This window comes from Ischnura elegans, chromosome 9, assembly GCF_921293095.1.
Source record: "Ischnura elegans chromosome 9, ioIscEleg1.1, whole genome shotgun sequence".
NCBI lineage: Eukaryota > Metazoa > Arthropoda > Insecta > Odonata > Coenagrionidae > Ischnura > Ischnura elegans.
The window spans coordinates 1,966,975-2,108,603 of NC_060254.1; the positions used below are offsets into that span (position 1 = coordinate 1,966,975).

Below are 141,629 nucleotides of genomic sequence, written 5' to 3' on the forward strand. Positions count from 1 at the left end.
TTCAGCATTTTGGGATGTGGTCGTGAAGCCGTGTGCTATAATATTTAAGCATTTGGAAGAGTGTGCACCACCTCTTATTACTTACTCATTAATAGTATACATTTATAATAATATCAAAGGGAATTAAAAGCAATAGGCAAATTCACTCCACTTTTTCAAGCCTCTTTCATGTATGAAAAGTACCTATGATGTGTTGGATAGAATTTAAAAACTCCACAAATAAAATAAATATTTATAGCGATATTGTAGCTCTACTGGAAGAATGCAAAATTAAAGACTCTGCAAATTAATCTTTGAATAACTTTATCAAATCACAAATGTCTCTTGTTCCAGAAAAAAGCGAAGTAGGTTCAAGAAAAGAAGGTAAGTAAGGTACATCTGTGACATATTTGTATTTGCTGCAATGTTTTGTTAGTATCTCCTGAAGTTCATAAATTTGCTCGCAATTCTGGTAATTCGGCTGTGCTCTTCTTTTAAAGTTGGTCCAATTAATGAGCAGAATGAGCATGGGTTTCTATCTTACGTGAAACACCGAGTATCTCATTACAGAGCCACGAGCGTTATATCACCCTTATGATGGATGAAGTTCATTTGAAACCCTTTCTTGACTACAAGGGCAGATGTATAGTAGGACCTGCATATAACTCCAGCAGTTTAGCTTCTAGTGCTCATGTGTTCGCGGTAGAGAACTTACTATATTCATTTAAAGATGTTGTCCATATTTTTCCAGTGAGTACTCTGTCAGCCTGTGTTCTAAAATATTTTCTGAAGAAAGTCATCATTGGTCTCGAAAAAGTTGGTCTGGATGTGGTTTGTGTTATAAGTGAAAACAAATCCATCAACAGGAAGGTAGTATCTGTCTTCACCAATCCACCAAGGCTGAGTATAGTTTATCCACATCCTTCTCATCATTCTTGACCATTACTCTAAAGCCTTGGCTCTTTCCATATGTTTAAATGTATTCGCAACAACTGGATCAATAAGAAAAATTATTATTTTCCCAACTGAATGCATTATATGCTACATTTCTGTGTTATCAGGTAGGATATGGTATTTTTCCATTCAAAACGATTTCCCCAGGTACTTTAAAGCAGCAAATTCTAGTTCACCGTTTCTTCGAAGGTTACAATTCGCCCCATTAAGTGCATAAATTGCCATGAAATTATTGTTTGCAGGTAGGTCTAATCAAAACAATCCCTATGTAATTTAACAGAAGCACAATCTAGTTTTATCCTAATCTTGCGCATGTGTAAGAACATAACTTTTTTATTTTATCATCGTTTAGTGCAGCGATGCTGAAAAAATAGAAGCCCCGTCAAGGATGTAAAAATTCTATGACTTCTATGTTATAAGTACCACTGATGCGCAAAAAATGTTTTACTGAATATAAGACTTTTAATGATATTCTCGAGGTTTCGAATGCATTAGGAAGCAAGCTGTTTCTCCTCAAAGAAGATTTTTCGGCGAAGGCGTTGGTCCATTCGGAACAATTATGTTTCCCGAGGTAGGGATTTATTGCTAACATCATTTTCTATCTATATATATAAAATAAAGTTGAAAATCGTGTTAGTTAGAACACTTATAACTCGAGAACGGCTGCACCGATTTTAGTGACATTAGGCTCTTTGGATTCGTCTCAGCCCCGGATAACATATAGGGCATTAATAAAATAGGAAAAGTTCACAAAAAAAATTCAACTTTATCTTAGAGATATGTTTTTAGGAGTTGATTGTTAAGACGGTCAAAAAAATAAGATTTTTTTTTCGTTTTTACTAATGTATTTACTGATCTTTTTAAGAGTATTAAAAAAATTTAAATATTTAAACATGCTAAAAATATTAAAGTAATATTAAAATAGTATTAAAATAATTGAATTAGAGGTAAGCTCAGCTCGAATTGAGTTCTCAACAAACACATAACTACCGTGTGTGTAAACAAATCTCCAAGCAATTGTTGATTATCAGTAATGTCCGTGTACTCTGCATGAATTCAAATCTTTTAACTTTGTAATAAACGAAGACGAAGTCACCAACTATCTATCTGAACATTTAAAGTCCTTGGACGGACCTGGCTTACCACGGCACGATTTACAGCTAAAGGTAGGCTCTGTGTTCATGATCTTTCGAAACCTAAACCAACCAAAACTATCCAACGGAACGTGTTTGGTTATTAAAAAAACTGATTGTGAAAGTGATTCACGCCACTATACTCAAAGGAAAATTCGAAGATGAGGAAGTTCTCAATCCGAAGATTCCATGATCCCAACTTATCTACATCTACATCTACAAATTACCCTGCGAGCCACCTCTAGGGTGTTTGGCAGGGGGTGATCAATCACCAGCATGCAGCATGCATTTGGACTCCAACATGCACACCACACCGTCCAAGAAACGTCCCGTATAATAACAAACTATACTACTATATGCTGTTAGAAATAGAATATAGAATAGAAATTCAGAAACATGCAGTAAGTTTTACATAGGTTAGTAGGCTACACTACAAGTCATGCAATCTATTTACGCGTTCTATTGCTGCCGTTATAATCTCTTATTGATCGTGGAAAAAATGACATTCGGAATCTGTCTGTTCTGCAATCTATCTCTCTTATTTTATTTATATGATCTGATCTTCCGTAGTACGTTGGCGTCCGCAAGATATGGTTAACTTCATCAGAAAAGACACTGCTCTTGAATTTATCTAAAAGGTTTAGTCTATTTATGCCCTTTTGAGCTTAAACGTATTCAATTTCCAATCCGTGTTGCATTCGTGATAACGATTAACAAATCGCATGGTCAGTCTTTCAGTTTTTGTGATGTTTGTTCTCATGTATCAGTGAAATCCCATGACTTTCTCATGGTAAATAATATGTGGTATGTTTACGAGTCGGTAAACCATCCGCTGTATTTCTTCCTTCGCTTCAAGGGCGCAGCTAGGAATTAAGGATAGGCGCAGCCAATACTGGCGGGTCTGTAGGGTATAGAAAACTCGCCAAGGTAAGCGAGAGGTGTGGGGGCCCTCCCCAGACATTTTTTAGGATAAAAGGTTCAAAATGGTAGGTTTTGCGGCTGTGTGAACAGATAAATATGTTGTGACTCATCCGTCCCCCTAATATTAATAGCCAAATGTTTTATAAAAGATTCTCTGAGCTTTTGGGGGGGTTTTAACCCCCAAAAACCCCCCTCGCTGCGTCCCTGCTTCGCTTCGCTATTTTTATTTAGTTTCATTCGCTTTATCTTGCGCCTGATAACAAAACAAAAACTGTTGTTTATCAGAAGGCGCTTGACGCAAGACATTAAACCCGAATGTGTAGGGCACACCGTGGTGCGTTTACTCCTGCAGCACGTTTACGCAGTGCATTTTTTCCAAACAGAGATACTATAACTGGCGCACCTAAAGTCATTTGATACGACTGCTGCTTCATAGGGGCTTTTCTTACACTATTTTGAGCATCAGTCAAGCGTCGGTCTAGCGTTCTATTAACCTGCCCCGTGAACGAGCCAAGTTTACGCTACGGACTTATACCTAAAAACAATTTTTTACGGTTAATAACACGAATAGCCAACAACTGAATGCGTATAATTATTATTACATCAATATTTTCTCATTTGATAATATAATAAATCAAATATGATTAAAAGGATACAGCCGCTCTTTATTTATAAATGGTGCAACTAAACTATAAGTTCATTGAATGTTAGGTGGTACGAAGTTCGCCGGGTCAGCTAGTTTAAATATAAGTACATATGATACTATATAAGGAAAATTGTAGCCGGAGAAATGCCTGTTCACATATCGTTTGGTTTTCTTACGAATTCCCGGTTAATGTCGCTCTCGTGGGGACTACCGATGTTCAGTCGCCCTAATGAGGGTTCACCCTCGACTCCGAGCCTAATTCGACCCTTTTCCGAGGGTCCGAGCTCGCGAGGGACGGACCCAAAACACCGGGAGGGCCCCCACCCATCTGGGCCACGTGTAGTACAATTTTGATTTTATAGTTCCTCTCGTGCTATCAACAATTTATTGCCTTTATCGTCTTCTTGATGACACCAGAAATACGGTCCTTTTTTGATCGTCTTTCTACGATGATTTTCAAGAATTTTGTCCAATGTGCGCTAAAAGTCCCCTTTTGACTTGGCAACGCTGCAGCCATCAACTTTGGGGTGGGATAGGAAAGCCCTCTCGCTCGACGCTCAACAATGGCAAACCCTGTTCTGACCTGGGAATTGGAAAGTTGCAAAGAATTGAAAATTGCATGCTAACAAATACGTCCACATTCATGCAAAGGAAAAACTTGCCAACTGCTCATACAGACAAGATGAGAAGGCATAAAGGCCGCTTTACACGGTGAATTTTCATTCGAAAGATCATTCGAATTAAATTCATTCGTCTTTCGGTGGGTTATGACGTACTAAGTAGAGATTAGAACGGTACGAATTGATAGCGGAAAACCACTTTCATAAATCGTGCGTTTTGTGAACTCGTAACGAAGTACATAAGTTAAAATAAGTTGTTTTCGCTGAAGGGCAACGATCATTCTGCTTCAAGATAGTGCACTCTAGAACATGATCACAAGGAAACTTACTCTTCAAATAACCATATCATTTATATTATTCACGGAATCATTCAAGCAAATTGGGAAATGCTTGAAATTTAATTCTTATGTTTACCTTCAATGATGAGAGATAGGCAATATTGTGATTTCATAGGGGAGCCAGGATAACGTAACGGCTCATTTTCGTTCTACTGTGTTCACCGAATAAACAGAGATTTTGTCAATAATTGGGGCTCTCAACCCAAACTTCAGCGCTCATCTCATGTAATATATTTTAATAATTGTAAATTACACAAAATATTGGAGCAATCGAGGAGAAAAACGACGTTTTTATTCATTGAATATCCCGAATGTCATTTCCGAATTACCCATTTTAGACAATTGATGTTTGTGAATTTATGTTCTCTCAAAGTACATATTATTATTTGAGCTTTGCATATGGTTACTTTGCTTCCAAAATTTTAAATATGATCTTAAAATTCCGAGGTGTATGCCAACGGCAAGGTGGACGCCGTGCGCTCATATCATTCACGGAAATCATTCAAGCAACCGTAAACTTGGATTTGTAAAAAGAATTCTCGGTAAATGCCCAAAAAAGGTGAAAGAAATAAGCTACCTGACTCTAGTGAGGCCTCACTTAGAATATGCTGCTAGCGTGTGGGACCCTTACGAGGTAGGACTAACAGGTGAAATTAATCGAGTACAGCGCAGGGCGGCCAGATTTGTGATGAGTTGTTACGACAAAAAGTGCAGCGTTTCAAGTATGTTAAACGAGTTAGGATGGGAATCTTTACAGGAGCGTAGATCGAAGTATAGGCTTAACTTACTTAGGAAACTCGAAGATAATATTTTCTCAGATGACGTGAAGCATATCCTTCGTTTACCATCGTACTATAGTAGACGCGATCATGAGAAAAAAATAAAATAAATAGACTGCAAAACAGAGAGATTTAAAATGTCATTCTTCCCTCGTACTATTAAGGATAGCAACGTTGTCTCAATTGAAAGCATTAATGGCAACGCTCGCTAGGATCACCCATTGCATGTTTTTCGTAGTTCTAACCTTGCATGTATTTGCTCTAGGAATTACTAACCATTAGCAATTTTTTAATGAATAAGCATGTATATTTTTCTAGTGTGCGTAATATTTCTTTGACTGTGTGGTGTGCATGTGGCGGTCCTTTTGCATGCTGCATGTTGGTGATTGATCACCCCCTGCCAAACACCCTATAGGTGGCTCGCAGGGTATAATGTAGATGTAGATGTAGAAGCAAATTAGAACAGGCCTAAAATTTTCCTCAAATGATCATTCGATCGCAGGAAATTTCCGTTACACACGGTTAATGATGGTCATTCGAAAGATCATTAGAATGATCTTGCGAAATAAAATTCACCGTGTTAAGCGGCCTTAAAAAAAGGAAAATTTCTGAAACATGAATTAAGGAATTCATAAGTCAGTAGGATACACAACAAGTCAACCTATTAGTAAATTCTAGATCTACACCTAGCACCATTGTGTTTGGCAGGGGGCGACTAATCTTCAACATGCAGCAGTGAAGACGAAACTCCATGCAAGTGTAAACCTAAAAAGAAAAACAAAACATGCAGAGAGTCGTCCGAGGGAGTGACGCGAATAATTCTAGTAATTGAGACACCATTGCTATTGTTGATAGTACGAGGGAAGAATAACGATTTCAATATCTCTGATTTGCAGTCTATTACTACCGAGTCGTCCGAAAATAATCGTAGCCTACTGTGTACTACTTCGCCAGTGTCGTTCATGTAAAGAAGGCATATGAGTGGGCCAATGACACCACCCTGGGGGACGCCAGAAATGACCTCAACCTTATTGGAGACTACACCATCTAATACTACTCTTTGGACGCGGTCGTTTAAAAGCTCTCTTATCCAGGAAATGACATCATCATCAGATCATCTAGGCCATAAGATTTCAGTTTTATTATTAACTTCCCGTGGTGTACTTTATCAAATGCTATTTTGAAATCAAGAAAAATCGAGTCTACTATTTTGACTGTGAATTACCACTGTAATAGGGGATATAGCTGAAACGAGCAGAGAACTACCACTGTGAAGAACACGAACTCTCAATCACAGATATATATTTTACATATTTCACCAATTTTGCGTAGTCCGATACGACGAAACAGTATTTCACCGGGAAAATGTACGGATTTTACGAACGGACGACATGTACTAAAGATCACCAGTGAAGGAACGTAAAACAGGACAGAGGACCGTGCGATAATTGTAATATTACTCTAAGAACATTCACACAGTGTGAGACGACTGACAGTAGGATAAGTAAACACAACCCCATGATAAAAATTTTCTTGATCACATGTTACACACACATAACGTCAATGTTGGATTTTCAAAATCAAATAAACAGCATAGCATCCAAGTATCCTATAAGAAACTTGATTGTGGGTGGAGATTTCAACGTACCTTCTATAGATTGGGAGACTTATAGCTTCATTCCTGGTGGGAGGGATAAATAGATCTGAGAGGCTTTAATACAAACTTTTACATCTATATCATTGTTTCAAATAGTATCCGCACCAAACAGAGGAGAAAATATTCTTGATTTATTAGCGACAAATATACCACATCAGGTAGTAAACGTTGGCACTGTCGAAGGAATAAGTGACCATCGGGTAGTAACTGCAAAATTTCTCTAAATACCGCTGTAAACTTTTAAAAAGAGCGTAAAGTTTTCATTTTTAAAAGAGCTGATTTTGATGGGTTTAAGAGTCATCTGAAAAATGCTTTCCCCGAGTTTCAAGAATCAGTATTAAAGTTAAATGTAGAGAATACTTGGAAAGCTTTTCTTTCGCTCGTAACTTCGGGAATAAATACCTACATCCCTAGTAAAATAGTAAAAGAAGGCAGCGAACCGAAATGGTACGACGCGGAAGTGAGAAAATCATTGAGGCGACAGAGAGCGTGTCATGCTAAAATGAAAAAAGTCAGCACGGATTTATCCGCTAATGAACGCGAGCTAATAATTAAAAAATATAGGTTGACTAAAGCCGCCACGAAGGAAGCGTTCAGGAATGCGTTCACGAATTTTAAAAGAAAAACACTAGTAGAGCAGTTACAGGATAACCCAAAAGCATTTTGATCATATGCTAGGGAAGTTCAAGGTAAACGATCTACCGTATGTTCGCTGAGAAACGACAATGGAGATGTGGTGACAAGCAGTTACGATAAAGCCAATTTATTAAATTCCTACTTTAAGAGCGTGTTTACGGAGCCTTCTGAAAACTCACCCGAGACCGATGACAATCCCAGTATACATAAGATGCCAGCTATTGACATTAGTACGCTCGGAATAGAAAATATATTGAAATCGCTTAGTCCAAATAAATCACCTGGTCCAGACGAAATCCCTTCTCGCGTATATAAAGAACTAACCTCAGAAATTGCCCCCTACTTGCAGTTAATATTCAGTAAATCCATCAAGCAACACGAAGTACCTAATGACTGGAAAATTGCTAATGTAACGCCAATGTTTAAAAGTGGAGACAAGGAACAGCCATCTAATGACAGGCCGATATCTTTAACGTCCATCTCTTGGAAAGTCCTTGAACACATCGTATTCAGCTCGGTAATGAAACACCTAGACGCGCAAAACTTATTAATGGGAACTCAACATGGATTCAGGAAAAGCAGATCGTGCGAAACTCAGTTAGCGCTTTTCGCCCACGGTATTTTAGTCTCCGGGGAAGACGACATTCCAGTAGACGCGATTTTTCTTGATTTAAAAAACGCATTTGATAAATTACCCCACGGAAAGTTAATAATAAAACTGAAATCTTATGGTCTAGACGAAGATGTCATTTCCTGGTTTAGAGAATTTTTGAGCGACCGCGTCCAAAGAGTAGTATTAGACGGTGCAGTCTCCAATGAGGTTAGAGTCACTTCTGGCGTTCCACAGGGTAGTGTCATTGGCCCACTCCTATTCCTTCTTTATATGAACGACATTGGCGAAGTAGTGCAGAGTAAGTTGCGATTATTTGCAGACGACGCTGTAGTTTACAGAGAAATCCGTTGCAGCAAAGATATGGATGAACTAACGAATGACCTTGCTGCTATCCAAGCTTGGTGCGATTCTTGGCAGTTAGAATTAAATTTGGAAAAATGCGTCGTAATGAATTTCTGGAAGAAGAATAACTCCCTAGAGCGTAACTATATCATTTGGGGCACCCAGTTAAAGGCAGTTGAATCCGTGAAATTCTGGGGTTAGACTCAATAATGATCTATCGTGGAATAAACATATTCGAGAAATAACCGGTCAAGCTAATCGTAAAATGGGGTTTGTTAAAAGAATATTAGGAAAGTGCGACGACAAAGTGAGAGCAATTAGCTACTTTTCCCTCGTTAGACCACATTTGGAATACGCTGCCAGTGTTTGGGACCCTCATGAAAAAGGCTTAATAACAGAGTTAGAACGCGTGCAAAGAAGAGCTGCCAGGTATGTGAAAGGTCGTTACGATAGTCTTGTTAGTGTAACTGACCTCTTAGATAAACTCGGAGGGCAATCTCTGTCGGACCGTAGATTGAAAAATAGACTAAACCTTTTAGATAAATTCAAGAGCAGTGTCTTTTCTGACGAAGTTAACCATATCTTGCGGACGCCAACGTACTACGGAAGACATATAAATAAATAAAATAAGAGAGATAGATTGCAGAACAGACATTCCGAATGTCATTTTTTCCACGATCAATAAGAGATTATAATGGCAGCAATAGAACTCGTAAATAGATTGCATGACTTGTAGAGTAGCCTACTAACCTATGTAAAACTTAATGCATGTTTCTGAATTTCTAACAGCATATAGTAGTGCTTATAGTTTGTTATTATACGGGACGTTTTTTGGACGGTGTGGTGTGCATGTAGGAGTCCAAATGCGTGCTGCATGCTGGTGATTGATCACCCCCTGCCAAACACCCTAGAGGTGGCTCGCAGAGTATTATGTAGATGTAGATTTAGATGTCTGTGTCGGACATTTCTTGCACAACAAAAAACATTGTGTATATACTGTTGTGCCAGAAATGCCCCGCTTTTTATATCGGCTTATCCACCACTCCCCTTTGCATCCGAATGAACGGGCATCGCTCTTCATGCAATAGCGTTTCTTCTGTTTCTGCTTCCCTTCCAGTCGCCGTTCATGCTTCCTCCCACAAAGCTATGTTTGACCAATGCTATAAAGTGGGAATATTAGCCTCCCTCCCCCCATCTACCACCCCCCTAGAGCTGAAGGACTTGGAACAGGCATGCATATGGGCTTTCCGTGCGTTTTCTGGTCCAGGAATCAACCGCGCCCATTAGAAAGAACAACCAATCCCCGTCCACCGTTTTTCCTCCCTCCATCTTAGCCCTCTCCCTTGCACCCTTCCTTATGCCCTTTCCTCACTTTCCCTCCTCTTCTCACTTGAGAAAGATGGGCTGCGTCCCATCGAAAATTTGTAAAAACAACCTTTCCCCGTAAGTTCCTCACTTTTATTTTATTTTTCGTTTTTCTGTCAATTTCTAAGTTTTTTTGTGTGCCCACCCCAGGGCAAGAAGAAGTTCCTTTACATTATTTATATATATATATATATATATATATATATATATATATATATATATATATATATATATATATATATATATATATATTAATAATTAATTAATAAAGATTCAGTTTTACATTCAAACATTTTCAAAACAGTCAGACATTCTGTCTAGAACGTTGGTTACCAAATGGGGTCCATCTGGGACCCCAGCGGAGTAACTAGAGATATACTTTGCAGGAGGATGAGGAAGATTAGTGGGGGTAACCCCCCCCCCCTCCCATGAAATGGGGAGTTCAGGAAAATATTTGAAAAATTACATGCCTGAAAAAGCATTTTCATCATTTTGGCGCTTATAATTTATTTTTAAACAGAGGCAGTTATTATGTATCCAATCCAAACAAAATTTTTAATAATTTTTTGATTTCTCTGAAGCTTTGAGGGGATACATCCGCTCATCTCCCCATAGTTACGCCTCTGTGGTACCCCATTCGTATTTTAATTGATACAGCTTCCAAATAAACGTAATTTTGATCCTACTTTGGCCAATAATACGGATTTTAAAAGTTGTTCACAAACCTGGAGATACATGAGCGTGAAAATTTATTATGGTATAAACGATCACAAGGATAAGGTTTGAGAAATTAACTGCAAAACCGAAATATTTTAGACGTTTTTTCCGCGTGCAATAAGGAATCATATACTACTTAACTTAGGCAATTTTCCAGTTATTAGGTACTTCGTGTTCCTTGTTGGATTTACTGAATATTGACTGCAAGTAGAGGGAAATTTCTGTGGCTAGTTCTTTATACAAGCGAGAAGGGATTTCGTCTGGACCCGAGGATTTACTAGGGCCCGTATGTTTTCAACCTCCAATGGTTCATGAACAGAAGACGAAGTGATTGATTAAAAATTATTTCATAGCTAAATGTTGAGTAAAATTGTGGTATCCTGTCGACAGAATCGTCTCGGCTATTAAGGATATATCGAGCCTGTGGACGAGCTTTACTATACTTTTTCACAGGTTGTTGCCGCCAATGACTTGCTGCGAATTTGCCTTTCCCTTGAAGCTCATCGCCCGTTTGAAAACGCTTCCCTCCTAGCCAATTCTTCATTTCAGCGTAAATATGAAGTCACACGGCGCTATGTCGACATTGAACGGGTGCTCGAAAACGTCCCATTGAAATTGCTGAAGGAGCTATTGGGCTGCATCAGCTCTGAGGTGACGGGCATTGTCAAGGATCAGAACAAATAGATTACATGACTTTGTAGTGTATTCTAAATTTTGGGGCCCTACGTAACAATTACTTTTCACCACTAAAACCCGTTATCCATTTTCGTCATTCATTCCGAGAAAGCCCAGTAAGTACATTCAAAAAGCGTGGGTAGCTGTGGATACGGATAAAAATTACTTCATGAATGCTTTTTCCTTATCTTGGAAAATATCATCTCTGGCCAAATGATATGCGTCCCGGATGCCATGTGGTAATATAGTTGATTTCCACCTATTTATGAAAAAGAAGGATTATAACTTGTTCATTTACTTCTCTTTACCTTGCAGAGACTGAAGAGTAACCTTACTAGTTTATTTGGAACTATCAACAGATCGAGAGGGAAGATCCCGACTGAAATCAAAACCTGTCGGTTGCAGCTACACAAAGCAAAAATTCAGAAATAGGATCATATCACATTCGTAATACTGCAAGCAGTTGTGCCGACTCCATGGGGCTTGAGGGGGCCCGAGACCCCTCAAAAATTCGGTATGGGTGTGAGAAAAAAATGTGTCAGCCTTTTGATTTTCCCCGGAGTGTCCAGATATCGAGATTAAAGTTATCACTGTTCTAATGTTGATCATATGAGTCTTCTATAATGCTTAAAAAATATAAAACTCAATACTTATAGACTTCCTGGGGCAATATCCCTGGTTTGGGCCCCCCCAATATTTTTCCTAAGTCGGCATCCCTGATTGCAAGGCAAGGAAACTAAAAAATCTCCTTATACGACCAAGTGTGACCGTTAATTTAGGTACTAAACGTAAACCAGAGACTATTAATTCATAATGAAAATGAAATCGAAGAATGTAAAGTAGACCAAATGTCGAGGCTTCTGCTCATTATATCCAAACACGCCAGGACACGAATAAAGCTGAAAGTCTCCCATTCCATATAAATTATGTTAAAATCTCCACCTACATTCAAGTTAGTAAGCATAAAATTTTCCAAATCCAAGGTCAGGGCACAGTTTGGCATTCTTGGCTGTCGGACGCTTTGGGCCCGATAGGGCTTTCCCACCTCACCCCACAGATGATGGCTGCGCCGTTGCCAAGTCAAAAGGGGACTTTTAGCGCACATTGGACAAAATTCTTGAAAATCATCGTAGAAAGACGATCAAAAAAGGACCGTATTTCTGGTGTCATCAAGAAGACGATAAAGGCAATAAATTGTTGATAGCACGAGAGGAACTATAAAATCAAAATTGTACTACACGTGGCCCACATGGGTGGGGGCCCTCCCGGTGTTTTGGGTCCATCCGTCGCGAGCTCGGACCCCGGGAAAGGGTCGGATTAGGCTCGGAATCGAGGGTGAACCCTCATTAGGGCGACTGACCATCGGTAGTCCCCACGAGAGCGACATTAACCGAATTCCCTACCAATCGGCGCTATCAATGGCAGTCTTCGCTACTCCCTCCGTCCGCCTACGACTCGTGACGTCACGATGGAGCGCTCAGGCCTTGTCTCTCGGTGGTCGTGCCTCCACCCCGACCCCACCGAAGGCCCCTAACCCAGTCCTCCACTCATAGATCCATCATCGCGACCTCAACTCACCCCAACCCTAAGGTCCAAACATACCTCCCGCCAAAAGGGACTAAAATTCCCTTTTCTCATTCTGCGAAGGGAGGGGACACAATTTTGTGATGGGACGTTTAAACTTTCCTTGTGAGTTCCGCACTGTGGCCACCCTAACAAGTCCATCAGACCCAAAATGCACCTCGTAGATAACCGCATGCTTCCAAGTTAATGGGGGTGTATTGCAATGGCGGCTCGTGAGTCAAATGCTGGGGGGCGTACTTCACCGAGGGGTCATAAATTTTTAATATTTTGTGTATTTTAGTGAGTTTTTAAAGTCAATATAGGTATTAAATTTTGTGATACCATATGTTCCGTTTTTTTCAACAAAAATACCTAGTTTTCCTAATAAAGCTTGATTAATAAATACTAAATGCAGTAGAGACTTGGTCATACGGATCAGCTTGGTACGGACTCTCATCAATGATCTTGAAGAATAAAAATGTATTTGCTGCGATATTTTACCAATACAAATGAAAATACGTAACTTTGCGTTTTAGCGCCTACATTTTTCGCGCGGATATGCCCGCAATAGACTTCTTTTTCGTTTTTGCACTCATAATGCGTTATTTGTCTAATGTATATAATATTTGCAATGATTTAGGTAGCAATGACACTTGTAACACCTGAGGAGGGAGGGGAGTGTCAATGACCTCCTCTAGGCAAGAAACACTTCTAGAATGCGCGCCCTTTGTTATTACAGATGTAACCTTCGATTGCTGTGTTGTCGTTGTTCCTTGAATACAGTATGATTTCAAATCAATAATTAAACATTTATTTTTAACAAAATCTGAAATACTCTACTTACCTGCCTTTAGTTATATTGCTTGTGGCAGAAGTCCATCTCAGTCCACCAGAAGGCCATAGAAGATATACGTAGTTGTCAAAATATTAGTTGACGAGAGAATTAAGTTCAGATTTGTGTCAAATGCGAAGAAGATTTTCATAACAGCTTTGAAATAGGGATAAAAATAAATATTAATCTCTATACCGTCGACAGAAAAATGAATTGTAAAAGAATGGTTAATGGTTAATAGTCGCATGGAAGCAACTTTCGTAGCGGCTTCGGTATTTCCAAGTCGTAATCACATCACTGGCCAATAATCCTAAGACTGGTTTGACACAGATCTCAACTTAATTCTCTCGTCGACTAATATTTTGACAACTACGTATATCTTATATTTCTTATATAATGACCAATTTTTGCAAAAGTGAGATTTCCAAAAACATATGAAGCTCCTCCCCCTTGACTAGAGCACATATTTTTTGCAACTGTAAGCTCCAAATAAGTTCAGCAGAAATTGTCGAAACCTACCTTCTACCGATTCTACCCTCCGAGTGACCATTATTATTATCTATTTTTCTCAAAAATTCACCTTTAATTATTATCCGGTCCTTGAACTGTCTTTAATTACCTATATATTTAATGCTCTAAATTCAAATATAATGATAATAGAACTTATAGCACAGCGGAACTTCCTCAGGTCGCACCTCCAGTTTATGCTTCCAAATTTTTTTCCAGTTTTCTCTGTATTCAAAAAGTGAATGGGATAAATTTCAGATAGTGGGTAGGCCCTATATTGAGCAGTGTCCCAAGCCTACAATGATGTCGGTGCGTCACTGGGGGAAATCCAAAACCTATCTATGCGGAAGCAGCTCTACTTGTTCCAATATGAAATAATCAGGTTGGGGAAGGACGAATGGACTACTGCACTTCTATGTCGTAGTAGGTATTACAACTTTTTGTTTTGCGAGATAATGGCAATTTTCACCTCGCTAAATTTAAAAATATAATATGTGAGTAATCAAACCGCTTTTGTATGGTTAATTTCCTCCGCTAGCAATAATAATTGATATAACTTTCTTCAAATTTAAATTGAACCAGCTTCTGATTTCTCACACGAGAATAAATTTTAAAAATCAATAAAAACGAGGGATTTCAATTTGAAATCGAAATAATTTTTGATTCCAAGGATTAATTATTGTTTTATACCAAGTCTCTTTTAAACTTTATTAATCTTATGATTACCCTAAAATCTCAATCACGTCGGAGGCAACAATTGATTTCAAGTACCCTTCATTCGTAACCATGGATGAGATGTTCAAGGCTCCGGCGCTGAGCAACAATGGGAGTTCCATGGAGACCACTTCTCGGGTTCCTCATTTGGCCTTAATAGCTGCTTAGTTGTGGACTTGCTGTCTTTAAGCCATAGCTAAGAGATATAATGGGCTGCGTTCTTTGCTGCTGCGGACGCCAGGAGGAAGAGGAGACGGAGGAGGAGGTGACGGTCCTGGCTGAAGCAGTGATGGAGGGAGTTGTGGAGGGAGACGATCCCTCCGAGATATCGCTGGATGCGTCCAGCGAAATCTCGGAGGAAGGCTACCTGGGGGACATAGAAGACGAAGGAGAGGAGGAGCTTCTACCTGTCCCCCACGATGGCAGCGGTGAGGGCTCGGGGTCCTATCACCACTTTCAGCCGCTGGTTGAGAGGGGCCATGGGTCTTTCGAGCGCAGCCTGATGGCTGGAGGTGACTTCTCAATGGATGACATCTTCCACGAGTGGTTCCTGCATGACCTTCTTTAATACCACTATTAAAGGAGGTCATGGATACCCCAGTCAGCAAGCTGTGGAGTGAGTGAGAATGAACGGGGCCAGAGGAGGGTCACGGCCCTACTCTGACCTCGGGGGTGCGTGGTATAGGCCTGACCGGAACCGAAGGGGACCGGAAGGGGAATCCCCACGTTAAACAGGATAACGAGCCGAAAGCGCGGCCTCCTGGGCTCGGCATGGAATGCGCTGAAGAAACGGTGGAACACAACAATTGTTCAACCCAAATAAAATTGAAATCAATCCATGTAAATTAATTACTCAAATAAAATATATTTTCGTCTGTGTCTTGCCTTTATTAATCCTTCGTCCTTCAATCCCGACGAGAGTAATTGGATGTCCATGAGTTTTAAATATTATTTATATTTCTCTGAGGCTTTGGAGGAGGATCTATTCCCTCACTCTCCCCTCCTCCCCCCCCCCCCCCAATAGTTACGCCGCTGTCATGAGACATCAATGCCTGATGGAGTCGAGGTACAACTGGATGGCAGGAATGGAAAAGGAAGACCACGAATAGACTGTGTGGAATAGATTAAGAAGGACGTGAAATATAAGATACACGTACACTGGCGGCTCGTGAGTCAAATGCTGGGGGGGTGGGGGGGGAGCGCTCTCCACCGAGGGGTCATAAATTTTTAATATTTTGTGTATTTCAGTGAGTTTTTAAAGGCAATACAGGTATTAAATTTTGTGATACCATATGTTCCGTTTTTTTTAAATTTCCGTAAGCACAGGCTTAGACGCGTCATAGCACCAGCAGTCCCCACCACTACCACTCTTCATATAACTGCATTGGGAAGGATTCGGACGTTCTGGCCAGCGCCCCACGGCTACAAATACGAACTTTTCGCGCTATTTCTTTTCGTGTTTTTCCTACACTCTAGACGCATGCGATTGAAAAAAAACTTCGATTAACTAGATGTATAATTATAAATTAATGGATATTTAGTTTTTTTCCTTTTTCAAATCTTTGGGAGGGGCGGCGTCCGAGAGTCCTTATGGGTAAGACGCCACTGGTGTATTGTCGTCCTTGAGTAACACAACCATGCCAGGGCGAACGTTGCTGGATTCCCTTGACCACTTTGCTCGCTGTTGCAGATGTGTCAAATAATCATTTGACCAGCTCCGCCAAAATTGCTGAAGTTTTGCTTGGGGTAATTGCCACCTGGAAAGCAAACCAACACGAGTATCGCTCAGATCTGGCTCAGGAAGGGAAGTCAAGGGAGCTCCGATGAGAAAGTGACCAGGTGTTAAGGGCAAGGGATCATTTGACAAAGGTGTTATTGGTCGGGAATTAAGGCATGCCTCTATTTGAGTTAAAAGGGTTGCTAGCTCTTCGAACGTTAGACAATTGGTTCCCATAACCCTTCTCAAGTGATGTTTCACTGACTTTACTCCTGCCTCCCAGATGCCTCCGAAGTGTGGAGCTCTCGCAGGGATAAAGTGCCATTGGATGCCTTCTTGAGCACTGTAATCCTGTGTGATGCTTGATTGTTGAACTGCTAAGAAGGACTCAGATAATTCTCGTAGTTCTCTAGCGGCACCTACAAAGTTTGAACCATTATCACTGTATACCTGAGAACACCTTCCTCGTCTTGCAATAAATCTTCGCAATGCGGCGAGGAAAGCTTGGCTTGTCATATCACTCACAACTTCTAAGTGAATCGCCTTGGATGCCAAACAAACAAATATGGTGACGTAACATTTCACCTTGGTTTTAGTTCTCCGTGAACCAGACTTGATGAGTAATGGCCCAGCACAATCCACTCCTGAGTTTAAAAATGGTCTTTCAGCCGTAACCCTGTATTTTGGAAGTTGCCCCATAAGTTGTTTTGCTGCCTCTGCCTTCAACTTATAACATGTCAAGCACTGATGAATAATTTTCTTCATCAAATTCTTGCCATTGATGATCCAGCACCTTTGTCTCAGGGATGAATGTACTGACTGACAACTAGCATGCAACAATCTTCTGTGTTCTTCCTCAATAATTAACTTCATAAGATGATGTTTAGGGGGAAGAATTACTTGATGTTTTTGTTCAAATAAAAGTTGAGACGCTTGAAGCCTTCCTACTACTCTGAGAATTTGATTTTGACAAAGAAATGGGTACAATGACTTCAGCTTTCTCTTGTTAGAGACTGCTGATTTGATCAAGAGATCAGTTATCTCGCCAGAATACTCGAATGGTTGCACTAACTTAATGCATGCCGTGAAAGCTTCTTGCAACTCCGAAGTTGTAAGTGAACTGCTTCTCCGTAGCGACCATTCACAACGCACATTAAAGATAAATCTCAGCATATAAGATACTACTCGTTGCAATCTATGTAAACTAGAGAATCGAAGTGTGATATCCTCCTTAGTGACTGCTTGACAAACAGAGTTTATCTTTCTCTCTTCATTATGAATGTTCTTGGAGAATTCCTCGTGTTTCGATGGCCACCTTGCTGGTGAATCCACCATTTATGTCGGTCCATGCCACCATAAGTTGCAATTAATGATGGAATCTCCAGTATTTCCCCTAGAAATCAAGTCTGCTGGATTCTCACCGGATGAGATGTACTTCCATTTGCATCCGGATACATTCTCCTGAATTTCAGAGACCCTGTTAGCTACAAATGTTTTCCATCTTGTCGGGCTGCTTGCGATCCTCCGACTGTCTCCAAAGTATTTCGTAGACTCTGCAATCATGATTGTCAACCTTAAATTGCCTTTCAAGTTGCTGCAGTCTTGACTTGGCTGCCTCTAGAGAGTCTCCCAGTTCTGCAGGGTTCTTTTGGAACGAAAGTCGTTCAATGAATCGACCTGTATGGTGTCTCCTTGTATTTTTAACAAAGTGATCTTCGCATTCCCTTTCCTCGGCTGTTGAAGGCTTCTGGTTCATGTCTTCTAATTCCCAAAACCGTCGCATCTGCTCTTCTAGATTGTTGCACTCTCTCACTACGAACGCTTCCAATGTTTGAGGCTCTGCACATCTATGGTCAGGTATTTCAAACCTTCCAGCTAAGATCCAGCCGAATTTTGTGCCCTGCAAAATCGGATAAGGTCCAGGACTCACTTGTTTACCTTGTTTGAGAACACTGAAGAACACTTCTGCCCCAATCAGCATATCAATTGGTCCTGGTGTGTTGAACTCAGGATCTGCTAGGGAATTCTTTTGGAATGTTCCAGCCTTGAGTTGCGACATACGATCCTGGAATGTGCCCTGATATACTAGGAAGTACTAAACATTCAAGCTGAGCGTGGTAGTTACTGATCTGTGAGTGCATTTGCACGGTAGTACTATACTTGATGGTTGATTTGGTACTATTTATTCCTTGAATTTGCACAAAGCTGCGCACCTTCTTCAGTTTAAGATGTTGAGCTAGTGCCTCGGTGACGAAGTGAGCTTGTGAGCAAGTATCTAGTAATGCTCTGCATTCATGTGACCTTCCGTCACTACCTTGTATCTGCACTAATGCAGTAGAAAGCAAAACCTGAGAATGTGGTTTGCCTTTCACGGAACAGTATGTCATCGCATTGTTGGAGGGAGAGATGTTAATATCTCCGGGAGCATTTACGTCTGGCTGTGCAGCCTGCTGAGAACTGGCACACTGTTTCTGATGCAAATAGATATTCTTCTTGAATTCAATGTGAAGTAGAGAGTGGTGTTTCTGCTCACAAATATGACAACTTCCTGCTCTACACTCTTTGATGTGGCGATTCGGGTGTAAACAGTTAAAGCAAAGGCCATTTTTCTTTACAAGTTCCTTCCTCTGCGGAACACTTTGTTGAGTAAATATTGGACATTTATAAATTGCATGATCATGTTGACAAACTGTACACTCACGATTTGTTGTGACATAACTATGGCTAGTAGATTGGAATCGATTGCACGATTCGCGCTGTTTGCTGGTGGTTGATTTTTCCTTTTGTGTTCGATTGGATTAAACCACCTCCAATGCCTGACACTTAGCTTCTAAAAACTCAATTAGTTCATCCAATCTTGGGAACTGTTGGTTGTTAGCTTTCACCTCCCATTCCTTGCAAGTCTGTTCATCAATCTTCTCGAGCAGAAGTTGAGATAGCAACACTTCATGCAATGGGGTGTCAAGCTTTAATGCCTCGATCACATTGTAGTTGCTAACTAATTGATTAAGCACCATTCTTTATTCATTTACAGACTCCGGCTTCATCGATGGCAATGAAAATAATGCCTTTATGTGTGCGGTTGCTATAAGCTTAAGATTGTAGTACCGTTTACAAATTATTTCCCATGCGACCTTGAAGTTCTCTGATGTAATGGGCAAATTTTCAATCAATTGGTGCGGTTCCCCAGTAAGAGCTGACAGAAAATAATGATATCATTGGATATCATCCACTGAATTGTTTTCGATCACCAAACTTTTGAAAGAATCATAAAAATGTTTAAACTCTATTACCTTTCCGCTAAAGCTGTGTAATTTGTTGGTTGGAAGTTTTACTTCACGTTGGTTATCTCGACCACTGCTGTACCTGGAGAGCGACTCTTATGAGTGTGAAGACTGCGCTTCATGACACTTTTCTAAAATGATAGTCATTTTTCCTACCACTGAATAGTAGGTGTTCTCAAAATCCTCCCTGTCCGCTTCATGATCCTCTCCTTCCTCTTCTAACTCTAGTTGCCCCTGAACTTCGTCATACTCCTGCCAAATGCTAGGCAATTTATCCAATCTCACACGAACTTCTGTTGTATCCGATTCTTCATCGAAATTATCAAGGAAAGTTTTCACCCGTGTTAATTTACTCTTGGCTGAAGCCCTTTTTCTAATCAGCACACCTTTGGATGGCATGATAAAGGTATGGCTAGGTAATGTAGGAATAAATACAATACAAGAAAGGAAAAATAAACCAGACTTGAGCAATACTTATCTTGGTCGGCTAGCACGCCGTGCAGTGACGGTGACGTTGCAATGAGCTCCTTGCGGCGTGAGAGGCTTCCGACGACCTTATCTGCATCAGCTGTGCTCCCGCCGAAGTCCTCGCCTATGTCCCCCGATGGTCCAGAAAAGTGCGTCGTAGATGCTAGCACGGAGTAGGGTGCATCCCCTGGTGATAGGCTATGCTCGACGCTTGCCGCCTGCCGTGATATGTTGACGGAAGCAATGACACCAGAATTATCCCTAATGAAAGTGCACTGTTGAAGTGATCTCCCGCTATCACCACTGTAATGTCATCGGACTCGAACTCGGGACTGTTCTGGAAGCAACGTTCACTGGAGTATTCGACGCGTGGCTTAACGATACAGCACTAATGCACATAACACTGATATTATGCACAAACCGATCACATCTATCTGGCCCGAAGGACCAAAAAATGTTCGATACTAAATACGCGTCTTCAAACCGACTTGTCCACGGGTGGTAACTTCAATGAAATGAAAAACGCGTAAAGATACTTAGTGGACTGTATTAACAAATAGAAATGGTTCACATCACAGAATAGATGCTTCTTGGTTGATGTCACGCCGAACACTGCCCCCTTGTCTCTGCCTCTGAACGTGCAGCCCTCGCACTAAATCATGTCACCCTAGGGCCTCCACCCCCGACTCCACCAAAGGCCCCTAACCCAGTCCTCCACTCATACATCCATCATCGCGACCTCCACTCACCCCAACCCTAAAGTCCAAACACCACCCTCGGCCCTTCATCAGCCCATGGCTCTAAAGATTTTTTCCTATCCGAAACCACACAGACCATAAATCATTATCTTCAAAGGAAACTCACTTCAAGTTAGACAGGAACAATGGCTATGTGTTTCATCCTTAACCCGACTCACTGACTGGTCTTTTTCGGTCTATCAGCTTCAATTCTCCCAGTTTCTGGAGGCCAAATGCTAGGTGAGTCATATACTGAGCCTAAAGATACCTCGATAGCTTTCAGCAATTGGATGATGCGCACGAGGCTCAAAAAAGAATGAAACCTAATGCCACGCCTATCTGACAACACTCTAGTTTTTTTAAGCTCTAATTGATTGACGCAAAGTTTTATAGTGACAACAAGGCTACTTATATTAAACATAACCCAAACAGCACAATTTCCGAAGAAACAAGCGTAGCATGAGCACATTCTAACAAGACGAGACGGACTGGAAACTTCACGCAATGCCAACTGCATACATCACTTTGATGCACCTTCGCTTTGAAGGCAACGACGTCACACACAAGATTGGGCGTGTTCGTCCCTCGCTCGAAGCCTCGTTGCTTCGAAGACGCGAGCGGGAGCATGCTTTCACCCCTCCACCTCTCCTTTTGCACTCTTCGCTCGCAAGCATTCCTGATTTCTTCTATCCGCCATTTAGTCCAACAATGTGCATAATCACCGAGTGTGACTTTTTTAAACCGTAGGTTTTAACACTACTATAATTTTCAATTGCAATAATCCTCATAATAGAGCCTGAAAATGATTTTTGAAAAACCATGCCCTTAGCGTAATGGAAATTACTTGGCAAGACAGATGTTGACTATTAACCACGTATTGTCCTCCAAAACTATGCCTTTCTCTAAGTTTGATATGTGATTACTATTTGCAGTATAAATGCTGCGGAATGCCCACTCGTAGCAGTAAATTTAGCGCGCCCTCCGGAGCGAACAAACCTGCGCCATCTTTTCCATGTTCACCTCAGAGGTACTGATTCTAATGAGCATATGAGGACCATGCTGACGAGTCAGAAACCAAAAGAGGAGCATTGTAAAATGCATCACAAGGGGAGAAACTCCCCCGCCTGCCGCTTCTTTTTGACCAAGGGTTTCATATGGCTGACTCAAGCTGAAAACCAAGGCCACTCAGTTCCCCTTGGACTTGCGACCGGGGAAGGGGGGGATAAGGCATTCGTATAAGAGATGCACCCCCATTTTTGGCTGCAATTTCTGGAAAAAAAAGGTGCATCTCTTACACTTGTTTACAACGTAATTAAGATATTATTTCAGGTTTGAGAAGCTTGATGTGATCAGCTAGTATCAGCAGTGCCGTAAAAATTTTTACTGAGAGGGTGGAAACTGACATGGTGCTCAAAGCATAAATAAAAGACCTCCTTCATAATAGCAATGCAAAGCCGGTCAGCCCAATTTGGAGAGTAATGATGGGAATCATATGAGCATTGAGGAAGGAGATGGAACCACATCAGTAGTGAGTCTGGTGATCACACAGAGACATGGCTATAATTACAAAGGTTCAGGAAAGGAAGATGGAAGCTACAGAAATGAGGATGTTAAGGTGGACTGACAAGAAAAGACAAAGTGAGAAATGATTTCATCCGTGGTACGGTCAAAGTGGGACCACTACCGCTGGGGAAAGAGGGTAGACTGAGGTGGTATGGACCAAATCTGAATTTTTGAATTCCTAGATTTTTATGGGATTTCCATGCCATCCAAAATTTCTTCCTATTAAACCTTTTAAAAAAGTATCAGCATTTGCAAATTATCAAAATTAGTCATTTTAAATTACAGTAATTACCTAGTCGGGACAAAATGTTTCACACAAGATCCTACTTTTATCCACACACACAGAACTGTTACTTTATCACACATGATGAGTTTTACATAAATCAAGGCGTAGAAGAAATCTTGACTACTGGAGAAATAGTTCTTTGATAGGTGGATACTTTAGAATTACAACAGGATAAGGATTCTTAATTTCGTCCTTTAAAATTGCCCAAGGAGGAGGAGAATCAAAGTGATAAAATAATCAGGTCAATTGTTTAACATTCGAGGTTGCTCAAGAGCACTAAGCACAATGACAAGTAATTTTCTCAATTGGATATAGCGATATTTTTAAGGCTAAAATGAAAAGTGACAGCCTCTTCAACTACCTACAGCATCAAAAGCACATAATTAGGAACATTTGCCTTGACGACAAATTCATAAAAGTTCGTATCTTTTTTATGTAAACTCGCTTTTGCTCGTTGGGGGGGCTCTGCCCCAGAAAAACGCCTGCGGCCTGTAATGGTCACTGTGGAAGTTCTTACAGTTATTGTTTGCTATTTATTACCTAAGGATCGTTTACTTTTCTGTTGGCTAGATTAGAGATAAGCAATATTTCCACTTCCATGTAAAACGAGCACATGACACGTAGGCTACGATGTGAAAATAAATTTTTATGGAAGAAAAATTTTTTTCTGAGGGGCTAAAAAAGTAAAATAAATTTCTACGAGTCTGACAGTCTCTCGAAATGATTCAATTCAAATACAAAAAACTTTGAGAGCGTGATCCACTGAAACACCCAATTCATAGGTAATATCATAACATAACGACTTTAATCAATACAATGAAAAACACGTTTATTAATTATTTTTCACACAACTCAACCAAATTCTTAATATATGAATAAATTGTGACAGCAGTTTCCCTTCATAAGCTTAAGAGAGAATGGTACACACAATAGAATGTACGTAGAAAGTGAATATCAATATCTAGAGCAAATGTGCTTGATGGAGATCCTTAGCATGAATTGGGGCTAGTATGACGTATTTTATCGAAATTTTATTTTTTTTAATGTCATCATGTGCACATTTTAACTATGGAATTAATAACGACCACACTTTCGATGTAATTTACAAAAAATAAAAAGTAATTTCCAACCTTATATTTCTCCGCTTTTCAGTAGAATACGATTTGATGTAAACAAATTTTTGTTCATGTGAAAAGAAACCATAAAGAAATTGACTTTTCAAAATTACTAACTGGGCTTTATATGTGGTATATAGATGAGTAAATGAAAATCCAAAAATTTTGCAAATAATAGGGTGGTTTCCTAGTATGTTTTATTGCCTAAATCGAAAGATTATTACTCCTGGAGTATGCATTTCACCCTCATAGATTTTTAAAAGACTATATCAATTTTTCACAATTAATTGAAAAGTGAAAATTTTCAAGCACGGGAAAATGCGACGGCTAAGTATGCATGCTGGGAAAAGCCCATCTGACGTCATTCTGGTTCCCGCTGCTGCCATGTGAGGTGACCTTGGGGCGAGGATATGTGCGCCGCTGCGATGCAGGCTGCTAACAGGTAGCGGAGTAGCCTGCTACCAGGTAGCAGAGTAGCCTGCTACCAGGTAGCGGAGTAGCCTGCTACCAGGTAGCGGAGTAGCCTGCTACCAGGTTGCACTTGGCTTCACCCTTGACCGGTGACGTGCGGTCTAATAGACTGCTGTGTTTATAAAATTATGAATATTTTCATAATTACTATTTCAAATTATCTGTAATTCTCGATAGCTTCATATTTTTGTATGATAAGGACATCGCGCACTTAAAATTGAACGTTCCTATTATAAATTTCTGTAAATTTGCAACTGAATTCGATAAGTGGTCTGAAAGTGGTGTGGTGGTGTGTGGTGGAATTCGATTAGTGGTGGGTTTATGAATAAATGAATGAATGATGAATGAATGAAAGAACGCACGTCACTAAATTGGAAAAATCAATAAACGTAATGCTGGTGGAAATGATTCCAAAAGCTGTTAAAAACAATTCGTGGTGATTTTTCAAGTATAAGAATAATTAATACTTTGTTAGGAAATATTTGTAATCAAACAATATGGATAATTAGGAACTAAATTCTTCACTTATACATCATCTAAGAATAAATAACTATTCAAGTCTTTGCTGAAGGTGAATGCAAAACAAATGAAATCCGTTTTTTGTCAAATTATCACCAATTTATTTCTGTAAATGTTAAGATTTTATGGATATTATCAATAATTAGAATTAAGCAGCAGTGAATTTCGCGTAAGCAGATAGTACGCAAATAATGCATTTTGTAATTTGGAACCAATTGAACCCCGAAATTTCGTTTGGAGTGTAAGATTCATTAGTGCCTCTCTTTTGGGATTCGGTCTCCTTCTAACTACATATTTGGGGAGAGAACATCTAATCATCGAGTTTTACCGCAAGAAGAAATAAAAAGAGCCTGAGGAACACTGAAAGTAAAACGACGAAATACAAGTGCCGTTACGTCTACATTTGTTGGAAGCGTATTTTTTTAATTATTTTTACTATTTTAGTTGGCTATTTTTTAAAGCAACCAGAAAAGTCCTCGAGTGTGTAGTTTCTAAAGTAGTGAAAAAATCTGTCGACTCATGCCAACAAATACAACTGAAACTGAAAGAGGGAGCATAAGATTATGACAGAAGTGATGCAGTAAAAATTGTCCCCATGCAAGGAAAATTTTAGCAGCAGATTATGTTAGAGCCTATATGCGAAGGAGAATGTCAAATCTTTGACTCTCGCAACATGTACGATTAATTATTGCATAACTTCTCCATCTACCGTTAGAAGAAGCTAAAGAGTCGAAAGGTTCGAGAAGCGGGCAACATGTAGACTGTGCCCGCCATACAAAAAAACCGATAACCTCTTTTTTATGTTACCGATGCATAAAGCCTGTGTGTGCTATTGTGAAAAAAATGTAATTTTGATCGCCAACAGAATGCATCAAGAAAAGGAATATGTGGGATATATTTAATGCTTACTTATTATTTAGACTTCCAACTTAAACATTTATTTTTAAATCTGGCAAAATATTATTGCTTAAATACGATAATATTAACTCGAGTGTTTTTGATACCAGTTTTTTGATCATGTTTCAAATAACAATTTTTACTAAAACATTGGTTCATATTGGGAATGCATAAAATTAAATATAAGTTTTAGAATAGTTAAGCAGTTAAAGAAACAGTAAACTAAGCAATAAAAATGAGGTTGCAACATTTTATGAATTTTTGATTTATTGCGGTCTCGCAGACCGTAACAAGAATTGCACATCACTGGTTTAGAGTTAAATAAGAATTATTAATACCCTATCAAACGAAGGAAACTTTCCAACCTTAGGCAATTTTAATAGGTGATTATTAAGAAATGTTTCTCTGAGCTCTGTGCCTCATGCATGCATTGGTAATAGCAGACAATGTAAAACTCCTATCTATTCGTATAGGATCTAGGTCCCTGCGACATCGCGTGGAGTGGCATCGCATGGGCACCAATCTGGCCTCTTCCAAATGAGGTTAAAATTGACCATTGAAATTTGTCTAAACTGGGATTTCTAAAACCAAATAATTTGTATATTATGAATACACTAATGGTGGGTAACAAATTGCAACCAATGCCTTTCGTTTTCTTTCATGAAGGAACTACCCTATTGACATTCTGCTATTGTCGCCCTCAAGAAATATTTTCCTTGGGCCATGCCAGGAAGGTTGTGAAGGGGACATAGGGCAAATAGTACCACTCAGCTGAACGTGAGTTCCACAATCCCCCCCCCCTATCATTAGATAAGAAAATGTTTATTCAAGTATGTACCAAGAAAGGTAAAATAAGGACATCGTAAAAATTTTGCTACTGATAACTGAGCATCGGAATTTCCATCTTTCCATCCTAAAATGTTCCCAGACTTTTGCACACTTTCCCTGATCACTTAAAAGTTGACTTCTTTCCCAGATTTGTGTGGGCTCTGCAATAGCCATCACCATATTGGAGAAAAACAGACTAAACAGTGACTCTGGTTTTCAATTACGCTGCATCAATCAAACATCAAATCAAACATCAAATGAGAAGGACGAGGGAAAAATCAACCAATCAGGGGGCTCTTCCTACACCGACCTGAGCTATATAGGTAAGTCTGACCAAAAATTGTCAAGGCCTTCATTTCACTGAGGACGACGACTGCAGAGTCAGCAATTGAAATGAAACGTGTGGTTGGAAACTCTAGTGTGTCATCAACCCCACTCACCAGGAAAACCTCAAGACATTCACCAAGCATATGAACAATATTAAAAGCATGAAATTAAACAAAGAAGTATTTAATAAGAAAATAATGATCAACAATTCCTTTTTGTTATGTCAAACTTTTAAGAGCTTAAATCCAGTAAACCATTATATTTTTCAAGCTGATAAGGGTAGACATAATGGTATGGATAATCCACAAACTGCAAAAACTGTATCAAATGATTTATTATTATTTCTGGATTAAACTATTTGAGGCCATTCATCCTAACACAAAGGACGCAAAGCCATATATTAATAATAATTCCTAATCCACTCAAACTGTCACTTTATTCCTTTATATGTATATTAAAAACATTCATTGGATAATAATTCACTCAATTACCTCATTACCACATATGTAATTAAAATAAGTACATACATAATTACAACAGTGGTATAAACATAAACTTTATACTATAACTCATAGTGTGACTTAGTACCACTTCAAAGCTGGAATGACTAGGGCAATGTGCAAGCTGGATTTTTAAGCAATTAAATAATGCTTAATGGATGTGTAAAATCAATGGCTCAGGTTTTTAAAACCTACCTAAAAGACAAAAGAACCATGATTTCATTGTATAAAATGAAAAAAATCAAACTAGGAAAACATTAACCTTGTAAAATGTGCTTTAAACTGTCACACAGTAAACTGTGTAACATAGTGATAACGAAACACTATAACATAAATGCAACAAACATAACTACAAACTTTCTGGCAGTCAATAAGCCCAATACTGATTTACTGATCCCATGAGTGGTTTCAAACAGGAAAACAAGTGGATAACACGACCTTTGAGCGCAAACATTTAAGTGCACACGTTCTGGCCGCACGTTTACATAATGGCACATCCACAGGAAATGGGCAGCACACAGCACGTACACGTCTGATAGTGCAACTTCGGAGGAACTAAGTTGAGATCATCTTCATCGTCGTCATCTTCCTCCTCCTCATCTTCGCCCGATAGGTCAAGGCCCTCAATTGAGAATGTGTCCGTGAGCACCTGCCTGCCCATGGCTATGTTCCCCCCCTTCCCAGCAGACGACGACACTGGGAAGAAGTGGATCTCCTCTTCACTGGAAAGTAAAGAGAAGATGGCACTAAATTTATCATCATACAAATTGATAACTGTGCAAACATGGCACCATTTGGATTTATGTACCAAATTACAGCTGATGGCCAAACTCCATCAATAACTTCCGTTTTACAGACACAATTAGAAGCATAGATGATCGTCACCACTGGCCCACAATCCCCAGATCCACCACTTAATACTACAGAAGCAACACCCCCAAATTTGAGAAAATAAGAAAGGGAGACTGCCACAAGTTTGTGAATGGTGAACGCATTCAAATTTCTCGCTCAAGCCACAGGACACTATGAACACAAGCATGCTTCCTCTTGGCATTCAATGAATGTCTGGCAGCATAAGCCCTCCTCCCTCCCTGACGAGTACTCCTCAAAAGCAACAAAACAACATCAGAAGACAAAGATGTCATGGTAGTTCAAGTGGTGGACACATCTGGGGCATCTGGCAACTATTTTTGGGATTCCACCAAAGTGATGACCTAAAATGGTTGATGCATGTTATGTAACTACCTGAGGGGTGAACTTTCCACGGCGATTTCTATGATGACAAGGTTAGCCCAATTTTCTTCAATAAATACCACATTCACTCCCATCTTCCTTATTGCGCTATTTTGTGGGTAAATTTCAAGGGCTACTTTCAAGGCTTTTTCCAAGCAAAAAAAGCAATCAAAGACAGGGTCAGAGTGACTATTGGTAACTCTAGTCCAACCCATATTTAGAGATCTCAGAATACTTCCTCTTCCGTGAATTCAAGTTTTATAATGTACTATACATATTTACAAAGAATTATCCCTCACTTTTTCCCACAAATAGTAGTATTCATTGTCAAAGGTTAAAGAGTATCCATGTAAGCGGTAACAATTTGATTAACCCTTAAAGTGCAGGAATGTTTTTCTACGTTTTGCATGCTGACTGCTGCATTTACCCAACATTTATTACTAACTGGATATCTTGCACTTGGGTGCTTTCTCTCACCCTAAAGGCCCCTATTAGCCAAGGCAACCAGATGTGCCACAGAGGCTTCCACCGGTGGAGCATCTGGTTGCGCTGGGTTTACTCCGCTCAGGTCACTAGTGGTGCCACCAATATCGGTTCTAAAAATTACCCAGCACACAACAGTAGTTAAAATGGTGTTGTGTTGTGAGGACGCACTATTGCTAGCTCTTCCATAAAGAAGAGAAGGTGAAGGACTAGGAGGTTTTAAGACTGCACTAGAAGAATATCCCAAAGTTTTCTCCACTTAAGTGGAACAATCTAGAGAAAAATCTGTGGAATATTTTTATTGGTAGAATATTCTGCCATTTCTGTAGGAACAGAAAATCATGGTTTCGCCACTAGTGTCCCACTCTGTCCTAATGATGGCATGGCATTATCTATCCCACTCCTTCCTTCCCTATCCCTGGAGGCATCATCAGCCTTTCATCATGGTGGCCCCTCCTTTCCTTTTTTCCTTCTTCTGCCCCTCACCTCCTGAGGTGCATAAAAGTCACTCTCGCACCTAAGTGCATGCCCTCAGGAGTCAAACCTCAGCAGCTCACCTTGGGTACTCCTCTCCTCTGCTTAACTGGAACAGCATGCTATTTTATTGGGCCATGAGTCTGCAACACTGACTTTTTAGCCACAAAAAAATATTTTCATATCAGGGTACCATTTTTTAAGCATTATCATTCTTCAACTTAGTCTTTTTCACAAGGATACCAGTTCATGCCTTATTTTTAGAGCCCTTACTGTTAGGCTATCCACAAGAGGATCTGGATTCCATATCTGGACATGAGACCTCATTCAATGAAGATTACAACGATTTTTTGTACCTTTCAATTTTTTTAGCATCTACTTAGTGTTTGACACATGCACAGAAGTCATTATTTCATTCTCCAGCATGGATTTATTTCCCATATATCACCAATTAAATAAACAAGCAGTGGGAGAAATTTATGGATCCGGAACGTGACAAAAAACTCGGCCAAGTGGCATAGAATCCTTTATTTAAGGGACATTGGGTCTAAGGTTTAGAAAACGGTGCCTAAGGATAAGATTCAGTTGCGTTTCACAATAAATCCAACCTCAGGATCATTCTTTCCTTCACAAAAGATCTTATCCCAAGAGAAGAAAGGAGTGGGGTGCATAGGAGCATAAAGTGTGAATGCAACGCGCATGTTGGACAAACAAGGCGACAATTTCAAGAACGGGTGAAAGAACACCAAGCCTGCATGAGAAATAAAAAAAGACTACATCACAATTTGCGAAACATTTGTTAGAAAGCAGTCATCAAAGTGATTTAGTATTTGAAGTGCTTCACATTGAACCTAATGGACATAGATTAGATGCTTTGGAACCAGGGATGGTCGGATCGGATACCTCCGATCCAAATATCTGCGGATATTGCCTTCATCGGATACATAGGATCCAAAGTCGCGGAAGACATCAGATCTGGATCCGAAATTTTAAATAATAGCTCCAGTGAATGCAACAGAAGTGCTAAATCCACCTCACCATACTGAAGCATTTTCGGGTGAAACACAAGTTGGTATGTTGTGGCATTTTTTAGTGTTCCCCCCCCCCAAAATTTCTGGTACCCCTCCCCCCCAGAAATTCTTCGAACTTCCTCGAACTTCCTCCGAACTTATCCGCAGAACTTCTCCCGCCAAGAACTTTTCGCGCTAAGGTTTTTTCGCGCAAAGGATTTTTCACGCAAAACGCCTGTAGCAAAACCCTGTCTCGCAAAATCCTGTCTCCGGAAAATGCTGCCTCCGGAAAGCAGCATCCGAAAGCCAGCACCGAACCCAGCACCGAACCCAGCCTACCTGCAATCCAAGACTTATATAGGACTACTGCGGAGGAATACTTACTCCTTGGCAAGCAAGGGGAAATCGGTGCTAAGGCCTTAGTATTGTACTTGGAGTGAGAAGTTTTACCATTGTCCTATCACAACTCTCTCTCCCTCCAACACCTCACCCCAGTATCTCCCTCCCCTCCATGTGTTCCAATGAACTGATTCCTCTGATGTCTCCAACCCAGAAATTGAGGGGAAAATTCTGGGTGCTGTGCGGTTGTCTCAAAACCAGGGAAGGCTGATTTTGTGGAGCGGCCGTTCTATGCAGAGTGGCGCCGTAGTTGAATTCGCCTGCCTACCCCTCCACTCCCTGGAAGAATCCCTCCCCTCAAATCCTGGCTTTTCCTGAATAGGAGAGCCCTCTTTCTGATCGTGACCTGCTGGGAGTCACATGTCTTGTGAGGCATGAGATATTTAGAGCAATTTTCTGCTGGTATTTAGCTGGTAATGTTTCCTTTGGGATCATGAATTTACTATCATTGTTTTCTGTAATACTTCTGATTTTTTTAATACTCTACTTTGAATAGATATCGTACGGTAATAACTCGTAAATTGTTTTTGGCTACCTTTTTCTTGTGAGCTGTTTTTCTTGTTTGTGGAGTCTTTCCCTGATCCAGCATGTGACCGACTGTTGGAGTATTTCCCTTGTCTGGACTTACGTGAAAAATCAACCAGATTTTACGACGTAACGTCACATTTTGGTAGCAGAGTTTGTGGTTCGATTTCCTGTCCTCTCGTCGAGGTCTCCGAGTGCTGGACAATGGTGACATTTCTCCACTATTTCTCCACTTTTTGCAGTTTCTGGTTGTTTCTTCTCTTAAAAGTGAGTTATTTTATGTTCCATTAAGTGCTTTTTGGTTCGTGTGGGATTACGTGACTAGTGTTGCCGACTTTTCCTCGTGGTCATATGCCATTTGACATTAATGTTCGTAATGCTCGTAATGTTCTTGATAGTTTGGATAGCAGCTAGTTATTCTCGCACCCCTTTTGTCTTATTGGACTCTTCCAATAATGAGAGATAGTTTTATTTCTCGCTCTTTCTCTCTCTTTTTCTCGTTGTCGTCACTTCACTTTTCAAAATGCCTGGAGGTACTGACAACCCGTACGAAAAAACTTATTTAACCACGGGCGAGGATCGTAAGGCCAGGGGTACGGCTAATGTGTCCGTAGGAAGTGAAGTTTCTAATAATGAACGGGAATCTTCTTTAGAAGTGGTTCCACCTCGCCCAACGCACGAGGAAAGCAGTGATCTTCACGTCTCTCACGAAATGTCTGCTTCTCAGACATTGCCAGTTTCTGAAGGGTTAGTAATTGTCAAACAATTACTCAGTGATTTTCCGCCATTTGAAGTGTCAAACAGTGAGAATTGGTTTAATTTCATGTTAAAAGTTAATGAAATCGTTTCTTTGTCTTTGGTTCCTCTGTCAACGTTATTGTACCTTGTAGTATCTAAACTACCTGCCAGCTCTCGTCATTTTTGGTTGTCTATGTTAAACTTGAATCTCGCATGGTCTCAAATCACAGAAAAAGTTTGGGCTAGAATTGTTAGTGACAGAGAGTTTGATCCCTTGATCACTACGAAAGTTAAGAGATTTCAGTTCCCTCGCGAAACGCCCCACGATTTCGTGTGTTCTGTGCGTAATGCCACTCAGGTGCTGGGTTTGCAGTATTCCGAGTCTTCTATTGTACGACTCATTATTCAAGGGTTAAATCCTTTAACAAAATCTGCAATTATGTTCTCAAATCAGCCTAACACATTTGTAGAATTGGACTCTGTTATCACGCAGGCTTCTAAACATTTAATGGACTGTGCTGAATATTCCAACACTTTCCATCGTATCTCTAGGAACACGTCTTCTGTTGCCTCTTCCAGTGCGTCTAGGGAAGTTTCTTTTTCTATTAATTGTTCTTACTGTCATAAACCTGGCCACAAAGTGAACGAGTGTCGCAAAAGACGACGATTTACTCAGCCTGCCGTGAGTTTGATGAGTGTCCGTGACAAGTGTTCGACTCGATTGCCAATATTATCTATTAATCTTCATTCTATGCCATGCCAGGCTTTAATTGACACTGGGTGTTCAGTTTCACTGTGTGATGAAGATTTCTTTGCTTCTCTGAAATGTTGCCGGAGAAAGGTTATTCGTAAGAATGTTGACGTCGATTTAATCACTGTGTCGGGGCAGCCTTTTCATATTAATTCCGCTGTCTCACTCAAGGTTCAAATAGGCAAGTTTTCTTGGAACCACGTGTTTTATCTAGCTAAAATCCCATTTCCCGTGTTACTGGGTGTGGATTTCATTTGTAATTCAAAGATGATTATTCGTCCGGCGAACGTCAGTTTTGAAATTGCCCCGAATTATCTTTTTTCTTTTACGGACAATTACGAAGCATTTAAATCGGCGCCAGTTAGTAACTCGTCCGAATCACATGTTCTGTCGTCCACTGAAATCACGTTGTGTGATAAGTTGAAGGGCTTATTGTCAAAATTTCCTGATGTGATTTCTCAAGAATTGGGGGTAACATCTGTTATGACATACGAAATTGAACTGCTAGATTCAACTCCGATTCGATCCCATCCTTATTCGTTGTCACCTCCAAAGGCTAATTTAATGAAGAAGCACATCCAATCTTTACTTGATAAGAAAGTGATTGAGGTTTCCAATTCAAACTGGTGTTCGCCAGCTTTTCTTGTGCCTAAAAAGGATGGATCTGAAAGACTAGTGGTTGATTACCGTAAGTTAAACAAAGTTGTTAAATCAGACGGTTATCCAACACCTTCTGTTGAACATGCATTCCAATATCTTGCTGATGCAAAATATTTCACTGTTCTTGATCTCAATTCTGCCTTTCATCAAATACCATTATCTGAGAATTCTAAGAAATTAACTGCTTTTGTGACGCCGTTCGGAGTGTACCAGTATAATAGATTGCCATTTGGTTTTGTAAATTCTCCTCAAATATTTACTCGTCTCATTAATGAAGTATTGGGCGATTTGAAATATTCATGTGTCTATCCATATATTGATGACTTGTGTATCTATTCCAAGTCTGCTGAAGACCATGTATCTCATGTTAATGCTGTCCTCAACAAACTACGCAGTGCTGGTTTGACGGTGTGCGAGGACAAGGTTAAGCTTGGTGTGGAATCACTCACTTTTCTGGGCCATCTCATCACAAATGGAACCTTGCAAGTTGATCCTGAGAGAGTGAGACCAATTGAACAATTCCCAGTTCCCAGAAACGTGAAGGAAGTGGCCAGATTCATTGGACTTTGTGGGTTTTACTGCAAATTTATTCCAAGGTATTCTGAAATTTCTATGCCACTTAATCGCTTGAAACGTAAAAATGTTCCTTTTCAATGGACAGCCGTTGAAAATGAGGCTTTCTGCCAGTTGAAGAAAGCTCTCACCAATCCACCAGTATTATCTTTCCCTCGATTTGACGAGGAATTTCATTTATTTGTCGATGCCAGTAATTTGGCGGTTGGTGCCGTTCTGAATCACAAAGTAATTGGTGATTTTGTCCCTGTGGCTTTCGCTAGTAAGGCACTCTTGGAACATGAACGTAAATTTTCTTCTTATGAATTGGAGTGTCACGCAATTCATTTTGGAATTCAAAAATGCAGTGTTTACTTACAAGTAAAACCATTTCACTTGTACACTGATAATGGTGCCTTGACATGGCTTTTCTCTCATCCTAAGCAGTTGGGCAAATTAGGCAGGATGGTGCTTAAATTATCCTCTTATAAATTCACTGTGCATCATGTTCGAGGATCATCTAATTCTGTCGCAGATTGTCTTTCTCGCATTGAGCCATCCTCATCTACAAATAGTCATTTAGATGTGGAATCAAACACTCATAAGGAGTCAGCTGTTCCTTATTCTTGTGTGTTACATAAATTGCCTTTGTCATTTGTCGACATTCGAAAACACCAAGAAACTGATCTCGTTCTAAAGGATATTTTCAATCAGATTAATAATAATTCCTTGAACGACAAAAACTATTTTCTGAAGGGACAGCTATTATGTTATGGGAATTCTAAAATTAAGCGAGGAAGAGCTGTTTTGCCTACGGTCTTGAGGCCTATGATTTTTCAATATTTTCACTGCTCTAGTATGTCTGCTCACTTGGGCATGGCTAAAACTTATGATAAGATTAGCAGACACTTTTGGTGGAAGGACATGAAAAAAGAGGTTTATGACATGGTCAGAAAATGCCATCTGTGTCAGACTTGTAAACCCAGGAATGCTCCACCTCCTGGCATGCTATCGTCGCACAATCCTTCTGAAGTTTGGGAAAGACTTTATATTGATTTTGTGGGACCTTTACCTTTGACTAAAGGTGGACACCAATATGTACTTTCTCTTATTGATGGTTTTTCTAAATTCTGTTTTCTTGAGCCAGTTCGTAAGGCTACGGCTGGTTCGGTTGTTTCAATACTCACTCAAAGAGTATTCCCGAAATTTGGTTTCCCTAAATATTTGGTGTCTGATAATGCACAAGTTTTTAAATCTCATGCCGTTAAGGAGATGTGTTTGCAACTGGGGGTTAAGCAAATTTTTGTTTCTCTATACTATCCCTGTTCTAATCAGGTAGAGAGATTGCATAGAAATCTAAAATCTGCACTTGCTATTTTGTGCAATAATGCTCACCATATGTGGGACACTATGGTGGCTGACTTAAATTTTGCCCTGAACACTGCCTCACATGAGAGCAGTGGATTTTCTCCTGCCAAAATAATTTTCGGCAGAGAACTTAAGCATCCTTTAATTAATCAGTGGGACATTCCAAAATCTTTATTCGAGAATGATCTCAAAGTAAATGACAGGCAAGCCTGCCTGAATCATGTTATTGCTAATTTAAAAAAGGCCAGAAATAGGTATAAAGAATCCTATAATAAATCTCACTCCCAAATCACTTTCTGTGTGGGAGATCTTGTTCTCTGCAAAAACCATCCTGTCAGTTCTAAAGGTGAACAGAAAATGGCAATACTGGAACCTCTGTGGAACGGACCTTTCGTCCTTAAAAAGTATCTCTCTCCTGTAACAGTTATTCTGGAAGTTTCTCCTGGGAAAGAGAAAATTTGTCATGTTTCTCATTTAAAGGCATATCATGGTGGCATTGCTAATTCCAGTAATTAAAAGGAGAGAAATATCATTGATTTTTTTTTATTTTTCTCAATGAATGCTAATGTTTGCTTTCTCAAATACTATTTGATGCTTGATTTCGGTGTTGAATTTCTCTTGATTCCTAATAATATTGTTTTGAATAATGAATAATAAGTCTATTTCTATGCTTGTAATTGAAATTGTTCTGAAATATTGTATTGTACATGCTTATTCTCACTTTTAAATCACTCATGTTATTTAGTGTCGGTCTACCGTGGTTGTGAGATGGGGTAAGGTGGAGGATTATGGGTGCTTGGAGGGAGAGGACGGGAGAATAACTTGGGGATAAATCCCCGAGATGGCTCGTTTCCAGATAAGCTGTGGAGGTGGCCCCAGTTATTAAGATTCAATTGTGTTTTGTGTCACCTTTCCTCCACCAAGACTTTATGGACATTCTCACAATTCTTGACAGTGATAAGTGTCGTGATTTCGCAGTGTTCGATATTCTATCGATGGCTGAGTGATTGAATTGATCAGCTGATCTTAAGACTGCCTACTGTGTTTTAGTGTGGCTTTGGCGTTGAGTTGCGACCTTCATCGCCCGACAAGTATGAACTTTCATTTTGTCGCAAACAGCACGTAGCTTTTCAAGCTATTTCTATTGTTAATTGAAGAGTGAAATTTAGAGTGATTTCTTTTGTTGATGCAATTTGCAGTTCTCATTTTGTTAGCATCGCCTATGATTCTTTTTTGACTTGTTTAATTAATACTGAGAGATATATATACACATCTTGATTAAATTTAGTCAGTACTTGATCAATAGCTGACATGAATACCATATGCCTTGTAAATTGTTAATAATTATTGGAAAATCGAGGAATTTAGTGCAATCTATTGTTGTTTATGTAAATCTTGTTGAATTTTGGAGGATTCTTTATTTGATGATTAATTATGGACTGATAATATTTACAAACATGGAGGGTTTAAAGGGAGAATTAATAATGCCAAAGTATATCAATTAAGTGAGACACATATTATGCTGAATATTTTTGCTGCTATTTTGATAACTAATAATTATTTAGTGAATAACCGTATATTTGAATAACCTTGTATTTATTGTTTATATAAATTGGGATATATATTTTGTTGGTCGACCCTAACTTTCTCTTGGGTTGCAATATGAATTTTGGGTAGAAGTTAAAACCCATTTTTGTCAATCGTTGATTTTTGATAAGGTGGTTGAACCCAACTAATGGGACAACCCAGGGTTCTCATGAACCCAACTGCTTTACCAACCCAATCTTGCCCATTTACTAAGTGGTTGGTTATTGTATTGCTTTACTTGGTTTTAAAAACCACAAAATATCTCTGATGAGAGAAGGAACATTTGAGTTTGGTAAAGATATCCTGGTGTTATACCAAAAATAATCTTCCCAGTTCCTTCTAGTCGCTGATGATAATTATTTGTAATTTTGATTCACTGTACACCGAAACAAGCATCACATTATGACATATTGATTATTAATTTTATTTTCTTGCTATGTAATACTAAATAATTTACTTTATATCATTCAGCATTATTTCTTGTCTCACTCTTGTAATTATGTCATGTTACTCAAGAATTCTGTTGAATTCCAAACATCACTCTTGAAGTTATCATTTACAGAGTGATAAAATGTATGTTCTTGTTAAAACTATTTTTGAGTGATATTTCTTGAAAACTATTGTCTCAATCAATAAACTTTTTTTATATTCATTTCAATTCTAACCACTGAATAATGGTTTTTTGTAAAATTCATGGGGGGTTAAACAGTGGGGGTTCATCCAGTGAAAACCAGTGGACCTGTGATGCCTCGATAAGTTTTCCTGGCATTAATCAGTTCTTGGTGGACGTGTCTTTGTCCACAAGTTCAAGCAATTTTTGTGGTCATTTTCCCACAGAGGATGTGGCATTTTTTAGTGTTCCCCCCCCCCAAAATTTCTGGTACCCCTCCCCCCCAGAAATTCTTCGAACTTCCTCCGAACTTATCCGCAGAACTTCTCCCGCCAAGAACTTTTCGCGCTAAGGTTTTTTCGCGCAAAGGATTTTTCACGCAAAACGCCTGTAGCAAAACCCTGTCTCGCAAAATCCTGTCTCCGGAAAATGCTGCCTCCGGAAAGCAGCATCCGAAAGCCAGCACCGAACCCAGCACCGAACCCAGCCTACCTGCAATCCAAGACTTATATAGGACTACTGCGGAGGAATACTTACTCCTTGGCAAGCAAGGGGAAATCGGTGCTAAGGCCTTAGTATTGTACTTGGAGTGAGAAGTTTTACCATTGTCCTATCACAACTCTCTCTCCCTCCAACACCTCACCCCAGTATCTCCCTCCCCTCCATGTGTTCCAATGAACTGATTCCTCTGATGTCTCCAACCCAGAAATTGAGGGGAAAATTCTGGGTGCTGTGCGGTTGTCTCAAAACCAGGGAAGGCTGATTTTGTGGAGCGGCCGTTCTATGCAGAGTGGCGCCGTAGTTGAATTCGCCTGCCTACCCCTCCACTCCCTGGAAGAATCCCTCCCCTCAAATCCTGGCTTTTCCTGAATAGGAGAGCCCTCTTTCTGATCGTGACCTGCTGGGAGTCACATGTCTTGTGAGGCATGAGATATTTAGAGCAATTTTCTGCTGGTATTTAGCTGGTAATGTTTCCTTTGGGATCATGAATTTACTATCATTGTTTTCTGTAATACTTCTGATTTTTTGAATACTCTACTTTGAATGGATATCGTACGGTAATAACTCGTAAATTGTTTTTGGCTACCTTTTTCTTGTGAGCTGTTTTTCTTGTTTGTGGAGTCTTTCCCTGATCCAGCATGTGACCGACTGTTGGAGTATTTCCCTTGTCTGGACTTACGTGAAAAATCAACTAGATTTTACGACGTAACGTCACAATGTGATGAGAAAGTGACAAAATTCGAGGGAAACGTGCGTGAGGAAAATCTGAATTTGGTTGATGGCGGGTAGCCAGGAATTTCGTTAGGGGGGTCCAAAACCAGTGGGGAAAATTTTTAAACAACAGGGTACAGAGTGGAGGGTTTCAAACTAATTTTAACACCCTTCATAACCGAAAAAAAACTTTACTTTTCAAAGAAATCTATTGTAAATTCATGATTTTTCAATATTTTGTTTCCTTTTATGAAGGAAAGTCATTATGTTTTTATATTTTGGGGGGTCTGGACCCACCGGACTTCCCACTCTTGCTACGCTACTGGTCAGTGGTATATCCAAAGATTTTTCTAATTTTCATTTCCAAACCCAAGCATAACAGTTTAGGTCCTAAGCATGTAAAGATGTTTTTAAAAACAACTTGAAAGCCTACAAAATGATTTTTAACTTATAAAAATATAAAAATGTGTAAGAAAATCTAAAAAGCATTCCTTTGATTGTTTGTACCCAGAATGAACTTGATTAATTACTTGGCTTTTATAGCAGGAATTTGAAAATGCATTTGGATCCGAAAATATCCGATCCGAAAGATCCGGCTCCGAAAATCAAAGATCCGATCCGAATCCGAAAGAAATCTGGGATCCGTCCATCCCTATTTGGAACTGATGGAAATTAACAGCATATACGCTCCAATGACAACACTGTTAACGACTTTTTGTATGACTCGCACTCCCCTCTTTTACACCTCCCACTCCTAAATTCCTGGGCTAACACGACATGACGAGACCTTTCCTCGCCCTCTCTCTCACCTGAACCATCCCCCCTCCACCTGCCATGCCCTCCCTAAGGGAGCCTCCTCCCCCTAACCTCTTTCTACCTCACGACCAAGTTCTTTCCCCCTCCCTCTTCTCTGTTGACCGATCCGTTCAACCCCAATTACCTTCCTCCCTCCCCCTCCTAGCCTCGTATGAAAAGATGTAATGGACCTCTGTTGAGTTCACCTGATGATGACGTCTAACGTTGAAACCATGGTCGTGTAAATGTGTGAATAAATATATTCATGTGAAAGCACTGAGTTTCTTCTATTTCATTTTTCATAATGAATCGCTTTCACAGAGTTACGCCTCGAGCCATCAATTTCACCGCAGAGGGCGCTCTGGTTGAGAGGTTGTGGTACATCACTCATGTAGTTCCCCTAAATGCAACACAGCAAATTTGTTTGGCGAGAATTGCAACAGACTATTACGGCTATTGGAGTTTTTCCCACATTGATTGTGCTTGAAAAGAAGCCAGAGGAACTAGCTTTGAAACTTGCTCATGACCATAAGTCACAGGCTGTCTTCGTGGGTAACCATAAACAAAATAAAATTCAAGAGAGCTCACAGAGAAAAAAATAGTGCTGTTGTTTTCTGTAAAAATGGTGTGATTGCAGAGGAGTGAAAATTGAACAAATTGTCCAGGTAACTAGAATTTTTGTGCAGACGACATTTACAACATCAATGAAATGGGAGTGCATCACCAATTAACATCAAATGGCTCCCTTTGTTACTTTTATGTAAGACTAATGGGCTTCAAAAAAGCAAGGGATCACATCACTGGTTTGTGTTGTTCATACGTATCAGGATATTACAAAAAAAACTTTCCTGGTTATTCGGAAAAGTGCTAAGCCTCATTGCTTTAGCCCTTTAAAGTCCATAAGGATTGCAAATACACTTTCAGGCTAATATTCATGCGTAGATTCCAAAAACATTTAAATAAAAGTGGTATCTTTAATAGTCTCTGAGATATTGTTTGGGAAAAATATGCCCCTATGGACAATCTTAAAATTCCATGCACATGGTAATGTATGGCATGTCCATAAATTAATAAAAATAATAATTAAACAAATATAACAGAAATTTTTTTAATTTTTTCAGAGCAACCATCAGCGTCAATCATAATAAAATTTTAAAGTACATATATTGTTTCAACTACTATTATTGAGAAACATACTTTATTCATAAAAAAATAATAATAAACAACTATGTATGCCAAAAAATGCAAGATCCAACATGTAATTCTTTTTGTGTGACTGAAGTTCGACGAAAGGTGATAACAATGCGTACTGCTGTGAAACACAAATAAACCTGGTATATTCCACACATATTAGTTGTTCAGTTTTCAATTTCATTTTTTGCACGTCTTCATGATCAGCTATAGCTCCTCTCTTCACATTGGAATAGCTTCCGATAAGGAACCTTTCTAAGATTTACTTGTATTGGAGAGGCAAAGTGAACTTCTACTCACGATTCACGCATTCATATAGCTTTGTGCATAAATAGCATTATTTACAGCAATACCCAATGCATCAAAGAATATTCGCAAGTAAAAATTAGTGTGTTTTTGGGGATAAATTCAATGATGAGTTATCATGTGGTTCCAAGTTTTAGGGACTACTCTGATCCTGACATGCTAGTGCCGTAGATTGCCAATAATTGACAATATAACGTCTCATATGAGTTTTGAGATCATCAGGAAGGCTGAGCATTTTGAAAATAATAAAGAAATACTTGTAGTGCTTGAGTGTTGCAGAAGGGTTGTACTATGGAGGATAGTTGGGGTCAGTGGCGTCCAGTCAGTTTTGCATATGTAAATTTTCCCCAGTGGCAGTGTCTAGTAAATCTATCTAAACCAAGAGATAACACACGGCATGCAAAACATAAATGTAACAATTCTTGTACAACATAAGAAAAACAGTTGAATATTCCATATTTGCTTTGAGCCAGTGGTTCAAGAACAGAAAATCCTCTAGAAAGCCACTTTGTCGTGAACTACTTTAAGTATGTACATCAAAATGACCATAATCTAGAGGCTTATGAACAATTAAATCCAATCCAGTTTTTGCCAGATGGTGGCCATACTAAGGGTTCACCTCATGCATGCCATTCATTTGATTGGGTTCAAAGTGCTGCAGCAAGTACATATTGAAAAATACAGTACTAATGTCGGTCAGGTGCCTCATTTGCTTTGACTTCCATAACGTGTCGGCAGGTTCAATGTCACTCGAGTGGTTACGCTTTGGGATAGGTTGGGCAGGGTGTATGTATATGGAAAGTATCCATCATCACCACCATCCCCTCCCTCCCTACTTCAAAGGCCTATTTCCCTGAGAAATCATTGGCATATTTACTATTTTTTCTTTCATAAGGCCAAGCCACTTGTTGATTCAATTATCCAATGTCGACTTTTATGGCTGCAGAAGCGATTGAAGCACCCTTTCCTAAAAGAAATTAGTAGCACCGCTTCCACCATATATTAATTATTGATGTAGTGTTTCTTTCCATATCTAGTACTGTTTATAATGTGAAATGATAAATCTTAAAATTAGTGGCCATGCATCTAAAACTGGCTACTCCATAAAAGCCTACAATCACCACCATTTCATGGTGAACATCTGTTCCTACCAAAATGATCTTGATTTCCTACATTCCCACACAAAGAAGTTTGGCTCAGGCAAGGCAGACTCACCTCTCGTCCGTGTCCCACTCGACCAGTGGCTGGTTTTCCCTCTTCAACTGATGCAGGCTGCCGCTGTCCTTGTTGCCTGCCAGGCCAGATGACGGCCCATCCACGCTCCCTCCTGTGGCGCCCACCGCCATGGCACTCTTGCTAGGGATCGAGAGCCTTTGAATCGGGATAAGGCCTCTCCTTGACTCATGGTCCCGCAATCCTTTCACATGGATTTTCTTTGCTTGCTCGATTCTTCGTTCTTGACAGCCACATGCAATGAGTTGGGTGCAAAAAATTTAGCAAAACTGGATATGCATTGACATATTCATCACTTCCGTTCATTTATAAAGGTGCAAAACCACTGAATGACAGACTATGAATGGTGTGGAATCAATCCATTATTCAGTCAATCAAAGGATAAGGCGACTCCCCATAACCACTGAACCCAGAAAAATTAAATTTTCAGGACACAGTCCTGACATATGTGACACTCAATGATGGACAATACTGAACTACTTGCATGCGCAAGTATTGTTTCTTATACAATGACTATTTTATTAGTAGAAAAATTATCGTTACTAGGGCCTTTCTGATGAATAAACATACAGTGAATGAGTACAAATTTCAGAGAAAATTCAATCACCTTGACTGGTCAAAACGATTTGATTATTCTGTGGAATTTTCACACAATTTGTGCATTTCGGGTGACTCTGTGAAGTTATCATCGATGCTAGTCCCAGTACACTTAAATCCAACAATGAATGAATTCAATAAAACATTCTGTACTGCCCACTTCTTCAATAGCAAATTTTTTAATGCATTTCGACACATAGCATCATCATCATCACGTAGATTAATTACTAGCTTATCTAATTGACCTGAGGATGAGGCTATGCATCAAAACGCATATTAAATTTATGCCATTGAAAAAGTGAACATTACGGAAAGTTATACTTATTCTAGAGATGGGTCCATTCCTGTACCCGGTTCTTGGTTCTGCCAGTTCTTGGCCTGTGGAACCAGTTGAGAAGCGATTGCTTTAAGTTGGTACTTTGGATCCGGCTCCAAAAGGTTGCAAGGATTTGAATTTGGTGCTCAAAGCCAAAATGGTCTGCAGTGTATTGAAGGCCAAAAAGTGAAAAAAAAATTTAAAACGTACATATTACTTTCCGATTTCATGGCATCCACATTTTTTTCTTTTGAGAGTTGCTGACTAACACATGCATTTAAGGGTTCGTCAATTTGTTGCTCTCGCCAACATTGTAACATTTCTGTAGCCGTGGCCACTTTTAAACGGGCTAACTTTTTGCCTGCCCCATCCATGGCACAGTGCCATTCTTTCAACTTACCATTGGCACAGCCATTGGTCTCCATGCACGTCTTCAAAAAGTGGAATCATGCCATTGACGGCGCAGCACCCATTTCAATCCAGCCTGGCAATGGGCGGTCTACAGCATGAAATACACTCTATGCTACAAGGAGACCGCTTTCAGACACAACGACTTTTCAACAGCCTCTGTTCACGTCAAATTCAGGTATCTTTCAGATGAGAGGACTCTCTGCAACACCGTGTGCCGTGCCGTCGACAGCAGCCGGCAGAAAATCGTTTTGTGTGAAAGTGATCTTACGATTGAATGTACATACACAGTGATTCTTAGACAAACAAGCAAGAGCGTTCCGAGAACTTGTTTGTAAGTTGAAAAACCTTTACAAGGCATTGAAAAGTGATCCTGCAGAATGCAACACTGCATTACAATTTTGCGTTAGTTCACAGCCGCCCAGTTTATCCATGGTGTCGCTGTACGCTGCTGCGTGTTGAGCAGTTTATTGTTGAGGTCATAAGAACTGTGGCAGTGAAGCATGCGAATAAGTTGTCAATTAAAGTAACAATTCAAGCTACATCACAGAGTATACAATATATTTTGAAGTGACTCACAAGTTACAACAAATTAACGGATGATGTCGTCGGGAGTAGGGGGAGTTTCACTATTGATCCTGTGGCTGTGCAGTGTGTAAACTGTGCTCCGAGCATATCTTGTGTGGGCCTTCAAAATCAACATCGACCACTACTGTTTTCAGTGAATGCCTGCTCAGTACTGCAGGCAATATTTCTGCCAAAAAAAGAATAAATTAAGACCCATGATAGGGTAAAAATGTTGAATTTTTAAAATCAAAACCTGGAGTGCCTGACTTTTGTAATGTGACATACTGGTCGACCATGCATTCTTTAACAGCATGTTATTTTAACTTTTTTGCTTAGCAAATAAAATTATGGAGACGAATGTGGCATTACGTACATAATTATGTATTATCTTAGAGATTCGTAACGTAAGCCCAGACAGAGGGAACTGCGATCGTCTGTCACTAACTGGATGAGGGAAAGACTCCACAAAACAAGAATAATTAGCAGTCAGAGAAACATTAGTGACAAAATTACAAGTCATGTTCAAATAAAATGTATTCCAAAGTAGAAATGTTCAAAATCAAAAGTATTACAATTATCAACGATGATAACCAATGATCTCAAAACTAACCTTAAGCAATAAGAAAAACTAAGTACAGCGAAACCTCGGGTAGCGAACGCCTCTGATAACGAACAAAATTTCGGTGAGCGAACAGATGTGTAGCAGCCATGCTTGTATTCGGTGCTGTGCGATATCCCAAATGGATACAAAGTCATACAATGTCTACAATAGTAAGTCTACAAGTAATACAATGCAATACAATATGTACCTATAAAGCCTCTAACTTTCATATGACAGCGAGGCAATAGGAGCTAGGAACCAATTATTTCTATTTCCTTTACTTCTAATGGGAAAAATAGGAAACATTTCGGATAACGACTAGCTTTCTGCAACAGATTGTGGTCTTTATCCGAGGTTCTACTGTACAAAGCTGTGTTTGCCTGTCAGCACCATAAATGAGTTGAGAATCACTCTCACAAGTCGACCGATTTCACCGCAGCGAAAGCCCATAAGCAAGAGAGCGGCCGGAACAGGGCAGAGTGGATTATTATATCGTATTATTCTGACAAGGACTGTTTCTAGGCTTGGTGATGGAGAAGCTGCACTTGTTAAAATGTTAGGATTTGGGTAAGGTTAGGTAGTAACAATTTAACTACTTATTTGCAGATTTCATCAAAATATTCCCCAAATCAGTGTTAATTTTGCTCTGAATTTATATGATAAGTGATAGAATGACAAATTTTTCTGCATAGTTTTATGCCAACAATCCCATTATGAAGTCTTGGAAGCATATGAGTGCAAGGATTCCACAGGTATTTTGATGCCATTTATTAATCATGAAAATCATTTTTTTCTTGCATTTGTGTATAAAGTACAGTAAAACCTCTATGTAGTGAACCTCTTTACATCATACCACCCCTACCGTCCCGTCTGATTTACGTGTAAATTTATATGCAAACCTCTTTGTAGTGAACCTCTATATATCGTAAAACCTCCACTTATCATACCAAGGAGATACCCCCGAGATGGCCTAACTACCTCCGCAAATCGTACCGAGACAACAAGAGACCATTAATGCAGCCGCGATTACGTACATGGAATGACATTTTCAGCAATAAATGTTTCACTCTTTTTTTTCTTATGTACCTTATTATGCTGTAATTTTCACGTTAATCATTAGTTGTGGCCATTTTGTTCAATATGTCGAGCATACCCTAACAGTAAATAAGAAAAAGGTATCCAACTATACCAATCATTTTAAGTGACTGTTGAATTGAGAGAGATCAGATCATTTTATCTCGAATCATGGTAAAAATCATGCGATAGCGCTCGGTTTCTGTAATTATTAAATAATAAATATATGTTCCCTGATGCATGCATGTGGGTTTAACCACATAATATGATGTTTTTTAAAGACAGAAGTGCCTTTCATTTCCAAAGGATATGATAAAATGGTGCCTATCACTAAAACCTCTCTATAGTGAACCTCCATACATCAAATTGCCGAAATTTTGATCCCCTCCATTACGATGTAAAGAGGTTTTACTGTAGTAGGTAATCAAAAGCTAACAGCTTATGGTTGGGAAAAAAAATTTCAACCAAATGCTTGTCGTGATTTTTAAAAACATGGCTAATCATTAACCTATAAATGCCTAGCAGTACAATATGGTACCAGCTGGTAGTACAATGCAAAACGTAATTTTTTTGCCATCATTTATTTGGGTTTTAGAGAGTTTTACATTGATTAGAATATTTTAAACTATGTTTTACCAAAAAGTTTGCTTTTTTTAAAGCTGTAAAATTTGGAATATTCAATTGAAAATAAAAATATTTAATAAAATTCTCAAAAATTCTATATAATTCTCAAATTTTTAATTGTATTCCCAAATATTCAATTGAATTCACAAATTTTCAATTGAAAATCTCAATATTCAATAGAATTCACCCACAAGGTCTCTGCTTGAATTCACGACATGATTATCTCAAACCACCAATGAAGTCTAATGAAGTGATCACGTAAATTAAAACTACTATCATGACTTTTATGTATGTTAAATCCTTACTTCTCCTATAAAAAGATAGTGTGCATAGTGATGGCACCTGCCTAGGGAAGATAGCTAACGACAACAATGCCGATACCTTTATCCCATCATCCATGTTTTCATGCACATTGTTGACTGAATTGTGGTTAATTTTTTGCTGTTGAAGAAAACATTAATCAATATCAGTATTATTTAACCTGTGCTAAATCCCCAAAGTGTTGAGTTAGGTCATTCGTGTGTACCTTCAGTGATATAGTGAAAGCCTTTACGTGATTGTTGTGTTTTACAAGGGGAGACCACGTACCTCGCTCCGCCTTTTTCAATGCCGCATTTTTTATGGCCTTCGGAATGGTGAACACATCTCTGAACTAGTAGTAGTCAAGTAAAACTTGGGCTTCAGGAACTAATAAGTCAATGTTGGGGGATGAGATTAAAAAGCTGGTATCATCAGCATAAGTTAAATTACCAACATTACTGTTGTTCCCAATCCCTAACATGTCATTTATAAAAATTATAAATAATATTGGGCCAGCTACAGATCTCTGTGATACACTAGTTTTGATAGGTAAAGGATCATACATGTGTTTCTGTTTATCATGGGTTAAACAAACAATCTGGTATCTGTTGCTTAAGTAGGATAGAATCCAGTTTAAAGCCACATCCCTTATACCAAATGCATCGGATTTCTCAAGCAGCAGTTGATGGTAAACCATGTCAAAGGCTTTGGAGTAATCCAGGAACATTCCCAGAGTACATTTTTTCTCATCCATGGAGTTGATAATAAAGAGCATTGCATGGAAGAGGGCAAGAGAAGTAGATCGTGAAACCCCACTGGCTATTAGATAACAGTTTATGATCCTCCAAAAATGGAATTAAATGATTTAAAAAGATTTGCTCAAATATTTTGGAAAACTGCGAAAAATATATTATGTGGTTTCTGAGCAATGAATGTTTACCTTGCCCCCTGCACTCCGGAATTTGAATCCCACTACTGCCACTTCTGAGGAAACATCTCTAACTTTGACCCCTCATATCTTGAAAACTATGAGAGTGAGAGAGGAAATATTTCACATGGGTCATTAAATAGGCGTTAGTAGCTTGTGACAAAAATGTCATTAAAATCAGAGTCTGTGAGTGTCATTTTGAAAATTTTCTGGGTGATTTGACATGGAATGATCCAAATATATCATTGCATAGTGATAAATTCCTTAATTCCTATGTACAGATATTGAATTTTGCATTTTCCGTTTGAAAGTCAGAATAATTTATTTAAAAAACAAGTGGTAATGGATTATTGCACTTGCCTAAACTCATACTACTTTTGCTCCTAAATTGCAGTATATAGCTCCACCACAAGTTTCATACATAGTATAAATTACTTATTTAGCCACAAAACGGTATAGGGCGATTTAAAATGCAAAGAATAGTCACACAATGTAATGATGATGACAAAATTGGAATTAACAGATTCGTCAATCTTGGAGGTAATTGAATTGAGGGAATCCAGAGCTAATTCTGAGAGATAAGGCACAAAAGGTTTGCAATACACATAGGATGCTGATATGGGTATCTTTCTTACCAGGGAAGCACCAACTTTTCGAAATGCAAATGGTTTATAAATATACAGCTAATAGTACACTAAATAAATAAATAATACCACTTCTGGCACTCGTGAACAAACCAAAATCGTTCAAAAGATATTTTTTGTAGGAATATAACGTCCATGAATGTGTATAAATGGTGAACACCCTTGCCGTAACAAGGTAAACAATTTGAATTTTTGATAAAATCTTCTCACACAATGTGAAGTCGCAATGGCAACTTCAAAATTAGAAAATTCAATGCTTATGCATACTCACCCAATTGGCTCCGAAGTCAAAATCGGTACCGCATGTAAATTTCATGAAGAATACCGAGAGAAATTATGAAAATTGGAGTTTAAATGCGCCACATGGGCAAATATTGCAAAGGAAAACCACAAAAGACCAAAACATATTGTGATTCGTTGTATAAATTGATGATTCTGTCTTGCTACGCAATGTATTCTGATTTACAACTCCATTTACACATTATAGAAAACTAATGAATTAAAACCCATATTACCTAGCTTTTTGTGCAATTCTTTCACGTTTTTCTTTTTCGGTGTACCAACTGTTGTACTGCAGGTAGAACTGTCACTGCTGGCCTGAAAATATGACGGGAATTTCTAGACATTACCACAATATGTAACGGAACAGGGCAATCATTAACATTTGCTATATCACCATAATGCTATCAAATATCTCGATACGTATACATTTCTTTACCGAAAACAACTTGTCGTCTTCCCGCAACTTCTGATGCTTCGGATCGCTATCAATACCACTATCTTCCATAACAAAAATTAGCTCACATAATTAATAACGGGATACTCGGTAAGGAAACTTGGTATCACTTCACATGTAGCAATACATTTTTTAAGCTTTCCATTCTCCTCTCTTAAGTAGCTGTCAACAACTTCCTACCGATGCTTCACAGGCTCACTCCGACACGTAGCAATTTTCTGCAATTCAATACTTCCCATAGTATAAAGCCGAATACAGCGATTTCAATTCATACTCCTTAAAAACATCTAAGAATAGTAAAACGGGAACGGTCAACTTGCGTTTACTTCCACATAGTTCAGCGTTACACCCAAGTTTATTGACTTCTGCTTACAAATGCTCATAAAAACGTTACGCAATTGTTTTCGTTACCATAGTGAGCGGGACAATCAATTATTACCATATAGTCAGTGCACCTATTGAATTTCAGTAGAATGTGTGACTGAAAGTTTTATATCATGCCTGGGAAGCCTAAAAAACCGTCATCGGGAAACAGAGTCACTATAAAAGTAAATAAAAATAGGTTATTTAGTGATACAATTAATCTTCAAGGCGGTGGCTAGGCTTTACAATCTTTAATGACCCTTATCCATTGGGCAAGGTAGCCTATGCACTGATTCTAAATGCACATTAAGTTTTGCATTAATTAACTGCATCACAAAATTGGTTTTCTCCCATAAATGCCCCACACATGTCATCGTATGGAATTTGATTTGGAGAAATAATTCCCCCAATACACTTGAATATTGCTGTTTGTACTTGTAGTTTCAAGTATCAATATATCAGAATCCAGGGGGCACTGACTGCTTCAATACTGAAATTTAACGGTAAAAATTAACAACTGTAAATAGCCAATGTATTCTAAGGATAAAGGTATTTGCAGACTATGTGACACAAGGTGCTGAGAAAAATAGGGAAGTGTGTATTAACTTGTATTAATGTCTTTTCATAAAAATGCATGAGTTCATTGCAAAGTACTATTACATCAATAAAAATATGTAGGTTATAATATTCCATTCAGGCTACTGGGAGAGGAAAAAGTCCAAAAGCAGCTTCGAGTGCAATTTATCGTTCAGATGTCCTAGATGCCATAGCCGAGGATGGTGACACAGTTGGAAGGGGAAAAAATCTCCTCAAGCACCCAGATACAGTGGACCTAAATGAAGAGGTGACATAATTCTTGGAGATTTTAAAAATCCATAGAAAAAAATTGCAATCACTTTTAAGCCTCCACTTTGATAATTTCAAATTTAAAATAATGTACTCCAACTTTTTTCCTACCTCTAGGAGTTAAAAGAGGAAATAACAAGAGTCTTAAATGTCACCAATACAACTATTCCTGACAATTTGGTGATATTTAGTCACAAAGAAAAAAAATTTGAAGCAGTACCCTCTCCTGGTAATCATTTGCAGTTGATGCATTATGAAGGCGATTACTATCACAAAAACTCAAGGGAGGGCAGGGCACAGTTAAAGCGAGATGGAGCTTTCTTAAAACCAGGTGAGCGAATACATATAGAAATAGGATTATTTAACCTTTTAGCTTAAAGGGAGCGTCAAAATTTTGCTGCCACTGTGTGCGGGATATGAGCGGGGAAGATATTTTTCCGTCGACCCAAGGCGTGTGTCTAGCAGGTAGTGGACCCTCATAAATCGGGACTGCCCACCCACCCCCTGACGACAAACTATGATTATAATATGTCCTTGGTAATTACGCAGGGACGGAAAACCCACTACCGATAGTATAAGAAAGAGAGACCAATGCGTTCAAATAAGTTTCCCCGGCTATTGGACAACAGCAAGATAAATAAATTCCAATGAAATACAAGGATTCATTGGAATTCTTTTCATCGTTAATGTATCGCAGAGAGCAGGGAGCTCTCTCTCTCGGAGAAGGGATAATCCGGGTAACGCTCCCCATGGTGAGGGTGCCCAGTCCTTGAAAGACGGCTTTGTGCTCTCTGCCATTAGGTTTGGCCGAGTTCAAGCAACCACGGAAAGGGAGGCAATAAAATCAGGAAAGGCTGCCAGCAGTAAGAAAATCTGATCAAACGTTGAAAAACGTTTTCCCCACACTCACCATGCAGGCCGTTCATAAACTTTCCCTCAGCCTAAGGATTAAGGGGTATGTAAACAGTTGAATTAAAAGCACTTACATTGGTTAATGAGTAAATGTAGTATAAAATCAATAGTAAATTTACTACCTCATAAATATGTATTGCCATCTAAAATGTGTAAGAATATTAGAGAATCCAGAGTAAATAATGTATTGCTGTAAGTTTTAACCTTCTCATTGGTGCAATTCTATTAAGATTTAAAGAAAATGCACTGTATTAGTGCATTGCATGAGAGATGTTACTTTTCTCTGACCAGTTATAATTTTCATATCTATTACATACAAATGCTTTTCAAAAAATTTCTAGGAAAACATTAAATAAAAGAAAAATGAGTCTCTTCATCTCACAGACAAATGAGTGTTGCGGGTTGCTCATTTTTTTATCATTATGAGGACAAAATGGCTATAATTTGTGCATATTTTCATACCCTATCACTCATCAAACCTTCCCGTGAAGATGTGGCTTATGGAGGTGTAGAAGAGGGCAATGGGGAAAAATTGGATGATGATGCAATGGAGGAAGATGAAGGAGTCGAAGTTGATGGGGAAGAATCTCCTCCAAAAACCGAGGAGACCAAAGAAGAGGAGAAGGGGGAGGATCAAGAGGATAAGGGCGAAGAGAAAGATGAGGAAGAGCAAGAAGAAGAGACTGCAAATGCTGAAGTAGAGGGTGATGCTCAAGCAAAAACCTCAGATGGGTCAATTATGCTGAATTTGCCCCCAAAAAAGCTCACCAACCAATTTAACTTTTGTGAACGAGCAGCGTTGACATACAACAATCCTCAAAGGGTAAGAAGCATAGGGAACAAGGGAGAACAAATTCCCATGAAATATCATTTAACAAATTTTATTTCATAAATAATCATTATATATGCAATCTAGACTAAAGACACAAGGTTAATTAGCAGCCATTAGCCAATTATAGATACATTCTTTATAACAGGTACAAAGTTTTGTCAAAATTTACTCCCTTAATAAAACCATCTAGCCATTAACCTAGCCTTGAATTGATTGAAATGTAGTGCCATCTCGATTAAATTTGAGTTTAAATGCCCATTTACTACTCAGTAGGTACTATGCTATTCTTTATATGTACTATGTATTATAATAGTCCAGGAAATGAAGCTCATAAAAGTGAAAAACCTTGCAATTTTTTCAAACTGAATCGATTTGTACCAAAATTTGGGATTAGACTAATTATACCCCCTACTTCAAATTCTATATTATGCCGAAGGGCGCTTTTTATTTTTTAGGGGTGAAAACTACCCCTAAAAGCTGTAACTTAAAAAATTATTTTTTAAAGCTAAATACGTGTAAAATTTAGTTCAAATTATATATATAATTATTTTTTTATGTTTGAAAAATAATTTTAAGGTGTTTCAACCCATAATAATCAACCCTTATTGGGGGTTAATGTAAAAAAGAATTTTCAAACTGAATCGATTTGCATAAAAATTTGTGTTTATACTAATCATACCTCCTTTAAAAATGTTTTTCAAACCGAATCGATTTGCAAAAATATTTCGGATTAGACTAATCATACCCCGATCTTCAAAATCTATATTATGCCGAAGGGCGCGTTTTATTTTTTAGGGGTGAAAACTACCCCTAAAAGCTGAAACTTAAAAAGTTATTTTTTAATGCTAAATACGTGTAAAATTTAGTTCAAATTATATGTATAATTATTTTTTTATGTTTGAAAAATAATTTTAAGGTGTTTCAACCCATAATAATCAACCCTTATTGGGGGTTAATGTAAAAAAGAATTTTCAAACTGAATCGATTTGCATAAAAATTTGTGTTTATACTAATCATACCTCCTTTAAAAATGTTTTTCAAACCGAATTGATTTGCAAAAATATTTGAGATTAGACTAATCATACCCCCTTCTTCAAAATCTATACTATGCCGAAGGGCGCGTTTAATTTTTTAGGGGTGAAAACTACCCCTAAAAGTTGGAACTTAAAAAATTATATTTTGAAGCTAAATACGGGTAAAATTTAGTTTAAATTATTTGTATAATTATTTTTTTTGTTTGGAAAAGAATTTTAAGGCGTTTCAACCCATAATCATCAACCCTTACTGGGGGTTAATGCAAAAAAAATTATTTACCCTAAAAATAAAAATTATGTATCACATTGTATCTTGTTATTCACTTTCTTACTCCTTTCATTATGTATTCACTTTTTTCTCTCATGATTTTAATCACAGCACAGAAAAGGTATAGCAATAGGATAAACAGAACAAACTTCGTAATGGTAACATAAACAAATAAATGTACATTTATGTAGACATTACATGAAACACAATCAAACGGAGACTGTATGGCTTCCAGTCTTCCCACCACATGCATGCTCACAGGTCACTGTGAGCGAGAGCACACATACTCACATATGTGTATGTATATATACATCTTATGGGTATGTGTGTTTATTTTGTAGCAAATTTGAGTGTATCGTTAGCTTATAACGTAAAATACACGAAGAATATGCTGATTATGAGGAATATTATGCTCTGAATTGTGGATTTCAAATTTTTCGAAAATAAATTTGATTGGTATTTCAAACATAGCTCCTTTATTTTTTATGATAGAAAGTTCATTTAAATTGTATTTTGTAGGGTTTTTACTGACTACAAGGTCATGCGAATTAAATTTTTTTCGAGTCATTAATTTTGAAAGGGGAGGGATTTAAGGGTTTAAATAAGGTGGAGCTCCCTTGGAAATAGAGGTTTTAATTATCAATATCTCACCAAATATTTATTATATAGAAAATTTAAACACACCAAAATATTTGAAAATAAAGGAGCTACAATTTATTACTCGTGCATTTTTTTCATATCTCCAGCTTTTTTGGAGTTATTTTGAAAAAAAGAGCATTTTTAACGAAATTGTAAAAAATGACTTTTCACTTTTTCCTTCAATTTTTTCAAAATTTAGAGTTGTAAATTAAAAAAACTTCTAGGATCAATTAACAATACTTAAATAAAGAGAAATACTGAAGGGCATTGATCAATTTTGTCTAGCGTGGTAATAAGGAGTTGTTTTCACTGATTTTTTCGTACAAAAAAGTAGGGACTGATCTTATTTTTAATCATAACTCGCTCAAATTTCATGATAAAAAATATTTTTTCTCATTATAAGAAAGTTTTTTAAATACACTTTAAAACATATTACATAATTTTTCCTCGAAAATTACATTTTTCCCGCTATTTAGCATTGAATCTTTCAAATTTAGCGTATGACAAACAATAGATAACCATCAACAAGTTGTAGCTCGGTCCGAATTGGTCATAAAGGAAATCTAAAATAAGATTTTTATTAAATTTTTTACAAGCTACAGTTTTGTAATTCACAATTTCCTAATAAAATAAATACTTTTCAAGTTATTTGCCTATAATCGATTAAAATCGTTGATTTTTTCGTCAAAAAACTGTTACTTTCAATCGCAAATAACTTGAAAAATATTAATTTTACGCAAAAAATTGAAAGAACATTTTATTCTTAGAATGTATTTTTCTATCGATTCCTGTGGTCAAAATATAATTAAAAATTTCCACCCCCGAGATGGGGTGGAAACCACCCCCAGGGTAAAAGCGCCCGTCGGCATGATATAGATTTTCATTCTTGGTATATTCCCTACTTATTATGAAAATTTCAAGAAAATCGATTCAGTTTGAAAAAATTGCAAGCCAAAATGCTTCATTTCCTGGACTATAAGGCCCATCCACTGGAGTGTACTCGTTCTTGGCTTTGAGCTGTTCCATTTCCGCCCGTATTGCATTCAACCTGTGGTATGAATTTTCACCATCCATTATAGCTTTCAGGACAGTCTTGGGCTCTAACAATTTGAGACAATCACATTCATTTATACACATTGCAAGGGTGTACCCTGAATTATCCATTATATTATTATTAATTACCCCAGGATATTATTATTATAAAAACTAGGGGAGGGCAAGCCACGGTCGTTAAAGTTATAACATTGTAGTATGGGAAAGGCCCATTGAAACCAACCATAAACCAGCATGTTTAACCCTTTCAGTGCGGATGGCATAGCATTGATGCCCAGCATAGGTCCTGCCAACGGGCGGGTGGCATCACATTGATGCCATTAGTACACTTTTTTAAATTTATGGAGTACTTTTTAATTTGTAAGATTTTTCGCCATTACAAAAAAATTAAAATGTGATATTTTATTTACTCTTCTGAATATTTGTACTAAATGTTGCCACATTTGAAGGTTATTATCCCCGTTTTAGTCGGATTGAAATTTTTGTAAACAATATTTAGTCATAATCTTCCTTTCATCTCACCGACGAAAAATATTTTCGTATTTCAAAATACGGTCAAAACACACAAGCTAAACACAGTTGAATAATATTTTTCTCTTTTTTTATTATTGTTTAAACTTAATATTTACATAATGCCGTTTTAACTCATAACATTCTTCCTTAACATATTTGCAACTCATTTTCTGAACCCTCCTTTCAATAGGGGTTTGTTTATATTGGTTTCGGAAAAAGAAATAGATTTTTTCGACTTTTTCTCATTTATTTCGTTTAAGTTTGTTAAAGTTACTATGCTCGAATAATTACGTCCACCAATTCGTTATTCACGGGAAATATTGAAGGTTCTAGGAAAACTTTTATATTTATTTCATTTTGAATGAGAAATTAGAATTGGGGAAATCTTTGGGGAAAAAATGATCAAATTTCGGAGCTCAAAAAAAAAGAGTCGTTTTATATCACCGCGGAATAGACTATATGTCTCTCTGTGTCTCCTGTTATCTCTTTTTTTAGAAGTATTTTTGCCATTCTTATGAGAAATGCATGCAAATGCAAAATATTCTGTTATGTGCATGTGGTGGAGAAGGCCAGCTCTTCCTGCTCAGTTTTTTCGACTCTCGCCATTAGTACAGTCTCTATTTCGGACATCTTTCGATTGCGTGCATTTTCACTCCCCTACAGAGATTTTATTTTTTTATAATATTACCGTATAGCCTTTTTCTATTGGAAATTTCAGTATTTTACATATATTTAGCCACTTACGTGGAGTATGGGAGAAACCTTTATTTTTAATTTTATTCCTATTCTCAAACCCCAAGGACCGTTTATGTATCAGCCTTTGGTGAACTAGGCTTAGAATATCTCCTCACAATTAAATTACCTCTGGCACAATTTACTTAAGTATATGCATGGAAAACTGCATTGGGTCTTCTCCGCGAAGGATTTTTTAACTTTGAAGCAATTTATATATTTTACTTCAACCAAATAGAGCTATTATAATTAGAAAAGACCGAGCAAAGGGATCTTACTCGTGGGGAATGGGAGATATTTTTAATCTGGTATACCTAATGTATGATTGTATTAAGTATTACAAGATGGCCATCCATTCCAGATTATTGGAAAATGTAGGAAAACATCTTCGATGTTTCTTGTCTTCACACCACTTTTTCCCGAGACCGATTTCAACTAATTTTCCGTTGCATGCATTTTGGCAGGGACCCTGGAGTAGATGATCCGATACCAAGAGACCCCTTGCATAAAATTCGACCCCTTTTGAATTTATTCACTCAAAGAATGAAATAAATTTACTATCCGGGTAAAGAACTCTGCTTCATTAGTCCATGTTGCTTTGGCGCCACAAACACGGCATAACTTCATATATGCTTTCTGAGCCTAATGGCTTCGTGAAAGATGGTGTAATTTACACAGGGGCGAAGGATCCTGATGTTGGAGGCAGGGGACATGCAAACAAAGTCGTGCGAAAATTAATCGATAGATTTCATCTCTGTGGACACAGTTTATACAGTCGCGAAGCCACGATTTTGAAATGAGGGGTTTTTGCCGGAGATTTAAGGGCCCTTCCGGAGGGTGCGGGGGCCATCTTACCCGTTTTTGGCGCCTCAACGGGGGTTGTAACCCATAACCCCCCCTTCCGTGGCAACACTGCTGAGTTTACGCATGGAAAATTATAATAATCTCTTGAAATATCTATTGAGTTACTCAAAAAAGACACACCTCTGAAACTCTATGGACAAACAGAAAAATAATACTCCTCACGTTCTAAGAACGACTTAAAAGTGGCTCTGATGATATATGATTTGTAGAAGCTCCAGGGCTGTGTTTGAAGCCTTTTTTCAAAGAATTCCACAATTATTAGTTAGTTTTTATAGCATTAACGCAAAATAAAATGTCAAAAAGATAAAATAACTTTCATATGTTTGCATGCAAATCTAAGTTACTGGTAAATTAAAAAATTTATAAATGTGAAAATTAAACTTAAAAAACTTTTATTTGCCCAAAATTTGATGCATGGAAAGTGGATGATAACTGAGAATATATTTATCTTCTTTTATAATTCAATTCCGCCATCATTTCAGAAATTATTTTAAGCTTCTTAGTTGCTACGTAAAGATTAGTTGCCCGTCGTCACCTAATGTTTGTGTAACGGGTTGCATAAATATCCGGAGCATTTTTTCACATGTGTGCGGATGGCATCACTGTGATGCCATTAACAAATTGTTTAATAAATAGTGAAATGAATATAAAAATCTTTTTTTTATTGAAATTGTTTACATATTTTCGAAAAACAAAGTGAATGAAGTGAAAAAAAATTCTCCGCCAATGTGAAACAACTCTGAGAAAATGTTACGCAATGAAAGGGTTAAAAAACAGGGTGGTTTCCTATTATTTTTTATTGCTTAAATCGAAAGATTATTACTCCTGGAGTACGTATGTCATGCTTTTAGATTTTCAAATGATGATACATACGTATCTATTTTTTGCTATTAAATGAAAAGTGAAAATTTCAAGTGCGCAAAAACGCGACGGCTAAGTATGAATGCTGGGAAAAGCCCGTGTGACGTCATTCTGGTTCCCGCTGTCGCTGTGTGAGGTGACCTTGGGGCGAGGATGTGTGCGCCACTACGATGCAGGCTACTAGCAGGTAGCAGAGTACCCTGCTAGCAGATAGCGGTTGGCTTAACACTAGGAGGACGGGAGTTTCGCGCTACCTAGAAGGACGGCTAGGGGTCATTTGACCCCTAAAATGTATTTTGTAATAAAGCGCCTCGTTTTCATCTAATATTCAGTTCAATCGTATTTATTATTGAATCAGCTCATTAAAAACACTATTTAATATTATTAAATATTATTTCCATTGTCAAAAGTTAATAACAATCATTTTTTTAAATCATGAATTAAACCATATTTAGTAGTCGATTGAAATTTAATCATTAAAATACAAGCACTCAAAGCAAAATTTTTGTTTTATATTTAAGCAATAGGGACACTGGGTTTGCAAAATTTGCATTCAAATTTTTAATAATTATTACTTTATTGTAAATCTCAGACAGTATTTTTCAGTGCTGTTTCCACCAAATATTTTTTGCACTGAATGCGTACATTGGACGATTTATTCATCTACATCTAAATCTACACACTACCCCGCAAGCCGCCTAAAAGGTGTGTGGCAGGGCGTGTTAGGACACCATCCATTTTCACATGAAAAGAAATTTTGAAAATGGAAAGGAAATTGATGCAATACGGTGATATTTTTGGCACCATTTTCTTTTTTGTGCCCACGGAGATATGGCTGTTGGATTTGGAGACGTGTAAATAAAATGATACATGCAATCCATCATATCTACTCCCACTTGTTGTTCCCGAGTAAAAGTACATTATTTTTCTAGTTTGCCTGATTCTACGTAAGAGTATGGCCTAAGGTATTTTTGAACACTCGCTTTGAATGGATTACATGGATATTCGTATGCCATGTCTATTTTTTCAGATCGCCCCAGCAAGTGAAGTTTTCCATTTTTTCTAATTTTCTGCTAGATGGATGGATGGAAAATAATTGTTACAAGTTACATTTATTCCTGAATTCTTGTATGTTACGGTCACTTTAGTAACTATTTATTTCCCCAACGCTTGATTTCATGGCCAATCTTCATCTTTTCCACAATGTAGAAATTCATTTAGGCTGTATTTTCATTTCACATCTGTCAAAACTCAGGACTCAATTGCAAATTTGTCTGGTTTATTTGGAATATACCTCATAAAAGGGCAGCTGCATTTCATTGGATAGAGGTGTGCATTTGCTGTTACGCCAAAGTCGCCATCGGATTCACTATCTTGGACTTCGTCGCTTCCATCACACGCAGATGACGATGGATTGGTCAGAATGTCCTTGAATTGATGTTTCTGATTCACTTCCAGACTTATCTTATATTCCCTACAGCTATTTGAATGGCGACGGTTCTCTTCTCTTGATATTTATTTCTCGACTTATTACTTTCTTCCTCAACTCGCTACTGATATGCATGCGAAAAAATCTACAAACGAAAGCGCAATTTGGTAGAATCTTCTCCAGTTGCATTGGAGGTATAAAGAGCTGGAGAGCATTAGAAATTCATACAAAAGGACAAAAATTTCAAAAGTAACGCTAATTGCCGTTTGAAAGGCAGGGACTCAACCGCAAACCGTATCCTGATTCGTATCTTCCAAGAACTTGCAGTAATGCTTCTTCACCGTCCTACGTGCGGATTCCAAGGGTAGGATAAACAGTAGAATTTTACAGTCTACCCAATTTCTCCGATCTCTCTAAAGGAGAGAGGATTTTTCCCCAGGGCGCAGTGTGCAGTCCAACCCCCCTCCCCAAACTCCGACGGGGTCAGGCGGCACTAAGGCTGGACACACCTCAAAGGGGAAAGGCCAAGTGACAGAGCCATCAGGACAGAAAAATGAAACAGTTATTCGTAAACCTGATTAGGCGATGATGAAAAACAATGTCTCTAAGAGCTCTGAATCTTGGCCGACGGAAAACAGTCATGGGATACGTGATGATTTTCCGGTGAGGGCAATACAATAATCATCGAACAATAAAAGGAATACAAAATTAAAATATCATAATTGCAGGATTCCACATAAGTCAAGGATTGAGAACGTTTTATTTCCGTTTGCTGCCCGTAAAATATCGAAAGATTGAACACAACAAGTCACTATGCCTAGGTTTTGGAGTACAGGTAGGAGCCCTTGGGGCGAAACTGGCATTGAACCGGGCACTTGCTGGTTCAAAATTAAGTAAATCATCTAGCACACTAGCCACTTGCTGATTATAAGCTATACATAGCTCAAAAGAGCCCACGGGCAAGAAAAAAAGCAGAAAATAGTGCGAAAACAAGTTGTGGGTCAAATGACCCACAGCTGTCCTTCTAGGTATAACATGACATAAAAATTTAAAACAAAACATTATTGTTGAATTTTTACTAATTTATGAAAATATAGACTTAAATGAATATAGTGAAAAAGTTTCAAAATAAAAAAAATTATTTTAATAAGAGAAAAATAATTTTGAAATCTGAAAATGGGTCAAATGACCCCTGCCGTCCTTCTAGTGTTAAATAAGGATTATTAATACCCTATCAAACGAAGGAAACTTTCTGACCATAGGCAATTTTAATAGGTGATTGTTAAGAAATGTTTCCCTGAGCTCTGTGCCTCATGCATGCATTGGTAATCTCAGACGATGTAAAACTTCTATCTACTTGTATAGAAACTACATCCATGTGACGTCACGTGGAGTGGCATTGCATGGGCGCCAATCTGGCCTTTTTCAAATGAGGATAGAATTGAGACCATTAACATTCGTCTAAACTGGGATTTCTAAAACCAAATAATTTGTATATTATGAATACACTAAGGGTGGGTAACAAAGCGCAATCAATGCCTTTCATTTTCTTTGATGAAGGAAACTATCCTATTATTTCACTGCTGTATTGGTTTATAAGATTATTTGCTTAAAGAAATTTATATTAGTTGCATGCCTTAGACTAATATCATTTTTTGTAGGTTTGAAGAAATTTTTTTGTAAACTTTCTATTCAATCCGGTCCTGATTTTCCTTAACGATTTTTGCGATTTTTGCCTTTAGGGGGATGCAGCTGCCCCCTCCTGCCCCCCCTGAGTATGCCCATGAAACATTGCCAAAATGCAATAGCTAAATGTTTTGGTTTGGGTATTCTTTGAGATCTTCATAGTTCAAATACATTTACAGCTCTTAAATCTGGGTTTTGATCAACTTCAATGCTGTCCATATTCACAGGAAGAAAGTAATTATTCCAATCTTCATCATCCCACCCCAAAAGTTCAACATCATCACTATTAGAAACTTCATCTTTTGTGCAAATCACATCATTATAAGTATTTACATTACTTGCTGACATTTGTAAACTCTCCCCATCATCAACACTTGTTTCACCACCATCAATGTCACCACCATTCTCGGAAACGTTAGGAATGATCTCCTCAGTACCATTAAAGTTTTCATCATATGGAAAACTGCTTTCATCGAATTCCAAATCTTTTCTTTTCTTTGATGATACCCATACTTTAAAACCTAATTATTTTTTCTCAAATCCCGCAAAAATACAATAATCAAAAGCTCTACCCAGATAGCAATGCAAGCTGGAATCAAGCTTGATTCAAGCTTGACTGATCAAGGCTGCAAGCTTGCAGCAACCTGGAAAAAACAAGCCTGTTAGCTTGATTCAAGCTTGAATCAAGCTAACTAGTCTCCACCAGTCAAGGTTGTTGCAAGCTTGAAAAAACAAGCCTGAATCAAGGGTATGACACCTTCCCACAAAGCAATGCAAGCTGGTAATAAAAGGTGGTATAACACTGTGTGCTCTTGCTAGCCACAGGTGAGTGAGTTAGTGTTATATATGAGTGGTGAGTTGTAAGTGAGTTTTGTGAGTGACTGAGCTTTCTGACCAGAAAATATTTCAACCTTGACACGACAAGGGAAAATCAAGTTTGGCAGCTTGACATAGGCTGGACTCAGGCTTGAAAAATTCAACCTTGACATGGCAAGGAAAAATCAAGCTTGACATAAGCTAACATGCTATGTGGGTAGTTTCAAACTTGCCTCCTTTCCCTTCATGCATGACACCTTTGCATCCAAATACTATTGAGTCGTACATATAATCACAGGCTGTGATATCTCTTCCCTCCCACAAAGCCAAGGGAAATTGGAAATCAATACATCTGACATGCAATATTTTTTGATAGTACACTTGTAATTAAGAGCCTCAGCCCAAAAGGATAAATTCAACCTAGATTGCTAACAACATACATCCAGTGGCATTGCCAGGAATTTCGCTTGTGGGGGTCCAAAACCTGGAGGGAAAATATTTTAAAAACAGGTTACCAAGTAGAGGGCTTTAAGCTAATGTTAACACTTTTCATAGTCGAAAAAACTTCATTTGTTTAAGAAATATTTTGTAAATTCATGATTTTTCAATATATTTTTTATTTATGAAGGTAAATAATTGTACAGAAAAGTTTCTCAGGTTTTCCACCAGTTGATGTTTTCCATGTCTCCTGATGTTTCAAGCAGCAACTTGCTGTTCATCCTCGGGGGATCTTTGGAATGCCGTTCTTCAAATTTTGACAAGTACATACGTATATAGACACCCCATCCGTGGTCAGGTGCCACCTGATTGGTTCACTCGTTTTGTGCTTTTCCCGCCATTTTTGTTGTGTATAAGGGATGAACAGCAAGTCGCTGCTCAAAATCTCGGGAGACATGGAAAACAACAATCGGTGGAAAACCCAAGAAACTTTTCTGCACCTCATATGCCGGGAAAACCTAAGAAAATAATTGTTTTTATATTTTGGTGGGGGTCCAGACTCCCCAGACCACTGCATACATCCCATAGCATTTGATAGAGTACTACATATTAACCCTCTTGGCAATGTCGTTTGATTCTGGTGAATCCATGAATGTCCTTCTATGCAATATTCCATTTACATTGAGAAAGGCCCTGAATTCTTTACTACTGTACTCACCACCCCAGTACCTATCAGTTTGTGCAGCCATAGTTTTTCAGTTCCTCTTACTATTTTCTATTTCTGAATTGTATTCTTTAAAACGTTCAAACACTTCAGACTATCATCTAAGAAAATATAGTTAAATGCCTAGAAAATCATCAACAATGTTTATAGGAAATTGTGACCCACCCATAGATTTCACACATTTCCCCATACCATCATCACGTATCAGCTGTAACAGCTGGTTTGACATTCTCAAGCTCCTTTCTGGGATTCCTATCCAAGCAGCCTTACCATTGGTGCACACATTGCACCTCTCACCTGATATGACATTTACCTCCATCACAGGGATTTTTCTAATGCCTTCCTCATTTCAGTGTCCAAGTCAGTCGTGCCAGTTTACTGCGTTCAGCAGGTCAACCACACTGTGCTCTGGTCTGCCTTTGCCTTCTAGCTGTGTTGTTATGCTTGACATCATTGCAATAGTCACTGCTTCCAAGATGTACAGCCCCTCTCTTTGGTGCCCGTTGAAGATCTTGTCACAAATGCCCCATGCACCAATAGGGTGGTTTCCTATTTTTTTTATTGCCTAAATCGAAAGATTATTACTCCTGGAGTACGTATTTCACGCATTTAGATTTTTAACTGACGATATCTATTTTTCGCGATTGAATGAAAAGTGAAAATTTTCAAGCGCGCGAAAAAGCGACGGGTAAGTATGAATGCCGGGAAATCTCTCCGTGTGACGTATTTCTCGTTCCTGCTGCCGCCCTGTGAGGTGACCTTGAGGGAGGCTTGAGCGCTGATACGACACAGGCTGTTAGCGGGTAGCTGAGTACCCTGCTGGCTGGTAGCGCTTGGCTTAAATAAGGATTATTAATACCTTATCTAACGAAGAAAACTTTCCGACCTTAGCCAGTTTTAATATGTGATTATTAAGACATGTTTCCCTGAGCTCTGCGCCTCATGCATGCATTGGTAATCTCAGACGATGTATAACTCCTATCTACACGTATAGAAACTAGGTCCCTGTGACGTCAAGTGGAGTGGCATCGCATGGGCGCCAATCTGGCCGTTTTCAAATGAGGATAAAAATGGACCATTGCCATGTGTCTAAACCGGTATTTCTAAAACGAAATAATTTGTATATTATGAATACACTAATGGTGGGTAACGAATCGCAATCAATGCCTTTCGTTTTCTTTGATGAGGGAAATTACCCTATTCTCCATAAAGTTATAAGAAATCCCTATCATTAGTAGCTTTACACAAGAAATCAAGTTGTAACTGAATTAACAAGTGTGAATAACATTTCCTTGAATTCTAAAGTACATCTGCCACATTCATTTATCAGTTTGACATGGACTATGCCTTTCACTGGCACCTTGCCTTTTCCCATGTTTATAAATCCAATCACAGGGTTGTTAGATGAAAATTTAGACTCAATTTCCCAGATGTAGACAGTGAAGGAGCAGTCTAATAAACTCTGATTATCAGATCCATCCTCAGGGGGTCGCATTACAACATTAAAATGAAACATTACAAATGAAATTACATTAGTGATTTTGAAATAAATAAAATCTAAGAAATATTTTAGTTGCATTTTACTTCATATCCAAGTATGATAAAAACCATAGCAATATTGAAAACCCCAGTGGTAAAAAATTTTGGTTAACGTATAAAAAAAGTAAAGATAAAAATAAAAGTGTAAATAATGATGTATAATTTTAAAAATAAAAATATTTATAAAACACATTACCTATTTTATGAATGTATATGACTTCTGGAAGTTACTGTTTGAGCATTGAAATTTTGGAGAATATAGAAATAAACCAGTAGAAAAAAGAGATAAACCAGTGGAAAAAACTAGATTTGAGGATACGTAAAATTTTATTCATTTTTCAATATCTGTTCAACTATGACGAGCTTTTTCAGATTTTAAAATATGATGCATTTCTTTAAAATGTCTCCTCTGAAAAAGTGATTTCCTAGTTGATCAAACCTTCGAAACAACATCCCTCCCTATCATCCATAAAAGCCAAACAGTGGTCAAAGACTATTCCAGTATCATTGCTAACAAAAAAAGCATTGGAGCATTGACCTCACCATGATCCAATTTCAGGATTTAGCAACACAAACAGTGCCTCCTCCTCGAGCCAACATCGCACGCCTCGTAACACAATGGACTATTTTCGATGCATATGAGGAGGATTTTGCCCATCAGCAGAGACTGAAAGAATTGGAGAAGAAGAAGGAGAAGACTACAACTGGAGGAACACCATGGTCTGGGCCACCAGTCACATCAAAAGCAAGTGAATCCAGTCACGATACACTGACCAGTCGAATGCTTCGAGCGGCCAAAAGATTGGAACGCATGCTGAACCAAAACATCTATGAAGAAATCTCTCATGGTATTGTATTTAATGTAATGATTAGCTGAATAGAGAAGGTGTGTATTCACCAAATTGCATTCACACTTCCTTGTATCATAGAGGATGAAATATTTTTGTTTACAATAAGAACTGTAAATGACCATCAAATGAATTTGTAGTGAAACAAAGAAACACCATCGGTAGTTTCATTATCAGTAAGTTTTATATTGGTGTCAAAGGAAGACTAAACCATAAGTATGCTCACTCTCATTGTAATTGGAAAAGAGACATCAGTACCTAATAACCTTCAACACCTCTTTATTATTTTCCTTGACTGGATTCAATGTGCATAATACATATCATTTTCAAGAGCTGCATGAGTGATGGGCAGCAAGAAGGTGATGTCTGTGAAATGATATTGGTTGGTCATTTAATAGCACGGTGCCTGAAGCCTAATCCATTAAGGCAATTTCTCAAATAGTTCATGGTTGGTTCTTGGAAATATGCCATAATTTCCAAATCAGCTATCCACCAACATCCATCCAAACTTTCTGTCACGGAAACTCGTCCTAGAGCAGCCAAAATGATGGAGGATCTCAGATAATGACTTTCCATTTATCTGAATCAAACAGTGATGTGCCAGGTGGTAACTTATGGAATATTTTTACTGCGAAAGTGGTTCCACAGAAGCTGGTAAGAATTCACAAGTAATTCACAATACTGGCACGGTATGTATACTAAAAATTATGGGAACTGAATGTAATGAATGTACGGAGCTGGGAATTAAATAAAGTTACAGGCGAAACTAGTTGAAACCAGTTGTCTTTAAAGGCATCACTGATTTTCAACAATGCAGTAAATTTAGCACAGTGGATAGCAAAAAAGTGCTTCTTAGTTACAGAAACAGAAAGTGCGATTCTGAAATCTTGGAAACGAGGAGACGTAGTTACTGGATAGTAGGGATGAGTCGATTCCACTTTTTTTCGATTCCAAATCCATTTCCGATTCCTTCAAATCGATTCCTGATTCTCGATTCCGATTCCATCGATTCTTGTTCCTTCTAACAGGTGGGATTTTGATCATCTGTAGCATTGCTGTCATTAAAATTTAATATTTGAATGGAATAAAATAGATAGATAAAAATAGAATGGAATAATAGAATGGATGGACGGATCCAGGATTTTTGGAGCCAAATCTTTCGTATCGGATATTTTCGAATCCAAATGAATTTTCAAATTCCCGTCATTAAACAAAGTCATTATTCAAGTTTATTCTGGGTACATACAATCAATGGAATGATTTTTAGATTTTCATACACATCTTAATATTTTTATAAATTAAAAATTATTTTATGGGCATTCAAGTTGCTTTTTTAAATCATCTTTACATACTCAGGGCCTAAACTGTTACGTTTGGGTGTGGAAATGAAAATAGGAAAAATCTTAGGATGAACCACTGACCAGTGGCGTAGCGAGAGGACCCCCCCAAAATATAAAAACAGAATTACTTTCCTTCATAAAAGGAAACAAAATATTTAAAAATGATGAATTTTCAAAAATGAAAAAAAATGAATCTTTGAAAAATGAAGTTTTTTCTATTATGAAGGGTGTTAAAATTAGTTTGAAACCCTCTCCTTTGTACCCTGTTGTTTAAAAATCCCCCCCCCCCCCCTGGTTTTGGACCCCCCCTTAACATAATTCCTGGCTACCCCTGGCCATCGACTGAATTCAAATTTTCCTAACGCACGTTTCCCCCGAATTTTACTTTCTCATCGCATACGGACTTGTGTTTCACCCGAAAATGCTTCAGTATGGTGAGGTGGATTTAGCACATCCTCGCGATAACTTACGCCACAGTGCACGCACACGGCATTCATTGGTTCTCTTTATCTCAATGGAAATATTTATACACAATTTAAGAAATTTTTATCGGTGTATCATTAAATTGAATTGCAACTGCGCAATTAGCAACACAATTAACAGTATTTAAAACGGCATTAACGTCACGTGCGACGAGGTGCTCAACCGCTCAGCATGAGGAAGGGGTGGGCAGCAGAAGCGCGTAAAGGAGAGGTGGAGAGGAAGGAGCAGTGGCGTAGCCAGGAATTACGTTCGGGGGGATCCAGAACCAATAATGGGTTTTAAAACTAATTTTAACTTAACATTTAAACACTTTTTAAACATTTTAACACTAACTTAAACTTTTTATAATCGAAAAAGCTTAATTTGTTAAAGAAAATTTTTGTAAATTCCTGATTTTTCAATATTTTGTTTTCTTTTGTGAAGGATAATAATTGTGTTTTTATATTTCGGGGGGGGGGGCGTCCGGACCCTCCCCCTGGCTACGCCACTGGGAAGGAGCGCGTGAAGAAGAGGTGGAGAGGAAGGAGCGCGCTCCCTCCGTATTTCAAACAACAAGGCTACAAATGAGGGAGTCAAGGATGAAGAAGTCAGATCTTGCTTCAGTCACGTCGTTGCCTTCAAAGCGAAGCCGGGCGCGCTACGTGATTTATGTAGTTGGCGTTTCCAATCCGTCTCTTATTGTTTGAGGTGTTATTGCTGCGCTTGTTTCTTTGAAAATTGTGCTGTTTGGACAATGTTGCATATCAGTAAAGTCTAATTGTAGTATTGTAGATAGAAAACTGAGTTGCAATCAATTAGAGCTGAAAAATAAACATAAATATCGTCAGGAATGCGTCTCGTTTGGTCTAATTCTTTTTTGAATCTGATGCATGTCATCTAATTGTCGAAGCTATCAAGATATCTCCGGGCCCAGAAAGTCACTCACCTAGCATTTGTCGTCTAGAAACGGAGAATTGAAGCAGGTAGGCCAAAAAAGGTCAGTTGGTGAGACGAGTTAGGGATGAAACACGCTTCAATTGTTTTCGTGTGATTTGATATTTTCCTTAGAAGACAATGATTTTTGGTCCGTGTGATTTCGGATACGAAAAAAAACAACAGAGGCACGGGCTGATGGACGGCCGAGGATGGTTTTCTGAAATCTGCGACGTAGTTACTTTTGACGTGGTTATTATCCTATGGCGCTGAGATTCCCCCGATGATTGTTCAATCTCTTGGGAAGAGTCACACTATGTGTCAGTCGTATTTTGCCTTTTTTATTTTCTGGCTGAAAATCCTGGCCACGGCTGAAATTCTACTCGTAACGTCTGCGAGAGCTTTCAAACAAAACGGCTCATGAGTAGGACAAGAATCGCATGCGACGGCGCATTCGAAGAGAGAATCGGAACTCTTTCCACCCTGATGGGGCGTTGCATTCACTGAAGCTATTATTTGAAATTTCGGATCCAGATCCGATGTCTTCCGCGACTTTGGATCCGATGTATCCGATGAAGGGCAATATCCGCGGATATTTGGATCCGAGGTATCCGATCCGACCATCCCTAAAAATAACAATAGCCGCGGTGGCTAAGCAGTAATCTAGCATTAATTGCGTCCATACATACCAGAGCAGCCTGGCGGGTGGGCGGTGGCGGTCGAACGCAAACTGTCGAGTCCACCTGGAGGCCGCGGCGGCTTATGCCAAGCAAGTATCAACTTTCTCAAGGGTTGCATTGATGAAACTGGGCTATACAAACGCGAATGTGTCTAATTTTTTTTATTATTGACGCAGACGCGTGTTAGTCTAAAAAAGTTACATGTACACAAAAACCCGCTCTCAGCGCATATTTATAAGAAACTTGTTTTCACAGGAAAACTCGCTCTCTGCAAGTTTTTATTATCATCAGACTTCAAATATCATTCGAAAAAAAATAAATATATTTCGATCTATTATAATACTTTAAAATTGGTTGTCCAGATGAATTCTCCGAATGTGATTCATAATCGCAATAATTTGATTTTCCGTGACTAGCGGTTAATAAAAGAACGGAAAACGAATGCATTGCTTCCCGATTCCGTGGTTTCCAATTTATTTTTCTCTGAGAGTTGCTCATGAACACGCGCCATTTCAGGGTTCGTCGGTTTGTCGCTCTTGCCGACATTTTCATGTTTCCGAGGCCTCTTAGGCATGTTCGTCGCAGCACCCGCGTGCCGGGCGTATCCTTCACGCGGGCAAGGCTGACACCGCGGCCGCTTAGGTGTGTGGCAGCCATTATGCCCCAAACTTAAAGTCTATGCTCAAAACATTTATCTTCCTGGAATCGATGGAATCGGAGTCGACTTTAGGCGATCGATTCTCGATTCCGATTCCGTGCCCGAGAATCGGTGGAATCGAGAATCGACGTTTGGAATCGACTCATCCCTACTGGATATGGCTCCTGATCCGGGCCATCGCAAAAGTCTATGTCTCCCTTCCCAACATTATGTGTGTGAGGCTTGCTGCTCGTCACTTAGACTGCTCTTGATAGTGATATTTGGAGTACGCTGTAATAAGTAGAGGAAAATTATAAAAAAAGAGAGGATAATTGCCTTTGTTTTCTTCACAAGGTTAACACGCCAACATTCGATCTTACTCAATATGTTCATGGAATAGATGGCCTATTCTCAGAAAGGAAATAGAGTGATGGGTCATATAACACTTTGACAAGGCCAAAACTAAAATATAAATTGAAATGTAATGTATTTGCAGAAATGGAAGGTATTTCAGGAAATAATTAAAATTCTAAAATTAGAAATTTGCCAGCCATTGGAATTTCCTTCCTTTTTTTGGATGTCATATCAAGTATTTGAGCATCTACGGTCAATTTAAACATTATTATAGCACATGAAATGAATTAAAATACTCAGTAATAGTAAATTAAAATTTCAGACTCTCACCAGAAATCAAAAAGAGCATGCAGAAATTTCCTGCTTCATGACATTCAAGAATAATATCTGTATTTTAAGGGTTCAAATACACCCTGTTTCTTGCAGAAAAAAATAGGTTTTATTAAGACCCCTTCCTCTCACACATTGTGAGATTCAACTCGACCTCGTCACTCTGAAAATGCCTCACGTAACTAATGGACTTTAATTAATTGGATGCCTTCAGACCTAGAAGTAATCGTATCCTTGCTCAGTATGCAATGTCCACATTTACACGTTTTGAGAAGAAGCATAGATTTGCAGGATACAGGTGGCATTCACAGGAGGGTGAACCGAAAAATTACCTTTTCTCAGGATCAAATTTGCCGTGTGCGGAAGAGTTGCCACTTGGAACCAACTTCGCAATTCACCTTGCCAGTCCATAGAAGAATACATCTCCAACTTCTAAAACAAATAGCTGGTGATGAGATCTTGCTGGTTGTGATAAGGGAGACTTTTGTTACATTCTATCATAAAGTAAACGAAAAGGTAGAGAAAATTAATTTATTTTGAAGTGAGAGCATAGAATATATAGAAGAGCCGGAATCATGACGAGGCCGTCACATGATACGTATAGTTTCGTCACCTTCAGGGGCAAGACAGTAGCAGCACTTCGCTAAAGACACGATCATCATCATCGCCGTCTCTACAATTGCTAAACACCACATGATCTCTAAATATAAGTTTAAATTAAAGGTAATCACTTCCATGTCATTCTCCGATGACAGTTTCAATCTTTGAAATTTTCTTCGGAGCGTGGTATTTCGGTCACATTTTCGTATCAAATAATTTCAAAATTAACGATGTTTAAGACATCATTATAGGTATTATTTCCCTCTAATGGATCTTTGAGACATTTAAAAAGGGGCAATACGTAAAAAAGTAGTTCATTTACAGCTAAGTCGGCTTCCAAGAAGCAGCATGTGGATTGATGCCACATGTTGACAGACCAGATTTTAGGGGTAGAATGGGAAAAAGGGTATTGGTTATTACCTTCCGCAGAAACAGTTTATTTTTCTTTCTCTTAAGCATGCCGACTTTATCTCTTAACTCTGCTTCATTACCAGAAGCAAATTTCTTACACGTGGGATTGTTCTGACAAATATCCAATCCCTAGTATTTTCACTTAAGTAATGCGTTAAATGGTCAAGTCGACCGATCCATAATTCTGGCAAATATCCCCATTTTAGTGTTTATAGTTTATACTGACGATATGCCAAGCTTGAAGTGACGATTTTCAAGAATAAAGGTTCAGAAATCTTGAAAAATCGACCTCGGTTACCGAGGCTCATGGTCCCGTGGCGTGTATCGTGTAGCTCAGCCTTGACGCGCGATCGAAAAATCGCTCTCATTTCCTTCGTCGCAAACTTTTTACCAAGATTTCTCCTTGGAACTCCTAAGAAATCCCTATTTTATACTGTGATTCAAATTTCCCGACTTATATATTTTATAAACGAAAGATAATGTCTACTTTGTGTGAAATTTCACGTGAAAAACGGGCCTGCCATTTTGCGTTGCAAAACCTTAAAAAAATTCATAGAAAATATGGGCATAGGAATGTTGCGTTTTTTATTCCATAAACATTTTACCAACGCTACGTCACCAGCTTAAGTTTAAAGATTTTCGAATAAAATCGAGATAGCGTGTGTTTTTGAAAAATTGGTCATGCTTGGGCCACTGTAACTCAGTAACGGATCGTATTGATGCAAAATGGTGTATAAATCTATGATTGGTAATCATTAGAGATACGTGAAAATAGCACTTTCATTTTATAACATTTTAAATTGCAGTTTATAGCATTTTGTAGCATCTAATTTTTCCTTTATTTTCATAATGTATCAATAGTAGCTGACGACGAAGTGGGATGAAACACATTTATTTGAAATAATACGGAATAGTTTAAATCACTTTGGGGTATAACAATAATATATTAAAGAATAATATATAAAGTAAATAATCGAAAATGAAATAAGTAGCCTGAATATCATTTACACCAGTTGAGTATCAACGTTGAACAAGTTTCAACCCTTTCTTCCTTGAACCGGTTGCGTCTGTCAGTCACAATTGGATTGTACTGGCTGAAAAACCTCTCCGCATCCACGATGCTAACTGATGTTCAGATTGTGTGGAGTGCAGAATTACCAAACTCAGTGTTTTCTTTGCAGATGAAAAGAAATATTTGCTTAGCATCGCGGAATCTACCAGGGTTTTCTCTCAACCTCTCTAGTGGCTGTCGATGAAAATGCATGTGACCATCTATGAAGCATTAAGGGCCAACTTCCGGTAGCGTAGCGAGGGGCGGGCTCCACTATAAGTTTACTAATTTTGTCATCGAAAAGGCGAATCTGCGGTTTAAATATCATAAAAGTCCAGTCATCGCGCCTATGTCGTATTTATTCACGTGTATCGCATTTGTCGCATATGCGATGTTCACGTATCACTAGTTATCATTTATGAGTATTTGCGCTAAGTTTCAAGTCTCTATCTAATTCTAAGGTCATTTTAGACTTCTGTCCGGCGACTTCCGATTTCGAGCCACTGCAGTGGAGCATTTGCACTCTCTACAAACTAATTCAAACCACTTTCACGAGTTCTGCGCACTCAAGGGAACTCAAACGGAGCGGAGCCTTTGACGGTCTTCACCACCGTTTTCGCACTAGAATCCTGGGGGTTGGGGATCGGAGAGTAATGAAGGTATAAGGGTCTCAGCTGGTGTCTTTCTGGGAGGTCTTTTTGCATGTATCCCAGGAAAACAACTCACTTTTCGAGGTTTGAACGCTTTTCATATATGTATGGTCCAAAGAAAACTAAATGAACTTCAATGAAACGCCCCCTTACGTCGGTTGAAAATCCTCCACTGTCTTTACCATAGACTATTTAAGAATCTTGAAGCAAAACTTAAAAACGGTCAATTCTGAGCGTTAAAACCCAAACAGTATCAACCTTACTGCGTCGCGGCTAATCCAACTCCCGACGCACGGAGACGAACCCTGCCGCGCGACCTAAAAATCAATGTAATTTCTGGCGTCGCAAACTTATTTCAAAGGTAACTGCATATACACCTCAAAAAATCTTTAAATAATGCTCTCATATTTGTTACTTTGCCGAAGTGACTTTGCCGAAAACCCATTTGAAACTCTACTTTAATGTAAAATTTTGTCGAAAAACAGTGTCCGCCATTTTGTAACTGCATGGTAAGAATTTATCGATGATATTCTTAAAGATTAAGGAAAATTAAAAAAAAAAAATATCAACAGATTATGTGGTTTTTTATTCCGTAAGAATTAACCTTTAACTTCGCCATCTACTTACATTGGAATATTCTCAGAGAAAATTGAAGACGTGCGTTTTTATGGAAATTTGCTCACGTTTGAGCCTCTGTATCTCATTAACGGGTAATAATTATTTCAAATGAAGTACATATTCATAAATTTCAATCATTTTTAGTATACCTGCGAAGTTTCAAGTTTATAACTCAAAAAAGCCACTTTGAGATTTTTCCGGCCTTTTTTGATTTCCGCCCACTGTGCACTGTGGCGGCAAGGTGAAGTCGTCGCCTGCCAAACAACAGGTCGCGGGTTCGAGTCCCACCAGGGTAGGTTTCCCCAATCCAGGACATGGTTGTTCGTGCCCGTATAATAGTTAAATTCTTGAAAAACCCTGATGTAAAGACTAATATGAGCTATTTTCGGTAATATGGGAATAAATAACATAAAAGATATACTCATCAAAGATTGTCGACTTCTTAAAACCGCGCTATGGCACAGTGTAAGATTCACAAACAAATGTTACGGTTATTTGCTGTCATACAAATACGGTTATTTGCCAGGAGCAATATGCAACAGTGAATGCTTATGTAAAAAATATCAATTGTGATAATGGGATGGGATGATCACCAAAAAGCATGTGCGAATTTTAACCCCAGGCACCTTCCATTGAGTTTTGAGTTTTCATGCTTTGGTGGGCTATGATTCCTTTTTATGAGCTTACAAATAACTGAGACAACACATTATTAGAATGAATTATCTGAGGTTATTATGGAGCTTGACACTTACCAGAAGGATGTGTTTTCTCTTTAAGCCCTCACTGCAATCCCACTCATTCCAAAAGTCACCACTCACTTTTCATGAGTTAGTGATGCCATTAGAGTTCCAGTCCACTAACAAGTCGTTGAGGGAGAAGCGCTTAGGGAGGGAGGCTATCACAAGAATGTGGGAACCACGCCATATGGAGAAGCTTGGGAGGAGTGTTGACCACCTTGGTAGCGTTCGGTAAAATCCATCAACTTATCTGCCAAAGTTAAAAATGGCCATCACTTTTTGCCGCAACTACCTCGAGAAGTACTCATCGAAAATGGTCAAATACAGATCTCAATGTTTTCTAAACTATTTTTCAACCGACAGTAAATTAAATTGGCGAAAGAGGCCATTCTTTTTTTCTTGTTTCTGACTGTGGGTCTACGATCAAACTTTCCATTCTGTATGAGAGTGCGGTCGATGGAAGGGAAAGATAGAAAAATAAAAATCTTCCCCCATCAACCATTCTCTAATAAGATAAGAATAAAACGACTGTGTTTCAGCCAATCTCAATGACTTGGAGACATCATTAGAGTTTTGGTTCGTATAGGGAGAACTTTTCAGTGAGGGAGGGAATGGCTATCGAGACTTAAGAACTTCACAAATCCATGCACAAGGCCAATGATTAGTATGACATGGCGACATGCTCAACATGGGTTCGTGACATTATCAACTAATCTGTGAAAGGGCTAAAGCCAGCGATTATTCGCCGCAAATGGCTCCAAAGGAAAGTGTGATTGATGGGTCACATCATATTTCAAAATCTATCACAATGAACAATAGAAAAAAATTGGTGTACGAGCTTCTGCCCATTGCAATTACAAAATGCCGCATTTATTTGACAGATTTCAAGTACTGGGAGGATCCATCAGATGAATACAGAGAAGAAGAAGGGACCTTGCTGCCACTTTGGAAATTTAGCTACGACCGCACACGAAAAATGAATGTGACTGCCCTCTCTTGGAATCCAGAATACAAGGATCTTTTCGCAGTTGGGTATGGTTCCTGTGAGTATAAAACCTTAACAATCATTCCTTCTGCTCTTGTTCCTTCAAATTTCTTCGCCAATTTTCTCCCAAGAAAAACGGCAACACTTCCCCAAAGCATAGACAGGTACAAACAGGTGTGACAGGTAAATTTATGTGAAGTCAATTGCAGTGAAGCAAAGTTCTTTACATCATGGGTGCCATGAAAAAAATCATTGAGCTTAGGTAAGATTTAAATCCGGATCTCCCAATTGATGGACGTGTAAGCTACACTTAGGCTTAATGGTGTAACTGATGAGGATTGTGATGTTACCTACTGTTAGCATCACTGACCCGCATTGTGACTTTTGTCATTGCTCGTCTACGAGATAAACCCATTGTTACAACCTTAGGCGGCCCCATGTGGAATTATGTAATGTAAGGGTCCCCTAGTTTGGCGTCGTAATGTTCCCCAGTTCGACAGCGCTCGGGAAGTTTTTATGTACTTATGATAGAGATGTTCTCTCGCTCGTTATGCACTTGTCTTGCATGATCTATGTAAATGGAACTTCTTTAGCGGCTGCCTGGAGTCCGCTTCAAATGTTTTCCCAAATGTCATTCACTGATTCGTTGGTGCCGAGAGAGAAAAGCTATCGGAAAGAGGTCCACTTGGAGGTACTCTAAGTGTGAGTTTGTATGTATCTCCATCCTCAGGACGGAAACTTCATTTCCCAGCACCTACTATGCAGCGGAGCCCTTTGTTTAAGGATGGCTTGATTCTAAACAAGTGCCACAATATGAATGGCTTGGCGAGAGTGATGCAACATGGAACAATTGCTCTGTGTCCAAAAGACTTCTCATTACCCAATAACATTAGCTCCCTTCGCATTTCCCCACTGCTGACAATCGCACGCCCATACCACAAGGATACGCCCACTCAGCACAGCCTGAGTTCCCATCCTCCACCACTGATACCTCTCCCATCCCTTGCATGTAAATACCACGGCTCAATGGAATTCCTTTCCATTTTAAGTTCAACAACCCATTGTAAAATACAAGAGATGCGTTCTTGTTCTCTCAAGGAAAGATTTAAGAAAGCAACATCCTATTCTTATGATTTGGAATAAATCCTAGGTTTCCTCCTTTTGAACAGTTAAAAAATGAAAAATTGAATAACTATCCAATTGAAGAGTGGAGTGTTCTAGGGATGTGCGAGTTGTACTTTTTGATCTCTTTTTTCCTCTCAATAAAAACTTAAATAAAAACTGAATCAACTCGTGAAAACAATCTTAAAAGTATATTCTTCACCTCTCTCTCTTCAAGTTGACTTCTCCAAGCAGCCTGCAGAGGGGAGTGTTTGCCTGTTCAGTTTGAAGAACACGTCGCACCCAGAATATGTGGCGTGGCTGTGGACTGGAGTGTGCAGCATTGATTTCCACCCGCAGGGCCAGCCATATTTGATTGCTGTTGGCCTCGTTGACGGCAACGTGGCCGTCTATTCCATTCAGAAAGCCCCGCCGCATGTGCTTGATAAACCTCTCTATCGAAGTGACTCTGTGGCGAATAAGCACGCAAAAGCAGTTTGGCAAGTAAGTACTGGCATTCAATGACATGATCCTAATTTAGGCTTCCACATGTTCATGGATATCAAGATACAGGTCTTGTGGCCTTACCTATACTTAGTACCCAACCATGCAGCCATAAATTTGTTTAAGGAAGTCTTGGGTGATATGTGGGTTGCCTACACTCGTAATTCTTAGTCAATTCCCAAAACCATAAATTAAGCTTTAAAGTTTGTTTGCAAACTGCTGAATTTAATTTCGATGGTTTTTACGGAAACCCCAACGGTTATTATGGCTTGGTCTCCATAGGCATTAGCATCCAAAATCTCCCTGACATTTTCTTATGAACTATAGGGCTCTGCCTGCAGATCTAAATATTATCCTGTATCGAGTAAATTTCCGACTTCAAAGCCTTATCTCAGTCCGCAACTTTCAGTTGTTGAGAGAAAATCAGCGGTTGCGTGGCCCGTGACAGTTGTCTCCTTAGAGAATGCATCGCAGACGTAGTCACCACAAAGGGAAGGAAGTTTGGAGTTGGGATGGAGGGGGGAAAATCCACCTAAATTATTCCTGTCCCCTTCTTTTGCATGGTCCGTCTTCTTTTGGATGACCGTTTTGCTGGTCCTACGGTCGCTCATGTAGTGGACGCATGACATTCTAGCTGGAGTGAAAAATTGAATAACTATCCAATTGAAGAGTGGAGCATACTAGGGATCTGCGAGTGGTACTTTTTGATCTCGAGTCGAAAATCGAGTCGAGTTGAAAACTACTCGTGAGTATTGAGTCGAGTCGAGTATGGTAATTTGTGAACCATGCAATAGAACAATTCGTGCTCCAACATATTCGCGTTTTTCCAATCCCCTTCCGAATTTTCAAATATGAATGCTCACCTGATGCAAAAAGGAAAAGATAAGGAGGAACTGTGCGAAAATTCCACAGAGAAAAAATCATTCGCCTTGACCGGGATTCGAACCCGGATCCCTCGATTTCCGGCCGACTCCCGTAAAGTTATCACCGTGGCCAGTCCCGGTATACTTAACTTCGTCATAAGGAGGAACGTTGAATGTTATGTCAGAATTAGGAGATGAATTAAAAGTAATGTGTCTTAATCAGTTCCATAGGCGCAATTTAAATGAATCAACCTCTAGTAATATGTCGACAATTTAATGAATATATGTGTCCAAACTGCTAGGAAGTAAAGGCACTTACACAATTGCAAAAAATATTATATACGTAAATTAATCATGAAATATTTTATCCTTTCAAATTCTCATGCAGAAAAAACCAATGGTTCTACATGCTCAGGCAGGAGATTTACAAGTCTCCGTGTTACAGTATTATCTACTGCCAGCTGAAAATTGTCTTTCGCTACACACTGGTGTGGCTGGAAAAGTACTTTCTCGCCAAAATTACAAGATTAGGGAACCTTAGAAATTTTAATTAATAATTATATAAACGATATATTTTGTCTTATTTCTCAATTCGTTTAATCAACCTTGGGAAATCTTGTTTTTGGTTCAAGAAAGATGCTAAATGCAACAAAGGAATAAACGAAAATTAACATCAGATGCACCTATTGCTCAAAAAGGCTCAATCATTATTTGTAGTGATTATGCTGTCCCGGTTCATTTATATTCACCCTAACCAGCCAGTTCACATAACATTAATTATTTTTCACCAGTGAATGTGTTGCGTATGTGGTGTGGTGTTTGTGTGAACAGAAACTTAAATATAATACATTTTTTGGCATGAGCTTTTTATTTTGTGATTATAATAATAATTATTATTTTTTCTAATTATTATTAGTATTCTACCGATTAAGGTAGGTTTCCATGGAGTATATATGCTTTTTATATTTACAACTTTTTTGTTTTTAGTTTTATCATTTATTTATTTTGTAATCAGCAGTTTTTTCTCACTATAATTTTTTAAAGTCTTTTTACAAAATTTTGAATAGATAATGCAGTGAAAAATTAACTATTATTGCGAGAAGTAAAGACAAAGGAGAGACTCATAGACGAGTTATTTGTTGAGGCAGTTTGTATGTTGTTGGAATTGATGGATCATAATTCCATATGTGTTACTAGAGCATTTTGGGTTGGCCCGAGCCTGGACTTGAAGTTATGAACTACTTTGGTGATAAATTGTTGCATCGTGGGGACCTGGGCGGCGAGGACGTCTGACATTCGGGCGCGGCGGGGTAGATTTAGGAATAGGCGGAGGGTTTTATTCTGGAATGTTTCCAGTTTTTCTCTTATCGTTTTTTAAATTTGCGAAAATTTCGCAGCCGTAAAGTAGAGTGGGGCGGACGATTGTCGAGTACAGTTTGGTTCTGCAGCTGTGGGATACTGGCGAAGTGCGGGAGGATAATGAAGTTGGAGCTTGCCTGGCTATTCCTGTCTTTCTCGTGCAATATGGTCATTGAATGTTAGCGCTTTTCATCTTACAAGACGCCGAGAAATTTTTGGGTTTTTGCTCTTGGTATTCGGATTTTGTTTATGTTTGGTGATGTTTGTGTGGCAAATTTACGTCTGCGCTAAAAGTGTACGCGTGTGCTTTTGTTTGCGTTGATTCGCTTTTTTCAATGTACGTGTCCATTTGTAAATAAGTTTTAGGCGTGTATTAAGTTTGTTGGCGTTCGTGACTCCTCGCCATGGCGTTGCAGTAATAGCGGTGTCATCAGCGTACATGTGTAATGTGGTGTTTGTGGAGTGTGGCATGTCATTGACAAAAAGTTTGAATAACAGCGGACTTAGAATCGAACCTTGTAGAACACCTGCTTCCATTGGACACAAGGAAGAGATTGTTTTGGCTTCCGCAACGCAGAATTTTCTTTGGGAAAGATATTTTTTATGAAAAGAATATCGGATGGGGGAATTTAAATTGGTGGAGTTTGTAAATCAGACCTTTATGCCATACTCTGCCGAAAGCGCGTTCAACATCTAGGAATACTGCGTCCGTTGAAAGGCGACGATTGAAACTGTGGCTTATCTTGTCAACCAGGCGGAGAATTTGATGGAGGGCAGACATGTTACGTCTGAAACCGACTCCTTCCGGCCGAATGATTTTGAAAGCAGTGGAGAAGGATTCGAGACGGCGAAGGACTAGGATTTCAAGAATTTTAGAAATATTTGAAAGGAGTGAGATAGGGCGAGAATTACCTTCGGGTCTTCGCCGGATTTAGGAAGAAGAATTACTTTTGCTTGTTTCCAAGCGACAGGAAAGTGCGGCAGAGAGTAGCAGACATTGAAAAGATTAGAGAGAAGAAAAGGAAATTTTGAGCATTGACTGGCATATCGCAGCTGTGTGTTGCTAACATTGTCGAGGCCAGGTGCTTTTCTTGTAGAAAGAGAGTTTAGTGTATTACGAATATCAGAAGGAGTATAAATAGCTTTAGAAGAAGGCATAGCTGAAAGATTATCAAAAATGTCGTTTACTGATTCTTCAATAGGAGAAAAGGAAGTTTCAAGAGACATGGTTGTTTGAAGGTGATCGGCCTGAATTTCAACTATTTTGATCGGGTCGAAAATTAATGCTGAATTAATTGAGAGTGGGCGATAAAAGACTTTGTCGGATTCTTTGAGAGATTTTATTGTTCGCCAAATAGATGTGGCATTGGGGGGGGACAGGATTTGTCAAATGTAAATTTTTCAATGTCTTTCCCAATTTCTGGTGCTAAGGGAAGCTATTTCTTTTTTAACTTGATTAGAAATAAATTCCCGTAGCAAACGTAGCGCCCATGGACCGATGCTCCGGAGCACTTCCGCCTGTAGCGTCTTGTAGCGAATGTAGCGTTCTTTGGACCGCACCCAAAGGCAGCGTATCCCGCCGAGGTGTCACTCCAGCACTTAAGGCTCCAAACGGCGGCCACTCCTAATCGCTCGGGGACGGTTAACGCGCTTCCGGACGGCACGACACTCTATGCAGAGTCTCACCGCATGCTGTGAGCCGTTCGTAATAGGCGCCTTTAACTAAGTGGTACCCACAAAAAATGTAACATTTTATCTAGTGTTTTTCAACTGATTGAGGTAAAGATGCGCCACTGCGTGCATAGATGATCCAGTATCTTATTTGTTTGTGCTCTGCTTGATTTGTAGGTTCGATGGGGATCCAACATGCCAGATGGAGAGATCCCATTCTACTCCGTGTCGTTAGACGGGAGCGTATTTTGCTGGATTGTAGCTAACAACGAGCTAAATCGGACACTAGTCATCACTTTGTCCCTCCCTATTGATCCCATTCCGGGGCCAGACAGCGTTACAATTCCTCTTACAGGTGAGTAAAATGTAACATTATATATAAACGCAATGTTGTGGGAAAATGAGAATCACGTAGCACATAATATAAATGGTTCAAGTGACGAAACATAGATACACAAAAAGAAACACTCACACGGGGAAATAAAGCTTTCGAAGTAGTGACTTCTTCCTCAGCATGAGAGGGAATGGGGAGGAAAGGAGTGCGTTGGACAAGGGAAAAGGGGGGAGAAGTGTATGGGAAGGGGGTTAGCATGAGACGTTCAATAGGCCAGATCGGAAAAATCGATTTTTTTTCAAATCCATCATGCCCAATGAAAAAAAAGTTGTGAGACTGATCAAAAGTAAGCCCTGAAAGTTTTGAGACCTGTAGGTGAACCCCTGACCCTCGCTCGCCGTTAATAACAAAAAATACCGTGACTTTCGTAATTGGTAAAATTTGTTAATAAGTGGAAAATAAACGTTCGTATTAATCTAATTATCCGGTATTTCTGCAAATTAGAATATCATGCAGGAAGATTACACTGAAAAAAAAATCATTCACCGGCATTTATGCGAAAACACACCGGAAGAATGCATCGGAGCTCCGTTCCGCGGAGGCTCGATTATCGTATAGTATCGTATATATCGTAATAGTGGAACGGTGATAGCGACGTAGTAGTTGTCAAAGGCAACGTTAGACAAACGATTTCGGGGCATACGTTTTAATTTTTGGTGTTTTCCTAGCGATTGATACATTTGAAGTTCTCTCAGACAAGAGTAAGTCATAGTCATCAGAACGTCTTCTTATTCAAAAACCCGACGGTGTCAATCCGACACAAACTTTGGCCGTACAAAAGCTTCTGACCTGATGCCCGAGAAAGCTCTTGTCATTTTAATTTTTGTTGTATATACGTGTGTAAAAAATGTTTTTTACACTTGTCTGATGTAAAGATATGGTAAGATTTTACATTTCTAGAATCGGAAATATTTATTCCTAAAATACTGCCATCAAATAAAATCCGATGTGTAGGTCGCAGTTCTGTTTAGTTTAGAAAAATATATACATTGTACGGTTCAATAAAATTGATTTTCTTGTCTTCTGTGGCGAACAAAATCTTGTACATCTACGGTAATTACACTTGTCTCTAACCCGCGATTTTGATGCCTGCATGTTGGCAATCTTATTGAGTGCTAATAGTTGTCAGGCGCAAGGAGACATCAAAAAAATAAAAATGATGAAAACATATTGAATTTTGAAAAAAATATTTTGAGAATATTTTAACGGCTTTTGTTTTTCTCTATTGCTTTTCATGTTGATTGACATATTTAATTCAATGCAATGCTCTTTCTCTTAATATTACCCATACACAGGCAAACATTTTATTTTTAATAGGTGAGAAGGGGTGAGGGGAGTGGTACCACCCAGTATGTTACAGTTCCAGCTCCTCAAATTCTAAAAATCAGGCACTGACGGGAAGACAGCCAATATGGTCCAAAGTGTTAAATATGCCATTTACAATACAACTCTCACTTAACCTTTCCACACATTTTAGGAGCACATCTCTAACGTGTTAAGAGAGGGATACCTGTACGTGTACAGTGTACACATAGCCACCTCAGGATGCCATACCTAGAAAATGGCAGCGGTGCAGAAACCCTGGTGGTCAATAATAAATTAAGCGCAGAGTTAACTATTGTTTTTCTTTCATAAAATTAAAAAAATCGAGCAATCTCCAGACAAGTTGCACAACAATGGCATTTACCGAGTGATATCGAGTGTGTTTTGTTTGCAGCGTGCGGCACGGCATTCGCTTTCCACCCGACGGAACACAACATTTTCCTGGTTGGCACCGAGGAGGGGAGGATCTACAAGTGCAGCACCGCATACGCGTCGCTCTACCTCTCCACCTGGGATGCCCACCACATGCCCGTGCACTGCATCGGCTACAACCCATTCAATCCCTCCATTTTCCTCTCGTGTGGAGGTGACTGGAGGGTCAAGATATGGGAAGACAACAGAAGGTTAGTGAGTCCAACACCGTTTCAAGTATCCAAACTGAAGCTGAATTTTGCGCATTTTCAGTATATTTAGGGAGCTTGTGAGAGGAGGCGGAGTGGAAGGGTGCCCGTACTCGCCATCAGGTAGAAAGAGGCTGGGAAGATGAACTACATGTAGGTGATGACTGAACTGAACTCTTTACCTGTCGTTCTTCATCATATTCGTCGCTTGCGACCATTAGTGACATTGGAAACTGCTGGGCGACAATGACATTTATGCTCCTGAATTTTAACTTATCTTTTCCTTTTATTAACAACGGTGATCCCCCGACAGAATGGTTGAATAGGATGACATCTATCCATTGCCCAGATTCAAATACATACTATTTTTCCACTGTAGTAACTCGTAGTAATTGAGCGTATGGGATGCGGTGCAGAAAGACTTAATCCTCGAACTGAATAAAATAAAAAGGAAGGCTGCGCGTTTCGTCAAAAACTGCTTCGGGCGTACAGACAGTGTTACCCAGATGTTAAGCGAATTAGGCTGGGAGCCGTTGGAGACTCGGAGGCTGCGCGCTCGGCTTAGATTGCTTGAACAATTGAGAATGGGTATCTTTAAGAGCGACACAGAGAACATAATATTAGAGCCACACTATATTTCCAGGTCCGATAGAAGCGATAAATTAAGGGAGATGTTTTGCCAAACGGATAGATATGGGAGTTCGTTTTTCCCCCGAACCACAAGGGACTTTAATAAACGCTAGTCCCAACCTCGTTAGAGCACTTCATTTTTTTTGTTGTAAACGGGTGGTGTCCTAACACCCCCTGCCACACGCCTTTTAGGCGGCTTGCGGGGTATTATATAGAAGTAGATGAACTCTTCTCACAAATTGATAGTTTGATTAACACCTTAATGTAGATTTTATGGTAACTTTAATTGGCTTTGAGATAAACAGAAAAGTCGTTTAAGGTGTTAACTTCATCGAGTTACTCAAGAAAAGAGATCAATATGAATGTAAGAAATTTAGGAAGTAAAAACCCTTATTAACTAGGGTAGCAATGGCTAAAACGGCAACTCTTCATAACTCATTGGAAACTCTCCCCGCATTAATCAAATCGGTTTGCCAGTTTTATGATCATCTTTATTCATGCAGGCCATGGATCACCTATGTGGATTTCATCAATGGTATACATACACAAAAGGCATTTTACTGCAGAAAATTATGATATTAATACAAGAATAACCATTTGCATTAAAATAAATCTTAAACTGCACCGTCACATCTGAGGAAATACTAAATGTAATTCATACTTAGGTATTGCTTCCAATTTTTCAAGGCCTTGGTTAACAGCTTTGTAGTTTCGGTGCATACACCTTTCTTATATGTAAAACTAACAATAGGAGAGTATATATCCAAGGGCTGCCGTAGTATAAAGCATTTAGATCACAATTTACTTACAGCCGTAAATACGAAAATAACTTCCGACATGACAGTTTTTATTAAAATATTTATATAGAGGTAGGATGCATCGGTAGAACAAATTTGGCCTAGGGTAGCGCTTCGTATGCAAAATTCCCATTCGACGGTTGGGGCTCATTTCCAGGCCCCTTGTTCTAACTCTCCGCACTGGCTCCCTATCCAACTGCCTCGGTTTTATATGGCTTAGGTACAATTCAAACAATGGTGAATTCGTGGTATTCAAACAAATTTCACGAGTTGACCAGAGGCATAACCTTACGGAGTCATCCACATGTGCTCTTAGGGCGTGACGACATTCCATTGATAAAATATCATTTGTCTAGGCCAGGATACAAATCCATATCTCCCAAATTTGTGTCAGATGTTCCGCCACTTGAACTACCGAGGCATTTTCTCCTTAATTGGATTTAGAGGACAAAATGGTTTATTCTGCTAGACACAATTGCCACAAACAGCATGTTTTATCAAATTTAGTAGCTCCAGGTTCAAATTCCATTTAAAGAAAAGGATTTTTCCTCCATAGAATTCTCAAGTATCAATTATTATGGTTTAGTACACAATAATGAGTTTGTTAGTTTGGAAAAGTTCCAGCTGAAATGTAAGGTGAAGATGGCACCATGCGGAAAAACACCTCTTTGAAGGTTGATTGTGGTAATATACTGATTTTCCTGCTTATCGCCTCGAAAAAATCTAATAATTTGACGTAATTGAGCCATAAATAGAGTAACAGTAAGAGGTTCAACTAGATTTTCTCGTAATTACAGGGGTTCAAGTTAGAGCCTTGTCAAACCAATGAGGTGAATGTAACCTGCCCTGTATTTAGTTGATCTCGAGTAAAGAATAAATTTTAATGGCTGCTTATTTCCATTTGGATGCTGTCTGTTAGTTATTTCATGTCTGTCTTTCAAAACTCTATCTTTGCATTTATGTCAGGCCATAGTCAGAGGTGGACAGAGATGGTTTCAAAACCCTTCCTCCAAATTTTCAGATGCCGGAGTCTTGAATGAACTTCCTACCACCTTCCCCCAAAAAGACTAGCCAGAGGTCATATACCATCATGTCCTCTTAAGCCTACAAAATTCCACTAATGAAGATGGTACTGGTAGTTCAAGTGGCAAAATACCAAGATAGGCGAATTCTGGAGATTCAGCGTTGAATCCTGGTCAAAGGACGTGATTTTACCTGTGCAGAATTTCCACACATGATGTGACTCCGTAAGGGTATCTCAGCCTAATCCAAAGTAATTCCTTGGATATTAATGATGGAAGAGAGGAAATGTGCTATTTGGATCCATATTCGAATGTGAGGGTATTTGACTGTGATCTCCACTGAATTTTCATGCGCCGCTGGGATTGCTCACTATTGCTCAATCACTGATGAAGCGTGCTCATCCTTGTGTTGCAGTGAGCCCCTGTTTGTGTTCGATGTGGGCTCGCCGATCGGGGATGCGGCGTGGGCTCCCTATTCGAGCACTTCCTTCGCTGCTGTCTCCTGGGATGGACGTGCGCATGTTTTTGACCTGTCCATCAACAAATATCACTCCATCTGCTCACAAGCACTGGTACAAAGGAGACGCAGCCGGCTGACTACCGTGGCATTTAATCACAAACATCCAATCATCATTGTGGGAGATGACAGGTAAGCCAGTAATACAATATCTAGGAACATTTGACTCGTAATTCATGATTCGCATCCATATATTACTTTTATGCTCAGATAAATTCCATATACCGTGGAGCCCTTATATAATGAAGTTGAGGGCGCTGAGTTTACTTCGTTATAACCGAACTTCGTAATATTTGGACCCACACTTGTGAAATTTGAACTGAATTTCGACCTATGCTTACTGAAGTTTTGACTCGGAAATTAGGTTATAACCTCACACAGAAAAGGAAAAAAATCTCTTGAAAGATTTGAGAAAAAGAGCCTCCATCCAATCGCCCTAGAAAACTGCTAATTTCTCCATTTCAGGGCCTGCCGCAAAATATGATAACCTTGTGTAGGCTTTCGCGGTATGGTGAGGATTCAGCAGACTGGTTTTCGGGGTTGCTACCGCGTAGATTCATCTCTGCAGACGATTGTCTTCTGCAGAGATGAATCTACGCGGTGATAACCCCGAAAACCAGTCTTCTGAATATGATAACCTTATTATAACTACTGAAGGATGCACGAATTAAACGAATATATAAAGTAGCAATGGCAAAATAATAACAAATGGGTATAATGGGGGAATGAATAAGAAATATTTAAATACGACTGTTGCTTTTCAGGGGAATTGTTACCAGCTTGAAGCTATCACCTAATCTCCGAAAAAAGCCTAAACCACCAAAGAAAGGTCAAGTGTATGATCCCATGCAATTAGAGGTGACTAAATTGGAGAAATTGCTCTCCCTGGTGAGAGAGCCATCCATATTGTCTCCAGCACCAGATGTAATCAGCACCACGTCATGAAATCAGCACCAAAGCTTCCAAGGCAATCATTCCTCACTACAAAGAACTTATTGTACGGATCTGTTGTAAATAAAATGGGAATGTCCGATGCCCCGCTTATTTTTCAAAAACCGAAGTTTGGTCTTCGGTATAAAAACCTTGAGGTTTCCAAAAGACCCCTCCTAATTAAATGAAGTCAACTTCAAATATCGGTGGCCTGACTCATTGGCCGCTATCACGTGATGGGACATCTGCACTTCCTGGACATCTCGGGCTCAGACGGTTGCAGATGGTGTGAAGATGGCGATCAACGCTAATATCCTGCAATTGTGAGGACCCGTTACAGACACGCTGGCAGACATGACACCCGTATCATACCGCCCGGTGTAGAAAACCAGCCTCGAGCGAATACAGAACTGAAATCGGGAAGTGTATACCGCCCGACAAGGACAGGTTCCAAGTAGGTCTTATGAGTATAGCGCTTGCAGCGGCAGACTAATTAATAATCTCCACCCTCGAGAAATGCTTAATTAGTGAAAAAGGATATACGATGGAAAATAGGGCAATAAATGAGTTTTCACATGCAAACACTAGATCGAAAACGTTTAACATCATTTGCCATTGTTTAATTATTATTATTATTGAGAAAATTCTGTTGCACCTTAAAAGGGGTATTTTAAGCCAAGTTAAGGAAGATAACATTCGTTCCCTCGTATTATATTTTAGAATATTGGCCAATGCGATGCTCTAGGAATGTTAGTCCTATGTATTCATCTTCTCTAACATAAATATTTAACTTGCTAAAACTAACGAACTTAACGGTTTTTCACCATTGGGTAGCGGGTAGCGGAGTAATGAAGTTGCTAATCGTAGTGAACGAAGGCATTCGTCCTTAATTCGAAGTTTTACGCCATCCAACTCCCCACTTAATTTCATTGCTACTCAATGGTTTTGCCATAAATTTGCTGGTGAAGTAATAAATCCCTGGTTTCCTAGAACCGCTACGCGACGGCGTGATAACGTGCCAGTTTCGGCAGTCCCGTGTTAGTGGTTTCCTAGCATTGCGGTGCGCGAGAGGTCTACGTGATGGCTGATCCGCGTCCTGGGCAACTTGACGCGGAGCGATGCCTGGCAATGTAGTTTTCGTCGTTGTGCTGCGATTTTCACGTATCCTTGTAAACCACTTTCCAGGATCCGTGACCACACCGCCGCGCATCACGCAGCCGTGACGGATGCGAGGTTCTTGCAATTAAAGCTCTTCACTAATTTCTCTTATAAGGCCGTGCGCCAATCTAGAAGGTTGTGCCGTGCGTTCTGTGCCCCTTGGGGTGTCTTGCGTTCTTCATGCTCTTTCAACCAACGGATAAAATTGGCCATTTTGTGACATTTTTTGACATAGACAAATGAGCTACGGTTTCCAAAAATGCTGATTTTATTCTAACACAACCAGTACAAATAATTTTGATACCAAATGTTTTTGATTGTAACAATTGTTGCAAAATGGTCCTTGTCAAAGTAAATAAATAGCGATTAAACTCAAAATATCATGAAGCATGCATATGCTGTTTGACTAGTGATCTTATGTAGCTCCAGAACAATACAGGTCATTTTTAAATAATAATCCCGACCCTTTCCGGACGGCGTGAAGCACCGCCTGGTTATCGATATACGAGAAACATAACTCGTAAAGAACAACATCACTGAAGTCGGGTACATTTTGAATAAATACAACATGCCCTTAAGGGCGGCCGTACCTTCGGCGTAATAGATCGGGAGTTGTTCACTAAACTGTTCAATCACTTTAATTCCCGATTTGGGAGACACAGCAGCCCACTGAAAAAGGGGGGCGTCGGCGTAGCCGACGTAAGACACTAAACGCTGAGCACCGGCGTACTTGGTGGAAGATTCCTTCCTCGTAGCACTTTTCTAACCACTTCGTATTACGACGGTACACAATACTAATAAGAAAATACGGTAAATGCATAATATAACATATCCAAGAAATATAACCAGCTAATTTAGGAATATCAAGTGCCCGAAAGCGAGGAATTATCTTAATTGCTAAATGTAAACGTGAAAGCGCACCAGGCGTCAGTCGCACAGTTGATGCAAGCGTGTCTATTTTCACGCCGAGATACGGTAAGACCTGCACAGGTGTAAGTACACATTTTCTTCTGTTGAGGCTGATGCCCAAGTCTTCTTCCAGGAATTTCACTATGTCGAATACTAAAGTCCTCGCTGCCTGCTGGTCGCAGGTGAAGACGAGTAACCAATCATCCAAGTAGGGTATGAGGACCGTCTGAAACCGGGAAAAGACCTCCCGGGCCACTGCTCGCGCCCACCGCCGCATGATAGCAAGAGCGAGACAGTGGCCCATAGGAAGCCTCGTGAAGCAGTAGTATTTGTCGTTGCACGCAATTCCGTAGAACCGCGCGTGGTCTGCACGAACGGGAATCTGGTAAAATGCGTCTTTGAGGTCGAGCTTACGGAGAAAGGCTTTTGAGGGAATCATGCCGACCGCCTGGGTGGCGTCTTTCAGGCGGAATTTTGGTTTATGATAAAATTCGGTCCATGGACTCAAGTCATGAATTAAACGGCAACTATCAGAGGACTTGGGGATTAAATATGTGGATATACTTGGGCTTTAAATGCGTATTTTGGTTTTTTCGTGTATTAAAATTCTGTGGGACACCATTGATTCTAGCACTGAAGTTAACTCTTCTGAGGGCGTTGATCTTAAGAAAACGTAAGGAGCATTTGTGGGTTTCGGGATGTTTGCACCGGACAAGAGTAAATCGAGAACTGATTCAACGTCATATGGGTATATCCTGACCCTGAGTAAAATTTCGAATTCAGGACTCACCGCCAGCTGTTGTTGCGGAGAGCGAGCAGGGAGCTCCTCCAATGGAAGGGTGTCTGGACTGCCGACTCGGATTTGCATACGTAGTATCCCCCGGAAACGGTGTCCTCCCGGGCGTTGACGTCATTGGGGTCCTCGGGCGATCCACTGCGCTGAGTTGAGACTGAGGCGGTGTCCTAGTTGTCGCTGATGTCATCGTCACCCGACGACCCCTCCGAATCGGCGTCCGAGAGGGAGAGGCTGAGGGCGACCGGGTCATCGGGCTCCCCAGAGTCGTGCCATCGGAGCAACTCACTGATGACCGGGTCGTCCTCGGCCTCCCTGTCCACGTATTCCGGTGGACCCGGAGCCGGAGAGCCCGGCAGGTGTAGCACGGGCGGTGACGAGGGCTCCGCAGCAGGTACGGACGGCGTTTTAGCGGCGTCTGGGAGGGGCGAGACTCGACCCGCCGCGTCGTCGGCCTCGGAATCTTGAGGGCTGGCTGTTGGTCCGCGGTGCATTGGTGGTGCTTGGGGCGCGCTCCCGGATGACCTCGCGGATAATGGTCGTGGACTGTGCTGCCGACGGCGGGAGGCGCAAAATTTCGTTTGGAGCAAGCAAGCGAGCAGTAGTGTCCCACCCGTGGGTGGCGGCAATTGTCAGGATCCGTGCGTGGTTGTAGACCAGGGAGCGGACCGGTCCCGGGAGTGCGTCCCAATCAGCAGCAATTCCCAGCAGTAGGGAGACCTCGTGCCCATCTAGTTTTGAGAGCTTGGAGCTGGAGGCGTTGTTTCTCAGGAGGTACATGAGCTCGAGACACTCTGAGGCAGCTCGATGGTGTTTGGTGGGCGCTCAGGTCTGAGATCGCGAAAGCGGTGGTCCTCTGGCACAACTTGGAATGCAGGGGTGCAGGGCCGTGGCGGTTGCGTTGTTGGAAAGGAGACCAGCGGAGGAGTGGGCTCCGACATCAGCCCAAGTTGTGTCAGAGGGATACCAAGACTGGAGCTGGGTCCAGGGGCTGCGGTTGCTACGCTGGCTGCGGCTGCGGGACTCTGACCGTCCCCGGGTCCCTGGACTCAGTAATGGCCTTAAGGAGGATAGGGAGCCAGGAGGGAGGCTCTTCCGACGTAGGCGGCTGGACTTGCCTGTTGAGCAGGCTGGATGGCTCAGAAGACATGTGAGATCCCGTAGGGGATGTGTTGGGGATCAAAGTCGGAGAAGGCGACCCTTGTCGCGGCGAGCGGGAGCGCGAGCGGCTCCGTCCCCTGCTGCGGCCCCCCGGCGAAGCGGGGGGTTCGCAGAATCTCCTTTGCGAGCTTTCGGACCCATGAGGCTGCGAGCGTATTAGCCGCTAGTGCTAAAGACGCGAGCGTATGGTAAGAGCGAACACAGGTCACTATGGTGAGCGGAGAGAGACTGGGCGCTCGTTCCTCTCGAAACCATCTGCAAGTCTCGACTCGAGCTTCCTTTTCGTAAGTTTTAGTTCGTAGACCGCCGCATGACGTCAGCACTGTCCTTGCGATGCTAGGGAACGAATTTCCTCGTGCTCGCTCGTTGATACTGCTCTGTTGTAGTCGGCGATCTATTTCTCTATGACGTCAATTATTGGTGGTATTCCACTAACTATAGACCTCGTTTTTAACATAATTTCTTATAGAGAAAATTGAACGAAGACATTTTCTTTCGTTCACCTCCAGTTTTTTAAGCGATTCCTTCCTTAATCGGCCAAACCAAGCTGCAGCAGCATACAATATTATGGGTCTTATGTACATTGAGTAGATGTGTACTTTAATTTCTTTTCGCAGGAATAGAAGGATCAACAACTTTGCTCTTTCCACATAGTAATTTATTAACACCGACCATGGTTTCGTTACAGAGTAACATTATCAAGGTCCAAGGTTCGCCGGATGAGGACAGCGAAAAATTGGAGAGAGTAGTTGAATCATTTGATCGCCACTTTGTTCCGAAGAGAAACCTTACGGTTGAAATACATAAATTTTTCACACGAGTTCAAGGTGAATAGGAATCCATCAATGACTTTGTAACCGATCTAACCAATTTAAGTATATCTTCTGAATTTGGTGATCTTAAAGATAGTAAAATCAAATATACTTTGATTTGTAGTTTACCGGAGACTTTCGCATATGTTAAGCAGAGTCTATTGAGAGAAGGGGAGTTGGACTTAAATAGAGCTCTTAATATTTGTAAGGCCGCTTAACTCTCTACTAAACAGGTCCAGATTATTGAGAATAAAGTCTCGATGCCGCATCAAGCAGTCCACAGCGTCCGCAGTCGACAACTCTCCACGCACGCTGGGAAGAAAAACGCTGGCCCGACATCGCCGAGAACTTCTTGGAAGAATAAGTGTGGTAGATGTGGACGTTATCATGATCCAAATCCAAACAAGTGTTCAGAATTTGGGGTAAGATATGGTATCTGTCATAAAATGAATCATTTAGCAGAATTCTGCAGAACTGTAAAATCTGTAGACGAAATTGAAGTGAATTCACGAGTTGATAATGAGCATAGTGGTAGTGTGCCTTCTCATGTAAGTTCACTTCAGATATGCAAGGTGAACAGTAAAGGAAACGATCCCAAAATTTGGATGATGCCTGTACACTTTGGTAAAGAAATTGTTGAATTTAAGCTAGATACAGCTGCAGAAACTGATGTGATATCTGTAAGTACTGCCAAGAGAGCTGTAGCTAATGTGAAACCAATACTTGGTAATAATTTTAGACTTCAAACTATTAGTGGTGAATTGTTTGACATTCAGGGAACTTGTGAGTTAAAAGGGGTATTTACACAAGGTTCTTATGTCATACTTGGGAATCTATTGTAGTGAAAGAATATTCCTCCTATAATAGGAATAGCTACTTGTATGAAGAATAAATTGATTTCCAAAAATGTTAATGTGGTGAAAGTAAAAAGAAGCCAAAGATGTAAGGTTGAAGAGCTGGGACTAGTTCAACATTCTATGGCTAAAGAGTTTCCTGAGCTATTTAATGGGGATATAGGATGTCTTCCTAATAAATGCTCTATTGTAACTGACTCGAATGTAAGGCCTAGTATTAGTCCTTGCAGGAAAATACCTTTTTCAATTGTTGGTAAATTAGAGAAGGAATTGAAAAACCTGGAAGCTCAGGGTGTCATTTGTAAAATAGTGGAATCTACAGAATGGGTTAATTCTATTGTTATAGTACAGAAAAATATGGTAATCTGAGAATATGTATAGATCCAAGACCTTTAAATAGGGCAACTTCAAGACCACGATATAGTCCCGCATTAGAAGATACTTCAGCAAAGCTAAGTGGTCCATGCTATTATTCTATATTGGATGCAAGTTCAGGATTTTGTATGATAATTTTGGATGAGAAAAGTTCCAAACTCTGTACATTCGCTACTCCTTTTGGGAGATACAGATTTTTGAGGTTAGCAATGGGACTAACTTGTGCTCCTGAATTATTTAGTCGAGTGATAACACAATTATTTGAAGGAATGGAAGGAGTAGAATGCTATATAGATGATATACTTGTGTGGGGAGAATGTAAGCAGGAGCATGAATTGCGACTGAGGAATTTTTTGCAAGTAGCCAGACAAAATGGGATGAAATTCAATTGGGACAAATGTTCATTTGGTGTGAAAGAAATCAAGTTTTTAGGACACAGAATGTCATATGAAGGAATCAGTCCCGATGAGAATAAATTAAAAGCTATTTGAGAAATGCAAACACCTCAGAGTAAAAAAGAGTTACAGAGATTTCTAGGCATAACAAATTATTTGTCTGAATTCATTGCTAATAGGGAAATTGCATACTTTTTCTAAACAGCATGCTGATATACTACAGTAAACACTTAGTACCGCAATATACTTTTTTCCGTTTAAAACTCAGTTTATACACTAGAAAATGACTCCCAAAAGTCTCCCGAGTTTCGCGGGCTAAGAAATACCGCCCCCACTAATCTTAGGCCGTGACGTCATAATTATTAGGAGTCCAAGATCCAAGCCCAGTAACGTCGTAGCTGCAGGTTTGGACGAGCCACGTTGCGTTTAAAGGAGAATGTGGCTGAAATAAGGAAAAATTACAAGTGGTACATTGTTCCTCTGTGCAATAACACCCCATAAAAAATTTTCGTCTGCATTCCCACGGAGAAAATTAGATGAAAAGCCTCGATGCATGCCGTCTGTCGGGATGAGCGTAAGAGTATAATAAACGGAATGATAATCCCGTGTGCTATGTGAGCGAAGATAACTGTAATATAAATAATATTTCCATATTTCATCGACTGAATAACTTGAAACTGAGATTTTTCTATAATTCGGCCGCCATAGAATAAAAACTCAACTTCTCAACAAAAAACGAGATACTTGTTTCTCGATGGGTACGATGGACTCGAATTATTTATGGCACTTGCTCAATTTCATTTACGGAAGGACATAGAAAATTCCATGGTGTTTAAAATCAAGGGAGGAAATATGAAAATAAAGAGCAACGTTGATACTCATGCATTCGAGTGCCAGCCAAGAAGACAGCGTTTTCTTCTACTATCGGCGTCAAAATGATGTGCCGCTGTACTTTGCAAATTTATATCCTGGCTTCACTGCATGCTATAATAATAAAATATACGTCATTTTAAAGGAAATTTTATCCTAAATTCTGATTTATTTTATTACAAAAAATTTAAAAATGTAGACACACCAGTGCAATAAATGACTCCGCGCACCGAAAAATTAGCCATTTTGTCAACTTCATGAACTTTGTAACTCAACCTAGGGAAAACTACTACGTCTACAGAATTCATCTTCCACAATAACATACACATCATCGGTGCGGATTAATAAAACGGCTTTTGGGTATTTTTAGAACTTATATTTTGTTATAAATTACTGAAAATATTTAAACATCATCTTGTCCCATAGTTTACCCCGAAAGATAAAGGAAGTTGTAGATGGAAAAAGAATGGAATCCAGAGGTGGTCACAAAAAATGAATCGCAGCATTCTTTGATTTTATTCTACGCCGTTGCTTGCTTTGCAGAAAAAGTTGAGTTACAAGAGGACTGTTCCGCGGCCCTTGATTTGGAAACTGTGGAGATAGAGGAAGACGTGTGGATCAGCAATTTCCATTTAGTTGGTTGTCAGGATAAACCAAGGATCCATTTAAAGGTTGTCAGGCCATCGTATAAAGATAGGACTGATGTGCACCACAGGGGTGTTTGAGGGAAAGCCAAACCCAAAGTTGCCCAAAGAATGTGCAGTTCTCTCATATGTTGCTCTTTCCCCAGTTAAAACCAAATAGAAATTTGATTGGGATGATATTTGTGGAAGGTCATCCCTCTAGGATTTCCGATACGGAATTTTTAAGTGACAACCGATCGCATTGACGATGAGCTCGCCTTTAGAGTAGGTTTCAGATATATCGTGAGAAAAGCTCCCAAAATGTATTAAAGGCTCTGTTTCGAAATATTCACATTTTAATTTTACTTTAGGAAGGCCTTAATTACAAAAGTAACTTATTAACACCTGAAGACGTTATGTTTATTATATTGATCGATGTGCGATTGACCGATTCTTTCTGCAGAATAGGAAGTGGCTTCGGGTTTTTTGCACAAGTCACCAGATGGTAGATTGTGTTGAAAATTCGTGCATATTATCGCTACTAAATTGAAACAATTAATAGTCTGGCTTCCTCAGATTCCAGTCTTAAAGAGCTTACTGTCGCCTTCCAGGTAAGGTATTTTTAAGTTGAAAGTATCATCGACAGCTTTGAGGTGGAAAATTAGTTCACCATAAGAGACTCTACCGCGGACTGCCAAAGGAATACACATTTCACATGAGTATACGCTTTCGCCAATATTACACGCAAGTCTCACTTTGTTATGAACTATAAAACATTTCAGATGCACATCAGCTACCTTTTTATTTCTCGGCATCGACTTTCGGCTCCAACGAAGTCTACAGTTTCACTAAAATACCCTGGTATCATGACGGAATCAGAAACAGGAAGCTTGCTAGGATCAGCCTAAGAATAACCATATTCCTTCATCTTTACGCAATCTATCGCTTTCAATGGAGGAAAAATAGATCAAATAATAGCACTGAAGTCACAATGAACAACTCCGATACGTCTGCACTTCAATAAATGAATCATAACCACGCCGTCGCTTGTATTCAAGTATGCAACCTCTTATACGGCCGTGCCTCCGTGCCTCCTCGTACTGTATAATGACGTCACTTTTCTACCTGCCAATCATCGGGCGTTTTCGATTCTCACTTGTATTGGAAAATTTTCGTGAACTTTGATGCATTAAATATCGCAAACCACGTCATAAAATAATAAAAAAACTTTCACTGTGGTATGCTAACATATATTTTTATATAGCTTTGGGGCTCTTGATTATATCTGAAACATATGCAAGTTCCCTTTTACTCTGAATTAACTTCGCCAATAAGTGGTCCCTTAAAAGTTTACTCCTTATGTATCTGGGATTCAATTCATGATGTAGCTTTTCAAAAGCTTAAAGATAAAATAAGTGAAGCTCCTGTTCTTAAATATTTTGACATTAACAAACCAATTGTCTTGTCAGTGGACAGTTCAGCTTATGGAGTGGTTGGAGTGTTACTGCAAGAGGGAAGGCCAGTAGCATATGCATCCTAGTCATTAACTGAGGTGCAGCTTAACTATGCAGTTATCGAGAAAGAAATGTATGCCATAGTATTTGCATGTTGTTGATTCAGAAAGTGCATTTATGGAAAGAGGGTTATAGTGGAATCAGACCACCGACCTCTAGTCTCAGTATTTAAAAAACCTTTAGCGTCAGTCCCTCCCAGATTACAGAGGATGATGTTAGAAATACTTTGTTATGATTTGGATATTCATTATAAACCGGGATCTGAAATGCATATTGCTGATGCATTGTCCAGAAGTCCTTTACAAGAGAAAGACTCAAGTTTAGATGATCTTAATGAGGAAACGGTTGCTCAAGTGAAGCTAAATTTTGATATGTTACCTATTTCTCGTAAAAAATTGTTGAATTCCAAACTGAAACTGAAAAGGATGTAATGCTTAGATCTGTTAAAAAATATATACAAGAAGGGTGGCCAGATTGTAAAAAGTCACTGGATGTTAAGGTAGTACCATTTTGGAATGTGCGATATGATTTGCATGCTATAAATAGGTTAATATTTAATAATGAAGATGTAGTTGTTCCAGAAACACTACGCAAAGAAATGTTAGCAAAAATACATTAGGGTCACCTAGGAGTAGAATACTGTAAAAATGGAGTAAGAAATATTTTATATTGGCCTGGGATGAATTCTCAAATTATGGATAAAGTCAAACAGTGCACAGCTTGTGCTAGTTTTAGCAATGCTAATAGTAATTTGCCAATGATACCACATGAAGTACCTGATTTTCCTTGGCAAAAACTAGGTGCAGATATTTTTCATTATGCAGGTAGAAATTATCTACTTATTGTTGACTATTACTCCAAGTTCATTGAAACAGCTTTGTTGACTGATCCGAAAAGCAGTTCTGTCATTGATCATCGTAAATCTATATTTGCACGTCATGGAATTCCACTTGTATTGATTACTGATGGTGGTAAACAGTTTGATTCCTTTCAATCTAAAAATTTTGCAAAACAGTATGAATTTGAACATGTAATGTCTAGTCCAAATTACCCTTGTTCAAATGGATTAGCTGAAAGGTCTGTTCAAACCATTAAAAAATTGTTTAAGAAAGCTCTTGTTAATGGTTCGGATTCTTATTTAGCTTTGTTACATTTAAGAAATAATATTAAGGAAAATTGTCCGTCACCTGCTCAACTTTTATTTTCAAGATCTTTGAATACTAATTTACTGAGCAGTAGACATGTACTTAAACCTAAGGTTGTTACAAATATGAAAGATATACTTGAATTAAAGTCACAGAAATCTATGTATTATTACAATAGAAATACCAAAAATTCAAAGGAATTGTCACTTGGTGATACTATCCTTGTAAACACAAATAGACTGATCGCACAAATAGACTGAAAGCAGCGCTGCACAGGGGTTTCACAGCTGCAAGTTCGTTTCCGTTTCAATGAAGCGCGGTAACAGCGCTTGTGCAGCGCTCTTTCGCAGCACGCTGGCGAAACATGCAATTGCAGCGCATCAACAGCGCATGCGCAAAGCATGCCTGCAGCACGCTGCTGGAACGCTGCAAATGCGAGTTTTTGCAACAATCCTCCGCTACGCGATACGCGATTGTTTACCAGGGTGCCTGGGAAGTTTGCAGAGGCTATGGCGGCCAACGTTGTGGAACTGTTGATCGTCCTTGGGGATTCTTATTAGGTAAGAATTTATCATCTTCTTTTAAAATGTATAATTTTAGTTACTTTAAATTCAATTCTCCTTGAAATTAGGTAGAATTGGCATTCTTTCATGGTGAATATAAACACATTTTAAGAGTGAGTGATTTTGTTTACATACGTGGTCGTAGTTATGTTTGGAACCATTGGAAATAAGCTTTAAAATAATGATCATATAGGTTTCCATTAATAGTGAAATAGGAAATTTGTAACGCATGTCACAGGAAAAGTTCTCAGCTCAAAAGTTTTTAGTTAGCAACCCTTTTTAGTAAAATACTAAAAAGATTGTCTAACGAGATGGGCTGACGCGGGAGTGAAAAAACCATTAAAGCGACAGAGAGAATGCCCTGCTAAAATGGAAGATGTCAATACTGATTTATCCAGTAATTATCTCGTGTTACTAATTAAAAAATATAAGTTGTTTAAAGCTTAAGTAAGCCTTCAGGAATGCATTGACGAATTTTAAAATGAAAACATTGGTAGAGGAGTCCAAGTCCAAGTATATTTCTCGTGGTTGTTTTCCGCAGTTCCCAGCTTTGCAGCTGTCACCTGGGCGTTTCGTTTAGTAATGTTGCAGGCAGATTAGTTGATCACGTTTTACAGATTAAAAGAGTCATGGCATAATAATACTGGACAGGGAATTAGGGGATAGGGATATGGGAAGGGTTGAGGGCACATTTGGGGAGGCGGTGTTTTGATTTCAGCGGAGGTTCGTAGTCCCAAAGATTTTTTAACAGTGCATTATTTGTTTTATCAAATGTAAGGGCAAATTTTTCTTGAGCAGATTTTAGTTTCGCTAGAATAGGAGTAATTTTGAGATCCTTTCTGATGTTTTGGTTCCGGATAAACCAATTGGTAGAGGAGTAACGGGATAACACAAAAGCATTTTGGTCTGGTGTTAGGGAAGTACGAGCAATGTAAAATATCTTCCGTTTGATCGCTAAAATACGTTGATGGATAAGTATTAGCAAACAGTTTCGTGAAAGCCAATTTATTGAATTCCTACTTCAAGAGTGTGTTCACTGAACCTTCTGAGAACAAATTAGAAAATATTGACAATGTTTTTGCAAGTTCTAGCTTCAGGGTAGATTGCCTTCATGAGTGTTTGGCAAGTTTAGCCTTTATATATAAATGAGAGAGTGTAATTTTCTGGCGTATGTAACATTGTTGTGACCGTGTGGTGTGCATGTGGGAATCCTCTTGCGTGCTTATGATTCATCATGATAAATATTATAATTATTACAAAGCTATTCTTGGTATAGTTTTTACTCTTGTCATTTATTCCTTCCCTCCTTTTACAATTGATCTCCCATTGATTGCGTCTTTTGTATCAGTAGATGCTTTATGTATGTTCTTTGGTATTTCCTCAGATGCTGATAAGAAGCCTACGCTGGTTCATGTTGGTTTTGGTAAAATAAATAAAAAGATAGGAGAGTGGTACCAGCAATTGCACCAGGATAAGGAGATCCGTTTTTGACAGCGATTGTGTATACTGTTGCATTATTATGAATATATGCTTTTATTTTTCATTGAATTGCTCTTGCTTCATCTGATGTGTCTAGCATAATTACTTTAAACGACCATTGTTTATTCTCTAATTTTCAGTTTTGTATTTCGAAGAAAGAGCATAAAAACTTCCACTGCTATTATATGCCATGCAATTCTGCCCTTGGGTACTGTCATTTTGTTCTTTAACTAGGAATTGTGGTGCATTCTCATTCTATATTGAGTACTATGTTTGTTGCCTTTGCTTTTGATGATTTTTCGTTGCATTGCTTCTGCTGACATATCATGCATTAATTACTTAACATGAATTTTGTTTATTCTCTAATTTTCAAATTTATATTCTGAGGAGAGGGCAGAGAAACTTCCACTGCCATTAATTGCTATTTAAATCTGGCCTTGCATACTGTCTCTTTGTTCTGTAACTTTTTGGAATGCAAATTAAAAGATGCTCCGAAAATAAATTTTTTTAAGCATATTTTGAATTTTGGCGATTTTATTCTTCTACCATAAACTCATGCTGCTGTAAGGATAATGCTATATAGCGAATGGTGAGTAAGTATCTGTGTTTAAGGTATGCTTAGTTATTCTGAGGATTGTTGTGCGCTTTGTATGGAGTGGTTACCAGTTCTTAATTTTGCATTCTTTTTTTGATTCGAGATTTGAGAACTAATGCTGTTTTGGTTGAGTGAAGTACTGATGGTAAGCCTAGAGTGAAAGTCTATGGAAATTTTACTTTCTAGGTTATGACCGTCATAGAATTCTACCCTGTGTGCCAAACTTCTTGTCAAGGTTATTTCGTTTTGGTTTACTACCCTGTGGCCATAGTTATGCAGGTTATTCCGGACCTTTTCATTTATGGTATGCTTTCAGTGTAAATCCCCAAAAGCAATTCCATCATTCATGTGCAGGTCTGAATTATCATCGCTGCTATGCTCGTAGATATGTCTACTTGTCCGGGCACTAGTCAGCCTGGCAGGTGAATGAAGAAATAGCTATTGGGCATAAGCTATGAAGGAGTACTGAAATAAATTATTAGGTCTTGATTGAACTGCGTAATTCAATAAAGACCTAATAATTTATTTCAGTACTCTTTCATAGCGTATGCCCAATAGCTATTTCTTCATTCACCATCCAGGCTGACTAGTGCCCGGACAAGTAGACATATCTACGAGCATAGTAGCGATGATAATTCAGACCTGCACATGAATGATGGAATTGCTTTTGGGGATAGGCCACCGGGTAGTAATTGGCAAGGATAAGCTTGATTCAGTACGCAATTAAAGCGAAATTCGGGCGCCGCAGCACCGCTGGTGTAGCGTTGCTAATGCATTTCTACAGCGCTGCAAGACGGTTGTTGCAGCGTTGCCGCAGCAACTGAACGGCGCTGCTGCAGCTGTTCAGCAGCGCTCGTGATGCTCCTCCGTTACGCTGCCGCAGCTGTTCTGCAGCGCTACAGTGGCGCCCTAGCAACGCGTGTGGCATTCAAAAAACGGAAATTTGAAGGTTGCTGTCGCGCGTCAGCAGCGCGTGGGCACCGTCTGCAGCGCTACGGTGTAGCGCTGCTGCAGCGCTTCAGTAGCTATTTGTGTTTTCAGGGATATGGTTTAAACACCTGACTCAAGATGGCTAAGGGGTCGTATTGTTGAGATAAGTGGTTTTCCAAGATCGTATGTAATTGCTGATGTATTTGGGAAAAGATATAGGAGAACCAGGCAACACATTAAAGAGAATAATATCGTACATCTCCTCTGAATTATTGGTCTCATGATACTGGAAATGTACCTGGGTTATATGTTAAACACCCAGAGAAGGAAAATGCATCTGATGACAATGAACCTATTGTAAACAAACCCTCTGTGACTGAGTACACAACAAGACCTGGGCGAGTAGTGAGACCTCCGAAGCGACTAATTGTGGAAGTAGATCACTTGTCGAAGGAAAGGGAGATGTTATGAATGCCTCACACTAAGATTGGCTAAACGCTGTGTTTCACCTATTGGTCACCAGCGCCCGTGGCGCACTGAGCAGAAGTCGGCCGTGATCGGTTATGTCAGCAGGACAGTGCGTTGTAAGACACAGTGTAATGTACGTCTTAAGAGTCAATAAATTTAACTTCATTGAAAGTCTGATATTAATTTAAAGGTGATTAGATAAAATCACAACACTGTTAGTGAGACGCGTACATCGAAACGTCGGCAGAAATTGGGGAGCCTAACCCTGACGGAAACCCGGAGAGAAAAAGCCATCGCTACAGCTCAACGGGAAAGCAGCAGCAGAAAAAATACTTCTCAGGCACTATAAATTTCACCGTTTAGCCCAAATTGTTGAAATCGTTGCGGTCTCGAAAATATTCACGCAAATGGCATAAAATAATCATCAAGATGGACAGATAATTTTGAATGATTTTTGGAATTTTATGTGAATTGCCACGGAAAATATTCGACACTTGAATTAACACTTGAAGAGGCATCGCACTGGTGTTAACCATGTGTGAGAGTGTTACTTTATCACCTTTACCGTTATTCAAATCAAAGGCTGCAGTCGTAACGTAGTGGGGATAAAACCACCCAAGTAATTTCTGGGAAAATTTTGTAATTGCTTTTAGGTGGCTTATCAATGAAAATTTTCGTTTGAACAGATTAATGAACAATGTTTAAAAATAATTTAGGAAAACCACAAAGTCACTCGTCAAGGTATATCAGGCTTCATAGGTAATATCACTGACAAGTATTGCACACCACCAAGTTGGTATGGAAGTTAATGAACCCCCTAAACAACGATGTACAACGACTACTCCTGCCATGCAAAAAAATGTCCGGGTAGGAGGGGTTCATTATGAGGGATTCCGCATATGATCATTCTCTCTAGAATTTCGATAGGAAGAGGAATTAAGACCGCCCTGACTTTCCCACCGCTACCACGCCAATGACCTCAAGCTATTACCATTATTTCATTGCAAAAACATTACGAAAATACATGTACGCAAATGCGGATGAGTTGGTCTTTACCATTAAGTTCTTTATGTACTATGTGGAACTATCGAAACCGTAAATATATGGAAAGTGATAAGCAACACAAAAACAGCAATCCGATTGAATCTTAACGTAAAACTCAACCACCCACTTAAAAGTGCAGCAAATTATCTCATTTAAATAATAATAATTTTGATGATTTCAACACTGTCATGGATATCAGTTAGCGACCGATTTTTGAGTCCTTTAATTGCACTGCTATTTTGATGAAAAAAATCACATCTCAAATAGATTTTACAAATGCCTATTACTTTTTTTAGATTTTTCCCACCCAACTGATACAACAAAAAAATTACGAACATTATCATAAAATAGCCCGCATAACCTTTTTAAAGTAAGTTTATCCTATGAATTGTTCTACCTCTAGTAAAACATTTTCGTACTCACGTAAATGGCCATCCGAAGAGTTTTTATGTTTCTTTCGTAGTCTCCTTCGCACTGTCTTCTTACACCAAATCCGTAGCTGCTGAGGAAGAAGGTGATCTTGACGAAGAGGGTTGGTTTGTTTATCAGCTGTCTAATCAAGAAATAAGTTGCTTGAAATGTCACCAAGGTTCGTGACGTTTAGACTAGAGCGGGGCAAGACTTGATAGGAGGCGGGGTAGGGCAGTTACTGAGGCCGTCGAATTAAGGCAGGCGCGACGTCAAATAGCCATGACTACTGCCCAATTTTACGTCGCCGAGCAGACTGTTACGAGAGGCAATGGAATAATGTAATACTCGCGTGATATGATGATAATCTTGCGGATGACGTCTTTGAATGACCTTTGAAGCAGATTTTCCCCCTCCCACAATAGGATGATTTTTCTAGAAGGTCTATGCGCGTAAAAGGTTGGAAAAATTGCATCGTGAACCTCGCGTAAGGATACTGTTTTCCGTTAAAGTTATTCCGCGAGGGCTTAAAATTAAATTTCGTTCTTCCGCGTAACAAATTAATTTTCTAATCGCATCTAAATGTATTATTAAATTAATAAGCAACATCGGATATTAAAATGAATATATTTAAATATTTTATAAGTTATTCTTCGTTAAAACTTCCGCGGGTGCTCGTCATGTTGAATTAAAACTTTTGGGCTATGTCGCCGCGTCAGATTTTGGGTGGCCCCAACGTTTCCCGACCGATGCTGGTCGCTTTCTCAAGGGAATCAGATTTTATAAGTTATTTATTTTATGCTGTCGCTTGCTTTGTACTGTTTTTTTTTATTTATCGGAACTATTTATTGTGGCGGCCAGTTGTCACGAGACACTCTTAGAGGCCCACGTCTCCTGAAAATCTTTCATCAGTCTGGCGGCAACTTGCGTTGAGTTAAGAGGTGAATACGGGAGTGTTCCCAAAAAGTTAGCAGCTTGCATATTCTACATTCCTCTCCGGTGTTTATGGTGTGTGATTACGAATTTAGGCATGTGAAAATAATTGTTGTAGCGAGTGACTATGGAACCCGTAAAGTAAATTAATTTTGTGGAAAATCGTGTTCAACGAAGTGCTGAGACCCAGTGACGCCGTACAGTCTTCAAGCTCGATGTGATGATGGTGAATATATTTTTCGGAGGGATGTTTCCATCGTTCGTTTACATGAACCGTTCTCGTTAGCTCAAGTTTTGGGACTTGCAAAATACTTGCAACGTATGAAATATCCATTTTTGTGTGTGGTGAATTTCTCTCGCCTCTCAAATTTTGAATTCACTATTTCTCGGCAAGCGTGAACCAAGGTCGTAAGACGTGCTCCAGAAATTTTTTGAGCGGAGTTTCAATGTAAGCTTTTGAATCGGCGATTCTCGGGGCTGTACATTGCTCTGTACCGTCATAATCAGTTGGTACTGACTTTGTCTTTTCAAGTTTTCACCGGTGTATTATGTTGGTTGCGTCAAAAATTGTTAATCAAAGTATTCGTATATTCCATAACTATGTAGTGCTGTGAATCAGAGTCTGTAACATCATATCTTTTGTCAATCTTTATTGGTATATTCCACATAGGAAATGAGTATATTGATACATAATTTGAAACTAAGGTTGGGCCATAATTGTGAGGGAGTTGGAAATTAGAATTAGCAATTAGACAACAAGAAGTTAGAAACTCTTTCCCTGTATGATTGGTTCCACCTAAACGGTTAAATTTACCGGAGCTGTGATGACGTCATCAACTCGTGAAATGTGGGCGTTTCCTCCGCATGTTTTTCATTTTAAACTGAGTTATGAAGATTGGCTGAGCTATGAAGATTGATTTTCCTCGTAACTTAATAATCTTCGGACTTTCCTCGTAACTAATACAATGTCCCCACTTCCATCTACCGAATGCCTATAATGAATTGCGGTTTCGGGTCTGAAAAATTCTACTCTACTGTTGCATTTTGCCTCCTATGTACTGCAGCGAAATACATGGTAGCGTGGGTGACTACTGGTGACTACTAGTAGCGCTTGGTTCACTATTAGGCACGAAATTTTTAAAAATTCTCAGTCGGTAAGGATCGAATTCCCATAACTTTCTTTAATTCCGTTTTTTTTGTGTTTGAAAAATTTATCAATATGACTCACTCAGATATTCTCGCATATTTTAATCCTCTTTCTAGTGATAATATTTATAGTGTGACCAGAGGTTTACAAAGGAGAGTAATCGTTTTAATCGAGTACTAAGTCGAGGCGAAATTCAATTTATTATTATTCTTTCTTTACAGCAATGCAAATCCGTTGTCGCTGTCGATTGCGTTAAGTGAAATCAGATTTTGCGGGAAATCCTTACAGGGTCACATGGGAGAGGTGTACTGATTAAGATATGGTAAGTCAGTCAAATTTTTGTTCATTTTAATTTTATATATCCTTGGTGGTTCATTCGCTTCCTTTAGCCTTTGCGTCATTTACATTTTGCTTTTACTTCACATTGTCTCAATGCACTCGTAAAGTAGAACTATTTAATTCATTGTAAACTTTTTCCCGACATAGATTTCTCTGTCTTTGTTCCTCCGTGAGGGAGACTCCCAGGCATAGGCGGATCCAGGGGGGGGGGCACGGGGGCACGTGCCCCCCCCCAGACGCTGAAAAAATGGACGAGATTTTTATCACGGTTCCGTTACCATTACGTTCGTTTTATTTTGTGTTTTACGGAGCCTCAATCATTTAAGCATGGAGCCCAAGCTCAGTGGACAGATTTTCCGTTCATTGGTCATAGTTTGTTCATAGGTTCATAGGTCATAGGTTCATTGGTCGCTAGTCAGCGTTCGAAAAAAAATCGCCCAAGTGGGGAAGGGGCTCGTGAACGACCTTAACGCCTGCAAGTACGAGCCATCCGTCATACAACGGTGATATTCTATCCGTCGCAGGTTCTGTCCTTCCCCTCCAAGCGTGGACATATGAGCAAACAGCTTTAAAGGCACTCTCTGAATAGATCGCTACATTGTCGCAACTACTGGTGTTGTGTGTTCTTTTCTCTGGAATTTTATCTGGGACGAAGACCGCGATATTGACGATGAGGAGGGCGAAGACAATGTATTTAGGGACGCAGTATATGGGACGGCGACTTCAATGTATTCTAATTATATTAAAATAGACGAATCAGCGTAAGCGCGAGTGTGAGACGACTGAGCGGTGGTCGAAGGTAGGGCCGAGGGTTCGACCTCAACGCAGTCAGTCAGGAAACTCCGGCCGAGTTAGTTTCTAGTGTTTGTTAGAGTTACAATTACGTAATTTAATGCGTAACGAGTGATATTATCCACAAATGAGTGACAAAAATAGAAAAAGGCAATATAACTTAAGCGCGTATTTCTATAAAAAAAAAAGAAATACGGACGATGTTGTTACGGAGCCTGGTAATGGGATTGAATGTGATAGTTCTCAAGTGCATCCCTTCTCGCTTGCGGCACCTGCGTCGATGTCAACACATGGAACACATCTATCGGCAACGCCAGCCACCGCTAGTAACAAGCTGCAGGAACTTGACATGGGTAGGTATTGTGACGCCCCTGTTGGAACGATTTTGATCTTTTGTTGGTTAAAACTTATGTTGAACTGCCGTTGGATTGTTTTTCCCGCAAGACTGTAATAAATAGACCACTAAACGAATGATAATAACATTGATTGTAGAAATTAAATAATACCTCTAATTTGTGAACTAAGTTCTGAGATCTTTACCTTTTATCTTATTAACTAATTCAGTGTCTGATTGTCATACCTTCTTAATTTAGTGCATAAGGGTTGCTATTATTTATAATGATTGACAAAGATAGAAAAAGACAGTAGTTTTTAATTGATTATTTATTTTACAAAATAAAACAGACGGTACAGTTGCAGAGACTGGTAAAGGGAATGAATGTGAGGGTTCTCATGTGCATCCATCCTCGCTTGTGGCAACTACATCAATGTCAACACATGGAACACATCCACAGGCAGCTTCAGCCACCACTGATTACATGCTGCAGGAACGTGATATAGGTAGGTATTGATTTTAATATTTTGTTGGTTAAAAAAAATTAAAACTTATTTTGAGTTGATGTTTAAATTTTCTTTGTATTACAATCATTACACTACTAAACTAATAATAAGAAAATTAATCCTCGAAATTAAGTGTACTTAACAGCTTTAATTTCTTACGTCGGGTTATTGTTTTAAGTTTAAATTAACCAATGAAGTAGTTGCCTGTTTGCAGAGGAAGAAAATATCTCCACAGCCTTTTTAATGGGGCCAAGGAATGAAAAGGGAAGAGGGGGAAGGAAGGAGTATATGCGAAATAAGGGAGCTCTCAATCACATGTAAAAAAATAAAGAAATTTAAATTATAGTAAATGACACATTCGCACACTCACAATGTTAAAGACAACCGTAACACTCAAAACTAAGGGAATCGTAGTAGAAAAAAATAAAAACGAAAAGTGACTCACGCAATCATTCACTCGCGTTTCTATACAGAATACAAAAGTATACAAATAAATCGTGAGTTCAATGGAACAGAAAAGAAGGGTTTATAGGTATTTCTCCAACGCCTGTGACCCTTCATGCACACACGAAAAGAATAAAAATAAAAGTGGGGGATAACAAGGAAAACAAATAAGTAAAGTCAATAAAATTAAATTGATAATAACTTTCAAGCACTTATTCACCTGGGTTTGCAGACAATACATATAGTCACCCTGGTGATTGTCATTCGTGCATTCACATACATGCAATGTTCAGAGACCCTTTTCGAGGAAGAGGAATTCAAAGGACTTCTTTTCCGGAATACGGTTTTGGAGATATTTATCTTCCTTTGTATTGCTTACAGCCATAAAGACATTCATTTCATTGTTCAAGTCATTATTTGTGCTACTTATGCAAAAATGACAACAATTTAGTCTTATATTGTAACATTTACTTACAGCTAGACTACTAACCAACCAGCAGGACAGTTCAGTTCTTACAGATGAAGAAAAGTATCAGTGGCTGAAAAATACTTGGCAACCTACATCAGACTTTAAGTTTCCACTGTTGAGTGAGGGGAGAAAAAAGCGGTCTTTTCAAATGAGCTGGGTAAAAGGACATGAATGGCTAGCATATAGCAATATTGCCGGAGGAGGATTGTGCAAAGTGTGCATTATTTTTGGTCGGCGTGAGGGAGGTACAAATGATGTGAAGTTGGGAAAGTTGGTGTCGGAACCACTGAAAACATATAAGAAGGCCACTGAAACAATCAGACACCACGAGAATACGAAATATCACCAGGCAAACATGATAAAATCTCAAAATTTTTGTTTGGTAATGGAGGGAAAATCAATGGACGTTATTGTCCAAATGGAAAAGGAAAGGATAACTATTGAAGAAAATTGTAAAAGACTTATACCCATCATAAAAATAATTTTATTATGTGGAATGCAAAACATACCATTAAGAGGTCATAGGGATGATGGCGATTTAGAATTGGAAAGTTCCTATGGAGAAGGCAATTTCCGAGCATTGTTGAAATTCCGAATTGATGCTGGAGATGAAATACTGCGTGAACATGTTAAAACGTGTGCTAAAAACGCTTCGTACATCAGCAAGTCGACTCAGAATGACTTGATCGAGTGCTGTGGGGAATTAATCACTACCAAAATAGTAAACAAAATTAAAAAGGCCAAGTATTTTACTATTATAGCCGATGAGACAACAGATGTTTCTGTTAGTGAGCAACTGGCGATTTGTATTCGCTATTTCGATGTGGATAAAAGTGAAATTCAGGAAGACTTTCTAATGTTTGTTGAAGTTGATAAACTTACAGGGGTAATAATTGCTCAGCATATTCTGAAGGCGATTGAAAACCTCAACCTAGATATTACATCGTGCCGGGGTCAAGCATACGATGGAGGAGCCAATATGAGTGGGAAAATAAAAGGTGTTCAGGCATGCATATCTAAAATTCAGCCTTTAGCCTATTTTACTCATTGTGCAAGCCACCGTCTCAACCTGGCTATCAGTACTGCCTGCACCGTTCCCAGTATAAGAAATGCCGTAGGAGTTATCTCAAGTGTTGCAACTTTCTTTCGTGAGTCAGCTCAACGAATAAATCTCCTCAGGGAAGAAATGCAAGCTCATCTGCCTACGGAAAAACAAAATATAATTAAAAAAATGTGTGAGACCAGATGGGTGGAAAGACATGAAGCAGTTTTGACATTTTTGGACGTCTTGCCATGTCTTCCTGGAATTTTGCAAAAAATGGCTGAAGAAGGGGTTAGAAGTGCTACACCTGCATTTTCGCTGCTCCAGGCTATCATGTCGTCGGAATTTCTGGTAAGCATAGTAATCCTCGCTGATATTTTAGGAATCACGCTGCCTTTATCTCGATCATTACAAGCCACTGAAATTGATATACTTTCCGCAGTTCAGCTTGTCAATGCAACCACAGCCAGTCTGCAGAGACAACGTGACACTAGCGCGGATGCATTTAAAAAATATTTCAATATGGCAGAGGCCCTTGCAAAGGAAATGGGTACAAAAATCACGGCCCGCAGAATTACCGGCCGTCAAAAAAATAGGCCAAATATTCAGACTGAGTCTATTGAGGAGTACTACCGACTAACGATGTATATTCCTTTTATAGATTACTTGTTAAAGGAAATATCATCCAGGTTCCCTAAATCTGAGCTGAAAAAAATCGGACAGTTGCAAAAGCTGCTGTTCCATAAATTCAATGACGAAGATGTTGAGGATGTTTTGCAAGGTGCTGACGCATATAAGGAGGATCTGCCTTGTTTTTTAGCTTTGAAGGGAGAGCTAAAAATTTGGGAAGAGATAAGAAAAAATACTATGTCTAAGTCTCCAGCAGATGCCTACAAAATGGCAACAGCGCTGCCAAATATTAGGACTCTCTGTCAATTGTTATGCACGTTTCCTGTGACAACTTGTACTGCCGAGCGATCTTTCTCCACCTTACGACAATTGAAAACATATCTTCGTAGTAGAATGACGGAAGATCGCTTGAATGGACTAGCCCTTATGTACATCCATCAAGACATTGCATCGAAAATAGATGTTAATGAAGTACTGGACGTCTTTAGTAGAAAACATAGGAGAAAACTTTCATTATTGTACATGTGAATAATTAATATTGCCGTATTTAAAGCTGTTATATTAAAATAAAGGGTATAATTTGTAAAATAATTGTAGCAGCTGTATTTAATCACAAATGTGAGAAGACCATTTGCCTTTTGACCGTTTTCCTTGTGCCCCCCCCAGAAAAAAATCCTGGATCCGCCCCTGCTCCCAGGGAAATATTTCCAAAATATACTCAAACATTTTATGCAATGAAGTGGCATTAGGTAGGGTATGTATATTGAGAACATTCATGAAACCTTTTTAGAAATATGTTTCAATCATCAACGAATGAAACGCATGTTTCAGCTTCACAGTGATAAGTTAATAGTCGTCATGTTAATCCATTGCGAGTATTTACAGTTAAGTTCATCTTCATTTAGATAAATAGGTTTACTTATAACCATGAATAATCATCACTATAGCTTAATTTGAATGAACTGCGTACTGCGATTTACCCAGCCATCTTGTCCCCTTTGCCTCCTATATGCACCATTCTTACTTCGATCTAATTCTCAGCTCGAGTGATACGTCTTTATTTCAGCTTATACTTGTTTTTGACACAATAGACCAGTTCAGGACTTCCTTTTATTGTCGATTTATATAATAGCCCTGACATATTTTTCCGTTTACAACCCGTCGTCCACTTAGAATGAAAACAGTAGAAATATAGTAAGATGCGGATCAGCAGTGTTGGATCCAGAATAGGGAAAAGGGGGGAGGCTAAGTGGGGGTTAGCCGACCAGCAGTAGTGGGGGTCATAAAATAATTACTATTCTATTTAGTGTGAATTGGACACCCAAAGGGGTGGAGGCTATGGGGGGCACCCTTAGCCCCCCATACATTCGCCACTGTGCGTACAATTAAAAAATAACTGCTTACAAAATAAATACAACAATTATTAGTCTAGGAAGGTTAGGCTATTATTATAAGAGAGCAACTAGACGGTTCTCTGGTTTTCTAGTTAGAAATGCTTTCCCTCTCTGATCGGTTCTGATTTATCAGAGATGTAATGGCATCACCAACTCATGATATGTGGGCGGTACCTTCTCGTATCTTTTCATTTTAAACAGAGAATGGCTGAATGAAGAAGATCATTTTTCCTCGTAACTAATATTCCCACTTCATCAACCGAATTCTCATAATGAATTGCGGTTTCTTGTCTGAGTAAACGACCCTATTGTGAAATTTTGCCTTCAAAGGGCTGCAGCGAAATACTTAGCGGCGTGGGTCTCTAGTGCTTGGTTCACTGTTGGGCAGTCCAGGATCTCCTTTCATTTCGTTATAAATTTTTCAATTTCTCTGTCGGTAGGCATTAAAGTCAAATAACTGTCTTGAGAGCCGTTTATTTTTACTTGCCCAATGCATGATTTTAGCCTACTTCGACTGATTTACGCACTACGACCCGGCCTGTTCTCGTATTTCTCATCATGGCTAAAAATTACTTCCTTGTTATCATACACATGAGTAGGGTTCCTTTCCCCCATATTAGGCGTGAAAATTCTTAAGACCTCTTATCTCTGCTGCCTAAGGGAATAGGAGGCATTCTGTACGGATACCCAGAAGGAAAAGAAATTCTTGATACTGATATAAATTCATTGATCTAGGACACGTCACAAAATACAAAGTGCACTTCTTCTACATTTATGCAAGGATGCACAATAGTTTCCACTCATTATTAGCATGTTTCAATAAAGTACAGGTCAACATTGACTAATGATAATGACTTGTCATTTTTATTTGTTACAAAATATGACTTTGTTTAATTTTTTATTTCTTTTCTCTCGAATGTCTGAAATTATAACTATGCCGAACCAACCGCAACTAAAATTTCGTTCTTTCAATAAATGCTCGCATAACTTTAGTTTTAAAAGACATCAAAAGAATGTCGTTTCAAAATCTTGAAGGGGAAGTCCCATGTCTTAAGGGATGTTATATGGAATGTGAGCTGAGTATTGGTGGTGTGCTGACAAGGGAGACCTTAGAGGTCTGGATTTGATCCTGTGAAACCAATCAGGAGTTTTCCTGTGAAAAAATTTGTGGTGGTAGATCGGTTACTTTGCGAATTTTTTCTATTGACCTCCCACATAGGGTCTAGACAATGAGCAGACTTTTATGCACAATATATTAGGCGCAGATTCCCCCTTTTTCTTCTTCTCAGTACCTACTCTTCTACTGCTGTATATTACGCAGCAAGCCGCATCAATAAGCGTGTGGCAGGGGGTGTTCGGACACGAGCCGTTAACGAATAAAAAGGAATGGCTGCAACGAAGTTCTACCCAGAATTTATTAAATTCTGTTATCGTGCGGGAGGAAAACCAATTCAATTATTCATCCATTTGAAAAAAATCTCTTATTTTCGTTTCTGAGGGACCTGGAAATATATACTGTTGTTCTAATATGATTATCTCCGAGTCTTCCTCTTCTTGTCGTTCCTGTTTTCCAAAGCGGAAAAATGTCAAGCGAATTAAGCTTACTATCTCTGGCCTGTCGCAACTAGACATTTACTTTTGAAGCCCATTGTACAATAGTGAGTCGATTATTCAGTCATCTTTTTCTCCTACGGTTTTATTCATACCTGTCGCCATATTAATGCAAGCGTATAAAACCCAAATTTAATAAAACTTGTTTATCGTTTTAAGTTTCCCGTTGATTTTAACGATTGGCTTTGACTTGCAATGGTGAAATGCCTACCTTTTATTTTTATCATCAGTCCTCCATAAAAGTTACATGTATTTCTATTTAAACAATTTAAAAAGTTAAATATCATACTGCAAGGGTGTCGCTCGCCGTCTCGTGTCAGCTCGGTTGGTTTCGCTCTCGGGGTAATGGAAGAATCCCAGAGTCACGTTCGAGTGATGGGTCCAGTATCTGAAACTCATAACACGTTGCAACCTGTCGCGTGGGATCCATCCTCGTGCATGACTCTGACACCCTACTCCGATTAACAACTTGCTCTCGCGTGGGAATTGGTCTCCGCGTATTTCTCCAACACTACGCAGTAACACGTTGCAGTATCTTGGCGTGGGAAGGCGTATGAAATGCATTATCATGCGGCCTTTTCCGGCCAATAGGAAGATGCCGAGGGGTTCACGGGACGGACGCGACACGGGAGGAAGCCTCTTGGAGGGAATAGACACGAGGAGTCTTACGCTGTATCTCGGAGGGAGAGTTTGTACCTGTGCTAGTGACAATTGAAACGTGTGGAACCAGACTTGTCATCTCATTCTGTCTTCTACGAACCTGGCCCTTCCTATAAGCTTAGTGCTTACAATACATACATAAATAATTTTGGAGCTATTGTTGACCTCAGAGTCTATTTTCTGTTAGAGGGATCACCTTAAGAAATACAGTCGTAATTCTGTGCATATTGCTGCAAAACAAGAAATGTCTTCAAGATGAACTTTTGATACATTAGAAACACACAATAAATATAAACTAAAAAATGGAATTAAAAATAAAAAAGGAAAATGGTTTGAAAATAATTCTATTAGATACCCCCTATAATGTTTTTTTAGAATACAGCCAGGTTCACTTGCTTAAGGATGGTATACATATTGTTACTCTCTTTGATTGTTTTTCGCAAACTAGTGCAAATTTTTGGTCCCAAGGAAAGAAATTTGCGTTTAAAAAAATAACATTTGGTTTGGGGGATACATATGAAGTATTTGTTCGTAGATAGTATTATTGGGGCTTATTCAAGACTTTTGGACTACCTCCACCACCACGAAGGTAGAAAACCTTAGCATATAATAGATTTATCAGTGTCTCAGGGGTAGTAGGTACCTGCAGTTTAACAATTATCAGAAAAGAGAGTGAAAGGCTATCTGCTCCGGCTGCAGGAGCAAGTGTGATTGCTCTTAGAGCTGTATGTGTGAGTTTGAGCGAATTTTTAAATGCACTAGCCCAGCTCAAAATACCATAATTTACCCTAGAATATACGAAATCATAATAAATATTGTAAATTACAGTTAAAGAACACTTATTACGAATCAAGTAGTGTTTCATTCTACAATTTTTAAAACTATTTGTAATATTATTTGTATAATGTTTCCATTTTAGATGCTCATCAATTGCAAAACCATGGTATTTGTATTCCTCAACTCGAACCAGTGTGAAACTGTCAGCATGTCATTTTAGTACGCTTGGGAGAACGGTACACAACATTAGTCAATGGGGAAGCTTTTGTATAAATTTAAAAAATAATTTGTGTTTTCTCGCTTAATTTAAGTTTGTTCGATGCAAACCATTCGTTGATATCGTTTATATCACATTTTATGTATTGCCGTACATCAATCCAGTTCACACTTTTGTAAGACAGGACTAGGTTATCCGCAAAGGCGGTTAGTTTACCACTGATATTTTGATTACATAGATGATTTATTTATAATAAAAATCATATTGGACCCAACGCTGATCCTTGAGCCACTCCAGAACAAATATTTTCGGAACTTCTATGGCTATTGTAGTACCTTAAAAACTTTAAGCGCGCGGACAGGAAACTTTCCAAATGACTTTATAGAAATGCTGCGAATTTCTGCCAGATGTGGTTTATCCAAAAACATCTTGCATTGTATTGTATCAAAGACTTTTTTTATAACAATGCATACAGCAGCGGTTTATTTATTACATTTAATGGACTGGAAAAGCGGGGTGATAAATTTTTTCAAGCGTCCTGTGTACTTTTACCTATCCTAATACGAGGTTCGTTCTTTAAGTCCATAGAATTTCCGAAAAATTGCTTTCTTAGTTTCCAAAATAAATTTAAGTCAGAAATTAGCAGTTGTGACTCGTCAGCAGTTGAAGTTTGAGCTGAATCCATCCCATAGTTTCTTTGTTGTTACCGATTGAAGAGAACAACTTTTGCTTACAAAAAATTATAGAGCTGAAAGGAGACTAAATTCAAACGTATATAATAATTGGTCCAATACAATTTGTTTTTATACCTTTTTGTAAAGACTTATTGAACGACCCTCGTACTATATTGACTGTCACAGAACTACTTCCTTTTCCGGAAAATTTGCCAATATTCTTTTCACAAGTTTTTCAAGTACGTTAGAATAAATTTAGAGCAAATAAATCGGACGGTAATTGTGAATACCACGTAGGTCGACTTTTTTGTGAACGGGAACAATAATTTCTTGCTTTAAGGATGCAGGGAACCTTACATTTGGCAAGCTTTGATTGAAAAAATGGCAGAGTATATGTGCAATATCTTATATCATAATTTTATCAAACCAGAATGTAGCTGATCTGGAGGGGCAGCTTTTTTAAAGATTGGCAATTTTTAATACACCAGGCGATGTGACTGGTTCCGAAAATGAGTCTAGGCTTAGATGATTTTTACTATTTGATGAATTATCGATCATTGAATTATTTTTTACAAAAGGATACAATTTAGGAGAATCAAATGTGCTTATTAACTCCTTCTTGAAGTCAATATCAATAATAACTGGGTTATTTACGGTGCGATTTCCTTGTATTAGTTCATGCATCCGTAGTTTGTTTCGCTCCCGTTAATTCCTTGAAGATACTCCACTGTTTCTTTTTATTTCGATTTACTTTGTCCAATTGTTCCATGTAATAGGAATTAGCCGTATTACGGACACATATTACACAGTTTATTTCTTATCTTTACGTACTCTTTTCTCAAGCCGTTATTGTGCGGGTGATGACGTAGTTTTTTAAAAAGATTTTTTACGCGCAACTTTGCTCATCGAGGAGTCAGTGATCCAGGGCTTTAGTTTTACGGCACGTTCATTCCTGACCATACTTAAGACTCATTTACACATGTTAACAGTATGTTTGAAAATGTAGTGAACGTTTAGGAAATTTCATGTTCTTCATGCAATACTTCCCAAGAATACAGTCGAACATTTTCGTTTAATGATTTACGGCAGCAGTACTATAGCAAAGTGACATTAGCAGGTGTGCTTTCGTTTTCTTTGCGAGCAGAAAGATTGGAGATTGGATTGGACTGGAAAGTGATGCGTTATACCTAAATGCATAGCCTTGGCTTGGAGGACTACATTAAATGTGGTGAAGAACCGAGTGACTACATGATCTGAGCAGGTAGCGCATTGTCTAGTAATTCTGGTTGCTTCATTGAATAAGGTAGTCAAGCCACATGAACTTATGAGATTTGTAAACTGCTTGGAACCGCAGCTGCGCATTAGTAACTGAACATTCATATCACCGACCATTACTAATTTTTGAGATATGCCCTTATATCTTGATTAGGGTTCAAAATCTAAAACAAATTGATCAATAGAAATTTTTTGTCCCCGTAGACGACAAATAGATCAAATATACAAAACTTGCATGAAACATTGATCAATTAGCAATCAGTAGGGCTTATATGACAAGGCCTCAGTACGGTTGTCATGTCATGTCTTATAAACGCTAACACACCTCTCCCTCTTTCAGAAGTATTACAATTTCCATAATAATAGTACCTACCCACTCACTGTATATACATTAATTTAATCAGATTGTATTTATATTTCATTCAAAGCTATAATATCGGGTAATTGTAACATGCTATTTAAATGTGAAAGTAGTAAATTAAAATTGCGTCTAGCACTTCGGATATTTTGTTGGACGATCAATAGGGAATTCATTCCATTAAACGCATTTACAGTAATATTTATATCCACAATATTGGCTAGGTATACCTTCTATACCATTGAAGTATGAATCACAAAAGCAATGATCAAAGATGTTTTACATCAAGCATGATGCTGACGAAAATTGCTGGCTTCTTTTCTACTTTTCTCAAATAAATTTTACCTCCACGAATCCAAATACTTGCAGTGCTTATCAGTCTCTGCCACCCCACCTTTCTACCAGCACAAAGGGTCTCATTAATTTAAACAATTATTATCATTTTCAATAATATGCAGATACACGCCAGTCCCATTTTATTGATGGGGCCGTGTCGGTGAATACTTACAGGGTTGGCGCACAATGCAAGCTGCTTCCTTTGCGTTTACGTCGCCGACGAGGCCGACGCGGATGCAGACTGGCTACCGAAATGGGATTCGAACTTCCGGGGCAAAAACCCTAGCGAATGCAATGCACTGAGGAAACTCACGCATACGTTGGGCCGTCGGAGTTTTTTCTTTCGGGCCCAGCGGCAAGTACAAACTATGATGTGACTCACTCGAGGGGGTGTATATCGGCCACACTGGGAGGGACTTCTTTACTCGTGTGTCCGAACGCAAAAGGTGCTTGGAGAATCGTGACTCAAATTTTCAAAGCGCCCACTGGCACAAAAACATACATAAAATTTTCGATATTAAAATTATTCAGTTCCAAGAAAAAGGGCTTTTTTCATATGCGGCCGTGAAGTGGGAATTAGTGAAAAAGAAAAGGAAGACATTTGACTTACTGAACGGAAATGAGTTTTTTAGTCACTCCCCCATCTTATATGTACTCCCCTGACTGCTACCAGAGAGGACTAGACTACTTAGTAGGCGACTACTTTTTACCTTACAAAAATCCCAGTTTTCTTGTCCTATTGGGTGTAACATCGGTATAACTTTTTCTTCCCCAAAAACTGTGAAAAAAGGTGAAAACCTTCAAAGAGAAAATAGTATGAAGAAATTTATGCAGAAGATTCAATTCAATACACTCAACGGTTGGGCGACAATTGCGAGATGAAGATAAAGTAAAAAAATACATGTTTCTAACGGAAATTCAAGGAAATGTTTTTTATAGCTTTTGATATAATTTTTATCGAAAAACTATTGGTACCAATGAATGCAGCGTCTCGTTCTACATTAAAATGCATTTTTTATCTAATGCAGAGCGCAATATTAATTTTCATGCTGTAATTGACGGCTTGGGACCGCGCTCCCGGCCTTATGCAGAATAACATGGGAAACGAATCTCCATAAGAACCCATACTGTCGACTGAATGTGGAGCGCTCTATACGACGAGAGTCAAATAGCCCGCGCGATTGGAGCTGTGAGCCATCTGAGCCACAGCTCCAGAACTACGTGAAAAACGCATACGCTGTGATAACATGGGCTTGGTCCTCCTCTCCTCGCTGCTAACTAACCCCACTTCCTTCCCCAAAACCTTTTTTACCTCGTGACATGACGCAAGTCCGGAATTTAGGTTGTCCTTATGATGAACTCTTCTTGACTTACCGTCTGTGCCTCCTCCTACAACCCCTCCACCTACTTCCATCTGATCCTTCCCCCTCACTACTTTTCAGAAACGGATATAGAATAAACTCAAGGGGGAGTGCAAAAGATATTTTGAGCTACCTATGCTTTAATCGTAATGAAGAATAATCAAGTCACATGCAAAATTTAAGATATTTTATTCAAAATTATTATACGCAAACACAAGACAATGCTATCTTGTGATATAAAAAAGTTACAATTTAGGTTATGAAATATTAGGCGATGAGGGCGGTCCCGCAAGGGGGGGGGGGGGCATATGTATTCGCCACTGCTACTTTTGAAGATACATATTTCTGTTCGAAATAGTAATCTGTTTGCACCCGATTATGACTGTATAGGGATCGAAACACGTGCAGTGAGGACTGGAATGAAATTAGTGGGCAGTGCGATACCTTTGCATCAATTCGATATTTTGTTCTCGATATCTCCCCGGAAAAAGGTTGACTTTGCGGCATGGTATATCCTCTTTTCATATTCATACGTGACTCACCGTTTCTGACTTACGAAGTTGTGGCTCCATAGCTTAGTAGGTTGATTACATGTTCGGTTGTTGCGGTGAAATGTGGGAGGGTTTAAATTCGAATTAATTATTCTCTTTTTCATTTTATAAAATGATAGAGTATACAAGAGTCAATACTACATCTATAAAAATAATGGCTCTATCTACCTTAAGGTATTTCTTTCAAACAGATTAAATCACTGAGGTGAAATAAGCAGGGGAAGTTGCAGTGGTTGTATCTTAATTTCCTTGCGGCTAATTACTGTCAAATATCCGCTGAGTAAAATCCCAACTTATAGTGTCGACAATACTCAATAAATAGCAGATACATTCGTAGTTGAAATCATTTTATAGCCCTAGCGTATGGAAATTATATTAACTCACAAAAATGGGAGACGTGGATGTCTACATATTATTGAAAACGATTGTACATCGCTAGGAGGTACGGATTACAAGATCAAGAGTCGAATAGAAAAAAATTATTTTTACTTGGCACTTAGCTAACAGGTTATCATTTACGTGCTGATTCAGAAGTAAGAGCTGAATTCCTCCTCTTTCCCAACTAGATTTCGTCTTAACCGGGTAGTAGTAGTAGACAATGTGGCTATTATTTATTTCTACATCCAATGCAGCACAAACTTTATTCACTACATATTTTCATCACATTGGCTGTCATGGATTTCCGTGCTAATACCTAACATGTGTTTCTCAAGGTCATCAGATCGGTTTAGTGCGTCAGAAAGTTGCGTCTTAAGCACCACATAATCACTTTGCAATTTGGATATTTGATCTAAAAATTTCTGTAATATTTTACCCTGCGATTCAATTAACTTGCACCTGTCTTCCAATTTATCGTTTGGTTTATGAATAGTGTTCCCTAGTTTTTTTGATCCGTTATCTTTAGTTATTTTATAACCTCTACGAACAAATAAAATATTTCCTGTAGGGATTTACCTTCCGATTTACTTCTGTCCATCCGGGATATCTTCCGTAAATTTTGGCAGTCCATACATTTTCAGGGTTGTCCTCTTGATTCAATCCCTTCGATGTCAGCGACTCCTGTAGAGAAAATCCATGGAGGGTTTTACGGCAGGTATCGCTATTGATGGAAGTTGTATTCCGTGTAGATGTGTTACACTTTGCACACGAATTAATGCCAGAAAGATGTTGTAGGTCTGGTGGATATAACTCCTGTAAGCTCGATTTAGCACACTTTTCTTTACAAATAAGGCTTCCACTCAACGAAGGCAACTATGTTCACACATTTAGCCGGAAACTAAATGGCTCGCAACCGGCGATGCATAGCGTTGAGTCAACCACACGGAGTGAGAACACATCCATACCCGACGGGAGCGGAACACGAACTGAATGAAGTCAATCTTAGCACCGGACCTCGTTGCACTCACTGCCCTTTAGTTTACATCTACATACTACCTCGCAAGCCGCCTAAAAAGGCGTGCGGCAGGGGGTGTTAGAACACCAGCCGTTTACATATGAAAGAAAATGCTCTAACGAAATAACTACTAGCATTTTTTAAAGTCCTTTATGGTTCGGGGGAAAAACGAATTCACACATCTATCCGTTCGGCAAAATATCTCTCTTAATTTATTGCTTCTGTCGGACCGGGAAATATAGAGGGGCTCTAATATTATGTTCTCAATGTCACTCTTAAAGATATCTATTCTCAATTGTTCAAACAACCTTAGCCTGGCCACTGAGTCTCCGGTGGCTAATTCGCTGGGTAACGCTGTCTGTACGCCCGTAGCAGTTCTATTTCGAATCGCGCAACTTTTATTTGTACTTTGTTCAGCTCACGGATTATGTCTTGCTGCACCGCATCCCATATCCTTGCTGCATATTCAAGGTGTGGACAGGAAGAGCGTAAAATAGCACCTCTCTTTCAATTTTTTATCCGAAAATCTTCCCACAACACGCTTCACGAATCTTAACTTCTTCAGGGCTCTGCCAGAAATATTCCTTATATGTGTTCCCCACGATTGATTGTAAGTTATCAAAACTCCTAGGTACTTCACTTCGTCCGTTGCATTAATGTTAATACCACAGTTTAATCAAGCGAAGGGGCACCGCGAAGTTTTCAGACACGGAAATGAACCTTTGATTACCGGAGTAACTAAAAAAGTCGAACGTAATTAATTCCGTTACACAGAATGAAGGGAGTCATATTGCTGTAGTTCATGAAGTTGACAAAACGGCTAATTTTATGGTGCGTGGAGTCCTTTATTGCACTCGTGTGTCTACATTTTTTTCTTTTTCATAAGATCAAAAAAATCGGAATTGAGAATAAAATTTCCTTTAAAATGACGTATTATTAATTGTTATGGCATGCACTGAAGTCCAGGTATAAATTTGCAAAATACAGCGGCACATCATTTTGACGCCAAAAATAGTTTGCCGTTTAAGTTCTTTTTAGAAAAGCACAAATTCTCAGTAACAGCTGGTATATTTTCTGTCGTTAAATCTCAGTAGTGAAGGAACGACGTGCGGAAGGGAATTAAACGAAGTGGCTGAAGGACCGAAGAAGTTCTGATGGTCACTCGTCACACGTCATCGTGCCTAACGCTCCGAGTGACTAGCGGTTCTTTTCATAGAAATTGCATTCGATTGCAACTCAGTTCTATGGATGCAATTAGGAGGTGAATGGATGAGTGAATTTTCAGTAAAATGTTTCGCCGAATTTAGTGATCACTCTTAAATGACCAAAATTTTTCCCGATCTTTTCCGCGAGACATGGTCAAAGAGTTGGGTGCGTATTATAATGGGTAACACTCGTTTTTTACGGCCTCAAAGTCAAAACCATTTGACATAGCCAGAATTCGATCCCGGATCTTTTGATTGCCGGTCGGACATGCTACCAGTTATTCTGTGGCACCCGCGCGTGACAACCTACAAAGTCACATTTTTCACGCAGTGCTGCGAATATACGTTAATCTGTCGGTTGCGCTTTATGAATGAATATGAAGCAAATACTGCTGAAGTCACTCACGGACACGCACAAAAGGAGGAAAAGATAACGACTTTTGGAAATGTCACCCGGGGGAGGGGGGAGGGATATTGCATATCCACAATTGTAGTCGCTAAGGCCCCCTTCTCCCTTGGTCCATGTTTTTCCAAACGCTGTAGTATCATCCTCTGAGATGTCAATTTCACGTCGGAATATGAAAATGCTCACATTACCATCGTAAAAACAACTGTACCATATGGACGCTGGTTGAAAAATTGTCAGGGGGGTGCGTTGAGTGCCGCCCCTGGGACTCTATGTTACCAAGTGTGGCGATGGAGCTTATGTTTTAGCAGTGAAACAATAGCAGATTTGTTTAAAATATTTCTTTCAATTGCTCTCATTATTGATGCATTCCTTTTCTAAATAAACTGTTCCTTTTCAAATGATTAAAGTAGCCAGTGCAACCATTTCCCAAAAGCACTCATGGCTGGGTGTGTATATCATGCAGAAAATTATGGCCGCTGCCCTCTTGAAAGCAAATTAATTCAGAATGTAGATAACCAGTTGCGTAATTGAATAAATTACTACAGGAATACGTTAAACGTGGTCCCAGTTGAAGAAAATTCAGAATTACTTATAAATCACTTTGATACACCCACCATTCCAAGTTTTGTTCCTTTTGGTTTCCATTAGTTTTCAGCTTGGCATTCTCCATCCATTGCTTTTCTTGACCTATTAGTTACTGATGATGACCAATTGCATGTGAAAAACTGGTAAAAGTTTTTCTTCATTTAATAGCAACCCATGTTTCTTTGGCAAATGGTTAAAGGGTTTATGCCCAAAATGAGAGCTTGAAAAACCATTTCGGTGAAAATATAAATGAACCTCTAAGTACTGGTTGTGATTATAATATATACTGAACCAATTGCAGTAGTATATTTTCATATCTACAATATATCTGTAATTTTATTAATTAGACGAAATAATAATAATTATTGTTAATGTATTTTTAAATAATCGAAAAATTATAAATATTTTAAGAATTCCAAAAATGGAAAAAAATATTAATTGATAATAAATATACAAAGGTATCATAACCAAAGTAATAAGATATTCAAATGGGTTCTAGTGCAGTCATTAATGGGATTTCTGCTATGCGATATTGTAAAATATTCGAGTGTGTGCTATGTAGTTTTTTCAATATTTTAGTATTTTATAATTCATGTGGATCATAAACTAATGATAGGAATTGATTTTATGGAGTACTGCTAATCTTAAGAAATTTCCAAGCAATCAATGTTCTTTGTGATTTGCTTAATCAAAGAGAAGAATCAAAAAGAAGGAATATGAAACAGCTCTAAAGGCAATGGAAATATCAAATGTCCTTGTGTATTCAGAGCCTTGGGTAAAAGTTGCCACCACAGTTATTCAAGCCGTAGTCAACACATCGGAAAATTATGAAACAGCTTACCCCAACATTACCATTTCTCCAGATTTTACATATTCATGCGTACCGATTTCAAGATTCCAAATCGACTACATTCTAGTGAAACAAAGATTCAGGAACCAGGTGAAGGACTGCAAAAGCTATCCAGGGGGCGATATCGATAGTGACCATAACCTAGTTATGATGAAATGCCACCTTAAATTTAAAAAGTTGAAGAAAGCCGTGAAAAACATATGGCAGGTTGAAAATTTGAGGGAGGTTCAGCATCAACTGGCTTTTAAAGAGGCTGTAGAAAATTAAATAGGGGAGGATCCGACCAACAAACCAACGGAAGAGAGTTGGAAAACCATTAGAAGTGGTCTGCAGGCGGCAGCTGAGGAAGTTCTTGGTAAAAGAAGAGTCGTTATGAAAAAACCATGGATCACGCAGGAAGTATTAGATCTCATTGAAGAAAGAAGAAAATACAAGGCTGCGAAAACAGAGGAAGGACAGAATCGTTACAAGAGGATAAGGAACGAAATATGTCGTAAAGCGCGGAAGGCTAGAGAAACGTGGATGAAAAGCATTTGCGAAGACGTGCAAAACAATCTTAAACATGGAAAAGTAGAGGCCGCTTATAGGATAGTGAGGAACCACTTTAAGGAAAGGGGCGTAAGATGTAATACCCTTAGGGACAAAAACGGAGAACTATTGATTGAAAACGAAGAAAAAGGGAAGAGATGGAAGGAATATCTGGAAGATTTGTGCAAAGGAAGTCGCCTCAGAACGAATGCTATCGAAAACGAGAGGGAAGTGGATGCCGATGACATGGGAGCCCCAATTTTAAGATCGGAATTTGATGTGGCTGTAAGAGACCTCAGGATAAATAAAGCGTCTGGCATTGATGACATTCCTGCAGAACTAATCAAAAATTCAGGAGAAAAGACGTTGAGCCAGCTATACAAAATCATTAGTGAAATGTATACGACAGGTGAGATACCAAAGGATTTCGAGAGGAACATTATAATCCCTATTCCTAAGAAGAAACGAGCGGAGAAGTGCGAAGATTTTAGGACCATAAGCCTTACTACACATGCATCAAAGATACTGACAAGGATCATCTATAGAAGAATAGAACGAAAAGCAGAAGAGTACTTGGATGAGGACCAATTTGGATTCAGGAAAAACAAAGGCACAAGGGAAGCAATATTGGCCCTAAGACTGCTCATAGAAAAGAGAATGGAAAGAACAAGCCAACATTCGTTGCGTTTGTGGACTTAGAGAAAGCATTTGATAACGTGGATTGGAGCACAATGCTTGGAATCCTAAAGGAAATTGGGGTTCTTTATAATGACAGAAGAATCATCCACAGTTTATACAAAAACCAAGTAGCCGTGATAAAATCAGGGCCCAGCTGTGAAGAAGCAAGAATTAAGAAAGGAGTGCGACAAGGCTGTACATTGTCACCCGTAATTTTCAACGTTTACATTGAAAAAGCCATTAAGGAAATCAAAGAAAAGGCATTGGGAGTGAAGATCCATGGAGAAAAAATAAGCATGCTAAGATTTGCCGATGACATAGCCGTTATAGCAGAAACAGAGAAGGATTTGAAAAATATTCTGGTTAATATGGGTAGGGTAATGAGTAAATATCAACTGAAAATAAGCACGAAGAAAACCAAGATCTTAGTATGCAGCAGAAGAGAAGAAGTCAAGACCAACATTAAAATAGGGAGGCAAAAACTGATAGAAGTGGATGAATTCTGTTATTTGGGAAGCAAGATAACTAGTGACGGGAGAAGCAAGAAAGAAATTATCAGCAGAATAGCCCAGGCGAAGAGAGCATTCCACCAAAAGAGAGACCTGCTTACAGTGGGAAACTTAAATATGGATGTAAAGAAACAATTTATAAGAACCTACATCTGGAGTATGCTCCTATACGGAAGTGAGGCATGGACAATGACCGCAGCAGAGAAAGCAAGGATAGAGGCCTTTGAAATGTGGTGCTACAGAAGAATGATGAAAATCAAATGGATCGACCGAGTTAGTAACGAGGAAGTCCTAAGAAGGGTAGGAGAGAAGAGAAGCCTCATGAAAACCTTAATAAGAAGACGGAACAACCTTATAGGCCACATCTTGAGACATGATGGCCTGATGAAGACAATCGTCGAAGGACAGGTGGAAGGCAAGAATGGAAAAGGAAGACCTCAAACAAAATATATGGAACAAGTAAAGAGAGATGTGAAAGAGAAGAAATACGTAGGAGTGAAAAGATTAGCTGATAGGAGAACTGAGTGGAGAGCTGCGTCAAACCAATCCTAGGATTGTTGACCAGTGATGATGACCGATTTCACTCAACATGGAGGAGGTGTTTGAGCAACTAGATAACGTGGTTGCTGTATACGCAACTCCACCATATACCTACTCAGCCGTCCCGGACCCTGTGGAGCTGCCAGTCAGCCGTGGTGGAGGTGAAGTATGTAGATTATTCGTATCAACAAAATACATTTCCTTCCTTGTCATGTCTTCATATTAATACACGCCTTACCAATCATATATAAATTATTAAATCCATACCTCCTGCCAAATCCTTATCATATCCCTATGTTATGCAGTAGTCTTCTTTACGAATGTTTAATATTCTATGATATCAGAAGCTGCCTAGTGATTTATGCCCATGGATGGCTTTGGAAATATTTTTGGTTCCAACCTATCAGAGGAGGGAAGTGGGATATGTGTGTACCAGATACACATGATGTATGTTTATAGAGTGGCTGTAATGTTGTTCACACTAAGTACATATCCTCAGAGAAACTTTCCAAGCCAATTAAATGAATGTGAAGTTCAAATTAAATGTTATCCTGCCATTAGCTAAACGTGATTTGTATGGATCACAGGTTTGATTTAAAGGACTTTTATTCATGAGATATTGCTTATGTAATCTTTTAGAGAAATCTTTTCTACTTTTGTGGTTATTTTGAGCTGCCTGCATAGACCACTATTCTTCCTAGGATCCTTTAGTCCAATGGTGTTTTTGCATAGATTCAAGGAAGTCGATGTAATGATGGTTTAGAGTGGTTTGAACTCACTCTGAGCACAAGCTACATGCATGTGAATCTCATGTCTTCATCTGCATACTATCCTGCAAGCCTCCTAAATAGGCCTTTGGCATGGGATATTAGGACAACAGCCGTTTGGACAAAAAATAAATGAAAAGATGGCGCATGATAGAAGTACAGATTTTGCCACCCCTAGCACTTTCTGAATTCCTTTATTGTTGGAAAAATAAATTCCTATACCTTTCTATTCACAGAATATACCTCTCATGTTTTATCCTTTCTGTCAGATTTAGAAACATGGGGCAGGCTGAAGATGATGCTTGTTGCTCTGAAAGATACAGATAAAATTCTTTCAGAATTCTCAAGCAATCAAAGTTTAGGGTAGGGTACGTGAAATCTTTCCTCAAAACTACACTTAACTGCAAAGAGCTTTGCTGTGCTGTGCAATTATGGCTTCAAATCTAATGTTTCAATCAGTGGCAAACTGATCTTGCCCAAGCTCCCAGTCCATTGGAAAGTTGCCTGATACAATGGGTGTTTTTGGTAGCTCTCACCTTGATGTTAGAAACAGCCGCAGACTACCCACCTGTGAGATTCCTATGATGCCTTTCAGGAAGGAGCAGATCTAGATCAGCAGGAAAGCTTTTGCCTTTGTGTTACAATATTATTTGCTTCTTCATAATGTTTGGCTAATTTGTGTCCTTGCCCCTGATTCTGGAACACACGCGGGCCATGCACGTTGTGTGGGTTGCGGAATATTGAGGATAAAGGTTTTAAGGGAGGTAACTACTGCATATCATTAAAATGCCGTACCCTCGATAATTCAGATTCACATCAGACGAAAAAGAGGCAAATTTATAGTCATGCATCTTTAAATACAATTTAGTAAGTTCATACTCAATCCTTACTTTCTTTCATCATTCTGTCATATTTATAAGGGTACTGGGGGTCAGAACCCCCCCTAAATATTTGAACATAATGAAAATAACATAAAGAACAAAGTAACGAAATATTCATAAAAGATCAAAATATTGAAATATCATGAATTAAAACTTTTGCTTGTAAACAAAGTTTATTCGAATACGAAAAGTGTAAAAATTAGTTTTTAAAGCCCTCTTCGTACTTCGTACCCTGTTTTTGTTTTTATTTTCCCCCCTGTGTGACAGCTGCCCATCCCAATGCTGCTGCGCTCGCCACTCTTCTTCTGCCCTCATGCACCGCTGTGGTGGTGCATCGGGCAGTAAGAGGAGGTGAGCCGGTGAGGCAGTAAGCAAAGGAGGTCGTTCGAAGGAGACCCGAGGGCGAAGATTGCCCTAGTCAGTGAGTTTTTGATTTTCGATAGCGTTGTTTTTTTTTGGCGAGTTACCTGCTGTTCAGATTCTTGCTTTGTGTAAGTCCATTCTGTTTGGTGAAAGGCCAGTCTATATCTTAGTTTTTTTTTTCATCCCGATTACGTTCCCCTTATTCCTGGTGATGAAAAAGGGAGTGGTTTGATCGCTGGCGTGATTCTCCCAATTTACTGAGGGAATTACATTCCCCTATAGGGGAGTTGGTATAATTCCGAGTACGGGTGGAATAATTTCTCCCTTGCTCAGCATCCTGTACTGGCGCCCAATAGTTTATCACGACGAACCTGGACCCACAGCTTAACCCGCGGCACAACTGTCACACCTGGTTTTGGACACCCCCTCCTTCCCCTGAACGAAATTCCTGGCCACGCCACTGAGTGACTGTGGAGAAAACGTACAAGATCATATGACTAATTCTTCTTCCCACCTCTCCCAGGGCCCAAACTCTTAGCTTCATGAATGGGACAATTGGTAAACCTCCATTCTTACCCTGAATAGTCCCTCCCTTGCTTGCTAGCCTTAGTTAGCACTCCATTCCCTGAAGGTCTTCACCTTTAATTATCCTCTCACAGTACTCTGGAGACTGGATTTGAGAAATTACATGCATATCAGATATTAATGAGTTTTTATGGGTCTAATTCTTTGGTGTTCAATGTAAAATTAAGCAGAAAATTACGTAAAAACTATATGCATATTATCCTTGTTTTGTAGATTTTTACCCTTGAAATAATTTCATCATACATATTATCTTTTATTCCACCACTCAATCAGTTTTGCCATGGTCCCAAGGAAAAAGGTTTGGCAGGGAATTGCAAGGGTATTTTACCTGCTCTGCCACAGCCAGGGGAGAAAAAAGGCTTTCGCCTACTAGGAAAGTTTCAATCCACAGAGGGTACCACTGGTAATCTAGCTTTCACAGCTGAAGTGTTAATGCAATCAAATGGAAGCTTTCACCAAACGTTAGGTCTTGCACCTGTGCAAGCCCTGGCAAAGGCATCCGCAAGTGCAGCCAGCTAAGAAATGGGCAAGTCAGAAGCTGATGCTGGCACTGGCTGTCTCTTTTGATGATTTATAATGCATGCTTCCGCCTGCATTCCAGCTTTGATAATGCTAAAGAAGGGTTTTTGCATTCAGATACCTTGTTTTCCTAAAACATGCCTGCATTTAAACTAACTTCTGGCCCTAGCAATGCCAGTGTGAGTGAAAATAATCTATGGCTGGTGCCAGCTCTAAGCCCACAAAGGCACTAGCTTTGCTGGTGTGTCTGAATACGATCTGAAGGTCTAGTTCTCGATTTTGTTGAATATTTCTTGAGGAAATTCATGATGTAACTTTGGTTTATTTGCTATGACATTGTCCTGTATTCTCACAGATATTCCTGATTCTCCTTCCATATCTGCATGTAAATGGCCTGTTATTAAATGATTAATACATTTATTTTTGGAAATATATTCTCTTTTTCTTACCATATTATTTCATAGGTATTTGATTTTCTTGTAGGGTTGTCGACTGATTCAACCAGATAAATGCGTTCAAGTTTCAAGAAAAAATTCATCTCAAAATATATATGTTCAACATCAAAAAAGAACCTGATAAGTCGTTTAGTTGTTCCTAAAAAAGTGTCATTATTATGCCAGAATATTACCTGGAAAGATGTTAGATAGGTACATTATTATATTCATAAATATTTAAGTTTTCCATGTGAACAAAACTCTGTAGTCATTAGGTCTCAAACAAACCTTTAAAATGTAGAACTGTATTTAATGTTTCTAATACTTCTTATCTTCCTTGTCCTGACATTCTGAAGAAGAACTATTTGTGCACATGAGTATAACAAGTTATACATGAATAGAAAATGTTTTCTTTTTTTTTTACGTTTGTCTTCTCCTAACTATTGTCTTTTAGAATGTTGATTGTATTAAAACTTTTTATCTGAAGTTTTTTTATTTCCTTTTTGGGTGTGTCATGAATGAAAATTCACTAACCAATTAGGGATGTTCACAAGGCTGTAGCAAATGAGGTGGATTTCGGGGACTCAAGCCCCCAAAAATGTTTCAAAGGTATGATCAGAAATGGTTTTTTCCAAATTAAAACTGCCATAAATGGAACTGCCCTTTCCAAATGGAACCTCCCACATGTTTCCCCTGCTTCAGCCTTGGTTGGTAATTATTTTTAAATCGGTGCCTAAATGGTCATTTAGTAAATTTCACAAACTGTTATATTTTCTAAATTTGCTCAATTTTATTTTAAATGTCTCCTAAATATTGCTAAGCTGAAAGTCAAGGATGATTGATGACTTATTATACCGAATAAGACTTGATAGACAAAATTTATTCTACTCATAAAAACTCAAACATTAAATCTCATATTGTACTTTCCTGACATGTGAGTTGAACAAATTTTCTTGGAATTTCTTGTGCATTAAGTCTTCCCCAACTGTCAATGTTTCAATACATGACTCAAACATTGAAAAAGTTTACACTATGGAGGACCTAACGTTCAGGAAATCCTTGGAAGAATCATTTTCCAAATCTAAATCTGTAGTTATGGAGTCCTCCTTTTAATGCGTTTCTATTGCTGAGACTTTATTTTTCTCCCACACACAAACACATCCTAAAGATATGACTGCTTGAAGACTAGAGTATTTCTTCATCTGTGAAAGTCAAGTGAAGGCTATATGATGTGATACAAACTTGTGTAGAAACACATATTAGTAATTTTCCTCTTGACTGCTGGAAACCAAATAGGGAACTTTATTTTTTACCCACTCCAAAATTATAGTGGAATTGATCCTGAAACTGGTGTGACAGATATTATTTTACTAAATATATTAATAATAAATTGAAAATGAAATTTTATTCATATTTTCACAGTATAAAGCAAGATTAGAAGAGGCGATGCTGTCTCGTCAACTAGGAAACCCATCTCTTAACTCATCACAATATGCCGTTGGCAGCGTGAATAAGAGGAGCAAAACAGGCATGATGATCATTTATTAATACAAGCACTCAGTGATGTTAAATATAAAAATTAAATATTGAGATTTTTTAATCATCTCTCATAACCTATGGCCAAGTCTAATGCATAGCATTTCATCTAGTGATGAGCTGCCACTAATTACATCCAAATTTTACAAGCATCTTCAAGAGGCATGCATTGCTAAATGATTCTTATGCTCCTTCAAGCTGGAACACAGTATCAGATAATGCATTTAATGTCAAGGCACGTAATCAAACATTTTCAATTCAAGCTGTGGACAAAGCAATTTTGTCGAATTAAGAGAATTTTAGTCTACGCACTCCCCGTGGCTTGAGGGATAGTTTAAGAAAGATTGATAAGGCTGTGCAATCCAAAAAAACCAACGATCTTTCAGAAGAATGGGTGTATGGTCATTAGTTGTATGTAACTCCTCAAGCTAGCTAAGAATCCTTGGTGCCGGCTTCAATGAAAAGAAATGATAATGACTCCAGACTTGATATCATCTTTCAAATGAAAGACTCTCAGAAGGCAGCATCTTTTGAAAGCTGACATTTTCTGGTTCTGAAAACAATATTGAACGATTCAATTCAATAATTTCCTAGTGAAAGTTAATTTGGCATTGTGCCCATTATGTCACCTACTTTTTGATGAGAGCTGCCAGAAATAGATTTCTTCCAAAAGATTATTGAAAGAATGATTGCTTTTGCACAAAATTCAAATCTGAATATGTGTCAGTTATGAGGAGGGCCTCAACTCAATGACAGATTCGTGCATGCGGGACTGAAAGGGGATGCCTAGAGCTAGGGGACCCCTGGCTGAGTATATCGCTGAGTACTTCGCCAGGCATATAGAACATAGTGAAGGAGGATGAGTAGTCATCCACCAACACCTCAAGTCAAGTAGGGCAACTTACAAGGATACCTTCACGTAAGTTATTCTCACCGTGGAGGTAAAAGCCTAAAATCTTGCATATTTTTGCCTCTCGGACGTCATTTTTTCTATAAAGAGGACATTTTCGAAGCCGGCTATTAGCGTCGTCTGTTATGTCAGGAGGTATCCTCGTAAATGGTAGCATTAAACTTTGTTTATGTTCTTCCTCTATCTTTCGTTATTGTTGACTACCCTTCGATCGGTTGAGTTAACGTCTCTCCCATGAACGGATGCTAGTCGTAATGCAACCCCTACGCTTATTGTCTTTTCGCTGAGTACCTCGTATGAAAATGGCATATAGAGCATTGTGAAGGAGGATGAGTAGTAGCTCAAGTCAAGTAGGGCAACTTACAGGGATACTTCCACATAAGTTATTCTCGCCATGGAGGTAAAAGCCTCAAATCTCACAGATTTTTTCGTATGGGATGTAATTTTTTCTCTAAAGAGGACATTGTTGAAGCCAGCTATTAGTGTCGTATGTTCGATCAGGAGATAGCTTCATAAATGTTATCATTTGAATTTGTTTTTGTTCTTCCTCTATCTTTCGTGATTGATGACTGCCCTTTGAACAGCTGACATATCGTCTCTCCCATGAACGGATGGCTAGCCGTAATGCAACCCCTCTGCTTATTGTCTTTTCGCTGAATACCTCGTATGGCAATGGCATGTAGAGCATTGTGAACGAGGATGAGTACAATTGAATGACTGCGGTCCCTTACCACAAAGAAGGGTTATATAAGACGAGGGGTCCGGGTGCCTGCTCCCGGATTTCGAAGGTACAGCCTAAGTCCCACTTTGTTGGGTCCCGAAACTAAGACTTAGCGAATCCATGACCGTCATAAAAGGGGGAGAGCAAGGAAATGTATATTTTTGGCATTCGATTGCTTGCCTACAAAAATCTCCGATGAAAATTTGTGGCTTTTGTCTCCTGGGTCAAGAAACATCCTACCACATATTTTCGTCATTAGTAGGGAAAGGGTTAAGAAGTATGCAACATAAAAGACATGCGGTGAATTGGTAAAAGAAGAAAAAGAGTGAGTTATCCTTGACCAAATCCTGAATTAAGAAAAATAACAAGATCTGTAGAAGATAATTCAATAAGATTCTGAAAGGATCCAACTTTTGAACTCACCTAGTTATTTATTCCTCCTCACCAAAGAATGGTGGAGGTTAATTAAGATAAGTAGAACATCATCGCTTGTACATGCAATGGGCCATTGCCAAGGCAATCCCCATTTTAAGTGCTCTTAAATACTGTATCAGTGAAAAGCATTAATGAACAACATCATCATCTGCAGCACATACCTGAGGAAAATGTGCCGCTTTCCAGTGGCCCAAGCGGTGCTTACATTAGACATAGGAATGAGACCACTGCCTGCTGCAATCATTCCAAGCGATAGACCTTTTCCCAGCTGCTGTGATGGGTTGCTGCATAAAAGAAAGAACTGATTAGCATGGAGAAGGTATTGCACTGCTCAAGAATGCATTCTGTACACCATTAAAATGAATACTTGTGAGACTATACTTCAACTAACTCATGGCATTGTGTGTCAGAGCAATCGGAAAATTATACAAAGCTTTTGCAGTTAAAATAAAAGAAATATCATCCATTTTCCTAACCTTATTAAGGTGTTCAGCAAAATTAGGCAGCTTCCATTCAAATATATTTGATCAAATATAATTGATATTGTTACGGCAATGAAATGGAGGAAAATGGACATGAGTGACTGAGTGGTCCCCCAGAAGGGGATGGACCCCGTTTGGGGTGCCCGGGCAGGGGATTGTATTGTAAGGAGTGCCCCGGGAGGGGAAGGGAGAGGAGACAGTGATGAAAGAAACGACTGCGCAGGCAGTCACAAGAGAGCGACGGTCGGTGGAAGGTGCCTGCTCCACAGCATACGAAAGTTTCAAAAACACTTTGTAACGACGAAATCAAACAAATAAATACAGTCCATTTTTAAATCTAAAAACAGTTCATTTATGTTGACATGCCGAAGGTGCAACATAAAATTGGTCCTTCGGGCCGGATGGAGATCAACTAGGTTTTTCGTTCGCATTTTTCAACGCGCGCTGCGACGACGCCATACAGACTCAACCCGGGATAAGGATTGCATCATCTCGGCAGCTTCCTTCTGCAGCGGCGAGACGGCCTGGCGACGGACATCACTTGGCAGTAGAGTGAGTCTGGCTCATTTATTCCTTATTCCTTTCTTGAACAATCATTTCCTCAACCATTCCTTTGCACGCATCTTTCTTTAATAATGGATTGTTCTGAACGTAATAACCTCATTAAACAAAGAGGAATTGTCAGGGCAAGTTAAACAAGAATTTGCACATTCATCAATTCATTTGATCAGTCATCCAATCTGAATTCAGTGCGTGTAAGATTAGAACGTCTTCCTAAAATATGGGAAGAATACGATGAGATTCAACGTAAATTGGAATTGAACGACGACGAAGATCACAGTGGTGATAGAGAAGCTGTCGAGGAATCTTACTACGAAATACAAGCAAAGTGTTTGTCATTAATTGACAAATTAAATCCACCGACACCACCATCGTCACACGTTGCATCAGATAGAAGCGAAGCGACGTCTGCGGCAGTTGCCAACTTATCACTCGTCGCTCTCTTGTGACTGCCTGCGCAGTCGTTTCTTTCATCACTGTCTCCAAATCAGGAAGAAGAAGGTACAAATAATACTCTAGATCATCAGTCTGGCATGCAACCAATGGAGGTTAGCTACAAAAGATCATCAGATTCTTCGTCATCAGAGAACGTCAAAACCTACTGCTCAATGAAGGTTCAACCAGATACTCAAGTCCTTCTTTCCACTGCCATGGTGAGGATACGTGACAGATATGGAAGGTATCAAAAATGCAGAGCATTGCTAGATTCAGGATAACAATCAAGTTTTATGACTGAAGCATTGGTTCAGCGATTAGGATTAAAGAAGTTTCGCAATCACATATCAATTCAAGGAATTAGTTCATTAAATTCAGAGACTAAATATGCCACTAATGTAGAAGTTTTGTCTTGTACAAATGATTACAAGTTCGATCTAACTTTGTCAATTCTTCCAAGAATCACTGGAAATATTCCTTCAGCACACATCAAGAACTATGATTGGGGTATTCCGACCGATATTCAACTCGCTGACATCAATTTTCACACACCAGGGCCAGTAGACTTATTAATAGGTGCTGAAGTTTTCTTCCATCTTATGCGACCAGGAAAAAGAACAAGAGTAGGAAATTATCCCGTTCTTCAGGAAACGGCGTTAGGTTGGATTCTATCAGGACCAACTCCAGTGGTTGACTCTACCAAAACAACACGGCAAACATTTGTGGTGAGAAGGGAAGAAGGTCTGGAGGAACAACTTAAAAGATTTTGGGAATTGGAGGAATTACCTTCCACACTAATATCTCTAGAGGAAAGGCAATGTGAGGAACACTATCAAGTGAATACAATTAGAAATCCATCAGGAAATTATATGGTGAAACTTCCTTTAAGGACCAATCCTCAGCAACTAGGCGAGTCCTATAAAAACACTCTTCATCGCTTTCTGCAACTCGAAAGGCGACTAGAAAAACAATTTGATCTGCGACAGCAATACAATACTTTTAAAGGGAAGGGTTAGGGTTGCGATATTAACCTCGCCTCAATCAACACACTAAAGTATTTTTGACCACGTTTATTGCGATGGTAAGCGATACACTTGTTTAATGTCTCTCACGCGAGGTAGTCCATCTCCATTGCCCTCTCGTAAGCGTCTCTCTTCGCGGCGCCTTGCTGGCGCTATCTCCCGCGTACCCTGGCGGCAGCAGTAACTGTTTGATAGTTACCGGCTCAGGAAATTCTTGAATGGCACTAACCTTGTCTTTTAATGGCTTTGTACCATCAACACTTACGCTATAACCTAAAAATGTCACTTGTGACACACCAAAAACACACTTGGAGGGATTGATAACGACACCGTAATCACTAAGCCTAAGGAAAAGTTCGCTTAGGTGGCGCTCGTGCTCGTCCTCGTCTTTAGAGGCGATCAAAATGTCGTCCAGATAGGCGTAAGTGAAATCTAGGCCTCTGAGCACCTCGTCAATAAACCTTTGGAATGTTTGCGCCGCATTGCGGAGTCCATATGACATAAAAGGAAATTCAAAAAGTCCAAAGGGTGTGGTGATGGCGGTTTTGGGAATATCTTCCTTGTGCACAGGAATCTGGTTATATGCCCTTACTAAATCTATAGTTGAAAAAATTCGGGCTCCACTAAGGGAAGAGGAAAAGTCTTCTATGTGAGGGACGGGGTAACAATCGGGTATAGTGCGGGCGTTCTAAGCGCGGTAGTCACCGCAGGGGCGCCACTCGTTACCTTTTTTCGGGACGAGGTGGAGGGCTGACGACCAGCTGCTGTCTGAACGGCGGGCGGTACCCATTTGCACCATCAACTCGAATTCCCTCTTGGCTGCTTCGAGCTTATCCGAGGCCAGGCGTCGGGGTTTACTGCATACGGGCTGGCCGGGAGTGGTGCGTATGAAGTGCACGGTTGAATGTTTTGTCTTCCCGGGGGTTCCTGCCGGGCGAGTAATCTCCGGGAAACGGGACAAAAGGGTGTGGAAACGGGACTCACCAACAACCGCTTTTATTTGGTCCCCGGAGTGGACGCCGATGCTACCGATGGCATGCAGTGAGGTGGTGCCATCGATAAGTTTGGTGTTTCTCACGTCCACCAAAAGTCCAAAATGAGTTAAAAAGTCGACGCCAATGATTGGCTTCGATACGTCGGCAACCACAAAACGCCAAGTGAAGTCACGACGAAGGTTAAAATTCAAATTTAAAGTTTCCCAGCCGTAAGTGTGAATAATTGAGTCGTTCGCGGCGAACAATTGATAATCTGTCGGCGTCCGTGGTCCTTTTACATATGAGCGCGGATACACTGATAGGTCCGCTCCGGTGTCCACCAGGAATTGCACCTTGGTGCACACGTCGGTCATAAAAAGGCGGCTGGAAGTAGGGCAAGGGTCGGCAGCCGCATTTACAACCTGCCCGGGATGTTTTCCGGAGTGTAGGAGCAGGGGGGAATGCACTTGTGAGCGTCCTTGCCGAAGCGCCAGTGGTACCAGCAGACATTCGGGTCGCGAGGGCCTGGTGACGTAGGGCGTGAGGCACTTTTTCGGGAGCGGGAACGGGATCTGTGACGGCGATAATGAGGGTGCCCCGAGACGGAGAGTGCGCCTACCTGCCGGGTGAGCTCGTCCATTCTGGCGCTGAGGGAGGCCATTATCTGCGAACAGCCTGCGTCACAGGTTTGGGAGGTGGGGGCAACTTCACTTACACTGAGGGAAGGGGGAGGCGTTGCACGAGGGACCACTTCGTTTATGCGGTCCGCTAAGGACCCAAGGGCGTTGAGGTCTGGGGCATCGTGAGCCGCTAAAATAGCGTGCAAATGGCTCGGTAGACGTGAAAGCCACAGCGATCTTAGGAAATCGTCCGTGACGGAGTTACCCGCTAAATCCCGCAAATGTCTCAAAAACTGGGATGGTTTCCTATTCCCCATCTCCTCATGCTCCAAGAGGAGTTTTAATTTATGCTCCTGCGATGCGGAGAGTCTTTTAATTAATTCACTTTTTAAAGTATTGTACTTATCAGAGGTAGGAGGGCACGATATAATGTCTTTTACCTCCTGTGCGTAGCGGTGATCTAGCTGCGAAACCACGAACCAAAATTTGGTTTCGTCCTCCTTGACGCCAGCAAGATAAAATTGTCCTTCTAGCTGGGAAAACCATAGAGAAGGCTCCTCCGGCCAAAATGGTGGTGCTCGAACGGCGATGCGGTCCGCGCCGGGTTGCGATGCTGGTGGATCGGGCATCTTCATAAACACAATATAATAAACACAAAATAAGGAAAACTATTTACACACGCACATAGCACAGGATCACAATAAAAATATCAACTTAGAGACTTGATGGCCAAGGATTCGCGCGATGTCGGCGGCATGGCTAACGGAACTCGGCGTGGTCGCGCACATGGTTCGAAAAAAGTTTTTTTTTTTTTTCGAGAAAATAATTCGCGCCGGGGGTCACCACTAAAGGGAAGGGTTAGGGTTGCGATATTAACCTCGCCTCAATCAACACACTAAAGTATTTTCGACCATGTTTATTGCGATGGTAAGCGATACACTTGTTTAATGTCTCTCACGCGAGATAGTCCATCTCCATTGCCCTCTCGTAAGCGTCTCTCTTCGCGGCGCTTTGCTGGCGCTATATTCCGCGTACCCTGGCGGCAGCGGCAGGGACCCAGGGCAATGACCTCAACCAGGTGCTGACCTTAGTGACGGCGCTCGTAATGAAGGGCTCCACCACACTTTCATGTCCGAGTATGAATCCTTGGGTCATATGAAAAAACTGATGGTAGATGAAATCACATCTCCCCAGCCAAGTAACTATTTACCTCATCATCCTGTGTTCAAAGAATCAAGTACCACTAAACTAAGAGTGGTCTTCGATGCCTCTGCAAAAACTTCAAATAACGTCTCTCTAAACGACATTCTGATGGTAGGTTCAAATGTGCAGCAAGACCTTTATTCTATAGTAATGAGGTTTCGAACCCATAGTATTGCATTCACAGCAGACATCCAGCAGGTGTATAGACAAATTCAAATCCACCCAGATGACTTAAACCTGCAGCGAATTTTATGGAGAACACACCCACAAGAAACCCTTAACCATTATCAGTTAAATACAGTAACGTATGGAACGGCATCAGCTCCATTTCTTGCCACTCGCACATTGAGGGAACTTGCTGCAAATGAAAAACACAACTATCCAGCTGCAGCCGAAATATTAATGCGAGATTTTTATGTAGATGACCTTATGAGTGGAGCACAAACAGTCAACCAAGCTCTTAATCTTCAAAGGGATCTGATCAACCTACTTCAACGTGGAGGCTTCCATCTGAGGAAGTGGTGCTCTAATCACCATAAATTGCTGATGTCCGTGCCACCAGCTGACAGGGAAACTCATCTTCCATTTCAAATTGAAGGCGACAACTTCATTAAAACACTGGGATTGTCATGGGATCCATCATTGGACGTATTTAAGTTTCCCATCCGGGAGCGTCAAAGGATTCCTCAATCGACGAAACGTGGCATACTGTCAGTTATATCCACAATATTTGATCCACTAGGTCTTCTTGGACCCATCATTGTAAGTTACAAGATACTTATGCAGAGGTTGTGGTTATTAAAGATGGAGTGGGATGAAACTATACCAACGGATGTCCTGCAACAATGGTCAAAATTGCAAAATAATTTTCATTTTATCTCCATGATAGAAATAAAGAGGCTGGCAATTTGCGACGGAGTCGTCACTGGTGTTCAACTTCATGGATTCTGTGATGCATCAGAGGCAGCATATGGGGCATGTCTTTACCTAAGATGTTGTAATGAAAGGGGAACCATTTCCGTTAACCTTTTGTGTTCCAAATCTAAAGTGGCACCATTAAAACAAATTTCTATACCACGTCTAGAGTTATGTGGTGCTCTACTATTGGCCAAATTGACAAAGAAAACTCTAGAGGCACTTAATATGAAGGTGGATAGCATACATCTGTGGAGTGATTCTACAGTTGTATTGGATTGGCTTCGTAGTACTCTGACAAAATGGAAAACATTTGTTGCGAATCGCGTTTCAGAAATTCAGGACATTACATGTAAGGTCTTCAGATAATCCTGCAGATCTGATATCAAGGGGATGTGGAGCAGATGAACTGAAGGACATTCGCTTGTGGTGGAATGGACCAGTTTGGCTATCAAAACCAACATCCTCGTGGCCGTCATTATTGCCTGAAGTTTGCAGCAATAAGGACATTCCTGAAGAAAGAAAATCAAGGTTGACTCATCACATTACCACATTAACCACCACAAAGATGAACCCATTTGTAACGATCGAAAACTACTCCACGTTGTCGCGCCTGCAAGGAACAGTTGCATTCTGTCTTCGTTTCATATCCAATACCAGATGTTGCAAATCAAAACGTAACATAGGAACTTTAACTCCTATGGAGAGAAGGGATGCCCTTCACTGTTTAATAAGGATGATTCAGCAGAAAGAGTATCCTAATGAGTATCATCAATTAGAGACCTCCGTAGAAGTTAAGAAGGGAAGCAAATTAAAAAATCTCAGCCCATTCATCTGTGGTCACAAGTTAATCAGGGTGGGAGGAAGACTTCAGAATTCACTCATGTCATTTGAAAAACGTCATCCAATCATCCTACCAAATGGGAACCATTTAACTCATCTAATAATAAAAAATGAACATGAAAGACTGTTACATGCCAATAGCCAGCTACTTCTTGCATCTCTTAGGGAAACATTTTGGGTAGTCAACGCCAAGAGTGCAGTAAGGAAAATAATTCACCGTTGCATTACTTGCTATAAGCTAAAGGCAGAAGCAACGCATCAGTTGATGGGACAGCTACCTCAAGCAAGAGTCAAACCTTCTCGCCCATTTCTTAATAGTGGAGTAGATTATGCAGCACCAATCTACATAAAGCATGGCTCAAGAAGAAGTAAAACGAAGGTGAAGGGATATATATGTATTTTCATTTGTTTGGCAACTAAAGCCATTCATTTAGAATTAGTGAGTGATCTAACGGCTGATGCATTCATTGCTTCACTTAAAAGGTTTATAGCCAGAAGAGGGCTTTGCTCTGAGATCTGGTCAGACAACGGAACAAACTTTATTGGAGCTGCACGCGAAATTAAATATCTCATAAAGTCCGAACAATTCAAAGAAGTGGTCGGCAGCGAAACATCCAAAAGAGGCATCAAATGGCACTTTATACCCCCAAGTGCCCCGCATTTTGGAGGATTGTGGGAAGCGGGAGTGAAGTCAATGAAGTATCACCTTCGCCGCATTATGGGAAACTCTTGCCTTACGTTCGAAGAACTGTATACTCTGTTAACACAGATAGAAGCGTGCCTCAACTCAAGACCACTCCTTTCCCTCTCAAATGATCCCTCTGACTTAACCTATCTCTCCCCAGGCCATTTCCTCATAGGAGAACCTTTAACAGCCATTCCTGAGCCAGACTTAACATTTAAGAAAGTAAGCTTGACTTCCAGATGGCATCTTTTGCAGCAGCAACTGCAACATTTTTGGCATCGATGGTCTTCTGACTATTTATGCCAATTACAGCAGCGTGGGAAATGGAGCCACCGCCACTGCAACATACAACCCGGGGCAGTGGTACTCCTGCAGGAAAGCAACGTTCCACCTCTTCAGTGGAAGATAGGACTCGTGGATGTGGTACACCCAGGAACTGATGGTGTTGTGCGAGTAGTATCAGTGCGAACAAATTCAGGAGTTTTTAAACGTCCAGTAACGAAAGTGTGTGTTTTGCCAATGGACAAATAAGTTACTGTTGTTTTTTGTATTTT

At 39.3% G+C, this 141,629-nt stretch overlaps 2 protein-coding genes across 5 annotated transcripts; one reads left to right on the top strand and one right to left on the bottom strand.

The window, feature by feature from the left end:
- Positions 1-27,519: 27,519 nt before the first annotated feature.
- On the bottom strand, positions 27,520-120,572 carry LOC124165281 (nucleolin-like). 3 transcript variants are annotated; one of them, XM_046542616.1, is made up of 4 exons: positions 49,608-50,008; positions 49,405-49,486; positions 42,813-43,053; positions 27,520-28,425 (listed from the first exon to the last, which is right to left on the bottom strand). In XM_046542616.1, exons 1-4 carry the CDS (start codon positions 49,674-49,676, stop codon positions 28,185-28,187), a joined length of 633 nt encoding a protein of 210 aa, XP_046398572.1. In that variant the 5' UTR covers positions 49,677-50,008; the 3' UTR covers positions 27,520-28,184. The 3 variants fall into 3 exon arrangements, with proteins under 3 accessions (XP_046398572.1, XP_046398573.1, XP_046398574.1); XM_046542617.1 differs by lacking the exons at positions 49,405-49,486; positions 49,608-50,008 and adding an exon at positions 120,442-120,572; XM_046542618.1 differs by lacking the exons at positions 49,405-49,486; positions 49,608-50,008 and adding an exon at positions 44,144-44,536.
- Positions 50,076-87,644, top strand: LOC124165280 (dynein intermediate chain 2, ciliary). Of its 2 annotated transcripts, XM_046542615.1 has the most exons (11): positions 50,076-50,173; positions 50,686-50,832; positions 50,952-51,165; positions 52,238-52,569; positions 65,734-66,022; positions 75,707-75,868; positions 77,150-77,415; positions 81,486-81,663; positions 83,420-83,648; positions 86,510-86,743; positions 87,376-87,644. In XM_046542615.1, exons 1-11 carry the CDS (start codon positions 50,123-50,125, stop codon positions 87,554-87,556), a joined length of 2,283 nt encoding a protein of 760 aa, XP_046398571.1. In that variant the 5' UTR covers positions 50,076-50,122; the 3' UTR covers positions 87,557-87,644. The 2 variants fall into 2 exon arrangements, 1 of the variants encoding a protein (XP_046398571.1); XR_006866186.1 differs by lacking the exon at positions 81,486-81,663 and having other exon boundaries at positions 87,376-87,404.
- Positions 120,573-141,629: the final 21,057 nt, after the last annotated feature.

Excerpts from the sequence above, each read along its gene's own strand:
- LOC124165281 (XM_046542616.1), bottom strand. The coding sequence starts at position 49,676 with ATGGAAGATAGTGGTATTGATAGCGATCCGAAGCATCAGAAGTTGCGG. Across the intron at positions 43,054-49,404 it reads AGAATTGCACAAAAAGCTAG|AACGAAGAATCGAGCAAGCA; the intron begins GTAATATGGGTT and ends GTGGCTGTCAAG. Across the intron at positions 28,426-42,812 it reads GAGTGGGACACGGACGAGAG|TGAAGAGGAGATCCACTTCT; the intron begins GTGAGTCTGCCT and ends TTTACTTTCCAG.
- LOC124165280 (XM_046542615.1), top strand. The coding sequence starts at position 50,123 with ATGCCTGGGAAGCCTAAAAAACCGTCATCGGGAAACAGAGTCACTATA. Across the intron at positions 50,833-50,951 it reads CAGTGGACCTAAATGAAGAG|GAGTTAAAAGAGGAAATAAC; the intron begins GTGACATAATTC and ends TCCTACCTCTAG. Across the intron at positions 77,416-81,485 it reads ACGCAAAAGCAGTTTGGCAA|GTTCGATGGGGATCCAACAT; the intron begins GTAAGTACTGGC and ends CTTGATTTGTAG.